Genomic DNA, 144,179 nt, shown 5'->3' on the forward strand with positions numbered 1-144,179 from the left:
ACTAAAATGCATAGGATCTATTGATATACTCAATATCTTGTAATAACCTATAGTGGAAAAGAATCTGAAAAAGAATACATATATGTAACTGAATCAGTTTGCTGTACACCAGAAACTAACAAAATATTGTAAAGCGACTCTAAAAAAAATAAGGCTACACGGTGTGCATGGGTAGGTAAGCTTAGTGTTTCAAGACACTGCTGTTCTCTTACACCTTCTCAGAATAGTTATAATTACTTTCACAATTACAAGAAAAAACCTGGTTTAAAAATATAGGTGATTCTGAATATTATTCAACCTTCAAAAAGGAGGAAATTCTAACACGTGCTGCAAAATGGATGAAACTTGAGGACATTATGCTCAGTGAAATAAGCCAGACACAAAAAGACAAATACTGTATGAGTTCACTTACATGAAGGATCTATAGAGTAGAGGTATAGGGACAGAAAATAAAGTGGGGTTGGGGAGGTGGGGAAATGGGGAGTTGTTTAATAGGTAGAGTTTCAGTTTTGCAAGATTAAAAGCGTTCTGGAGATGGATGGTGGCGATGGTTACACAGCAATGTGAAGATACTTAACACCACTGAAATATACACTTAGAAATGGTTAAGATGGTAAACTTTCTGTGTGTGTAATTTTCCACAATTAAAAAAATTTTTAAATATATAGATACTCTGGAAAATTCATATACAGATGTGCTTAAATGGAACATATTAGGTTTTTCCTCCGTGGTGGAAAAGATAGGAAGTATGAGATTTCTAGGTGGTTAATGAGAAGTTTGTTACCCAAAAAGATGGATTTCAAAGACTCGGAGCACTATTTTATCTTTTTTCCTCCAATAGAACTATATCACATGAACTACATTATGTTGTTCTGACTTTCCCTAAGTGTGTTTTTCTATTTTCCTGGTAACAGGTTATCCTATTCTCTAAACAAACATTTTCCAAAAGCCTACGATGCATCGGCACTGCCCCAGGCAGTGGGTATGCAATGGTGAGTCTAACAGAGTCACCTCATTCCCTGCCCTCATTGGCCATAAGGTTCCTGATGAGGAAGACAGCTCATCACATAACTAACTTATGACAAATGTTATGAAACAGAAATTCAAGAGACAAGGAGAGACCATAATAAAGTCTGAGGTTTCAACTGGAGTTCTGGAAAGGCTGCCCTCACTGTGGTAGATTAAAGGTCACTGCAAATTCTTTTGCCTTTCCCCCACGGAGAGGCAGGTTTACCTACCCTCCCTCTGAACCTAGGCTGGTCTTGCGATGTGCAGCAGACGTGAGCCCATGTAACTTCTGAGGCAGGATACTAACTTCTGAGGCAGGACACTAACTTCTGAGGCAGGGGATCTGCAGTTCCTGCCTTTGTTGCTTGGAATGTTTTCCCCTGGAAGCCAGCCATCATGGACTTAGGACTGACTACCCAAAGACCACTATGTTGTAAGGAAGCTCATTAAGCATGTGGATAGAGAGAGGCCACTTGGAGGAGCACCCAGGCACCAGCCATGAGAGTGAAGACTTCTTGGACCTTCCAGCCCAGACCAACCAGCCCAGCCCAGACACCTGATGACCCCAGCTGACCCCACATAGAGGAGAAGTATTCCACTGAGCTGTCCTGAATTCCTGCCTCATGGAATCATACACATTGTCATTGCTAATAAGTGACAGTGCTGGGAGCAAATAAAATCCATGTTGTTTTGAACCACTATGTTTTGGGTAGTTTGTTACACAGCTATAGCTAACCAAAACATTGAGGAGGTGATCTTTGAAATGGAAGTGATGTTTGAGTTTTAACACATGAACAAATTTCCCAGTAATGTACCATGGCAGTGGTTTTCAAACTGTGCTTTATAGAACCATTTTTGGATCTGTAAGGAAGAGAAAGGGGTAGGGACCTGACAGTTTGCAGAAGGGTAGGGTTGAAAGACAGTAAATGAAGTAGTCGTTCCTCAAGCAATGGAGACTTGTTTTCTCTGAGACTCACAGGTCCAATGTTGGTGGGATGAATTTGTAACATCTGAAATCAGAAAGATTTGAGAGTTGTTCATAAGGAACTAAATAAAGCTCCCTAATGTTTTCTCTGATTTTGTGTCACCAGGCTATCTGTAAACTTGTAAGCTTCTCGGTGTTTCTGGTACCTCTCCTGGTCTCTGGCATCCGTCCCCTAATTGAATTTCCTGATGCTGCTATGTGCCCAACCGCTAAAAGCCCAGCTGCATTAGGACACTCTGTTGTATACAAAGGGAAGAATTTCCTGGAAGGCCTGACATTTGCTTCTACTGCGCCACCAACCACAACACCTGCAAGGCCCTGGCCCCTCCAGAAGGTGGCACTGGCTGCCCAGGCCTTGCCTCTCCATCTGCTTCAGGAGCTCACGAGTGACAGTGTGGGGTGTGGTCCCTATGCTGAAGGAAGGGCCTTACCCACATGTGCTGCACACCTGTCGGTAAGAAAAGCCTGTGTCCTTTGGGCAGCCTCTTTAGCCGTGGGGGAACATATTCTTTCAGATAAAGTCTTCCTTTAGCAAGTGGGAGGAAGATAAGGTAGTAGTTGAAATGCTGCTATCTTGGCACCAATGGCCTTTTCTGAAACGATAAATCTGTTAATGGAACTCATCCATGTATAAATAGCTTGTTTCGTATGTGGTGCTGTGATGGAGGTTTTGCTATGAGTCAGAAGACGTCAGTTCTACTTTCCATATGAGCTGGAACTCTGCGACATGCTGCTTTATTAGTCAGAGTTCTCAGACCTCAGTTTATGTCTCCTTCACTGGACTGAGAAGGATTTGAGGGCAGGGAATGTTCTGGTCTTCCTTGTATCTCTAGCATCAAGTACAGGGCTGAAATTGTTTGAGGGCAGGAAGACATAGGAAGGAGGAGAAGAAAGAAGGAAGGGATCCGCCTCATAGCACCAGCCATGGGGTCGGTCGGCCATAGGGAGTAAAACAATTCGCAGGGTTTGGGGAAAGGCGCAGGGTGGATCTGGGTGGCAAGCTTCTTAAGAGGAAGTGGGGCTGCAGCAGGGCCTCTTTTGCATAAAGGGCACTGAAAATAGAATGGAAGTGGACATACAATCGAATGCCTTGGCAACCCTCCCTTGCTCCTCCCAAAGCTACTGATGCTGCAGGATGACAGAGCAGTGGCCCATGAGGACGGCAGCTCTGTCAGTGGCAGCTCTGTCTGTCTGACTTCTTTTCAGTGACCTCTGTGGAGGGCAACGAGGATGGGGGAGGTCGAGGAGCCCCCGACACAAACGTGGAATTTTGACTTAGTTTTGTGCCAAACTCACCTGATGGCTGTTCTTCGATGCCCTCGATTCTTCTGATTTTGCAGAGCGAACTCTCACTTTACGAAATGCCAGGATTTCACCTGGGAGCACCTGCTGCAGTGGGCAAAGGAGTCAAGCTAATAAGCTCTTCCATTCTGCTTCTTGCAAACGGCTTCAGTTTTGAAAGGGAGGGCACAATTTTTAGAATTCTTTCTTGCTTTCATCTGTACCCTGAATGATTAACTCCTAGTGTCTCCCTAACATTAACCCATGTTTCCTCTCCAATTGTTTCTGGGGAGGCAAGAAGCGAGTGCACTTTCAACCCAGACAGAGACCACATGTCCTTTTTTTTTTTTTTATCCTTTTCAATCCTCCTCCTTCCCCGAACCCCAACTCTCCATCTTCTGCCCCCACCTCCACCCCTCCTATTAAAATCAGCTCCATTAGGTCTCCAGAACCATTAGGTTGGGAGAATCTTGTGAGATAAACCTCTAGTAATGTTTAAAATCCAGTCTAACTCGTCCTTTGTTTAGAAAAAGTGACATCATTGGATCTTCAAACAGATGATAGCATTACTTGACTTATGTCATTAAAATGCAGAGCCTGGGGTAAAGGGATAAAGGGACACACAGCTCAGCATTGGGGGGTTCATTTAAAACTTCCACGGTCTTTCATAGAGTAGGCAGGTGAAGTCACTGTTTACTTACAGATCTTAAAAATACTTTAAAAACCTAACTTCATTCTGTGGTTCATTTTTGTTAAAACATTCTTTACTAATCTTAAAAAAATAAATCTCAGAGGGAAAATTAGAATTTTCTTTCATGGAGTTCAAAATCTATGATCATCTTTCAGGTAAATTTTCTTAAGAGAAAACTACACACAAATAGTTACATTTGGGGAATGTTTGTGCCTACAACATAAAAACATGCTCTATGTGACTAGTGAATAGTTCCTAATATTGACTTATCTGATTAAATGTATTGTTTCTTTTTTCTTTTTTAAGATGTGACTGTGGTGACCAGTAAGAAAGCCAGAAATGGGGCTTCACTTGTGGCACAGTGGTTAAGAATCCACCTGCTAATGCAGGGGACATGGGTTTGAGCCCTGGTCTGGGAAGATCCCACATGTCACGGAGCAGCCAAACCTGTGTGCCACAACTACTGAGCCTGCACTCTAGAGCCCGCGAGCCACAACTACTGAAGCCTGCGCACCTAGAGCCCATGCTCCGCAACAAGAGAAGCCACTGAAATGAGAAGCCCACGCACCGCAACGAAGAGTAGCCCCCGCTTGCTGCAACCAGAGAAAGCCCGCGTGCAACAATGAAGACCCAATGCAGCCAAAATAAATAAATAAAATAAATAAATTTTATAAAAAAGAAAGCCAAAAATGATGTTTGAGATTAAATGCAATGAAAAATGGATGCATTTGGTGACCTTAAATGCGAAATCTAAAAGATATTTGAGATTAAATGCAATGAAAAATGGATGCATTTGGTGACCCTTAAATGCGAAATCTAAAAGATATTTGAGATTAAATGCAATGAAAAACGGATGCATTTGGTGACCTGCCCAAATCAGCTGATGTGTTTTAAAGTTGTACTGAGTCTGGTTATGGTGGCTCTTGACATGTAATGATTAAAATTTTAAATAGACAGAATTTGTCTTTTAATGAACTAAAGCAGGGTTTAAATAAAGCCTGAATCTGACATTCATTCTTTACAAAGCTCCAAGAAGTCAAGTCAAAAAAGGGATTTCTCAGTTTCTCTGGTATGGCTTCTGAAAATGAAAATTGGCACCTAAGATCTAAAGAACAGAGTGTTAGGCTCTGAAATACAAATGCTTTTAGGCAGAAGCACAGATGGGTGGGGAGAAGGGGGACAAAGAGATTTTTTTCCCCATGCACATATTGTCCCCAAAAGGTGCCTTCTGTACAGTTTTTAAGGTCACTTCGACATGATGGTTGTTACGACTTTGATAAAAAAAGTTTGAGGAGGCCAGTGTGAAATGCTGGGATGAAACATCAGCGGTGAAACCACATTTGAGACAAATGAAGGTCACTGAACAGAGAAAGATAAATACTGTATGATTTCCCTTATATGTAGAATCTAAGACATCAAAAGAACAAACATAGCAAAACAGAAACAGACTGAGATACAGAGAACAAACTAGTGGCTGCCAGAGGGAGGTGGGTGGGGGAGGAGCAAACTAGGATGAAGAGGTACAAACCTCCATTTGGAAAATAAAGAAATAAGTCATGGGGATGTAATGTACAGCATGCGGAACATAGTAACATTGCAATAACTTTGTGTGGTGACAGATGATTATTAAACTTCCTGGTGACCAATTCCTAATGCATATAGAGGTCGAAAAACTATGTTGTACACCTGAAACTAATATAATATTGTATGTTGACTATCCTTCAATTAAAAAAATAAAAAAGCAGGGCTTCGCTGGTGGCACAGTGGTTGAGAGTCCGCCTGCCGATGCAGGAGACAAGGGTTCGTGTCCCGGTCCGGGAAGATCCCACATGGCGGAGCGGCTGGGTCCATGAGCCATGGCCGCTGAGCGTGCGAGTCCGGAGCCTGTGCTCCGCAACGGGAGAGGCCCCAACAGTGAGAGGCCCGCGTACCACAAAAATAAATAAATAAATAATAAAAAAGCAAAATGTGAAACCTCAAAATATAAAATAAAATGAAATTTAAAAAAAGAAGGTCACTGAAGCTTGGCATCACTTTTACTTTCTCTCTCTCCCACCAAACAACGACTCTGCTCACATGTTAAAGAAGGAGATAATTGGTGAGAATACATTCATCCTCATGTGCTATGTGAATGAAGAGAATGTTGCAATAGTGTATGACACGGTGTGTTGGTGCTTTCCATCTTAAGTACCTTGTATTGTATTTGTATTTACTAAGCTTAAGAAGATTGTGCAAGGTTAATCTCACACACACACACACACACACACACACACACACACACATGCAAACATCAACCTCCCCACTCTGCCAGTAAACCCAAAATAAATCTTACCTGCTTGAAATGCTTTCTTCAATAGCTCCCACTTCTCTCAGGATTTAGTCTGGCCTGGCAAGGCAGGTGCAGCCCCGCAGGAGCCGGCCCTTGGACCCCTGCATCCATCCATCTCCTCCCTCCGTCCTGATGCCTCATATTGACTCTGAGGTCCTGGAACCTGCCCCACCCCTGCACCTCCAAACCTTTATTCTTCCTGCTCCCTTTACCTTCATGTCTGCCTAACACTGACCAGTCCCTCCGCTTCTAGCTCAATGTCACCTCCTCCTGAGAACATTCCTGGACTATCTCCTTGCTCACATCAGGATTGGTGCCTCACAGGCGTGTTCCCATGCACGCTCGACTACAGTGTGACACTGAATCAAGACTCTTCCTTTTCCTGTGTCTTTTATAGTAGCACAAGTTCCTGTCCCATAGCAAGTGTCCGCGTTTGATGAATGAATTGTTTAATCAGAGTTTGTTGTTCATCTTGTTTCTAGCCCACTTTAGCTTACTCGTGTGCCTAAATGGGTGAGGACAAATAAATCTTAAATAGTTTGCTTGACTAACATATATGTATATATGTGTGTGTGTATATATATATGCTTTTTGGTCGCACTGCGTGGCATGTGAGATCTTAGTTCCCTGACCAGGGATTGAACCCGTGCCCCCTGCAGTGGAAGTGCGGAGTCTTAACCTCTGGACTGCCAGGGAAGTCCTTAAAACTATTTTCCTGATAGTCATTTGGCAACCTGAAAATTAGTGGGGGAAGTAATGATAGTTACCGAACAGACTGCCTTTGTTTATCTTCTGTGGACCATTTATTTAACCTGTGAATTGAATGCTTTAAATTATTTTTCTTGGGATAATAATAACTTAAAATAATGAAGACCACATTTATTATGGGTATATGCTAAACATCCTTTTTTGTTCCAAGGGCTACAATTGCAACTCCAAAATTTATCTTCTTCCCCCACTCTGTCCACCCCCAACACACCACACACACACACACACACACACACACACACACACACACACACACACATGCAGAGTCCCCTAGAGCCACTTACCAGATTTCATCTTTATTAAATAGAGTCCCTTAAGACAGATGTTAGCACATTTCCAAAGTCATAATGAATCTTGTAAAGGAAAGCGACAGAAAATGATGATAAAGAGACCCATTCAGTTGGCATATGAGGCTCCCCTTTGACCCCTTCGAACAAACCGAGAAACCAAGAATGAAAAATCCTCTAAGAAGCCAAAACTTGGAATATTCTCCCAGGACCACTAAGTCCATCGCACCCAGTCATGTGGATCCGAGTACAAAGTCAGTTCTGCACGTCAGCTGTTAGAAGAGTTATTTTAGAAAGATAATCCCAGGAAGTTTATTTCTACTCTCTTTGAAGTAATGAGTCCAATGAACTCTTGAACTGGAGACTTGAAGTCCCTAATTGTTCCGGTCACTTGGAAAATTGAGAATTACTCTCAATAATTTTCTACGTAATTTACTGGAGAGCAACAAAAGTGGCTGACAATATTATTAGCTGGACTTTTGGCCTATTTTGATAAATACCAGATAAAACGTTTTAAGGATGGAGCTTGAAAGCCTAATTAAACAACATTAAAAATAAACGTCTCGGACTTCCCTGGTGGCGCAGTGGTTGAGAGTCCACCTGCCGATGCAGGGGACACGGGTTCGTGCCCCGGTCCGGGAAGATCCCACATGCCGCGGAGCGGCTGCACCCGTGAGCTGTGGCCGCTGAGCCTGCGCATGTGGAGCCTGTGCTCCTCAATGGGAGAGGCCACAGCAGTGAGAGGCCCGCATACCGCAAAAAAAAAAACCCCAAAAAAACAAATAAAACAAACAAAAAAAACCACCAAGCATGTATTATCTCTCTGTGGGCTGCAAATTTGTGATTGGCTTGGATGGGCAGCTCTGGCTTAGATTTCTTCCTCTCAGGAGACTGTAAACAGGTGTTGACCAGGGCTGCTGTTCATCTGAAGGCTCACCTGGGGCTGGAGGGAACCCTCAGCCCCTCTCACCTGGGCTACTTCCCGGGGCTGCTTGAGTGGCCTTGGTTTTAAATAAAGGTTTTATTATTACTTAGATATGGCAAGGCCAACAGATCAGGAGATGACAGCCAGTGAAAAGATAGCTTGTTATACTTACAGATTCTGGGGAGGTGTACTTCCACTACATGGGAAAGCACTGGGTCAGTCAGGAGGCAGAGGTTATAAGGGAAACACGTGGGCAAGAGTCTTTATTGTGGTTTCCACAGGAAGGAACAGGCAGGTGGGGTGAGCAGGCTTACCTGTGTCATACTCTACACATCAGTCTTGATTCAGTGTGGGGGGAGACTACACAAAGGTGTGAACACCCAAGAGGAGAGGATCATTGGGGACCGTCTTGGAGGCTGGTTACCACATGTTTCAGAAGTTGCTTAATCTCCAGGTCTTGGTTTCTTCATCTGAAAAAGATGGTAATGATATTGCGTTAGTCACACTTCTTGGTTGCAAGCAATAGAAAATGACTCTGGCTTACTTAGGCAAAAGGGGAACTTATTGGATGAATTTGGGGCAACTCACATAATAGAAAGGAGGGCCATATACTGAGGCTCATAAGGTGCGTAGGAATCAAGGGAGGCCTGGGAGCAAGAAAGGTCATGCAAGGTTGAAGCCTCAGGATGGGTTTGGTTGGGAAACTGGTATTGACATCACGTCCACTGGACACTGGATATTGTTGCCAGAGCTGAATTCTCAGCACCACGCTGTCACTCTGAGTAACTCTCAACTGCTTCTGTGCCCTGAAAGTTCCACAGCAGAGGGACCTCCTGTCCCCTCTGCTTCCAAGAATTCAACAAATGTCCACTACAAAGACCGGCCTCCTGGGGACTCTCGTGAAACAAGAGTATAAGTCTTTGGAAAACTGAGAGTGATCAGTATTGTTGGTTGTTTAACTGAAGGAGGAAATTAGGCACCTTGGGACGGCACAGAGTGGGTTTAGAGATCTCAAGTTGAAAGTGATCTCACTTAGACCCTGAAGCATCCTCATAACATTTCCAAACACACTGATCATTTCCAATCACACATTCATCCCAACCCTGCTCTTAAATGCATATACACATTTTAGGGAATTCCCTGGCGGTCCAGTGGTTAAGACTCCATGCTTCCACTGCAGGGCGTGAGGGTTCCATCCTTGGTCGGGGAACTAGGATCCCACATGCAGCGCAGTGTGGCCAAAAAAAAAAAAATTTTTTTTTTAAATTGCTGAGCTTTATGTAAATCCTATCTCTGCTCTGATCTGGTTGCAATCAGAGTTGGAGGCAAGAGAATAATCTGTAACCAAACAAAAGTAGAGTGAACGGGGGAGGGATAAATTGGAAGATTGGGACTGACATATACACACTACTGTATATAAAATAGATAACTAATAAGAACCTACTGTATAGCACAGGGAACTCTACTCAGTGCTCTGTAATGACCTATACGGGAAAAGAATCTAAAAAAGAAAAAAAGAGTGGAGATATATATGTATGACTGCATCACTTTGCTGTACACCTGAAACTAACACAACATTGTAAATCAACTATACTCCAATAAAAATTTAAGAAAAATAAAAGTGAAGGTTTCCTGTCAAAATTGCAACCGTGGCCCCTTTGTACCCTGACATGAGCCACGATTAACGCTGCTGTCAAGTGGTGGTGCTTCTTTGTGTCGTTACCTTTACTGCTATCTCAGTTTGAGTTGTCAGGGCACGGCAGGACACCTCTTCCCAGAGAGCCTGTGATCTGTTAGCTGTTGGCATGGGTCTTACTGTTCAGACGCAATTGTTTTGTTCAAAGTGTTTCCTGCCTTGGGTTTGAACTCACTGAAGGTAACATATTTAACTTGTCAGTGACTCTCAGACTTCAGTGTACCTGAGAATCACCAAGATGGCTTGCTGAAACACAGATTGCTGGACTCCACCCCCAGAGTCTCAGATTCAGCAGATCTGGGGTGGGGCCTGAGAATGTGAATTTCTTTCCTTTCTTCTTTTTTTAAAAAATTATTTATTTATTTATTTGGCTGCACTGGGTCTTAGTTGTGGCACGCGGGATCTTCATTGCCGCGTGCGGGATATTTAGTTGTGATTTGCGGGCTCTAGTTGCAGTATGTGGGATCTAGTTCTCTGACCAGGGATTGAACCCGGGCCCCCTGCATTGGGAGCGTGGAGTCCTAACCACTGGACCACCAGGGAAGTCCCAAGAATATGCATCTCTAGGAAGATGCCAAGTCTGGCTAATGCTGCTAGTCTGGGGTCAAACTTAGAGAACCACTGACTTGGGTGACTTGATGCTGGTGCTGGACTGCTCTGTAAATGTCTTATACTCTCCCCAGTAATTGCCTTTCATAAAGAAAGCCAAGACTATACTCACAGAGCAAAATTCTATGAGCCTCAGAAGTACATATTGAACCACGATTCAGTCAGAAAGATGTTCGATGGCACGGAACAGAAACTTGACCACAGAAGCTTAACCCGACAGCAGTTTATTATTTTCTCATATTCTCCAGTAGACCAGAAGCTGCCCAAAGCTGGTGAGATGATTCCACACGACCAGGGGCTCAGGCTCTTGCTAGCTTTCTTCTCTGCCACCCTTGGTAAATGGCTATTGACCTCACAGTCACAAGATGGCTGCTGCACCTCCAGGTATTGCCTCTGTACTCTAGGCAGGAAGAAGATGAAAGATGAAGAGCATATGCATGTGGGAGCTTTTCTGGAAGTTCCTCTATAGACTTCTGTTCCCATCTCATTGGCCAGAACTATGTCTATGGCCACATATAACTTTGAAGGAGTCTGAGAGAAATCATAGTTTTAGCTCAACGCTTGTTGACCCAAATAAAATGGGATTCAGTTAATAAGGAAAAAAGGAAGAATGGGTGGTAACCAGCAGTCTGTCTCAGCATTCACCTGCTCAACTCCCAAAGATCCCACACTGTGTACTCAGGCCAAGTCCACATCCTGAACTAAACCAACTACACAATAGCTGAAGGGCCAAAGGAAGCACATGGAGAGACTTTCCACACCAGCATTTCTTGTTGAAGGCAAATGGGTATGATACGAAAAGGGTAAACTCTGGGTTAGAACTTGTTTCTTTTTTTTTTTTTTTTTTTTGCAGTTCGCGGGCCTCTCACTGTTGTGGCCTCTCCTGTTGCGGAGCACAGGCTCCAGATGCGTAGGCCCAGCGGCCATGGCTCACGGGCCTAGCCACTCCGCAGCATGTGGGATCTTCCTGGGGCACGAACCCGCGTCCCCTGCATCGGCAGGCGGCCTCTCAACCACTGCGCCACCAGGGAAGCCCCAGAACTTGTTTCTTTTTATGGGACTTCTGTGAAGTTTTATTATGCTTACGTATATAATGACTTTCCAAGACAAGTTTAAACATGCTGTGTTTCCCAAGTTATTTGACAGCAGAAGCTTTAAAACAATTTTCCTGGAGTATCTCCCTGAACTAATTTCCATGGGACTTTTGCCAGGAAACCCTGATCCATACAGTATCAATTAGGAACATATTTTCAGAGCCCCCATAGTCAGAAAAAGTAAGTATGCTCTTCTTGAATCAATGAGATAGTCCAATTTTTTTCTATGGGGAAAGAAATGAAAATAGGAGGAGTTAGCGAGTCAGGACATGGGGTGTGGTTCTGGTCTGCTGTCTGATAACAGAGTGAACTTGACAAGGGCTTGCCCTCTCTGAAGTTCCTGCTCTCATTTGCGAAGTGAGATCTGTAGGCTATCACCAGGCTGCACCCCAACAAACTAGAAACCTGCAACTTCACAGCTCTTAGAAACATCAGGAAGGAATGTCTGGATAACCCTTTGCTAATGGGAGACAAGAAATAAAAAGGCTTAAGATAGAAAAGTCTTTTAGAAGTCAAGAATAGTTTTAAGAGGAAAGGAATACCTTAATGAATAAGAAGGATGGAAAGTGTGGGATTGCCCTAGTTTCCTGTGGCTGCCTAACAATTGCCACAAACTCGGTGGCTTAAAACAGAAACAAATTGAGTCCTGGAGATCAGAGCTCCGACTTGGGTCTTACTGGGCTCAACCAAGGTGTCAGCAAGGCTGTATCCTTTTCTGGAGGCCCTGGGAGAGAGTCCACTTCCATGCATCTTCCAGTTTCTAAAGGGCTGCCCACATCCCTTGGCTCGTGGCTCCCCCCCCACCCCCCCACCGGCCCATCTTCAAAACCAGCAACACTGCATCTCAGTGACCACCCTCCCCTGTCACGTCTGCCTCTCTGATCACAGCTGGGAGAAGGTCTCCCTTTTTAAGGAAACATGTGATTGGGTTGGGCATTGGTTGGGCATAATCCAGGATTACCACCCCCCCAAGGTCCCTAACTTAACCACATCTGCTGCTTTGCCATGTAAGGTAACACATCACAAGTTCTGGGGATTAGGGTGTGGACATCTTTGGGAGTCGGGGTGGGCACTATTCTGCCTGCCATATGGATGAAATCTATTGTTTAAAGAAGTGCAGGGGTTGAGAAACTAAAGGATGTTATGAAAAATTGAAATTAGGCTTAATAATTTGCGGGGTACAAAGAGGTAGGGAGAGTTGATACGAAAAAAAATCCAAGAAAGGAGATAAGTGACAACATGAACAAAAATAGGACAACACTAGTTAACCGTGTTAGAAGCACTGAGCAGAATGGAGGCTTAGCGTGGGATTGCTTTTTTCTGTTACGTATCATCCCTTCACAAAACAGAACTAAACATCTAAAACTCACATCCTTTAAAAAGCAAGACTGTATTAGCATTAACTAAGTCAGTGCTGCAGGACCTTGCTTGGCTTTCAGGGGTGGAAGGCTGTAGGGGGAGCCCCAAGCATGGTCTGAAATCATCACAGAGCCCCAGACAGCGTTTGGAAGAATTTACAGGAACCCGGTGAGGTGAGGGCAGCCTTGCCTTTGTTCAGTGGTTTCGGGCTGTGGAATGGAAGGGTATTTGGTATTTACATCCAAGGTGAGAGTGGGCTTGGGACCAAGGGTGGCCGAAGCATCAGTCCAAGAGTCAATAATGATGCTGAAAACGTGACCTCTGTGCGCCAGTGCCGAATGGAATCTCAGAGACAGAGTTTTGGGTGAAGTAGAAAAGAATAGCTTTACTGCTTTTCCAGGCAAAGGGGGCCACAGCGGGCTCCTGTGGGAAGATTTGATGAGTTTTATAGCAGTAGTTCAAGGGTGGGATTGCTGACAGGATTAGGGTGTGTGCAGGGCCTGCACTCCTCTAATCTGGTCACAGGTAACCTTCTTGGTGAGCTTCTCTGGTTCCTGGCCTCAGGTGGTTCCTGGCTGCTCTCGCCTTGATTAGCAACTGTTCGAATCGCCCTTTGGAGCTCAGGGAAGGTCGTGGAGGCTGGATTCTGTTCCCTACAAACAAGAAAATGGAGAACAGAAAGGCTTCCTCGCCCAGGAGCCCCACAGGGTCCTGCTCGGTTTCAATAAGACAGGAAGAACCAAATTCCAGTAAACAGATCCAAGTGCAGGTATACACGGAGTCTCTCTCAGCCTCAGCACTGTTGGCGTTTGGGACCAGATAACTCTTTGTTATCCTGCGGCTGTCCTGTGTGTTGTAGGAAGATTAGCTGCATCCCTGCATTATACCCATCTGATGCTGGGAGCACCCTTCCTCAGGTTGTCACAACCAAACATGTCCCCAGGCATTGCCAAATGTCCCTTGAGGGGCAACATCCCTAGATGAGAACCACTGGTGTAGACTGGAAACCAGCGAGGAAAAGCAGCGAGCCAGTAGGTGAAGCCCGAGAACCTGCAGAGTTTCTCAGCCTGCCAGGACCCTCAGTGAGGGAGCCTTTGCCAGGTCCTTTGGCTGGAGCTTTCGGGCTATCAAGGAGCCACCAGGAGAGTCCAGCTGGTTTGCATGTTGGTCTCTAACTTGGCCTCCAGGTCAGCAGAGCTCAGGATCATTTGTTCAGGGGTTACAAGCACAGGCTTCAAAAGGCAATTCACCTGGGCAGGTGACAGGCTTGTTTGCAGTATAAACAGCTTAGGATCTATTATCTTATTTCACTGCCAGCTCTTCTGACCCCTGGTTTGTAAAGGAGGGAGAAAAGGAGGACGGTGGATATTCTGGGACCCAAGCAGGGCCACGTCAAGCCGACACAGATTAGTTGGTTTAGATCGGAAAGAGTGCGTCTTTGGTGGGTGAATTAGAATAGCGAGTCCCTCTGGGCGGGTCAGGAGCAGGGCTGGGAGAGCAGATGGCATGTGATCTGCAGCCCTGGGCCCACCCAGCAGGGAGCCCAGCGAGCAGCTGCCCAGCCCAGGGAGGCCAATCTCCACCTCCCACTCTGCATCCCACGTATTCCAGGAGACAGACGTTCACACGTGAAAACCTTGGGACTCAGATGCGGCACTGGGGAGTCCCTAACTACGAGAGATCCTAAACTTTCTTATTTTAAAAAAAATATTTATTTATTTATTCGACTGCACCAGGTCTTAGTTGAGGCACGCGGGATCTTCGTTGCGGCATGTGGGATCTAGTTCCCTGACCAGGGATCAAACCCAGGCCCCCTGCATTGGAAGCGTGGAGTCTTAGCCACTGAACCACCAGGGGAGTCCCAAGAGATCCTAAACTTTATACCAGCAGAATCAGAATTTCATACAACACATGGTCGAAAACAAAGGCAATGATTCTGTAGGAATGAGTGAAAGGTAGTTTAGAAATATTCTAAGTGAGGAAAGGAAGGAGTAAAATGGGCAGTTAGACGAGGTCGTACCTAGCTGCCTCTGTGCATCCTGCTGGACGAGCCTGTTCATTTATAACTTTAGGACCTAGATGATGAGGGGGCCGCAGAGGTGAACCAAAGCTGTGCGCTTTTACAAGTGAGGGCGGACCTCTGAGGGCTCTGCTGAGTTTCAAGCACCAATGGCCCAAGGCTGCTAGTTTAGGAGATGCTGTTCCCCAAAGCTACCCATGGTCTGCTGCATGCATTTCTGTGAACTTCCTTCGAGGACCCTGGAAGACCAACAGTGCTAATCCTCTTCCTGGATGGGCAAGGCGTCATCCTGCCAAAGGGACAAAGAAAGACATTCTATAATTTTTTTTAAAAAAAATATTTGATTTATTTATTTGGTTGCGCTGGGTCTTAGCTGCGGCAGGCGGGCTCCTTAGTTGTGTCATGCACGTGGGACCTAGTTCCCTGACCAGGGATTGAACGCAGGCTCCCTCTATTGTGAGCTCAGAGTCTTAACCACTGTGCCACCAGGGAGGTCCCAAGAAAGACGTTCTAAATCAAGAAAACTCTCATTAAGCGCAGAGGTTTCCCTGTGTTATAGATGGAGACCCAGAAGCACAGTCAGGCAAGCTGCCGACACTTGCAGGGCCTGGGGTGAGAGAGGAGAAGTGTCCTTATAAGACAAACAGAGGAGAGACAGAGGGAGGAGAAGGGGAGGCCATGTGACCAGGGGGCAGACGTTGGAGTGATGCAGCCCCAAGCCGAGGAATGCTGGCAGCCATCTGGAGCTGGAGGAGAAAGAAAGGAGTCTCCCCTGGAGCCTTCGGAGGCAGCACTGCCCTGCCAACATCTGATTCCAGACTTCTGGCCCCCAGAACTGTGAGAGAATAATTTCCATTGTCTTTAGTCACCACATTTGTGGTAATTTGTTATGGCAGCCCTAGGAAATTAGGACTCATCTCAATGATTACTAATATGTTGAGCATTTATTAGGCCTGATTATGTGCCAGGCACTCTGCTAAAATCCCCCCACTTTTTTTTTCCAGCATTATCTCATTTAAGCCTCACAACAGCCTCATAAGATACGTACTTTTATTATCCCCATATTACAGATGAGCAAAGTGAGGTTAAAACAGGCAAAGTAGCTTGCATGTCTTGTAAGCTGGGGTTGGACCCAGGTCTTTCTGACTACAAAGACCTCCTTTAAGCACTCATGGAAGCCTCCCTGCCTGATTCATCCAGGCGGGTGGCTTCTGGCTGAGTGTCACGTGCTCTTTGTCCCCATACTTAAAAAGAGGCCCAGCGCAGAGGTTTCTGGGAACCAAGAGTTATAACGGCGTCTGTATGATCTCCTGAGGCAACTGCATCGGAGCTCGGCCAAAGTGAGCAGCAGCAGGAAAGCAGACTCGTGGAAGATGACAACAGCAGCTAGGCCAACTTTTGAACCTGCAAGAGGGGGGAGAGGAAAAGGAGAAGGTGATTTGAGCCAACTCTCAAAGCAATATTCAAGCAGAGACGTACCCTCTCATGCAAAGATAAAATATAGACAGACCACTCAGGATGCCCCGGGAGAAGTTCGGAACCGTGATTTCAGGAGCGAGTTGGAAGAGAGAGAGAGAGAGAGAGCTGCTGCAAGAGAAAAAAACAGAGACCGGCCAACCCGAGAACATACAACCTCCTCTTCAGTGTCAAAGAAGCCTTGGTTGGACCAGATTCCCGCTGCCAACCTCGATGCACACGACCCTCTAACAGGTGAGGAAGATGAAGATTTTGAAGAGGAGAGTGATGATGATGATACTGCAGCTCTTCTTGCAGAGCTGGAAAAAATTAAAAAAGAAGGAGCTGAAGAGCAGGCCAGGAAGGAAGGAGAACAAAAGGCTGAAGAAGGAAGGATTCGTATGGAAAACATTCTGAGGGGAAACCCTCTCCTTGATCTCACTGGCCCATCCCAGCCTCAGGCCAACTTCAAAGTTAAAAGAAGGTGGGATGATGATGTCGTTTTCAAGAACTGTGCAAAAGGTGTAGATGATCGGAAGAAAGACGAAAGATTTGTCAATGATATGCTGCGATCTGAATTTCACAAAATGTTCATGGAGAAATATATGAAATAGTACAGTTTTATGTGCTTAATGAAAGGCTGTAAAATGTAAAAAAAAAAAAAAAAAAAAGAGGCCCAATTCTTTTAGCACCCTCTCCCCCAACCTTCAGCTCCTTATCACCACCTCAGAAGTGAGGTATAAATTACAACTGCCTATTCTTCTAACTCAGTGGGTCATGGGAACACCCTTTCCTGCTATAAAGAAACATTTTAGGCACACACAGTCACACATAGTTCTTTGTACCTCTTTAGCCTCTAGGTCATTGGGGTTTATTTGCAGATGTTGCCAAGATGAATCAGAGATCTGGGGAAACTATCTGTCCTTGGAGAAAGAGAGCCGTCAGGATGTTTTTATGTTAGTTTCTTTTTGCTGATTTTGAATTTGTGTGAAGACTATCTCCCTGTCCCAGGAGAAATAGTTAGAAAAGTTTATTTTCTTAAGACTTAAACTATATTCTCCAAGCTCACTAAACTATCGGAACATCAACACTGGACTCTGCTGATGGCCTGATCTAGGAAGTAAGCATTTCTTTCCTTCTCTGCTTTTGTTCTATCTTTTGGGGACTAGATGGGATGTTTTTCTCTATCTGCTGATGACCCTAATAACCGTGTGTGTATATGTGTATGTGTGTGTGAGTGTATATGTGAGTGTGAGTTTGTGTGTGTGTGTATATGTGTGAGTTTGTGTGTGAGTCTGTGAGTGTATATGTGAATGTGAGTTTGTGAGTGTGTGTATATGTGTGAGTGTGAATTTCTGTGTGAGTGTGTATATGTGTGTGTGTATGTGTGAGTTTGTGTGTATATGTGTATGTGTGTATGTATATGTGAGTTTGTGTGTGAGTGTGTATATATGTGTATGTGAGTGTACATGTGAGTGTGTGTATATGTGTATGTATATGTGAGTTTGTGAGTGTGTGTATATGTGTATGTGAGTGTACATGTGAGTGTGAGTGTGTATATGTGTATGTGTGTGTGTGTGAGTGTGTGTGTATATATGTGTGTGTGTGTATGTGGTGGTGGTGGTTGGGGGAAGGGGGTCTGGATGAAGTGGTTACTCTTGTTGCCCTTTCTTTTCTTTCACACAAAGCTACCCCGTTTTACAGGTGGAAACGTTGAGTCCTGGTACACTGAAAGGGTTTGCTCCAAGATAACTCCACCAGACAGACTTAATTACAAATGCTGGCTTATCCTCCCAGGAAGCCTTCAGTTTAGTGACAATGGGAGCTGTTATACAATGAATTTTGAGGCTAATTTTAAAGTAAGTCACGTGCCCCTCCCGTTGCTCTGACCCAGATATGAAGCACGGATTTTAAGTTGCACACAAAGGAAACTACAATCAGTCTGGAGGCCCCACAGGAGCAGTTTGGTTGATTACAGGAATGCGAGCCTTGTGTCTCAGCCCCTGCAAGGCTCCATCCCTTGGGATTCACGTGGCGTCCAGTTAGGGCCCTGCCTTGGGGACAGGGCAGAGGGGACCCCAGTCCAGTGCCAGGCCCCGGGACTGACCCTGGGTCATTATCTCTGCCAGATACCCAGAGCCATAAAGAGATGCTCCTCTAACCTCTCCTGTGCCTACCAACAGCAGCTGATAGAGGTTTGAAACCAGTATCAAAATGTCCTCTTGACCCCTTTGGGGCACTGATAGTGAAAGGGAAGGACAGAGCCGGGACTGCCCACAATCCTTAAGGCAGCCGGGAGCTGAGAAGCGTTAGTGCAGACAGAGGGCTCTGGTTTAATGAAATGAAAACGTACCCCTGATCTCACCTTTCTGAACCACTTTTTTCTGTTCGAGGCTCCTGTACACAATCACCGGCTCCGGGAGCTTCCCTCCTCTTTCATTTCTCTAAACCAAAACCTGCTTCCAGGAAAGCATCTGATAAATTTATTTGCATCAAGAAGAATGGACAAATGTTATCTTCTGGGGTGCATTTGCATTGTGAAGACTTAAAGCAAAAGTGATTGGTCTCTGTGCAATGTCAGAGTCAAAGAAATTAGCTAAGAGGGGAGGGACCTGCTTAGGGGCAGGCAGTGCAGCAGGGGAAGGTGGGCAGGAAAATGAGTGGGAAAGCAGGACGTCATTTTCAGAAAGGAAGGCGAAGTCAGGAGAAGGGGTCTAGCAGCAGATAAAAGAGGTGATGGGAGCTGAGATGTGAGCATCAAACACCTTCAACTGAAAACTCATATTGGAAGTTATCTGCTTTTCCCTTCAAATAAAACATTCAAGAAAAGCAAGTGTGTATGTAAAACTCAACTCATTTACTCTTTGATCCATTCACTCATCCAAATGCAATTGTATTTACTATGTTCCATGTATCAGAGGCAGCCAGAAACAAGATACTTGAGGTCTCTCTACACAAGGAACCACGGAACATTCTCTCTAACTAGTGGGTGAGGCTAACAATAAACATAATTTCATGTGGTTGTAAGTGCTTTGAAGAAAATAAAACAGGTAAGGAGATGCAAGGGTGTTGGATCTGAAGGGCAGTTGCCCGGGGGAGGGGTATCTAGATGAGGGGTAAGGAAAGACTTCTATTTAGGGTGGCCGGATTTAGCAAATAAAAATACAAGACAGACAGCTAAGTCTGAGTTTCAGATAGATGATGAAAACTTTTCCAGGATAAGTACGCCCCATGCAATATTTGGAGGCATGCATGTACTACATGTACTAAAGTATTTGTCATTATTCTGAAATTCAGTTGTAACTGAGTATCCTACATTTTATCCTGTAATACCTCTCCTCCTCTGGGATCCCCATGGAGGAGTGTTCCAGGATAGAAAACAAGGAGTGCAAAGATTCCCAGGCAGGAATGAGCTTGGCTTGCTCAGGAAGCCCTCCGTGGTCAGATTCTAGGGAAGCAGGGAGGACAGTGGTAGAGATGACCTCATGCAGGGGAGCAGGGGCCAGATCACGTGGGCCCCAGGCCAGTGTGAAAGGTTTGCATTTTATTCTGATCTGTGGAAGTTTGAGGAGAGCTCTCAGCACTGCAATTACGCATTTTCACGAATACTCCAATTTAGTATTGTGTTTTCCAAAACAGGTGCCACTCACTTCGCTCTAAGACCAGATTTTAGGACTGGAGAGTAGTTGAAACTGAGCAGGATTCTGCAGGGCCTTCTTGGGGACAGACCCCCATGTCCCCTGCCTCTTGTTTGTAGAAAAGCTTTAGCCTCCTTGTCCTTCCCTGAGTTCCAAAGAGCAAATTTAATCAGAGAAATGAGAAAACACAGAAACAAAAGAAAACGATGAAGCAGGACAAAATAAAAATAGTTGAGTCATAAAACAAAGTCAAGGACATTCAGTTCCTCCTCAAGGGTTATAGATAATATCTTGAGCCATATCCTTGAGTTGTTTTACAGATACTAAAACCCTCACCAGGTGGAAGAAATCAATTGCTGACCACCAGCATGTAGACCCCAGACCAGCTGGAACCAGAAGGTTGATAATGTTAACTCCTGAAATACCACCCTGTTACCTCACCACCAACCAGTCAGAAGGATGCCCATGAGCTGATCAGGGATCTGGCAACCTTCACCCCTAATATTACCTTTAAAAACTCTTCCCCAGGGAATTCCCTGGTAGTCCAGTGGTTAGGACTCCACGCTTCTACTGCAGGGGGCATGGGTTCGATCCCTGGTCAGGGAACTAAGATCCCACGTGCCATGTGGTGTGGCCAAAAATAAAAAAAAATTTTTAAAAACAACCAAAAAAACCCTCCTCCAAAAGCCATGTGGGTGTTCAGGTCTTTCTAGCATGAGCTGCCAGTCCTCCTTTCTTGGTCCCACACTGGGTGCCTTGCAATAAACGCGGTACTTTCCTTCATCACAACCTGGCGTCAGTAGATTCGCTTTATTGCACATCAGGCAAGAGGACTTAAGTTGGGTTCAGTAACATAGGTGACCCTGGCCTGAGGGAAAGTGAGCAACATCTCCCCTAAATTCACTTGACCTCCCCCATCTCCTTCCACCCATTCACTACTGTCTTCAGTTTTCCTAGCACTGGATAGTCTTTTATTATACCATAAGAAATGAGCTTAACATGCTATTGGGAGAAGAGATTTGGGAATTCAAATTCTTACTAGTGTGTAAATGACTACTAGAAAGTGTTTTGAAAGTGAGGACGGAGAGAGCATGTAGGTCAAGGGAAGATGGGGAAAGAATAAAGAAGGGAAATTTGAGGGTGCTGATGTCAAGTGCTGGAGGCTTGACCAGTTCGCCTAGCTGTGACCCTGAAGCTGAGTGTTGGCTGAGTAGAAATACAAAGCAATTTGCCCCCCATCTCTGTTGAGATGGTCAAGAATCTCTTGGAAGAACGAGGCTGGCTGTGAACTGCCAGATGGCAGAGCAGTCAAAATATTTACTGTGAAGCCCACACTGTTTGGGAAAAGGCTGAACTTGCATTCCTGCCGCAGACCTTGGCGGTCTCCTGCCTCCTCTGCCATTGGCCTCCGTGACTCACCGAGTGAATCATGGCTCATCTCCGCAGGGATTTATCGATCTGAACCAGCCTCCCCTCTGGCCTTCCAGTAAAAGTTGCCCTGTGTCGAAAGGAGTCCTGACAGCATTTCTGTGAGAATGGCCCTGCCTTACTTTCCATGTAATGTCGGGGTTTAGGACTCAAAAATATCCTTGTGAGGTGAACAGAAAAGCAAGCAGAGTCTACATTTATACATGGGGAAACTGACTACAAACGGACCGTCTTGCCCCAGGTTTCAAGGGGATGAGCAGGAACTTGGACCTTGGACTTGGGTCTTTTCTAACACAGTAGGGGCTCTCAATTCACCTGGAAATTATCTAACAACTCATGCAAGATCGCATAGCTTCTTGCTGCCTCTAAAACAAAATGTTGTTTTTCTATTAAACCACAGTTTAGACATCAAGAGCAGTATCCTCAAGGGGAAAGAGGATGTCTTCAATTTTTTGCAAAGCACTCATTTCAGATAGGTTGAATCTCTGGGTAATGGACTGACTGATTCTGTCAAAAAAATTTAATGACTCTCCCATTATACAAATAATAAGTATTTATTGCAGAAACTTTGGAAATTTTAGAAAAACACAAAGGAGAAAATAAAAATCACCTGTAATCTTCCCACTCAGATACAATCGCTGTTGACATTTTGATATGTATCCTTCTTGTCTTTTTACATACACATAGAACCATATTTTAACAAATTGGAAAAAATGTGGTATAAACTGATTAATAACTCACTTTTTCATTTAATATTTCCATGACCATTTTTCTCACATGATTCAAGTTTTTTCAAAGCATGATTTTTTAAATATAACTATTTATTTATTCATTTATTTAATTTTTGGCTGCTTTGGGTCTTCGCTGCTGCACGCAGGTTTTCTCTAGTTGCTGAGAGCGGGGCTACTCTTTGCTGTGGTGTGCGGGCTTCTCATTGCGGTGGCTTCTCTTGTCGCGGAGCACGGGCTCTAGGAGCGTGGGCTTCAGTACTGTGGCACACGGGCTCAAGAGCGCAGGCTCAGTAGTTGTGGCGCACGGGCTTTGTTGCTGCGCGGCATGTGGGATCTTCCCGGACCAGGACTCGAACCCGTGCCCCCTGCATTGGCAGGCAGATTCTTAACCACTGTGCCACAAGGGAAGCCCTTCAAAGCATGTTTGATCCATTGCATACTATCCTATGAATGATGTACCTAATTTACTTAACCCATGCGGACTTTTAGGTTGTTACCTTTTTTTTTTTGGCCTCACTGCAAGGCATGTGGGATCTTAGTTTCCCAACCAAGGATTGAACCCTTGCCCCCTGCATTGGGAGGATGGATTCTTAACCGCTGGACTGCCAGGGAAGCCCCACAATTTTTTTTTTTTTTTTTAACTATAAACACCACCACAATGGGCATCCTTGGTCTTATAAAAATTTACTGATGTAAAGTCACCCAGTGATCCTGTCTGGGCGTTGGCTTGCAAAAAATTTAAAATGAGGGCAGACATAGAGATAGTTAATAGGGTATGATTTTTGTCAGTTGGAGAAGGGAGAAAAGTGAGGCCACAGGTTTCAGGTGTCTCCTCTATAAAGGTCCCCTCCTTCCCCTGTGCTCTCAGTTCTGCTCCTCTAACGTGGCTTTCACACTATGTATCATCTCGGCCTCCGCTGCAGCTGCCACTGCTCTCAGCTGTCATCCTCTGCTCCCCTCCTGTCCCCACCTGTGGGTGTGCTCTCATCACAGACCCTCTGGTCGCCCTGGCTGTTGATGAATGTTTTCTGTGTCTCGACTCAGTGCCCAAAAAGTTATTTCTAAGGTCAGCATGTCCTTGAGGGATCCTTGTCACGAGTCATGCCCACAAAGCTCTTTGGCAAATCACTGCATGGTTCTCCTGTGGTTGCAGCCCACGGCCAGCCAGAGCGGCCCTGGCCAGTGGCGGGAAGCTCAGGGGTCACTAACAACGGGGCCACCTCTGGGTTTCTCTCGTTCCCTCACTGGGCCTAACATCCTTCCATTCTCTTCTCATCAGGCACCATGAGTTTGTTAGTTCTAATAACAAGTAGAACAATTGGGATGATCATTATTTCCAAGCTGTAATTCAAGAAAACAGATGAAGAGAGGTCATAAAATCAAATAAGGCCCAACTGAGGCGTCTTTAAATAAAATCTCGTTGGTTGCAGGCTTCTAAAAATAGTTCCCAGCCCCATCCCTCATCTTCACAATTATTTTCATCTTCACTTCTAGATCTGAAGGGCACAGAGCAGCAGAATTTATACATTAAGTTCATAAGAGAACAGACAGCTCGTTAATTCTTAACATTGGTGGGATATGACTCTTCCCCATCATATGCTCGATTCCGAAATATATCTGGGCCCGCTTTGCTGACATGACTAAGATATCTTATTGATAACCATGGTGCCCTTCTTTTTTTAAAAATTGTTATTGAAATATAGTTGATTTAAAATGTTGTGTTACTTTCAGGTATACAGTAAAGTGATTCAGTTATACATATACGTATCAATATAAATATATACATTCTTTTTTTACATTCTCTTCTACCAGGGTACCCTTCTTATGAGAGACAAGGTCACAGCTCTCCACCCCCCCCACCCCCCCTACCAGAGGGTGTGAGCGACCTCCACGATAATCATTCCTGTTCATTCATTCACAAATTCATTTTTTCAAACATTTGAGGGCTTCCCTGGTGGCGCAGTGGTTGGGAGTCCGCCTGCCGATGCAGGGGACACAGGTTCGTGCCCCGGTCCGGGAAGATCCCACGTGCCGCGGAGCGGCTGAGCCCGTGAGCCATGGCCGCTGAGCCTGCGCGTCCGGAGCCTGTGCTCCGCAACGGGAGAGGCCACAACAGTGAGAGGCCCGTGTACCGCAAAAAAAACAAACAAAAATACCCAAACATTTGAGACTTTCCTATGTGCCAGGCAATAGAAAAAGCCCTTGTCTTCTAGGCGGGGGACAAACAAATACATAAGAGAATGAAACTCTTACACAGGAAAACAAAGCCAAGTAAGAGAGAGGAGTGTGTGAGGAGGGTGTAGGGAGGTATTTTAGACCTGCTACTTAGGGAGGCCTCTAAATTTTGGGAGGTGGCATTTCAGTGCAGAACAAGTCACGGAAATAACTTATCTGGGGAGGAGCCGCACGGACGAGGCCTCAAGATGGGCAGAGCTCGGCTACAGGGAACCAGCGAAGAGGATCGTGGCTGAAGCCAGGAGCCCGGGGGTGGGCGGGGAGGTCTGAGGGGGCCGGGACAGCTCCGGAAGAGCCTGCAGGCCACGGAAAGATCTAGGATTTTATTTGCTGCTGAGCAACTGTCTGGAGGCGGCCCTGAGGTGGGGGAAGCTGGTGACCCCGAGGGGACCTTGGGTCAGCTCTTCCATGCGCTATTCTAAATGCCAATTCACAGCTGACTCTCGAGTCCCTGAACGCAGGGGTTCCCACCTTGGGTCCCAACAAGCTGGGAACATTTAGGGATTTTTTGTTTTCAATTAAGGTATAGTTGATTTACAATGTTGTGTTGGTTTCTGGTGTACAGCAAAGTGATCCAGTTATACATGTATGTATCTATTCTTTTTCAGATTCTTTTCCATTATAGGTTATTACAAGGTACTGAATGTAGTTCCCTGTGCTGTACAGTAGGTCCTTGTGGGTTTTCTCCTTTATATATAGTAGTGTGTATCTGCTAATCCCAAACTCCTAATTTATCTTTCCCCTACCCCCTTTCCCCCTGGTAACATAAGTTTGTTTTCTAGGTCTATGAGTCTGTTTCTGTTTTGTAAAGAAGTTCATTTGTATCAGAGTCCCCCCTGCAGACCCTGTGATCTATGTGTGTCTTCTCCAATCCTGGACAGCCACACTGAGTTATAGGAGGTTGGGTAATTTGACAAGGTCACATTGTGTCTTAGTTCAGGCTGCCATAACAGTACCATAGACTAGGTGGCTTATAAACAAATGTATTTCTCACAGTTCTGGAAGCTGGAAGTCTGAGATTAGATGCCAGCATGGTCAGGTTCTGGTGAGACCCTCCTTCGGGCTGCAGACTGCCGACTTCTTGCATCCTCATATGATGGAGAGAGAGAAGCAAGCTCTCCTGCCTCTCTTAGAAGGGTGCTAACCCCATTCACGAGGACTCCACCCTCATGACCTCATCTAATCCTAATCACCTCCCAAAGCCCATCTCCTAATACCATCACACTGAGGGGTAGGGTTTCAATATATGAATTTTGGGGGTGCACAAACATTCAGTCCATGACACATGGTGAAATTTAAACTTGGATCTAATTGGCTGGAAAGCCTGTTTTTCTTACTGCACATCGTGTTGTCCAGCCCTTCCTGATTACTCCATTCATTCGTCAAAACATTTACTGAACATCTGCTGTGTCTGGTTCTGTGCTGGGCACACACTAGGGATTAGACACAAATAAGAGACAGTTCCTGCCCTCAAGTGTCTTAGAATCGAATGGGCTGTTTATAATCCATACTGGCATCTTCCAGAATGGAGTGAGATTATAACACACAGCCTCCACCACCCACCCACCCACACAGCTTTAGTCTTTCTGAAATGGAGATCTGTCTTATTCTTCTCATTAAAGGATCCTGGCAACTGCTAGGCAGGATGTGCCACTGCCAGGCATGAAAAGCAGTGGTTGACCCATTGTGTCCTCGGATGACATTGGTACTACCGTTCACAGTTGGATTTTGCTTATATTTGAATCCTTAATTGTTGCTTAAAAAAATCTTCAAAGAGATCAACCTGTGGTGCAGGGCTGAAATGACAAGATATCAGTGTACAAGCCTGCCCGTCACGTGGAGAGCAGCAGGAATCCCAGATACTCACAGAACTGTCAGGGCCCAGCATGGGGCTCACTCGTGCTTGGTGAAGGGCCACCGTTCAGGTGGAGAACAGACAGGTCTATCAAGACCTTCCTGACAGCTTCCTAGAGAAGGTGGGAAACTTCCAGTGATATCTTATTCAGCTCAAGAAAATAAGTACCAATTTAAACACATACACAGACACTCAGATATCCTTCCATATGCCTCAAAACCATCTCAAGTATAACAGTGCCTGAGATTATTCTCAATGTCAGTGTCCTGCTTATGTCCTTCAGAACAGTTATCATAATTTGTAATTATTTGGTTTGCTTGTTCTTGTCTTTCTTCCAGGATGAGGTTATCTTTTCATTGCTGTTTCCCCAGCAACTGGCAAAATGCCCAGAACAGAGCAGGAACCTCAGCAGGAGTTGGGGGAAACAGCAAGTTTCTGAGACGCCAGATACTTACCAGTGACCAAACCAATTTGGAGCTGTCTTCAGTGTCTGAGAGAAACTGACTCAAAAGTTTTATTGTAATGCAGATGCAATAAGTGCTATATCGATACCTAAGTAAATATATGCTACTGTCAGTTCTTTAAAAACAGAATAATGAATGCAAAATGGGATTATTTTTCCGACCAATTTTTTTTTTTTTTTGGCTGCATCACACGGCACGTGGGATCTTAGTTCCCTGACCAGGGATCATACCTGCACCTCCTGCATTGGAAGGGCGGAGTCTTAACCACTGGACTACCAGGGAAGTCCCCTGACAAGAATTTTTATTAAATTTACAGATATGATTTGGCGTTACCTTTTACGACTTGGCGGTTTCTTTTACTCAGTGGCATCACAGAAGGAAGAGATAGTACATAAGTGTAAAAGTCCTTTAAATATGACAAAGCATTAAATCAGATGGTTTAATATTTGGGGATCTCTGTACAATTCTCCCAGCAGCTCTAATCCATTAACTGAAACCCCTCATTAGATAATGTGTACTTTCCAAATAATTTAAAATCACACTGATGTTATCACCCTGGTTGGAAGGGAAGCAGCCAGCATGGGAATAATGGAGCTGTAATCCTGTGCTTTAGGAGCTGATTTGAGGGGCTGCCTTCTGGGTGGCTCCCTGCAGGGTGAGCTCATCAGATTGGAACAGGTGGGCCCATTTGAACTCTGGTGTCACACTCACCTGGGCAGGTCTCGCATGCTCTCTGGGTCTCAGCTTCCTCATCTGTAACGTGGGGAGACGACAGACGCTAATACCTGACGCGGGGAGGAAAGCACCTGTGTCTCGCGCTCAGTGGTCGCTCGGTACAAGGCACACGTCTCAGTCGGTTGGGGCCACTGTGATAGAACACCACAGACCAGGAGGCTTATAAACAACGAACATTTATTGCTCACAGTTCTGGAAGCTGGCAGGTCCAAAATCAAGGTGCAGATTCGGTGACTGGTGAGTCCCGGCTTCCTCACAGACGGTCATCTTCGCCCTATAAACTCACCTGGCAGAAGGGACTGGCTCGCTCTCTGGGGCCTCTTTCCTTTATTAAAGGCGCTAATCTCAATCACAAGGGCTTCACCCTCATGACCTCATCACCTCCCAAAGGCCCCACCTCCAAATCCCATCGCCTTGGGCATTACGTATCAACAGATGAACTTAACAGGGACACAAACGTGCAGACCACGGCACTGCTCCACACCTGACTCCCTTCTGGAACACCTGAACCAAGCTGAGTCCCTTTAGCGATTTGTAAGGCTGGTGAGGGCACCGCAGCTGTTCAGCTCAGATCATAAGAGAGGCTGCTGCCAGATGTAAGCTATTATATAGAGAATGGATAAACAACAGCCTGCTGTATAGCACAGAGAACTATAATTCAATAGCCTATTCTAAACCATAACGGAAAAGAATACTTTAAAAGTGTATATAATTGTATAACTGAGTCACTTTGCTGTACAGCAGAAACTAACACAACACTGTAGATCAACTAGACTCCAACAAAATAGAAAGGAGAAGAGAAGCCTCTAGAACAGCGCTCCTTCTCTGGTGCTTTTATTCCATCAGTGTTCCTGTCTTCTTGCTTTTATCTGAACGTGGTACTTCCCTCTTTTCCTGCCTCTGCTTCTTCAGAAACTTCATCACAAATCCCACTACAGGTCCTGGGACACAGGCCATGTGCGCCTGGATCTTGGGCCAGTGTGGACACTTGAGAGGTTCTTGAATCCCTTGACCTCCTTTCATAAAGGGCCCTATTTCAATCACCTCCCACCCATTCTTTTCTGTATTGAGATACATTTAAAATATACTGTAAAAAACATAAAGTTCTTTCTCAAATATACTCCCCAAACATTAGGGATGAATCTAAAACAGGCCAAATAAAATTATGCTATATTAAATCCAGACAAGAAGGTCTGAATTTCACACTGACTATTCCTCTTCAGGGCTGTATTTTCCAAGCAGCCCAGGGTCCCACAGAGCCGGAGAGGTTGACTGTGTGCAGGATTCTCTGCATTGTACACTGTGTGTTCAAAATCTCGCCTTAGAGATGCGTAGGAAGCATGTCAGTGTCCTGGAGAGGCAAGGGGCTCTGTCTGAGTTCTGTTTTGGAATCACAGAATGTTCCATGGAAGGGCCTAGAACACTCCTACAACCCTCTCATTTATAGATGAGACCCAGAGACTTATGATGTGTCCTACCAGAATTAGATACAGTTAGTGCTATAAAGGCTAATTTTTGGTTTTGAGTGACCACTTATGATTAGACAAATTCTCCTACTTAAAATCATTTGGTGAGACAACTAAATTTAAGACATCCAATTTACTTCTTTTGAAATCTGATTAAAAAATACAGTAAATCAACTATACTTTGATTTAAAAAGTGGAAAAAAAAGTGGAAAAAATACAACAAACTAGTGAATGTAACGAAAAAAGCAGATTCACAGATACAGAGAACTAGTGGTTCTCAGTGGGAGGGGCAATATAGGAGTAGGGGGACTAAGAGGTACAAACTATTAGGTATAAAACAAGCTACAACATGGGGAATATAGCCAGTATTCTGTAAAAACTGTAAATGGAAAGTTACTTTTAAAAATTGTATTAAAAAAATCAAAAAAAGAAATTTGAGTTCCCTTACCAAAAGCTAGTATTAACTGAGCTTCAACCAAGGATAATCTAGTGGAAATAATTTGTGTTGAGCAACAGAATTTAAAATCTGATGAAAAACTGATGAATGTGCAACATTTCCTCGTTTCCTTACCTATATGGTCTTTCATCCTTGATAATAAATGGTGGCTGTTACTGTAAAGCCCTGTGCCAAACACTCCGAATCTCATCTCTGCCTTTAACCTCAGCCATCGGTCACACACCCACAGCGCTCTTCAGTTGAGGAAACTGAGGTTCCGGAAAGTGAGGTGACTTGTTTGCGGTCCCACAGTCAACAGCAAAGCCTGTATTCTAACATGTACTCGGTGCTGGACCACTTCCAGCAGACAGGGGCACTGCTTGTGGCCTAAGACACTGTGCCCATACCCCATCACACCCAGTTCTAAAATAAGGATGGGATTCAGGACCTAGCTTGGGGTCATGACTTTCCTCTTCTGGAGTCCTGAGGAAAGCTAGTCTCGGATCCCCTCTGCTCCCTTGTGTGGGCATGGCCCGACTTTGGGCCTTGGTCTTAAAATACATTTTACCAGGGGTGCTGGCTCTGCGTGAGCGGCACTGCAGGGTGAGCCGGCAGGCGGGGTTTGGTCACCCCAAGTCACGTGGCCTTACAAAGGACGGACCACCTCGGCACTTCACGAGGGGACACAGGAGACACGAGGCTGCTGGAGCCTGGTGTTGATGGTTTGCTACAAATAGGCAGCTCTTTCACTGGGAAGGTCGTCAAGGGGAAGGCACACAACTTGCTAAAAAGTGCTAGCTTGGTTGAAACATTGTGAAATTCAACCATCAAGGGAACTCCACATCTATACCCATTATCTGAATAAAGAATGCCGGTAGTAATATGTATTGATATAGTCACTTAAGAATTTTTTGTTTACACGCTAACATGGAATCCTACCCACGATCCATACCCTTGGGTGCCCCAAGTTTGGTTCCGAGGAATTTTCAGAAGGGCTGAGGCCCCTTTGAGTCTGCCCCATCTGATAAATGACTCCCATCAGTTTATAACTAAGACACGAGTGCCAATTCTTGTTGCAGTCACCCTTGGAGAAGAGGAGGAGGTCATCTGGGCAGGAGGCATAGCTACAGATGATTCTTTCAAGGCTAATTACTAGGAAGGAAGGAAGGGAGGGAGGAGGGAGGGAGGGAGGGAGGGAGGGAGGGAGGGAGGAAGGACTTTCCACTTTACCTCTTAATTTAAAAATAAGCAGTTTCTCCCACACATCCAATAGTTCAGTGAAATGTGCTGTCTCTCACTGTCCCAGGCTTCTACTTGTTTGCTGCATGTTTTCTGAACTTGGAATGCTGTCTCCCCGGCAACCTTCAGCCACCACCTATAGAAATCCAAGTCATCTTTGAAGGCTCAGATTGCAGGAACTCTCCTTCATCACCTTGCTAGAAGAATTCTCTCTCCCTGGACTCTTATGATTTGCGTCAATCTCATGCTCTCACCACAAACCACCCTGTGTGGGAGTCATCTGTGTGTATGTTTGATCCCAGTCTAACAAAGGCTCCTTTGGGGACTGAAGTCTTTTCTCATGGGTCCCTGTTTGCCCAATACACCTAACTCAGTCCTCTGCACCAGGCGCTCAGTGAACCAGGTGGTCAACACAAAAAACACACACGGGCAACAGAGGGGATGGTGAGCACGCTTGAGGAGAGTCTGAATGATCTGAGAAAGGGGACAGCCGCTGACCACCATGATGGGCTCTCTGCCACCACTACATCACCAGTTACTGGGTCCTACTCTGCCTGTTCCTACAACTTCTGCCCCGGAGCCCAAGCTGGGTGCAAACTATAGCAAACGTCAGCCTGGGAACTTTCTCGCTTTGGGTGAGTGCCATAAATATGTTGGAAAGGAGAGAAAATGAAGCTTATAAAAATGTCAAGGGCGACAAAGATGAGTCTTAAATCTATGTCTGGAATGAGACTTAGTGGCTGGTGACGCAATGCTGTGGAAGCAGAACGCAAACTAAGGCAACCACTATTCTGCTGCCATCTTCCTTCTCCACCGAAGACAATATTCTCCAAGTTAATACTGAAGAGGAGAAGCTGCTTAGTATTGAAATCTCCGACTGACGTGGGGATAGTGGGAGACACCTGTTTAAAATCAGTTCACATGAAATACGCTGTGTCTGCGGATGCAATCGCAGAACTGCTGTCAGGGATCTGGAGGAATAATGCACCAGACCAGAGACTGATGAACCTGTCCTGTTTTCCCGAGAGGAAATAAAGCAGATTCCAGAAATTCTGAAACTCTGACAAAATCTGGAATAACACAGTCATACACGTTTTGACTCTGAACAATTGCTGGTTTCTTTTCAACTCATGCGTTCATTTAGTTAGGCTGCGTTGGGTCTTCGTTGCTGCGTGAGGGCTTTCTCTAGTAGCAGCGAGCGGGGGCTTCTCATTGCGGTGGCTTCTCTTGTTGCGGAGCACAGGCTCTAGGCGCGCGCGGGCTTCAGTAGTTGTGGCACGTGGGCTCAGTAGTTGTGGCTCGCGGGCTTTAGAGCGCAGGCTCTGTAGTTGTGGTGCACGGGCTTAGCTGCTCCGCGGCATGTGGGATCTTCCCAGACCAGGGCCTGGACCTGTGTCCCCTGCATTGGCAGGCGGATTCTTAACCACTGCGCCACCAGGGAAGCCCCTTCTTTTCAACTCTTGATTTAACCCAAGTAACTTCCTCTCCTTTTTGATAGGATTGTTAGAGCAACTAATCAAGGAAGTAACAGTAAAACAACAGCTGCTCCTTTAAAGAGACCAGCTAGGCGGACTGAGGTGGCAGCTAACACCGAGTTCACTCTGTGCTGGATGTGGTTCCAAGAGCTTTGTATACATTAATCTATTTAACCCTCATAATGACCCCGTAATGTAGGTACGAACATTATTCCAAGTTGACAGGTGGGAACGCTGAGGCAAAGTTAAAGCAACGTGCCTAAAGATCACACAGATAGGATTCCAACCAGGCAGTGTGGCCCCCAAGCTGCGCTTCCCACATTAGCTCCACTGCCTTTCCTATAAATGGCAAGGCTGCTCAAGAGGGGAAGTGGGAAGCCTCCCTTTTCCACCGGGTGTGTGAACTTGCCCTTCCACTTCCGTACAGGAGAGAGCAAAGGGTGGGAACACGTCTGGCCTCGCTCAGCCCTCTCACCCACTCATTGCTCTGAGGGGAGGAGGGCGTCTTTTTGGTTGCCAGGATTGGGAGATACTACCGAGCAGGTAAGGTCATCAGGGCAGAACCTGACACGGCAAGAGAGCTTGCAGTCGAAGGTGGGTAAATTCCAGGACTGATATTCAAAATATTTTAATAATCAGTTCATCACCAGACCAACAGACCGGGGGCAGCCACAAACCACTGGTGTGCCAGTGCCGACCGTGGTACGTCAACAGGGTCGGCAACCAGGGTATTCTCAGAGCCCTACCGTGGTCTTCGTATCACCAACCAGTCTTCTCAGTGACAGATGAGCTATTCCGATTTCCACCAGTCTGGTTTTTTGACGCCTTTTCAATTCGTTCTGGACCCAGAGGGGAAGGACAAGGATATAAATAATCTTCACCACCAAACCCCAAAGTCCTCTGCATTTTTCAGGTGATATCCCTAATACTAAATTCAGTTTCTGATGATATTTTTAAGGTGATATTGACAAATCAGAACACACTCAAAGCCAGGGTCATGCCTGCACTGGGGACTCTGTGGTATGAAGTGGAGGGAAGGAAGAGGGGCTGTCCGTGTCCTCATTTCCATCGTGGATGTGGACGGACCTGGTAAGTCAGAATGGGGGAGGCCTGGGGGGGCAGGGCCTGGGACGTGAAATGGTCTTTGGCAAAGAATGTGACACAGGTGGGCCCTCATTACTCTAGAGTAGGGGTCAGGGAACTATGGCCACAGGCCTTCAGTTTTGCAAATAAAGTTCTACTGGAACACAGCCACGCCCACCCACTTACACATGACCTGTGACTGCTTTGGAGCTCAGGTACGAAAGGCAGCTGAACAGTGTGGACAGAGACAGGGTGGACTGCAAAGCCTAAAGCATGTACTATCTGGCTCTCTACAGAAAGAATGTGCAGACCTCTGGTCTAGATCTAGGAAAGTAACTCTAATAGCCTGGGGCAGGGAGGGAGGAAGGAAAAAGGAGTGGACTTCGAGCTGGGGCCTTTAGTGGGGAAACTCGGAAAGGCTTAGAGGAAGGAAATTGGGGTTCAGCCACCACCATGTCTTACGATGTGGGGATCGATCCCTCCTCCTGTGAGCTGAGCCACAACATAACCTTCCAAACTGAATTATTTATATCTATTGGGGTGAGTTCCTAGATGGTGAAGAAAGCGGATTTTTCTCCAGTCATTCAGAATTAGCAGCGCATAAACAATGTAAAACTAAGCACAGGTAATCAAAAACATTTTAATGATTAATGTTTAGACATTATTTAACATTGTGGGTATATCCAGATGAGCTAAAGCACACTTTGACAGCACACTATTGAATGTTATACGTTCTGTATTGAAATATGTAGACATTTGCAAACTAGGACCTAGGAAGACATACATTTACAAATATACACATTCTAGATCTGATAAGGTAAATGTAAACAGATGCTGTGACTCCTTCCAAACAGAAATCCCACAAGACTAAGTAAGAGAACCAACTGGCTCCCTATAATATGAATGTGCAAAATTAAAGCATGATAAACTGATATTTACATAAATATCAAACCAACAATTCGTTCATACATTGTCAATGACCTTCTCAGATGTGTCACGAGTGGTTCAGTGAATGTTTTTCTCCTCCAGACGGAGAAGGTTATTCCGAGGCTAAATTCCAACACTTTAAGATGACACACACAACAGTCCTTATCTGTTTGACCACTGCCTCTAGGGTATGAGACATGATTTTATGATAAGCAGTCTTATTTTTAAACAATATTTCTAAACAAATCTTTAGATTTGAAGCAGGATAAAAAAATTACAGGTGCTATTAGATTTACATTAAACAAACCATCTCTATCCAATCCCCCAGTTCTCTCATGTGGCAGCTATCTGTTTAATTTTACCTTAAATTTTTCTAAGGTCCTTTCCCCACCTTTAATTCATTTTGGTAAGCTAGGCACATTTTCAAAGGAAGTTTGTGTCAAAACAAATAGTACAGAAATCAACCCAAATTTGGACCCTGGCAACCAGTTCCCCACTGCTCATCTATGGGACTCTGTCAAATGGTAAACATTTAATCATCTCTCTTGAAAAGTATAAATCTTCTCTCACAAGTGGAAAGCAAAATGGGCTTTGTTTCCTGTATAAAAACACTGAAGCAATTCTGAAATTTAAAACGGCCTACTCATCCTACACACTTCCTAAAATCCTGAAGACAAAGAATATATATTTTAAGTTTCATCAAGACTGCTTTAGAACCCCCCCTCCCTTTTTACATTATTAATAGTGGCACTCAAAATAAAAAAATAAGATCTGTTAAAAAGTTAAACTGACTGTTCCACTAGATTTGAACCTGCCTGATTTAAAGCCGATATTACAAAACTGAAGGTGCCGAGTTCACATGTACAAGTCACTTGAAACTACGTGTCACACGATAGTTTCATAAGTCATGGTCTTTGACTTTTCTGAACAGAGCTATTAGAAATGAATAAAAACTTGAAACATACCCTAATTTAAACGAATACGCTTTGGGCCCTGTTTTTTAACTTTTAAGGCATGTGTGTTTCTCTACTGTAACACCATTATTATACAAATTTACAATCACATGCATGGTCTACAGTTAAAAAAAAAAGTGTGGATTACAGTGTTATTAAATTGTGAATCACAATTCAGCACCTATCATGTTATAACTAATAAGGCAACAGCAGTGTCGTGTACTACAACAACACGCCCTCCACAGTCTAGCGCAGGGGTCGGTGAGAGCCCAGAAATGTTAAAAATCTTATGCCTACTTGGGTAATCTGTCTACATTTCCTAGGGGTTTGGAACTGATGGAAGAGGTCCTACGTGAGTCACACTATGGTAGGCCGACTAGTTACAGCAGCTGTTAACGAGCATTGGGCACAATTCATTTGTGCTTACAATCAGACGACGGGGTTCAGAGGCTGTCAACCCTTGGGCCTCAGTCCTTACGCTGCTTCCTCGGCTTCACACTGTTTTCCAGAGAAGAAAAGCTGCTGGTGTGGCCGTTCACGGCCGTCACGGAGCCGTTCTGGTGTTCTCTCCTCCGGGAGGCCCCCTTCTTGTTGTAGGTCTGCAAGGCATAAGGGCAGATGGCAACCACGGCGGGGGCCCAGCTGCATCCCTAACGTTAGAGCCTTTGGGGACCAGTGCTATCATATCAAGAAGCAACGTCTGTGGTCAAGCGACCAGGAAAATGTTTTTTTGCCACTGGTTTCAATCACTCTTCCATTTCTTTGAGGCTCAGCCTGGGTAAGTTCAGTGAGTCACAGGCTCACTGTATCAATGTTATCTGAGAGTTAGACAGAAAACACAATTTACACTTCACTCAGCTCTGCCCTTCCACGCTCCCACTGCGGTACCTTCTGTCACTCACATCCTCTGCCTTCAAAGCTGCCTCATGACTTCAGCAACTATTTCGGCCCTTTACGTACAGAGTGCTCTGCCACGAGGGCAGTCAAAACAGGTGTGGCTTCAGCTTCGTCGGGCCCTATCCTTTAACCTCCCTCATACCTGGTGACTGCCCCAAAGTGTAGCATGAACCACCAGCCCAGCAAGATGTGAATGCAACTCAAAGCCGCCACCCCAGGTGTGTCTGGGGAAAGGTGTCTGCCTGCATGGGGCGCAGGGAGGGGCAAACATGCTGCTCTGCCCCTCCCCGCCCCGGGGGGAAGGATGCTCAACGTGAGCCGGCTTTACTCCCTCTGTCCTTGCTCCTGACCACCCCCTATATGCCTGCCCAGAACCAGGCCCTGCCCGTGGAGCACGAACACAGGAGCCCCAGGGGTGACGGGACACAGGGGAGTCAACTGTGGCTGCAAAAGGTCAGGCTCCCCTGCAGGTAACCTGCCCTAAACAGACCCTTCCACGAGCAAAAACCTACATCACATCATGCACTTGGGAACGACCCACACCCCAAACCTGAGCAGCGGGGAGAGAAAGTGTAAGAAAACCAGGACGAAAGGCTGATTTCTGTCTATAACTGGGGTCTGTGATGGAAATTTCTTCAGACATTTAGTTAAGCCCCAAAGTCTAGGGCAGTGGGGCTGAGGGACATGGTATTGAGACTCACCTATGGCGGGTCTGCAGTGGCCACGAGGGAGGCGGTACGGGGCCTGCTGGACAGCTCTGCTTTCCCACAGGGACCCCGAGCCTCCCTCATCGAAGACCTGGAACTCCAGAGGCCTGGACAGACTTCAGTACCTCCTCCTACATTGGCAGCGACCCCCACCCCAGCCCCACCAAGGCAGGGGCTCCCCATAGGGAACGAATGAGGGCCTTGGCTGCAAGGACCCCAAATCTCAACCGCCACAGAAGAGATTTACCTGAATATAGAAGTTTGTGAAGAGGGCAATCAGAGAAATCATGTATCCAATCTGGAAATACAACCAACCAAGAGGGAAGGCGCACGGCCAGATGACCCCGCAGCTGGTCTGGAGGATGGTCAGCACAAACTGTACCTGGTGGGGGAGGAGGCACAGCTGAGCACGCGGCCACGGCCCAGGGCCAAGGCATCCGCCAGATGGGCGCTCTACCCCGCACCCCCAAGATTGGGAAGGAACGCTTATTAACCTTTCTGTAGGTACAGAGGTCATTCCAAAAACACGGGGCCTATGCTAAACGTACCCAAACTCGTTATACATCTGAATGGGTCCTACGTATACACTCCTCCCCTTCCAACTACTGAAACCATCTTCTCTAAACCTTGGGGAACAGCCGGCAACACTGCGTTGTACATTCGGCAGTTGCTGAGGGTAGATTTCACAACAGATACATATATCAAGTCATTACGTTGTACACCCTGAACTTACACAATACTATATGTGAATTACATCTCAATGAAGCTGGAGGAAAAAATGGAAAACGCGTTTAAAAAACCTCACACACACACACACACACACACCACACACACAGTTCAGGAATACAGTATAGGAGATGCAAGAGTTTTGTTTTTTGTTTTCTTTGTAAAGGAAGGATGGGCGTGGGGTGTATGTTTAGAGGGACCAGGGACCTCACCGCAGGACGTGCAATCCCACGGGACACTTTCCCCATCCTTATCCATGGACCTTCTGGTTTGGTGAAGGCTGAGGCTGGCAGACAGACTGATACTCTGACTGGCATATAATGCTAATTCCCTAGATTATTTCTGACAAGTCAATCTTGAGAAGCAGGGGAAGGGCCGAGGGAAATGGGGAGAAGGGGCTAAGATAAGGCGTGGCTGCTGCTTCCTTTAAGGAGTTAACAGCGGAGGGCAGGGCTCTGCCCACTGGATTTCGGGCCCACCTTTCAGTGCTTCCATGTAGGGAACTGTTTTTTGTTGTTGCTTGTTTCCTTTTTTAAGGTTAAGTATTCTAGACTGAGAAGAAACTGTAAGTGGTGTGCAGAATAAATCTAGGCGAACTGGGTGCAATCTTCCACCTCAAAGGGCAGAGCCTAATGGGAAACCGACTCTCCAGGCTGCTCTAAATTCTGCTTCTGCAGAGCCACGCCGCGTGGAGCAAATCGATCTCTGCGTCGCTTCTCAAGTGTAACAGGGAGGCTGAAGAACAATTATCCTTCCTCACAGGTGGGTAAGGAGAAAATTAACAAGGCCTGTCCAGCCGCTGGCAAAGATGATAACGAAAGGCCAAACACATAAGCAGCTCAGACGGTCTCCTCGGATTTTTTTTCCCAGAAGGTTATCTTTCAATATTGAAAAACTGCAGTTGGCTTGGAGGGATCTGAATCAGCTTGGTTTCCTTAGAAAAAAATGTACCAATAAGGCAAGGCCAGGGCCAAGAGTTTAATACCTAATATCGACAGGTTAGCTAGCTCTGGCCTATTGCTCCCATGTCCTCATCTATAAAACAGGGGTAATAACACGAAATCAGGTTACTGGGACAATCCATGTAAAACTGCTTACTTGACGTGAGAGACTGGCACGTAGTAAACTCAACAAATGTCAGGATTTTAACGTGAGTAGTAATAGTGTTAATAATTAGTTTATGAAAGAAATCAGGAAGGGAGAGGAATAGGGTGTATAACATACTGACAGCTGAGGAAAGCTTTAAGAAGGACGGTGGGAAATAACCACCAAGTGCGAACAGCTGCTGGGTGGCCCTGGCACGTGGGCCCAGGAAGGGTGCCACCCTCACCACCACACAGGCTGAGAGGTCGCGCGGCACCTGCATCCTTGCTGCCTAATAAGCTAGCGCCCTGGGCTCACGCTCCTCCCAGCAAATCCTGGAAACACATACACAGGTTTCACCTTGGATTTGGGTTCTGATTAGAAAACATGTGCACACACACATGCTCTGTGCACAAACTCAGAACAAATGGCTGAACTTGAAGTCAGAGAGTTCGATTTAATCCTTGCTCCGCAATCCAACTAGCTGCACCCTCACAGGCACGGTCTCTCCATCGACTGAAATGAACACGATGCCCTGCTCTGCCCACTTCAAGGAGTTTAACTGGACCGAGAGAGAGAGGATGGGAAAGCCACATCTTAGCTCGTAAACAACAAGGAAGCCAGGAGGGCAGCAAGAGCGCCCCGGGAAGAGCTTGGCGTCCCCCAGGTGGCAAGTCCTGGGGGAAAGAGGCCACGTCACTCACCAGCTGCCCCTGCGTGATGTACTTCTTCCACCAGAGGTACGGCCTCATGGAAGGGACGGACGACAGACCGTAGTACGAGTACATGAGGACGTGGATGAAGCTGTTAAGTGTGGCACCAAAATAAGCTGCAGGAACAGAGGGAATTGGGGAGGAGGATGCCTCAATGCTTTATATGTAACAGGTCACAAATAAAATCCAAGATTCCTTTAAATCAAAAAAAACCACAAAGTGTGTTTGAACAGGGGCTAGCAGACACGGCGGCAGCAATCTGGCACTGCACGGGCATGCAATCAGAATTCAATTTCCACCCAGGGAAGGCAGTCGTCATGATGCTTTAAGCCCAGGGTCTGTTGCGCAGCTACCAGGTGGGCATCCAGCACAGGAGTCAGGAGACCACCCGCCCCACTCTGGCACCTAAAGGTTTTGCTGCCAGGCCCCCAGTGGCTCCCAGAGGCAGCTGCCCAAGTGCCTCTGACTGCTGCGTTGAAGATGTGGGGAGCACAGCCGATGGGCGGTACGTTCAAAGCTGGCCGTCTCTACACATTTGCTGAGGCCTGGAGAGGTCTTTGAAAGCACCTCCTAGTTATTCCCCAGGACCGCAGTGCGGAGGCCATATATTCTTATCAATAATAGAGTCCAGAGCCTCGTTCCTTAGAGATGAGAGACCCATTATTTATGTCTTAATTTGTAATTTCCAGTAGAACCAGCAGGTCTTTTTTCAGACTCTCCGCCCTCTGCCCCCACAGTGAGCAATCAAGCAAAGCTACCAGTTTCCCCCTCGTGCGGTCAGACACACCAGGCTGGGCTATGACAGCAACTGGCCACGTGACCTTGGACAAGTCACGCCCATTCTCTGGTTGTTTCTCATCGGCCAGGTGGGGCTGGTGATCATCTGTCATCCTGTGGGATCTTTGACATTTGAAGTCCTCTTCTAATGTGGGGAGGTGCCATTTCTATTAGAAAGTTAAGTCAGGTAACCCACGGCCATGAGGTGTGAGCTCTACCAACCCTTCTTTTGTCTCAGTGTTCTCCCAAACTGGAAGGAGCTATACTTGGAAAGTCCTTTCTGGTTCTAAAATCCTCTATGTGAATCCTGGCGGGCCAAGTTAATCAAGGGTGGTGCTATCCTGGGGAAAAACATATTGTGAATAGACTCAAGGGGTCCTGGTCAAAATCTGTTGGTGATGGATGACAGAAATTTTGACTGGGACATGTTAGAACTCCTGGGCTGACACTGACGGGGACAACTTAAAGCTCTGGAAATTACAGGACACTTCGGACTACAAGCGGTCCACATCCTTCTTAGAGAATTTACTTCAAACGTTGGTGCTTGTCACAGAAGCTGCTCAGCTAAACACGCTTCAGGAAGGTGAGGGTCACTATATCAGAGTAGATGCAGACTCCCTGAGGTACTACAGCTAATGCTTGTTCTCCGGTGCCCACTCCATGGTGGGATTCCATCTTCCTGGTCTGTCCCTGTCAGTCAAACGTCTTCCAAATTATAGGGGAACAAGGATCAGGGACAATCTGGAATAGAGAACTCTGTCCTGATTTCTTCATGTGCCCCAGGCTGGGAATCTGGTCTTTCCCTCATCTTGCCAAATCAGCACAGGATGTGCACCGAACTAGAAAAAGGTTCTGTCAGCTTGCTGAGTGCACAGGCCACGCAGACTATCGTTAAAGGCAACCTGGACACCACGTTCAAAGGCTTGACCTAGATATCTACAGAAACAACACCTTTTCTCAAAGCCTTAGTTTCAACTCAGCCTTTCCGCTCACACCTGTCCCCAAAGATGCCCGACTCACAGTGGCCACAGGGGACCCAGTTCATCACGAACCACCAGATGTTGAGCATGGAGGCGTGGTGGTACACATGCAGGACCGTGACCTGGTGGTAGTTCTTGCGCAGGATGAAGAAGAAGGTGTCCATGAACTCAATGAGCTTGGAGAAGTAGTACCACCAGAGCACGCGGATGATCTAGGAGGAAGGGGCCGTAAGCATCTTCTGGGTTCTGCGCTCAACCCCAGGATCCCACCACCCCCGCTCCCCCCGACTGGCCCTGCCAAAGCGTCACTCTGCAGTGCCTTTAGCCAGAACACCAGGGGCTGGGTGGGGGGCTGGGGGGAGTGGAGGCAGGGAAAGCTCTCAAAGGTCCACCAACCCTTTTCAAGTCTCTAACAGATCCCCGCCGGCCTCCTGTTCCCTCTGGAAGGAGCCTACAGAGCCATCGGAGGAAGAAAACCACATGAAAGGCACTTCTGCTTTCAGGGGCTGGCGTGGGGCAGGTGACAGACACGAGGCAGAGGAAGAAAGGAATCAGGGTATCCAGTGCCAGGTTCTGCCCAATTAAACGTGCCACACGGGGTCTCTAACGAAATGACTGCCACGTTGAGGGTAGACTGCAGCGTTTTGTTAAAAACAAAACCCAAAAAACACGCCAGAGTGGAAGCTGGAACCGGCAGACCACACTCAGAGGCCACTTAGAGGAATGATTAAAACACTTAAGACATCCTTCCGATCCCGTTTATATAAACAGAGCACAAATACTGATAAATGCATGCACATTTTTTTCCCTGGAAGCTGTCAAGAGGACTTACTTTTTGCAGAGAGGGAGATTTTAGTTTCCATTCTATACTTTTCATGCTGCTTAAGTTCTCATACCATGTGCACATACTGCTTTTAAAGTTCTTTAAAAAATGTCCACAGGGATTACCTGGACGGCCATCTTGTCTTTTGAACAATTTAGTTATTAAAAAAAAAAAAAAAAAGACAATACCTTCATGTCTGCTTCTCCTCCACTGCGTGTGCCCTGACAGAAGAAGTTGTACTGGCCTTCCCATACTCCCGTCACTAACTGGAAAAAAAAGAAAAGGGAAAAAGCTAATCACCAACAAAATAAGAACCAGGAGAAGTCCTATTCAATTAAAGTTCATTAATTTGAGAATCTGTGCAAACTGACCTTGGGCTGTGCTGAGGCAAGTTTGGTCCGGGCAAAAAACCATAATGACAAGGGAGTGTGAACCAAGGGGGGTTTAAATGACTAGGGACTCAATTTCACAAGGGGCAGGCCCTGCTTTGCCAGGCTGCCTCTCTCCAGAACCCTCAGTTCCCCTGGGCCCGTCACAGGCACCTCGCCAATTCCGAGGCCCAAGTTTTCCAATCATGGGCTTGGGTCCTGCCCTGCCACGGCCTCAGGGGAAACCACAGGCTTTCTCAAACCTGAGTGTGTAGGATCAGAACCACCTCAAGGGCACAGTGAAAGGCAGATTGCTGGGGAGTGTTTCTGGTCTGGCAGGTCTGGGGTGGGGCCCAAGAATTCCTACTTCTAGCAGGTTCCCAGGTGATCCTGATGCCGGTCTGGAGCCCCCCTGCTGCAAGCCTGGGGCAACCGAGTCCAGCCTGAGCCTCTTCACTGTTTTCCGCTGCTGTGTCATCTCCGGATCCATGAATGAGACCTCTGCGAACCGAGGAACTGTGCCCATGCCTCGGAACTCACCTGCGGCAGAGTAGGCACTGTGGTGGCACAGTGAGGACCCCGGACTTGGGGTGCAGAGCTGCAGGGTCGCCAGTTCTCCATGAGGGCCTCAGCTGCCTCACCTGCACATGAGGGTGATGCCCGGCTAAGGGGAGACCTAAGGACCTGCTCCAACGGTCCAGAAGGAAGGTGTGATCTGACCACCCTGTGCGTGTCCACTATGTTCCAGCCAGCCAGACACCCACGAGATGCGCCTTTCTCCATGGAGACCGCAGCTTACCACCATCTCCTGAAGCCTTGGCATCCTCAACTGTTCCTGGTGGCTCTCCCTCTGGTGGTCAAGTGGGGCCATGGGAGGAGAAACCTCAGGTGGTCTGTCTTGTCATGCTTGAGCTCATCTGGGGAGCCAAGACGAGGAACCGGCCACTGGGCCCCCAAGTGTGGTTCTCAACGTGTTCCCTAGTCCAGCTGCACCAGCATCATGTGGGAACTCAAAAGACATGCAAATACCTGAGCCCTGCCTGGAGCTTCAGAGCCAAAACCCTAGAGAATCCAATCCTGTGGTTTATAAAGCGTGGTCCCGATGCAGCAGCACCATCACCCAGGAGTTAGCTAGAAATATAAAATCTGAGGCCTAACCCCAGACCCACTGAATCAGAAACTTCTGGGTGTGAAGCTCCGCGGTGTGAAAACTGGTTGTTTCACAGGTGATTTTTGATGCCACTGATGTTTGAGAACTGTTAAGCTGTGGTTCCCATTCCAGCTGTAGGACAGGCTCACCGGGAGAGCTTTTAAAAATTGCTAATGGGGGCTTCCCTGGTGGCGCAGTGGTTGAGGGTCTGCCTGCCGATGCAGGGGACACGGGTTCGTGCCCCGGTCCAGGAGGATCCCACATGCCGCGGAGCAGATGGGCCCGTGAGCCATGGCCACTGAGCCTGAGCGTCCGGAGCCTGTGCTCCGCAACAGGAGAGGCCACAACAGTGAGAGGCCCGCGTACCGCAAAAAAAAAAAAAAAAAATTCCTAATGCCTGGCTTCCCCCAGACCATTAAACCAGAAGCTTGCAAGGCAATTCCAGTGTGAAACTAGGAGTGGGAACCACTGGTTTCATGCTACCTGATTCACGTAAGAAATGGTTCACCTACCAGCACTGCACAAAAGATGTAACCGAGACACAGGACTTTAAACCCTCGCACTGACCACCTTCCCCTACACTGTCCTCCAACAGAGTTTGACTGGGGGGGAGGGCAGCGGCACACAGATACCCTCAGGGAACATCAGCTGATCACAAAGGTCTGAAGACAAACGGTTAAACTTCCACCCTCAGAGACAAAAGCCAGCACACTCAACACCCTGCTTCAATCTGGTTTTCCTTCTACTAACTCCTTTAAGAGCTAACACGGTTTTTGCGGCCAAAGACCAGCCGATCATTTTATGATGAAAAGAACCCAGGATTAGGGAGCAGAAGTACCAGGGCTAGTGAGCAACCTGGGACACGCCAGCTAATTCCCTTGGACCTTGGTCATTCTTTACTGTAAGCAGATGAGGCTGTATTAAATTATTTCCAAAGGTTCTGTTTTAATTTTCTACAGTTACTACGATTTTTTTGAAAACAGACCACACATAAACTACACTATACTATCTTTGAAAAACCAGACCCACAGGTAATTTACTGGAAGGTATATTATCTTTCTGGTCTTCCCTTTCCTAAAGTCATGCCAGTTAAGCACACCGCATGCAGACCTACCAGAAGTCCCAACGTTGCATCAAGATACAAAGCCTGAGTCTAAAGTGGGCTGCGTGTGTGCGTGTGCGTGTGCGTGTGTGTGCACGCACGTGTGTGTGCGTGTGTGCCCGCGCTGGGATGGACACCTGAGGGAAGAGAGGTGTCATCTTGGCACAATGTTCTTTGCTCCCCTTCCTTCTACCCCATGAGGGCGCTGATAAATTTTCTTCTGTGGCTGGAGGGTACAGAGAAAGAACTTTTTGGAACTCCACTGGGTTAAAGGATGGAGATAAAGAAGCCTAGAGCACAGGTGTGAGCCTCTCCCAGGTGAGATACCTTCTCCAAGGGCAAAATCTGTTTCCCTTGTAGGAAGTCCCACCCCTTGAGCCCAGCTGGCTGTTGCATGATTCCGTGTTTCTGGTCACAGGAGCAACTAGGAGAGACAGTGTGAAGACTTCAAAGCAAACGCGTCACCACTTCTGGGCATCCCCTCTAAGCACATCTGCTTTTGCCCCTTGGCAGTAAAAAAGGGGAAACAACTTTCAAAAACACCAGAAGAGAATGTAAAATCTTTGTTCACAGAAGCCTTTCCTTAGAAACAGAAACTTGCAGTTCTGTTACATCACCAATGGGAGGGAGGGAGCACAAAAAATACTATGAAACAGCAAACCATGCCTGTTCCTTTATTTACAAAAACAGATGGCAGCTCTTCAGGCCTCATTTTACTCACTCTTCAAACAGGATAAAAATAATACTCTGGCCTGTTCAGGCTGCCGTGAGACGTTAACAAGATGTATGTAATGCTTATCTCACCCAACCTGGTAGAGAGGATAAGCACAGCAACTGTTAGAAATGACCATTACTTTATCCTTTTCAACTGCAGTGCTCTCCGCACCCATGGACCCCCATCTCCAGCTCTCAAAATTGTATTCATCCTTCAAAGGTCAGCTAAAATTTTATTGTTTTTCATGATTGCTCTCTTGAGCACTCCAGCTGAAGCCCGTCTCCTGCCTCTGAGCCTAGGTGCCGTGACTTACACCTATGTGCTTACATGCTCCTTTAAGACCCGTCACTGGCTCTGTCTGAAGCTCCTCTGTAAGCTCTCAGAGGTTGTGTCTGCACATCTGCATCCACAGAATCCATCACGGGGGTGGAGGGAGATGGAACGGGGACTCGTACATAAGGGATGTTGAACAAATATTTGCTCGATAACAACAAAGTGTTCAAGGTGCTGCTTCTTGCCCCTTAAATCTAGGCCCAATGTTTTATTTGCAGGGGAAAATAAAAGTTTCCGTTCACAAGATGAAAACCAGTCCTCATTAAATGTCATACTGGTGACATGGAGTTTAATTCTTAAATATCCTTGGCTTCAAAAGGGATAGGATATTTAACACATGAGGATCAAGCACCCGAGTTCAAGTTTATTCACCTAAGCTTCTCAGCCGCCCTCCGTACAAGTGGCCAGTATCAGGGTCCTGCTCTCTCCATTCCCATCAGAAGAAAACGGCATGTCTGAGTACCAGACCCTGGAGGCTCTCAGCCAACGCCCGGCCTTCCCTCCAAGAGCTGCTCTGGGCAGCTCATCACACTGCAGCCCCAGGGAGGGCCCAGGAGGTGGGACCAAAGGGGAGGCACTGGAAGTGAGGGCAGAGCTCTACCCTGACTTCTGGAAGTCACCCCGACAGGGCAGGTCCGTGCTCCAGTGGAAAAGCAGGCCACAGCAAGCAGCTGGCCACCACCACCCCAGCTCCGGATCCCACCGGCCACTCCAAGAACCACCGAGGGAGCACTAAGTACCCTACACCTGGCTTCTCCCCAGTAACCAAGACACACACAGCACCGCTGTGAACCACCACTCCTTCTCTGGAGTAAAGCAAACTTCAATTAGGCCATGGGCGTGTGCAGAGCTATAATTAAAGCCTAGCTAGAAGCTTTCTTCTCTCCTTATGAGACAAATTCAATAACCAAAAGTGGTTTCGTGCATCTTTTCACTTAAAGAAGAAAACTGAAGTGAATATCACAGCTGGGTCTGGATGATGCAGTTCACGGAGTGATTCATCTCTAGTTGATTGTCTAGGTGAGAGTTGACTTTTCTCATCTAACACCACAATTTAACCACAAATGTATACCCTATAGCATGATAACCACTTCCAAGGCACTTTCTGTAATGCCACCAAAGCATCTCAAGAAACAAGATCATTTGAAACACTTCAAGCAGAAAAATGTCATCCTGTGTGGCCCTCATCAGTTCACTCAACCCAAGATGTCAGAGCAGTAAGGTGACCCCTTTCCAAAAGGGGCTAATGGATTTAGTGATGAGGGTTTGATGAGCTGTGTGGTTATCTCCCCCTAAGCAGAAATGGAATGAAAGGTAACGGGAACAGACACTATCCACGCTGAAATTCAACCATCCCAGGACCCGAGGGACTTTGCTAAAATAAGCACCACCACCCAAAGCGTGTGAGGTTGACATCTCCCTAGACTTGACTGTTCCTGTGGCATCTACAAGTGTGTACTTTTTTGAACCGGTACAAGGTCATGTTTTTTATTAAGGAAACAGAGACGAGTACTGATATGGCTGGTCCAAAGTCACACAGCTTCTCAGTGGCACTGCTGGGACCAGCACCTAGGAATCCTGACTCTTGGTCCAAATGCAATGTCTCTAACAGCACTTCCAAGCTCCTCTGACCTTCTTTGTCTGGTTTTGTGTCTTTAGTAAGAACACAGTGGAGATACTCTATTCATGAAGAATTCTATGGAAAAGCAGACCTTTCGCTGCATCTTTATCTTCAGCAGATGTTTGGTTTCAAATGAACCATCAGCTACTCCCAAATTAAAAGCACCTCTTTCTCCAAGGTTTAGCTGGCCAATATTGGCAGTGCCATTATGGAACAGGGTCAAGTCAAAGCATGTGGTTTTGAATTTCAAATCTTTCCTGTCCAGAGCAGAAGGATGCCCATTAAGATAATTTCATACCTGTGGCCTCCCAAAGTGTTTTTTTCCACTGAGGCCCAGGAACCCCTTGGGTTACAGCTGACTGCAATACTCTTGGTTACGTCATAAGGCCAGGCTCTGTACACTAGAGAAGGCTTCAGAACAAAGCACAAAGAAACAGCTTGTCCTCAGCCCAGCCTGACACAGGTATGTCTGGCATTCTTCCCTCAACCCTGGGCCCTGTCCACTTACGCTGGCAGTCCTTTTGTCTCACTATTCAGCCTCCTGAGAGGTGGTTTCTGGTAAATTGCTTCCACATACCCCACAAGAAACACTCATTTTATATTTTATGGGACTGGCTGGGAGAGAAAACCCAAGCTGAGGCTCAGTGTTCTGAGGCAGTGATGCACAATGGCCTGAAGCACAGACTCGAATCCCAGGTCCACCCGGGGCTTTGCCTCTGCAGAAAGGGGACAGTGACAGTGTGATGAACAGTGAGTGAACCCAGTACCTGGCATAAGGCAGGCACTGTATATGTAAGTCTTTGCTATGACTCTACACAAATGTCTGCTCTTTCTGCCCCAGCGCTTGAAGGCTCGTGACTAGGTCTGCACTGCTGCTGCTCCTACTGTATACAGAAGCCCCACCAGAGCATCCTCTGCGGAATTTAAAGAGAGACCTCCAGGGCTTCCCTGGTGGCACAGTGGTTGAGAATCCGCCTGCCAATGCAGGGGACGCGGGTTCGTGCCCTGGTCAGGGAAGAGCCCACATGCCGCGGAGCGGCTGGGCCTGTGAGCCATGGCCGCTGAGCCTGCACGTCCGGAGCCTGTGCTCCGCAACGGGAGAGGCCACAACAGTGAGAGGCCCGTGTACCGCAAAAACAAAAACAAAAACAAAGAGAGACCTCCAGCTTACCTTCTGACTCCTGCTTTACAAACTGAGTCTGCTTTAGTTGAGGATTTGTAGACTGGTTCCTTTTTACACCAGCTGTAAGGCTCAGTTACCAAGGTCTGTAGGGTCAGTTTAGAGGAGTCAGGCCTGGCTCTGGACCAAAGCCAAAGCTTCCTCTCTACTGGAAGGCATCCCTTCCCTGTCCCCTGGGAGTGTGGCTGAGGGGAAGGCTGTCTGTCAGAAGGCTGAATCCTTCTCTCCATCTTCCCACTGCAGGCATTCCCTCAGGGCAGTGCCAGGTAAATGGACAGGCAGGTAACTGAGGTGCTGCTTCTCCCTGAGAGAAGCTTCTTTCTGAGCAAGGAGTTTCAGTGGTAAGGGAACTGTGAGTGAGAAGTGTTTTAGGCAATAGTTGGGCCTTTCCTATAAGTATTAATCTCACCAGAGTTTCAACTTCTGTTCAATGCGGAAAGGCAGAATAGTACTAAATGTCTTTTTCAGAGTATTTTGGGAAACAAAATCATTTCTAAATAAAATTCAGTAATTACTTGCCAGGTCCTTTAAGTGTTTTTCCAAATCCTATTTTTTTCCACAATAACATATCTATTTTAAGAAAGCCTGAAGGGAAAGAAAAACAAGACCGTTTAGAATATAATGTCTCCAGAACAACTGCTCTGCAGCTCTATCGAGGACATTCAAAGCCAGAGCCAGGGAGGCAGTGCTGTCGGGGGCCTGGGGAGACGTGCTGACAGCACCGACGCCACAATTACAGAGGGGGCGGAAAGCACAAGCAAAACACCCTTCCCGTCAAATGCTCAACTTCTCTCACCCTCCGCATAAAGCAGCATCAGAAATCTTCAAGAGAAGATTCAAAGAAGAAAACCACTGACGTCTGGTCCTGGCAACGCAGCAAACCGCGCGAAAGCTGAACCACCTCCCCACCGTTAACACAAGGCAGAAACGCTATATGAAACTCCAAAACAACTCCAACACCACTGATGCCTAACTGTAAGGTGAGGCTTCCCCTAAAAAAATAAGTTAGAAAAGAGGAAGTGAGCTTATATTCAAGTTCTTTTAAAAATCTCTTTTATTTGGGGCAGACACGTTTACCTGAGATGACCCCAGCAATACTAGCTTGGGATGCTTACACGGGACACCCTACAAACTGTCCTGTTTTTGTTTTTAAAAAAGGTAAAGAAATTTAACATAGGGTCTTCCCTGGCGGTCCAGTGGTTAAGACTCTGCGCTTCCAATGCAGGGGGCATGGGTTTGATCTCTGGGCGGGAAACTAAGATCCCACATGCTGTGCAGTGTGGCCAAAAAAAAAAAATTAACATTGATATAATAATTATTCCCAGAGGCATGACCTCACAGATATAGCTGGAAGAAAATTTTTTAAAGGATATTTTCAAATAGCAATACAGCAAATGGTTAAGTTTGAGATCACAGTTGTATCTAACTAGGAAAAAAACCAATGTTTCCATGTTATGAAGTGAAAAAAAGAACAAGCAGTGAATTTTTATGAAGAAATAAAAAATGTATAGTAACTGAAACTAAAAATGGCTGAAAGAGCAGATTAGACACAACTGAAAATACGAGTGAATTAGAGGAATGCAGGAGAGACATAAAGATTCAAAAAACATGAGAGAGAATACGTAGGGGTGAGAATGTCCAACACACGTCTAATAGGAGCTCCAGCCAGAGCTGGTGAAGGAGGAGGAAGCATCGAGGATATGATGCCTGACGACTTTCCCAAATTCAGAAACACAGAAATTCTCAGCTTGGATGCACACAAACCTGAGTGAGATAAATAAAAGTGGACTACTATCTAGGCACACTCTGTTTCATTCTTAAACAATTTTAGAAATATCTGGAAAGAAAAAGACTACCTACAAAATGAACAAAAATGGGAGTGTGGCAGACTTCTCTGATAAATCTGCAAAGTGCTGGGGGAAAATAACTGCTAATTTAGAATTCTACGCCCTGCTAAAATACTATTCAAGCATAAAGTCACATAAATGATGCTCAAACAGAGACTGAGTTTACCCTTCCCAGAAAAGGAACTACTTCAGAAGAAAACTGAATCTCAAAGGAAAGAATGGATTTCACAAATGAACAGCGTGCAAAGAAAATCAGTAAGCACAGACTGTAATGATGACTGTTTAGGACCTCAGAAAGAGGTGGAATGAAACACCTGCTAACAATAACATGGAAGATGGGGGATCAGAGCCCAGATCTTCTACGGTCCTTGTACTGTTCAGGAGTAGAAACAGTAATTCATTTTAGACTTCATTAAGTCAAGGGTGCATGTTAAAAACTTATAGGTAATTACTAAATAATAGAATTAGAATAACTTTTAAATCAGTAAAATGAAAAAAAATGCAACAGAAAGCAGGAAAGGAATAAAAAAAGAGCAAAGAAAACATACAAACACACAAAGGTGACAGAAATTATTCCAATATAACGATTATACTAAATGAAAATGGATTAAAATTTCCCCACTAAAAGACAAGAGTGTCAAGATTCAGTCATTAACTCCTAAGTGTATACCTGGCCTAAATAAATAAATAAAATTTGCACACAGGGACATGTCCAATAACATTCAATGCAACATTGTTTCTGTTTGGGGAGGAAGGTTTCTGATCAAGAAAAAAACATACTTTTTAATTCCTTCTTAACTGCAAAAGCTTTTTACCTCAAATGCCAGCATATAGATTTATTTCTAGCTAGTAAAGCACATGAGAATTGCTGCTTTGGAGAATAATTATGAAAATAATACAATTTTGTTTCTGTAATACATTAAAAAATGCAAAATGCAAAACAAGAGTGAAGTTTCTGCAAAGGAGAAAGATAGTGTTGGGAGATAATTCTCCAAGGATCTCAATGCAAAATTGTTACATTGGAAATAACGTACATGTCCATCCAAAGAAAAATGGATAAAATGGCGTAATAAACTCTAACACTGAAATAATACAGAGAAGTTAAAACTAATGAAATGAAATCCATACGATTCAACATATATTCTCAAAATATAATGCTGACTGAAAAAAGTTATTTGATAAAGAGTATAAACTGTACACCATTTATGTAAGTTAAAAAAATTGTCTCAGAATATTCTGTAAGTTGTCACATATACATACATGTTTAGTAAAAGTATAAAAACATATCCAGGGGCTTCCCTGGTGGCGCAGTGGTTGAGAGTCCGCCTGCTGATGCACGGGACACGGGTTCGTGCCCTGGTCCGGGAAGATCCCACATGCCGCGGAGCGGCTGGGCCCGTGAGCCATGGCCGCTGGGCCTGCGCATCCGGAGCCTGTGCTTCTCCGCATCGGGAGAGGACACAACAGTGAGAGGCCCGCGTACCACAAAAAAAAAACAAAAAACACCCCAAACATATCCAGAAAAGAAACGAACTTCAGAAGAGTCAAATCTGTGAAGGGGCTGTGCTTTAGATGCATTTTTGTCATTTCTTCTTTAAACAAAAAATTCAAACCAGTAATGTCAATATTTGTTAGGTACATAGATAAATATATTTCTATGATTTTATTTTCCATATTCTGAAGTAGTTTTGGACTTACAATTTTAAGTAAAAATTGCAAAGGGAAAGAAAAAATAAGTTTTGAATCTATGCCAATTCAGGTCACCTATCGAGTTAGCTATCAATCATCCTCTAAAATTACATTTTAAATGTTCTGAATGTTTGAATCATTTCACTGAATTTTCTCACACTACTTCACAACACACAGTTCTAAATGCAATGGAATAAACAATCAAAATAATCTTGTTTGTAATCTGTGATTTATCTTTGTTAAATAAAGTAAAACGTCGTTCTGGCATTTGCTTTTTTATGTCTTAATGCTGAAGCCATGCTAACAAGGGGACGGAAAAGATGTGGAAGGAACATTGTAACTACAGCCAGTGAGGTGCGTGTGAGAGACGCAAGGCTGGAGGCACCGTGGGCACCCCTGGGGGCACCGTGATGGGACAGAAGGCGTCAGGCTCCTCGGGACCACGGGGAGGCAGGAGAGGCTGGGATCACTGCTCTAGAGCCAAGCCCTCTCAAGGTGTCACAGAGCAACTGACCTTGAGAAGGGTCCTCAGAAACGAGACGGGGACTGTCAAACCGAGGCAGGCTTAGGTCTGAAGGAAGTGGAGTTTCTAGGTGGGGCAGAGACCCAAAGAAAGGAAGAACCTGGTCTTGGGGGTCTGAGTGGATGGGGCACTGGGGCAGGCTGCTAAGGAGGGCAGCCAGCAGTTCTCTCCATTCAAGTTCAAGGTTGACGTGCTGTGCGTGCTGACCCTGCTTCCTGCTGCTACTGCTGAGCCCCGCGATCCCTGCACAGGGATGCTCCCCTCCGGACCGTGACAAACCAAGCAACTGGATCCTCCCTGCTTTGCTGACGAGAGGCCAGAGGCCAGGAGCAGGGCCGATATACCAAAAAAGTTCCAGGTCAGGACAGAGCAGCCCCCTGAGTGTCTGACATGTTAACTAAGGAGTTGTACTACTGGGTGAGCCAGGGGAAACCTGAGTCCAGCCCAGGTACACCCTGCACAATGAGGGAAAAGTCACAATCTGGCATCTGGTGGGTGGGGATTCTCAATCTTGGGGACAAAGGGAAAGATGTGTGGATAGTCTGAAAACACAGTGGGGCTTCCATTCAGATGAAACATGCCCTGGAGCTGGGAGGTGGGGGGGAGGGAGGGGGCTGGAGGAGTAGGGGTGTGGGTAGAACGGCACACAAGGTGTTTATGTTTGCTATGAGGACACCGTTTTACAAAGCTGAGTGAGTAATGCAAACTAAGTTGTTTCTCTTCTATAACTTGACATTTTATTTTCGAGGCTTTACCACTGACTGTGATCTTAGACAACACCTAATTTAATAAATGAAAAAATGCTTGCCGTGAAGTCCTCTACTCCTAATCTAAAACATACCACTTTCAAACATACTTCTATTCAGGGATTATGACCTCTTTCCCAGAAATAAACACCAAGTTCATGAGGCAATCAGAAGTAAAGCCATGTCTCTCTTTTTAATTTTCTTTCTACCAAGTGTAGAAGCTCTGACCAAGCTCTTTCTATACCTTAAACTCAGTTTCACAGTTACAAGACAGTCATTTGGTTACTTTTCTTCTTCCAGTCATTTTAAAACTTCCTGACGCCTCTCTCATTTCCTTTTTATCTCCCTCTTTCAAGATTTCTCTTATCTCCTTGCAACAGTTAATTTTCTTTATATTAACCTAGAACTTTGCCAAGGCAGCTGAGAATTCATACCACAGGATTAAACAAACAGAAATACCAATGGCTACATATTTATTTTTAAGATTCTTTACAGACCCAAATACGTAGATAAGCAGGTGGGTAAATAAAGACTAATCGTTGTGACCATGCCAATGGTGTGACCACAGGCAATGGCTCCAACTCTTGGGATGTTTCCCTGAAATGAGGGGCCTAGCTGGGCTCCATGGTCCCCTCAGTTTGTTCTGCTGTAAAATGCCATGACTGCCCCGTGTTTCAGTACTCATTGGACTATAAATGCTAAGCAAAAAAAGAGGAAAAACCAGTAGCTAAAATGAAATTTAAAACTTGACGAAAGATATGTTATAAGGGTATCCCTGAGGGGTTTATGTAAGTACAGGAAAAAAAAAAGTCAGACAAAATCAAAAAGAAATATCATCTAATGTGGGTACTAGGGTTTATTTTCAACTCGGGAATATCTGATCTGGGCCTATTTTTATAAACTTGATTTAATTTAAAGATTATTGCCCCCTTATCCATTACTTCCCTATGTACTCTAAATTGTGGGTTAAGCACGTTATTTTCCTCCTCTATTTCCTGAATCTCTCTATTCAGGGCTTAGATACTGCTCAACATCTTCCAATGTTTTCGCCAAGCTGTCTTGGAGGGAAATCTGTACTTCCTATTACAATGCTTTCAGAACCCCCCACATTCAGCCACATGCACTTGGAAGCGATCTACCTAGCACTCTTCTTCCCCTCTTTACCAGGAAATTACCTGTTTCAGAGGTTAATTATGAAGTTGTAATTATATCTCTAGGGCTTGAGAAACATATAAGACAGACAGATACTTAAGTTCTGTAAGATTTAATAGTCTTAAATACTTTTTCTCTAGAATATTGCTAGGCGTAATAATAAACTCTATAAGAGCCTTCTTAAGGAAATGGCTCTACCATCTATCAAGTAGGGGAAAGTCAACGGTTCGCTCTAAGACACCTGACAGCTTGCTGCGGCTTTGTCCCTGGAACACAGAGATGAGCACAGTGCTGGGCCCACTCCTGTGCACTGCCCTTGCCTCCAGGCCCGCAATCTCCACCTCGGAGGCTAATTAAACTGCTTTCGCTCTAGAACAGGCCAGAAAGGAAGCAGAACAGGAGTTGTGAGCATTTCACAGACTGTCAGGCATAAAAGCAATGATAGTAGCATCTACCAGCCTAGTCATAAAACCTTTACCTTGGCTTATGAAGCACATGTGGGGGGCGGCCAGACCCAAACCTCTCCCAGCGGCAGTGCCTCTGACGATCAGACACATGCTTCCCACCAGCTCCTGCATCACACGCACACCCCCGCACACACACGGGGAGACCCCCGTCACAGCCTGAGGCTGCTGGGGAATTCACTGCAAGATTCGTATTGATTTCTCCCCTTTTCTTCTCTTTTACTACTCCTTGGAGAAGAAGCCAAAATGAAAGGTTAAAAATCCAAACAGGAGTACTTGCAAGTGTTTGTTTTATGTATGGCTTGAGTCTCAGCCCCAGAGATTTAGCAGTAGTTTTGTGCTATAAACCTGAACAGTGTAGTTCTGTCCCTAAAAATGCATACAAATCGTACTTATCACGGTGGGAGCTTTCCTCCCCTTCTAGCTTTAAAGGCTAAGTGACTATACTGTCAAAATAGGAGGCTTAAGTTTTGATTCCAATGTGTCTTTCACTCTTCCTTAAGCCTTCAAGATCATCAAATTTGGTTTTCAACATCCCTGTTTTATAGAAAAAATAATCTGGCCTGAACTTAGACCATTCCAACCCTAAACGCAGACCTCACTATCTACTCTTCTTAGCTTTGAAAAAAATAACCTCGCAAAGCTCCAAGCTGTCTACAGCGATCAGATCAGGATGGAGAGGGCTGACCGACCACAAACATACCAAACGCAGACTCCGCCCACTTCCTTCCCCAGCTGCCTCCAAACAAGAACCAGGCGTTTATTAAATGCTTCATAATAAAATGCTCACAGATCTGTTCTTTGCGTTCTGTTCATTTTCTACTCTGTGTTCTGCTTGCGTAAGAGTATTTCTGAAAATATTAATTTTAATTCTGAGTATAATATAGAACATCAATAACAAAAGAATCCATAGCAAAGCCTTCTACTTTAGATAGATGTGCCCAGAAGGCACATTTGTACAAATAACTCTGGCGTTTTGAAACATCGATTTTATAACATCCTCGAAACGCATTACTGTACCTGCCCTCCCTGTTCTCTGCCCCCACGCAGCTGCCTTTCTCCACTTAGGAGCACAATTCAGGACGGTGACACGAGTACATTTAAGTGAGAGGAAGCTGTGTTAACCTCTAACCTACCTCACAGAACATATAGAGAGACAGCAGCGTGAGTCCAAGGTTATACAGCACTAAAATCCCCCGACAAGAGAACGGCGGCCTATTCTTCATGTATTTTGGTCCCAGCCACACAATTAGCAAGTATAGGATGGAGCAGAGCAAAGTAGGGATATAACTGTCCAGAAGAAACCATCCTTTTACTCTGGGATCTGGAAAATATTAAAAGAAACAACATTTAGTGATTAACAAAGTAGATACAAAAATAGTAACAATGTTTTTCAAACATTAAAATGTTAATTAAAATTTCCCAAGCCAACAAAGCAACTGGAAGAGGAACTGTGAGTCTTCAATATACAGCCTCAAGGTGAGGCTCACACTCATGTTCTGAGTAACGACACGCGTTATTAGTCACAGGTTTTGCTAAATAATTTTTAAAAATCCTTTCCAAAGAATCTTAAAGAAACCAAGGAGAAAGCTCAATTTTCCATTAACTGGATTGATTAACCAGGCTTGCTGAATTATGCATGGGACAAGGAAACCCTAGACATGGCAGTCTTTGAGTTCCAAAGTCCTCCATCCCAGCCCAGTGTCAGCCAGTCTGCCCAGCATGCGCAGACTCAGAAGACGTGCCACTCAGCCAGCTCAGAGATCGTCTGATTCAACAGGCAGCGTCTGCCACGAGTGCCATGGGCAACAGCAGCGGGGATGATATTTTAAAAAGTGAGGGTGAAGCAGCAATGACCAGGTAAGTGAAGAACAGAAGCTTGAGAGGGAAGACCTATACTGATTCAAGGAAATTACTGGCACAGGAAGGACCTCCCTGGCTCCCCTCCCCTCTCCTAGGCAGGAAGGAGGAGGAAAAGGAAAATGCACTCCAAGTGGCTGCCCGCGGCAACCTGACAGCCCTCCCGTGGCTGGGAACAAACTCCCTGGCAGCCGGATCCCTTGGGTGTTATATGTCCCCTGCAAGACTCAACTCCATCCTCTGGCTGACTCCTAGGAAGCCACCTCTGCAGCACGTCCCCCTCTGCATCCTGCTGCAGTGAGCCCCCAAACCTGTAGCCTGCCCTTCGCTCTACATACCCTCCAAGGCCCCCCCACTGTGAAGCTCAGAGGCACATGCTGGTTTCACTTCCGTATCCTCTAAGCAGCAGCAGCTAAGTGGGGACAGTGTCTCAGCCCCTTCTTTGAGCTCCTGGCTGGACCATCTTGCTACTCTCTCCAATGCTCTCTCCCTTGACCTTGTAGGACAAGCACAGGTTAAGTGGAGCATACATGCACTTGGGGAACCACTGTCAGTCTCCTTTCTTGCAGACACCCTAAATTCCCGCAGTGTTTCTTCTCTTGGCTTCAGAGGGAGACGCCCTCCATCCTCTCCCCACTAGTGATGCTAGGGTGGTGGCTGCCAGTTTCTGCCGAACTGTGCTTCTCAGAAGCCCTTCAGGGAAGCGGCCCCCCCAGTGAACTTAACAAGATGATTCTTAACCCCTTTTGTTCTCAGCTCTGGGCTGGAAGCGGTCAATTCTGAGAAAACAAGTTCCTCCGCAGCAACTAACATCAGACTGTTACAAATGTTGATGTGTACATAATCACAAACATAATAAATGCGTCCACAAAAACCTCCCATTTCCTTTTACTTAACGCTGTTTTGCACCATGCTTTTTAAATTTTATCACAGATCTTCATTCTGCTATATGACCAAGTATCCAAGTACTTCCTGGGTGGCTGGCCCCAACCCCAGGTGGTAAATCCTTAGGGATCTGGTCAACTGTGGAGACCTAACCCACTCCCTGGGGGCTGGCTCAGACATAAGCATGTGGAGCAACTGTGGCCACTGATGAGGAGATGACAGTTTGTGAAGAGCTCTGGGGAAGAATTTACTTGTTCTTAAAACTGTGCAAATGATCAGACTTCTCCCTCCTCCTCTGGAGGTGCAGCCTAGAGCTGCAGCAGCCACCTTGCAACCACGAAAGGTGGGAAAACCTATCCTGAGGACAGAGCTGCTGACATACCGAGGATGCAAGGTAGGAAATGACAAGAACGGGGTCCTTGGGTGTCATCACGGAGCCCCTGAAGTGACTCAGATCACATCATGTAAGCTAATAATTTTTATTATTGTTCCAGCCATTTAAAATTGGATTTTTGATCCAGCAACACTCAAGGAAGGCATCGTCCCAACACCAGCACAGAGAGATACATCTGGCTTGTTCTTTTCCAGGGGCTGCACACTAATTTGACTTGTCCCCTATGGATGGGTTTCTAGATTATTTCCAGTTTTGACAAGCGATGCTGTTAAGGACCTTCCTTATACATACCTTTGCTGAGTCAAAGGACACGAGCATTTTAATTTCAACAGAAACCACAAGTACCTTCCAGAGAGGTCACCCCAAGTTAGACTCTTTCTCCACACCCTCACTATTATCACAGATGGTATCAGCCTTAATTCATCTCTGCCTTACTAACAGATGAAGTTCCTTTTATTGTTTTCTTTTGTATTTTAAAAACCACAAGTGAAACAGAATCTTTTCATCTGTTTAAAAGCCTCTTGTAGTTTTCCTAAGAATCTTCCTGGGAACTCCCAAAGTTCCTTCTTTACAACTAAGACATTATAGATGACATTAGAAGAAGGTGTAATATGGAGCTGACCTACTTCCTAAAAGGTAATGAAAGATGAAGAGCAAAAGAGCTCAGGTGTATATATCTAGCCATTGACGTGACACAACACCAAAGGACATTAAAAAGCCCTTAGGGGCTTCCCTGGTGGCGCAGTGGTTGAGAGTCCGCCTGCCGATGCAGGGGACATGGGTTCGTGCCCCGCTCCTGGAAGATCCCACATGCCGCGGAGTGGCTGGGCCCGTGAGCCATAGCCGCTGAGCCTGTGCGTCCGGAGCCTGTGCTCCAAAACGGGAGAGGCCACGACAGTGAGAGGCCCGCGTACCGCAAAAAAAAAAAAGAAAAAAAACCCCTTAGAATTGTAGAAGGGGAAGAGTTTTAAACTCCTATTGCAGCAGGGCATTTTGGAAGTCAGTTTCAGCTGAAGACTCACAAGAACTGAGGAAGCCATGTCACCAGTAGTGGAGAAATCTGTGGCATTCTCAGGCTGCAAGCTCGACGGCAAAGCTGAGCTCCAGCCAAAGGCAGCAGAGGGTCACAGCACCTGTGTCTCTGCGCCAGCAGCCAGGGGACCTCAGAGGACTCCAAGCCCCTGGTATCCAGGACAAAGCGTTAGTCTAATCACTGGAAAATGCTCATGTTTTCTAGAATGTCTTCGTGCAATATTTACACGTGCCTGTAACAAGGAGCGGGGGGGGGGGGGGAGGAGGGGGGAGCAAAACCCAAAACCACCTTACCTCGGGGGCCGAGCAATGCCTGGAAATAGGTACTAAGTGATGCATCAAAGTGTTCCATTTTAAAACCTATTAAGAAAAGAGACATTGATTAAATCTCTACTCAAAATGCTTTTTGTATTTTTTCATAAAACAACAAGAACAAATTCTTTTCAGGGAACATGCTCTGGACAAGGTTAAGTTCCTCATGTTCAAACAATTTCTTTTTAAACTCACGAAAGTAACTTATGGGCTAAGTTCTCATTTGAAAATCAAAAGAAAAGACACAATCCCGTGAATTCACTTTATAAATGAAGCACCAGTTTTCTGTGCTTCTTTTCTCAGCTCTGTAAAAACTCTCTCTGTGAAGCTGAAATCTCAGTGGGGAGAAGGATGGAACTGGATAGAAAGGAGGCAGACAGGGAAGAGCCCTTCGGGGCAAATAGGACCACCACAGGGAGAAGACAGTTCCTCTGCTGGGTACTTTTATTAATTACTGTCTTAACGTACTCACGTCCATAGTAAAAAAAATTCAAACATTTAAAATGAAAAGAGGAGGTAAGAAAAATCTCATCACTTTGCTCCAACACAATCCCTCCACCCCACTGTTAGAAGAAGCCTACCGGTACCATTTCTTGGGTATACTTCCAGAGATTTCTCTCTTTTGAGCACAAAAGAAGTCATGCCAAATGGGAGTTTTTACAATTGTTGGTCACAACCCATTAATAGATGATCAAGTCAACTTCGCATTAGAAATAATAAACTGATCATAATAATCACAGTGCTTTGCCCTTAGTGAGAACGAAAACTGTCACGAATCTTCAGTGTTACTGTACCATACTTATGAGTGCGATGTACTCAGCTGCGATGTGAAATATATTCTTACCGTGGTAACTGCAAAAAAAAAAAGGCTTGGAAAAATATTGCTGATTGTTTTCACTGACATCTTGGAGATGATCTCCTATCACTGGTTACAGACCTACCTCCATCTTTAAGACTTTAAAACTCCCTATTTTCCCCCCATTTAAGATTTACATTTACAGGGTAGCGAAGCATCTTTTCATCTGTGTATTGACTAGATTTTCTATACTAAAGTTCGGAGGCATATGTTTAACTGTCTTGGTCATTACTCTCATAGAAATAACCACAAATATTTTTGCTTCCAAGGGCAAAGGCAAAATTGGTTTCATCAACTAGGCAGTTAATCATTTGCCATCGATGACACCTTGAAAGCAGCAGCGACCAGGGTTCCGTTCCAGCATCTGTCCTGCCCTGGGGGGAGACTTGCAGGGCGCGGACTCCCTCAGCCAAGAAGCCACCAGCTCCCACACACCAAGTGCCAGCAATTAGATACGCCACCTTTGTCATTCAACAGTTACACAACTAGGTAGAAAAGCGTGACAGGCTGGCAGGTGATTAAGAGGCTCCACGTTGGGCTCCTTATCAGACAATTTGGGTTTGAAACCCATTTTTTCCACCTAATAGTAATATGGCCTTGGACAACTTATTTAGCCTCCTACCTGTAACATGTGGGAAATAATAATTGCCCCTCAGGCTGTTAAGAAGAGCAAATGATCTAATACACCAATACGCCTAAGGTCCTTAGAGCACTGCCTGGCGCGCAGAAAGCCCTCCCATAAAGGTTTCCTGCTGTGTGTCTGCCGCGGGGTCCACTCCACAGTGGATACCGCCAGCGTCCGTGTGCCCTGCCCACTAAACTCCCACCAGTGAGCCCACAACGTCCAATGCAAGTCCTCACACCCGCAGGGGGCAGCAATGGAAGGTGGGACAGTTGACAACATCTCAGGAGACAGGCACCTGTCAGCGTGAAGCATTATCTGAGCATGAAAGATGAGGCTGAAATGAACGTACTAAACCTACTGTGTACAAAGGATTGCTGAATAGGGAAAAACACAAAGAGTTCGCCTGGAGGCCTAGAACAGACTAGATTTTCACGATGGGGGAGAAGGCACGTGCTGAACACCAAAACCAACCGAGTTTGCCAACAAGCAGATGTTGGAAATGATGCACATACGCATTAACAACAAGCTGTAAAAGTCCTAGCAAGTAACAGCATTCTGGGATCCAACGTCGGGAACACACCTGACGGAAACAGTAAGAACACCCTTCTCATTTTTATCTAAGAGCCCTTTCACGGGAGCCTGCAACCAGTTTTGGTTTCTATGTAGGGAGGATGTAGAAAAGCTGGAAACAGAAGTAAAGGAATGCTCAAAAATGACAGGAAACAGACCTGTGGGGTGGAGGTGGGGGGAGAACATTCGTGGACTTAGGGAAAAAATGAGGCCCAGGAATGGGTATAAATGACCCATCGTTACAAAGATGACAACGCTGACATCATGGCAACAGAAAAGCAGCCTGGCTAAACACAAGGTAAAATTTCAGTCCAATCGCACTGAACCCAGCAGCAGGCCCCCAGACGAGACTATGGGATCTAGTATGTGGTGATACTGAAGACTTCTGTTACAGGCCATCTGTCCTGAACGATCCGAATCTGAACCCGTCCTGAGCCCTGCAGGAGGTGGCAGCACAGGGGCTCATTCTAAGACGGAACATCTCCACACGCTTCTGTCAGGAAGGGCCCAGCTGTTCTTAGACCACATTTCTTCTCAGCTTGAGAATTCTCTCAGGCTTGCAGAACTTTTCACCATCCAACTTAGGAACACGTGAAAAAGCTAGCCGAACAATCACAACAGTAGTAATTTTCAGAGAGAGTTGCTCATAATTCCTGAAACGTCTATGTTGAAAAGGGGGAACATGAGGCCCTAACCAGCAGAGTCCCTGGCCGGGGAATCGGAGGCCTGGTTGTGGGCTGGACGCGGCCACGTTCATGGCTTTCCCCATCCTCTCCCCGGGCCACGCCCACGACTGGACACGTCCCGTGACCTGCTCAGAAGGGGCTATTTTTACACTGGTCACCAGGAGGCTTCTCCAGCAAAGGTTTGCTTTCATCATCTCAGCACAGTTCTGAGTTCCTGTCCAGCCGGTCACACGTCCAGATCCCTTAATACCATGGATTCATTTCTCATTCATACCACACGCTTACCAAGCACCTGCCCCGTGCCAGGAGCAGAGGCAGGACGGCCCTGACGGGTGCAGCAGGGAACAAAATTCCAGGCTGGGCAGGAACACACACGTAAAATATGGTACGTTAAGTGACTATCAGCAAGAAAAAATAAAGCAGGGTAAAGGGGATGGGATCACGGAGCGAAAATTTACTTTGGAAAATGCAGTCGCCACTCGGAGAAGGTGACCACAGAGCGGAGAGAAAGGGCACTCCAGTTTGAGGGCCAGCTGGGGGCAGTGGCCTGGGGCCATCTCCCCTCTGTCCTCCCCTCCCTGCCCACTGGGGTTCACAGAAATCAACCCCACGGCGCGGGGAGCTCGTGGCCACCGGCTGGCAGGGGAGGCGGCTCCTTAGCTGCACTCACACCAGTCCCCGCGTCCCCTTCGCAGCTCCCCGTCCCCTTCGCAGCTCCCTGGCTGGCCCGCCTGGCAGGAACAGGACAAAAGGTCCCAGCAAGTGAACTCCTCCCGCCAGGCCGGCCCGCCCTGCTGGGCGAACCGCGCACTTGCTGAGCAGCCTGTGGGCTGAGCTGTACTCTTTTGTACTTTTCTAAAGGAACGGGAGAGGCACGGGGCCCTGCAAAGCCCTTGACACTCTGCCTGGCGATCTGGGATCACGGGAATGGCATGACCCACTTTGCACAAGGTGTCCAACTGCACGGCCAGGTCTGTGGCCTGCCTGACTGTGGCAGATCCCCATCTTCCAAGCTGCACGTGGGCTGGGAACGTCACTTCTTAACAACCAGGCAACCTACTGGCAGCTTGGGCGAGCTGGGCCACTCAGGCACACAGCTGCTCTGGACAATTGTACTAGCAGGGACCAAGCCCATGTGCTGGGCCCATGCAAGAGGAGCTCTGGTCCTGAGTGCAGCCAAAGAATAAGCCATTCTTTGATGTGACTGGTTCCCCACACTCAGACAGGAAAAAGGGAGAGTCAGCACCTCCCAGGGGCCAGATCACGCTGACACCTAGCCAAGCACTGCCTCCCCACCCTCTTTAACCAGGAGTCTCTGGCACTCGCTCAACCTATGGGGCCTCCCAGAATGACAGGTCACGACAGGGAGTAATCAGATACATTAAGGAAAATTCCAACCACAACAGCATCCAAAAGCTCTTCACGAGTTCAAGGGCCACACACAGAAAATGACAACAATGAAAACAGGATAAGGGTAGAGAACACGGGCAGGTAAATCAGAATAGATTTTAAAGAACTCCTCGTACGCACATTTCCAAAAGACACTCTTAGTTGAAAGCCACTTCCCACTATCAAATTCTGGAGTGTTTCTGGTAACCATGCAGCTGTATTACAATTGCGCCTCACCGTAAGTATCTCAATAGAAGAAATGATTAACTAGGGCCAGTAATTACCCTGTATTAAAAGAGGATGAGACAGCATTCAGTACACCTTCATCTAAATCAAGGATTAGTTCTGTGACGTGGCAAGTTCCTGGCACGTGTACTACGTCTTTTAGGGTTGAGGTGAGCCTCAGGCCTAAATTCAAGAGAAACGTTGAAACTACCACAGCTCAGAATACACAAACCTGGAAATACTGATGAAAACAGGGCACAAAAGGGCAAAACCTGAATCCCCCAGAGAGCCGGGCTCCTGTGGAAGATCCATCTGTCCGTGAGCTGGCTCTCCCCAGGAGCAGGCCCAGGTGAGTCACCTGCGTGAGGCCCAACGAGCATTCGTTTTCACTGTGATCTAGTATCACACAGAATTTGCCGGAGGCTCGAAACAAGACACAACAAGCTCTGTGGCAAACCAGTGCCCCCCCTTTCCACGTGGCCCCCAAGAGAGGCAACAAACTGTGAGCAAACGGGGTTGTGGGGTGAGCACACGGAAGGTCGCTGGGGTTAAGGAGACCTGCTCCCACCGCGATTCTCAAGATGAAGTTATTGGTCTTGGTAAGAACGCAAATGCTGAGCCTCTTGGCCATTTATACCTGGAGCAGAAGAAAGTGAGAAAGCTACTGAGCACGTGAAAAGTACTGAGATCTTAAGGCAAATTTGTTTTAAAGGACAGTAAGATTTAAAAAAATTATAAAGGAAGTTAATTACCTAAAAGGAAGTTAATTACCTAAATCCACAACCAGGCTGTTTGCTGACTCCCAAGCTTAGCAGTGACGATTGATTTTCAGGGTCAAGCCCTGGTTTTTCTTGCTGCCAAGGCAATGGTGGCAGGGAGAAGTCAGCTTGCTTTGAAAGCCCCCTTTCCTGTGAAATCAGTCAAGTCACATTGCTTTTGGTTTAAAGATGTGTTTACTGCAGACATTTACCTACTGTTAGCTTCCTCATCGTGTCCTGTTTTATTTATTTATTCACTTAGAATTGTCACAGTTCATCTAAAAATGAGTCAGCTAAACTGAGCTTCCAGCTCCAAGGGGTCAGGAGGAAATCTCCCTCCACTTTCTATTCTCCAACCCATTCATCCCCTTAACAGTCAACTCCTGTTAAGCAGGCATGGGAACATTCCAAGTTGCTGCCAATAACACAAAACATTAAATGGTGCTTTAATTTGGTAGTCACAACACTGTTTCTTGAATTTAAAAAGGTTTTTCTTGGTTGGAGAAAATCAGCTTGGGAATAAGAGGAGGAAAATGACCACATCTGCTCAGAAATGTTAAAATATACAACCGTCATAGAGACCCTAAGGAGAAAAACATCGAAGCACTAACAAGCTTCCAGATATGAAAGCAAGTTGACAAGAGAATCCCTTTAGAGACCTGGCACTTAAAAAGAAGATAACTCCGGGGCTTCCCTGGTGGCGCAGTGGTTGAGAGTCCGCCTGCCGATGCAGGGGACACGGGTTCGTGCCCCAGTCCGGGAAGATCCCACGTGCCGCGGAGCGGCTGGGCCCGTGAGCCATGGCCGCTGAGCCTGCGCGTCCGGAGCCTGTCCTCTGCAACGGGAGAGGCCACAGCAGTGAGGGGCCCACGTACCGCAAAAAAATAAAAAGATAACTCCGGATTAAATCTTGGCTCAGGAGAAATTATCTGCCACATCAACAGATAATTGATGTGGTCCCCTCATTCCGACAATCCAGGAATCTGTGCTTACTCTCATTCCCCCATAAGCTTCTCATACTTTCTTACCCTCATTCTAAGGGCACATCCCACTCGCGTTAATACTCTGATGGAGTCATTCTCTCCTACTGTACAGCAAGCACGTGAGAAAGGACACAGCTCTGGCTGGGCTTCAGGCCAGTCACTGCAAAGCTGGGGCACCGCCAGGCACCACCAAGTCCTGCTATAGGTCAGCGCTGCGGTTTAAGGCTGAGCCCCTCGTTCTGGTGTAATGGACAACTGGGGCGTGGGGGGGGGGCGGGGACTGTAAATGCTGCCACACTCAAGTTTTCCCTTATCCAAAAGTTAGATGAGACAGGTTGAAAGGGAAGCTCACGTCACCTCCAACTCCTTGGTTGCCACCAGTTAACTGAAAAGCACTATTCTAACCATTGCCGAAGAAGGACATTCTATTCTTCTAAAGCGGTGGAGGGTCACACCCACTCTGTTCTTAAAAGAATCATCTGTGGTCCTTCCTCCCTGTTCATTCTGTCTTCAACCTTTTCTCCAAGTCCCAGGTTAGGTGTCAAGTGACTCCCCCTTGGCCTCTAGTAGCTTCTAGGGGAATTCTTATTCAGAGCTAAGGAACAGAACATATCATCAAAGTTCTTCCCCAGTAAAGACCCCACACACCAACCCACAAGCATCTGGAGAGGGGTTCACTGTAGAAAATTACTCTCGGACGACTCAATTCTCATTTGAAATCAGAAGAATAAAACCAGTGACATTTGGCTTCGGTTGAAGCACACTGTCATGTGGAAGAAGACGAAGCGAATATAGACACAGAAAGCCCCTTGCCGGTGGATGAAGGCCAGACTGCTGTGGACGGATGGAGAGCTCTGCTCCCACAAAGAGCTTTGCTGACAGTAACTCATCAATCCACACGAGGCGGTGAGACAAGGAGAAAGATCCGAGTGCCGGGATCAGGTCTTCCCATGACTGGCTTTATTTCTGTGCTCCTGGTGATGCTGAGAGTGGCTGCCCTTCATGCTACCAGTCGTCGGAAAGGCAGCTGAATATTTAACAAGCGCCTACTATGTACCAAGCAGTATACAGTACTGCTCGTTAGGAAAACGACTGACAGAGACAGACATCACTCTGCCCTCCTGAAACACAGTGGTTGGCAGTGTGCAAAGACCCTGTGGCGAGCACTGGGCAGGAGCCCGACAGCCAGGGTTCCAGCCCCTGCTCCACCACTTACTAGCTGTGTGAGCTTGGGCCAGCTACTTAATTTCCCCACCTGTAAAAGAAGGGCCATTGACAGTGCCTTCTCTATGGGATTAAATGAGTCAATAATATATGTAAAATATTTACAATCATGCATGCACACAATAGATGCAAACATATCTGTGTTATCATCATCATTACAAAGACCTCTGGCACTGACCAATTTCACATTCAATGTTCACGAGAGTTTTTGCTAAGCCATAGACTGGGGTCCCCTGCAAAGTCCATGGGCAAGGAAACCTGCCCACATCCACACCTCACAGCTCTGGCATTCTCTACTTTGGATGGGATGACATAATATGTGCAAATCCAGGAGACTTTTAAGTCTCTAGATAAATTCTCTGGAATGTTAAGGGGACACTGGTCACTGACTTCTGAGTGGAAGAGAAGATCAGTGTTCATACCATCAGCACAGAGCAGAAGTCAGTCTGTACCTGACATGCCTTTTGTACTCCTAGCAACGAGCACATGCTAGATGCCCAATGAGTTCATTCATTTACTACAGCTGCAGAGGGGGCTGAGATGCCAAAGGTCACAGACTTTGGGAGCCGAAGTTTGAAGCCAAGTCTCCCACCCCACAACCTACCTCTCTTAAAATACCCTGTATGGCCTTTCAAGGGGCATGTTCATAAGATCATTGTGAAGAGGATGGTGACAATAATGTATCAGTGGTTTTGAGTTCACACAGCTTTATCCATGAGAATAAATGCAGAATTAATTTTAAATAACACTATCAAGTTAAAAAACAAAAACAAAACCAGTTGTATTCACAGTGGGATATTACTCAGCCATAAAAAAAGAATGAAATATTGCCATTTGCAGCAACATGGACGGATCCAGAGATTACCATACTAAGTGAAGTAAGTCCGACAGAGAAAGACAAATATCAGATATCACTTATAGGTGGAATCTAAAACACAACAGCAATTAATTTATATACAAAACAGAAACAGACTCACGTAGAAAACAAACTTATGGTCACCAGAGGGGAAAGGGGGGCGGAGGAGGGATAAATTAGTACTACGGGGTTAACGGATTAACGGATACAAATTACTATATGTAAAATAGGTATGCAACAAGGATTTACTATACAGCACAGGAAACAATACTCAGTATCTTATAATAACCTGTAATGGCAAATAATCTGAAAATATATAACTGAATCACTTTGCTGTACACCTGAAACTAATACAATATTGTAAATCAACTATACTTCAATTAAAATTTTAAAAGATCAGTTGTAGGGACTTCCCTGGTGGCACAGTGGTTAAGAATCCGCCTGCCAATGCAGGGGACATGGGTTCGATCCCTGGCCCGGGAAGATCCCACATGCCGCAGAGCAACTGAGCCCGCGTGCCCTATAGCCCACGCGCTGCAACTACTGAAGCATGCTTACTTGAGGGCCTGAGTGCCACAACTACTGAGCCCGTGTGCTGCAACTAGTGAAGCCCACATGCCTAGAGCCCGCGCTCTGCAACAAGGGAAGCCACCGCGATGAGAAGCCCGCGCACCACAATGAAGAGTAGCCCCCACTTGCTGCAACTAGAGAAAGCCCTGCGCAGCAACGAAGACCCAATGCAGCCAAAAACAAACAAAATGAAAAAACACAAAAACCAAAAACAACCAGTTGTATTCACTCATGATGCTTGGTAAGAGAGACCTTAGGAATCTCCATATTAAGACCTATTTGGGAAGTCAGTGGGAAAAGGGTGGCAATCCTCCTTGGCCTCATTTTCATACGCCCATCATCACTTCCACCATCTCCATCAGTGATAAAATTATAGGCTTCTGTTTAAAGTGCTGTGATTGTCAGTTATACTGTAATTATCTGCTCATTTGTTCATAAGCCCCATTAAGCTCCAAGCCTTCAAGGGCAGCACCTCTGATGTTCCCATCTGTGCCTTCAGAGCCTGGATCTGTGCCTGACAGACTGCCGATTACTGGCTGAAACTATGAATGAATGAATGAATGCCTTCACGTCTTTCAGTTTCACATCAGTGGGTCTTCCAATCTGTCTGCATCTCACAACCACCTAAAAGCTTTAAAAAACAGATTTCTGGGACCCACTCCTAGAAACTGATTCAGTAGTCAAGAGGCTGAGAAATTTGTTTTTTTTTTTGAAAAGTTCCTCAGGTAATTTTGATGGGCAGCCAGGCTTCTTTGGGAACTACTGCTGTGTACATAGCTGGGCTTTGGGACTAATGAAATCTGTTGCAGACAGTATCCATGTATTGTATTACAATGACAAGAGTCTAGACTAGGACAGGGGTCAAGGACAAAATGTTTTTCATTCCTACAAATCAGGTTACAATTCCCTGTTTGCTCTAACTCCACCAGCCGGGGTGGGGGACGGCGGGGGGGGGGGGGGAATCATCTCTTAAGCTGAAATAAACCTCATTAAGTCAGAGATCAGTTCTACCTTTTAAACACAGTGTTACATAGCACATATAACATATAGCCAGCAGGCATTAAGTAGTGTAAGCCCTTCCTCCACTCTGGAATGTTGTTGTAAGGAATACAACATAATATAAGGAGGGACCCCTTACCCTCTGTCAGCGCTTCCCAGGCTGACAGGTGTCAATGGAGGCCAGGCCTGTAAAGCGCAGCGAGGGAGGGTCTATCCTGCTCTGTGTCACCCCCAGCAGCTGTTCTCGGGACACAGGAGGGATTTAGTAACCGCAGGCTTGGTCACACCAAGCTGGGGACGTGTGAGGTACCACCAAGTGGCTGCCAACGCCAGAACTCACAGCACATACCTGCCCACAGCCAACTGGACGTGCTGCTTGGAAGGAGGCAAGGTGGACGACAGGAAGCATCTGGGCACTGGCCAAGAGGTGGGCTCTGGCTCAGGCCCCGTTATTATCAGTCCTACACTGAGCCACTTCCTATCGGCTTCAGTCCCTGGATCAGAGGACAGAGGTGTCTTCATGTGAACTTGGCATCTGTGGAAGGCAGCCTCTAAGGTGGTCCCCAGGGATCCTCTCCTGCACTGGACCAGGGCTGTGTGTAGGGCCAGTAGAACACAGCAGAAGGGATGGTGTGTCGCTTCTGGGATGAGGTTATAAAAGCCACCGTGACTTCTTCCATCATGGTCAGTATGCTTCTCACATGACTAGCTTCAGGGGACGCCAGCTGCCCTGTCGTGAGCCATCCTATGGGGGGGCCAAGGCAGAAAGAAACCAAGGCCTCTGCCAACACCCGAGTGAGTGAGGAAGCGGCCTGCAGGCCCACCAGCACCTCAGCACAGACCCTGAGGCAGGACCACCCAGCTAAGCCTCTCTGGGTCTCCTGACCCTCAGGGACTGTGTGGGATAATACATGTTTGCTGTTTAAAGCTGGTGAATTTTGCAGTAATCTGTTACTTAGCAATAGACTAAATTAACAGGTTGCGGGCGGTTAGAGGGGGCTCTTCAAAGCCAACTCCCCTTTCCCTTGCTTCCTACTGCTTACTACACTCAACCAAGGCACCAATTAGAAGCACGGCCCTAAAAAATAAAAAATAAACACACACACACCCTTGATTTAATTGGAACGGGGAAGGAAATGAAAAGGCTTGTAATCGAAAATATAGAATTTGGTTATAAAAAGAATATAACTTTCATCTATAGTCTGAAGCTTAAGACAAGGGAGCTAACATTTATTGAGCGTCTATTACATACCAGATTTTCAAAGACTCAGTAAGGAATTATCCCGATTTTCCGGATGAGGAAACTAAAGTTCAGAGACTTTAAGTAACCTGGCCAAACAACAAGCAGGTCCATTTCGTTATCTGCAGGCTTATATGACTTAGGGTGGCCAAGTGTCCTGATTTATTGGAACTTGGTTTCCTGGGATTCAATATCAGGGAAAAAAAAAAAAAGTCAGGCAAGTCCCAGGCACACTGGGAAGAGTTAGTTACCCTACTATGTACAAATCTTGTGCTCTCTGCTAACTACTACACAGAATTTTTTTTTAAGTACATTTTAAAGCTATCATTTTGGCAGCTTGTGATCTGCAATGACTTTTTTTTTTTTTGCTGTACGCGGGCCTCTCACTGTCGTGGCCTCTCCCGTTGCGGAGCACAGGCCCCGGACGCGCAGGCTCAGCGGCCATGGCTCACGGGCCCAGCCGCTCCGTGGCATGTGGGATCCTCCCGGACCGGGGCACGAACCCGCATCCCCTGCATCGGCAGGTGGACTCTCAACCACTGCGCCACCAGGGAAGCCCTGCAATGACTTTTGAAATGTCACCTATGAAAATGGAAACCACACGCCTTTCTAGCCTTTACTCACAGTATCCAAGGAAGGGTGTTTTTTTTCCCCCCGAGAATGAGTAAAACAATTGCTGTTATGATAAAAGCTAGCAAGGAAATTTTTCAGCCTCAGAGTTTCTGCAATTGGGTCCCCAAAGGATGAGTAGGTAAACCCCCATCCCACCCAGCTTCCTGGGCCCTCGCTGAACTGCATCCAAGTCAGGGGCTCTGGCATGAGGCACAGGCAGGGCTACAATCTCCTCTTCCTCTACAGAAGCCCAGAGACAGCCCACTGACACCACTGGGAAACTCCATATTAGCAGTGCCCGAGGGCTTTCCGTAGCTGGTAGGTCAGGTGGCCACCTATCAGCAGGGTAGTGTTACCCCAACAGCTCTGTCCCTTTCTCTTTTAGAAAGATCCATATGACACCCACTAGGAATGCTATCATCATAAAGAAAGACACAGTTGTTGGTGAGGCTATGGAGAAATTGGAACACTCATACATCATTTGGGATTGTCAAATGGTACATCTGCTGTGGAAAATCGTTTGGTAGGTCCTAAAAAAGTGAAACGCAGAGCTATCACATGACCCAGCAATTCTACTCCTAGGTATATGCCCAGAAGAAATAAAAGCCTGTACCCAAGTATTCACAGCAGCATTATTTATATTAGCCAAAAAAGGGTGGGGGAGGGGTAAAAACCCAAATGTCCACCAACTGATGAATAAATAAAAGGTAGTACATTCACACGATGGAATGTTTTTCAGCCATGAAAAGGTATGAAGAACTGATACACGTTACAACATAGATGAACCTTGGAAACATCATGCTATGTTAAAGAAGTCAGACACAAAAGGCCACACATTACACGATTCTATTTTATAGGAAATGTCCAGAATAGGCAAATGCATACAGACACAAAGTACATTAGTGGTTTCCAGGGGCTGGGGGAGGGGAGGATGGGAAGTAACTGCTGAGGTGTATGGGGATTTTGAGGTAATGAAAATGTTCTGGAATCAGATGCACTTAAATTAAAAATAAACATTAAAAAATGAGAGATACTTAAAAAAAAAGCTTTTAAATTCTGCACACTCAAGCTCACTTGTAGAAATCCTTATACTAAGGAAATAAAAGCAGATGTGCATTAAGATTTAATGATAAGATTGTCATCAGTGATATAAGCAGCAGAAAAATACCATCTGAAAGTAACTTGCTAAACAAATTATGGGACAGGCATACAAACAGTATGCCATCATTAAAATAAAGTTACTGGGCATTTATTCCAGAGAAAAGACTGACATGCACTCAAAAACCTATACGTGAATATTCACAGCACCTTTATCTATTATAGCCCCAAACTGGAAACAACCAAGATACCCTTCAACAGGTGAATTATTAAACAAATAGTGGTACATCCACACCATGGAACACTTCTCCGCAACAAAAGGAACACACTTCTGATACATGTAACAACCTGGATGAATCTCTAGAGACTTAGTAGAAAAAAGCCAATCCCTTTATATAACACTTTTGAAATGACAAAATTATAGAGATGGAGAAGAGATGAGCAGTTACCAGGGGTTAGAGATGTAGTGAAGGCAGGAGGGAAGCAGATGTGGCTATAAAAGGGCAACATGTGCTGATGGAAACGTCCTGTATCTTTTCTGTAACAATGTCAGCGACCTCATTGTGGTACCAAACTACAGCTCTGCACCATGTTACCAGGGAGGGGGAACTGGGTAAAGGGTACTTGGGATCTGGGATCTCTGTGTTATTTCTTAGTTATGAACCTGAAATGACCTCAAAATAACAAGTTACATTAAAAAAAAATCCACAAAAGTGGAAAACAAACCAATAAACAAGACTAAGCATTTGACTTTTTAAAAAATTCAATCTCCTCACGCCCCCCTTGCACCTCCCACTAACACACAGTTGTGACTTTTTGGCATCTGTTAATGAGTTCTGCTGGAAAGGAATAGTGTGAACTATAACCTCATTCATGAAAGCTTAACCCTTCACCTAAATGCTAGAGTTTTCACTACTTTAATTTTCAGAACTGTCTGATTTAGCCTCCCAGTAAACGCTTATTTACCCAGACTACTCAGGCGACAGGAATACTGTTTGACCAGCCTAATGTTCTGATTGACTTCAAGGGACCATACCTCTCACATAGGCCAGTTTTCAGAGAGTAAGAAAATCATTAAACGTATCAAATAAAATCTTCCCGAATAAAATCAAAGCTTTGATGATTCAGGGGCATTCTGTGATCTTGAAGTGTTCCAGAGTCTGAAACAATCCCATTTTACAGAACCACGGATGGAGCAGGCATAGATAACTGGGATAAATCTGTACATCTATTCCGCCTCTCTGGTTTAAATAAGAAGTTCCTGCCATCCGTTATCTCCGTGCCGCTTTCTATTCTACACAGAACATAGAAAACTTTAGGCATCATCAATAGTTTTGAGTTGTCAGATTCTAGATGTTTTTTTGATAAATGAAAAATATGAAGAAAAGCTTACTTCATTATGAAAAATAAAAACTGTTTTCTTCTACCTTTTGGGTCACTTTCTTGTCAATCCAATGAAAAACAGAAAGTGGCGAAGAAGCACTTTTATGAAGTGGAGGAGTCCTACCGTTCTGTGATTCCGGTTTCCTGGGTGTGTGCAGTGTGGGCACAAGTTGTGCCCTGCAGGGGGCCTTGCTGCCCTCAGGACGGGAAGGAGCCTTCCACGCCCACAGCTGCCCAGAGCACAGACACTGTCTAGCAAGGGCTGCGGGGACTTCTGTAACCCTCTCTCAAAATTCTCCAGTAAGATTAGATCTCTTCCTAGCAAAGCTTTTCTCCTTTTCACCTAGTGCTACTTTCAACAACTGTGCCACTGTGTTTAAAACCCCCTTGACAACCATTAAAGGTGAAATAACTGAGAATCAGGCCCTAAAGTGATTACATTTTAGTGGAACTCCAAGTAGTTTAGCAAGTCACATTAATGTAAATGAATATTCTGACTGGCTGATAACAAGAGTTTCCCTTCATTTCAATTCTCCCCAAGTACCAATATCCAACTCCAAGCTGTCATAAAAGCCATTTTGCCATAACAAAACGAAGAAAGACAAGCCAGTGGTCAAATTAGCATGAAAATTAGGTGCCCACCTACAGCTGGAACACCAAGGAAGCGACACTAACAGATCTGAAAATGACAATTAAGGACACAGTTAGGAGGAGCAAAAATATTTACGTATGGAACTTGTAAGGCACTGCAAAGTAAAGGAGCTCTTACCGTGGAGGATTCCTGGACTGAATGTCAATATTATGACAGAGTATGAGTGTGTTTCGTGTTTGGTAATTGCAATCGTTGCTTTTGTTGTGGACATCCATTTACAATGCTTGGTGTCAGTCTATTTATCTCTTGTAAAAATAAAATACAGTGTGTGTGTGTGTGAAAAAAAAGAAAAAGAACTTGTAAGGTATCTTTCCTGAAAAAGTCAATCAGGTGAAAATTTTAGGAAAAGAATTGAGGCATATAAACCGGCATATACTGTTTAACAACATGCCTTCTGTGAGCAGCAAATGTGTTTTAAGGCATCACGGTAGGTGGCAGAGATAGGGAATGTGGTCCTTCCCCCTAAACTCAGAAATCTATCACCCAGCTGGAACCCACGTTCTTAGCTCACTTAAAAACACAAATGTTCCGAAACTACGTATAAAATGGATAACCAATGAGAACCTACTGTACAGCACAGGGAACTCTACTTAATGCTCTGTGGTGACCTAAATGGGAAGGAAATCCTAAAAAGAGGGGAGATATGTATACAGATAGCTGATTCACTTTGCTATACAACAGAAACTAACAACACTGTAAAGCAATTATACTCCGATAAAAATAAATAACCCCCCCAAAGAAACCCCACAAATGTTCCAAGACAAGAACATTTAATTGGCGGGTGACAGATATAAAAAGATACATAATACCCTACTTTGATTTGGAAAAGCTATCACATATTCCTAGGCAGAACCAAATAAACACACTTAACTTGAAGAAAACTAACGGGACTACAGAAGCAGGGACATGTTTAAAATGTATTACGGTTTTCCCCAATAATTTTCTTCATATACATGAACAATTTAATATATGCCCTCAGGTTGGAGAAGGAAAGGAACAGTGTCTTGGTCAGCTTGGGCTGCAGTAACAGAATACTATAGACAGGTGGTTTAAACAACAGACATTTATTTCTCACAGTTCTGGGGGCTGGCAAGACCAAGGTAAAAGGTTCATCTAACCCTTCCCAAAGGCCTCACCTCCAAACATCATCACACAGAGAGTTACGGCTTCAGCATATGAAATGGGGGGTGAGGGCACACAAACGTTCAGTGTATAACGGAAGGGTGGTTTTGAGAGGGAAAGGGAATGACCGTAATTGCTACTTTTAGAAAACCTAGTCTCTAAGGTGAATCATTTTCATTCATTTACTCCTTCAAGTTATCAAAACATATAATCTCTACTTTACAAAAGGGTTGTGTTCCAGATGTTACTTTGTAAACTAGTCATCTGGCCTTTGGAAAATTCTATTTTCTGTATTCTATTTTGCATAGAAATAATGTGAAATTAGCAGTTCTGGACCTTTTGGGGATCCCACTCCAATTGTAAAAATACGATTAAAGCAAAGGTTAAAAAAAAAAAAAGTGAAGATGACCCTCTTTCTATCCCCAGATGACAGAGAATTTGGATAAAATTGACAAACTCCCCCAAATCCTAAGGACCCTCAATCCCCAAATTAAGAACCCTAGCTATAAGTAGTTGACAGATCTCCAGATGGGCCCTAAACTACTTAACTCATAATGAAGTGCTGCCTGTGAGTATAGATTCTCACTATTTCTACACGAAAATAATTTCATGTAATATGTATAATGTGAGCTACTACCCTCTGGGCTCTGACACTTAACACTGTAATATGATCTTTGGTAAGCTGTACAGACCCCGGTTCCCTGGACTTTAAACACGTGTGTAATGATGCCTACACCCCACGGGGTTGTTGTGAGATGATATGACACGCTCGGGGCAAAGCAGGGGCACTTCGATTCGCGGCAGCTGCTTTTATGATCCTGGAGCACAGTCACCGCACTGTGGGAGGCACTGGGACACAGAGCCACAGGACACACACCTGCCTCCGGAGAAGTCAGTCTCACTAGGGAGAAAGGATAACTAGCAAGCTGAGGGAGATGCCTCGACAAAGGACGTACCGATTCTACGTAGGGACCGGTGGGTCACAGTCACGTGTAAGGCTTGCCAGTGGGGGACGGGACAAAGGGGAGGGGAGAGAAAAGTGAAAACCCATGTTGGAGAAGCAGCTAAGGGCTCTACTGGTTGATTTTAGATTGGGGGTGGGGGGTGAGAGTGAGGGTGGGCGGGAGGCTGGAAAGAGAGTGATATCAAGGTCAAGTCAGAAGACTGCCACAATAGTCCACACAGGAGATGGAGGACACCGTGAGGCCACGGCAGGGGAGGGAACCAGGGGCCACAGGAGGGGTGGCAGGAAGGCGAGGGGAGTGAGAGGAGGAAGCCCCAATTCTGGTTCTGACTCTGCACCCTGCACGCAGTGCTATCCTATGAGTCACGGAGCACAGGGACAAGTAGGAGGGAAGAAGGGAATAGGGAAGGTTCTGACCATCTAGAAATGTACCGCCTGGCCACCAATTCTGTTCAGCATAGACGCATCGTGCCTGCTGAGTCAACAGGCAGGCCATGTGTTGTGAATTACTGGAGTGCAAATTAGTGAACATTCACTGTAGTGATGTGTTCCCTTATACGGAAAAATCTGCAAGATGAACTGTGCACTGAGTGAGTAATGTTAAGTAGAAGAAGTTCAAGCTTAAGCTAGGACCTAAGCCACGCATTTGTTTAGGGATTTATGCTCTTCTTGTCCTAAGAAAACACTAAGCCAGCTACACTCCAACATGAATTACACACTTCAGGGGGTTGAATTATTTAGCAAATTGCTATTTCCCTTCACTAAATGGTCTGCTAATGACTGCCACAAAAAAGCTTTCCGAAGTCACCCTCCCATCAAACATCTCTGCAAGAATCTGAAAACCACTTAGGACAGCGCAGGCCACCATTTCAAATGATTTTTCTTATTTTCAAGTCCTTTTCTTTGAAGAGCATCATGATGATAGCAAGAGCAACTAACACTCAGTCCTCACTACGTGCCAGTCTTTCTGCTATGAATTTACAAGGATGATCTCACTTGACCCTCACACCAGCCCTTTCACACATCCCCTTTTCACAGGTGAGCACACTGAGGCAGAGAGCAGCTAAGTCCTTTATCCAAGGTCATGCCCGTAGCAGGCAGAGTGACTCCACAGCCTGCTCTTTTAACCACTGCACTCTAGTTCCTATGTTACACTGAAAATAAAAAAGGGATGTTTATTGCAGGAACTTGAAAAAATAGCAGAGGTTTTTTTTTTTTGGTTTCATTTTAAGGTAAAAACAAAAAGCCTCTGAGAGTGTGGTAGAATCCATGTCCCTCCTCCTGCCATTTACAAGCAGAGTGATCTTGGGCAAGTTAACCTCTGAAAGCCTCAGTTGCCTCACCTGAAACATTCCCTTCAAATGGGAGTAAAAATAATACCTATGTACTCAGATGAAGTGGTTCGTGTACAGCATTTAGCACAGAGCTATGCTAGTATTATATAATAAATATATAAATAAAATATATTCCACTATTCTATATGCTTTTAAAAAGCATATACTTGTATAATCTTGCATTTCAACACTGCAGCAATTACTATCCTCATGAACCTAATCTGAGTTTTGGAGCAATATTTATATAAATGCTTTAATTATTCCCCCATTATTAGTCATTTAGTCTGTTTCCAAGTTTTTACTATTCTTTTTAATAAATTTATTTATTTATTTATTTTTGGCCACGCTGGGGCTTCATTGTTACACACTGGCTTTCTCTAGTTGCGGCGAGCGGGGGCTACTCTTTGTTGCGGTGCGCGGGCTTCAGTAGTTGCAGCACGCAGGCTCAGTAGTTGTGGCTTGCGGGTTCTAGAGCGCAGGTTTAGTAGTTGTGGCACTCGGGGTTAGTTGCTCCTCGGCATGTGGGATCTTCCCAGACCAGGGCTTGAACCTGTGTCACCTGCACTGACAGGCGGATTGTTAACCACTGCGCCACCAGGGACGTCCAAGTTTTTACTACTCTTAAATAATATTGTGATGGCCATCTCTGCACGTAAAACTTTAGCTGTATATTAAATTACTTCCTTGAATGAGATTCCCAGAAATTGGCCAATCATGTCTAAGGGTCTTCATATAATATATATGGCAAAATTTCTTTCCAAAACATTTTCACCTATTAACATTCCTACCAGCAGGGACTATGTGAACGGCCTATATAAACTGCACCCTGGCCAGGACTGGGTAATGTCATGAAGGAAAAAGAGATTTTATTTTTTAGTCTAATACAAAATGCTCTATGTATATATTAGAAATATAAATCATACAGAAAGCCCAACAGCTGAATAAACATTGAATAAATGTATAAAGAGTCATTTCTGGCTAATGGTCATAAAAGAAAAATGAATAATAAATTCTGTGTATCCTCTGCTTAAGAATTGATTTGTGAATATAAGCTGCAATTTAATTGGTCACTTATGTTAAGAGTTTTTCCTTCTCTCAGGTTATTAGTAAATGGAATTGTCTGCATTCCACAAAGATCCCCCCTCAAACCCAGGAACTCAGTCTAGTTACCAATTTTTAAACCTCTAAGAGAAGTATTCGTCTTACATACACAGTAGTGATCCTTGAGGACAGCATGCATTTAAAAAACACAGTCCAAGCATTTTTTTTTCTTTTTTTGCAGTACGCGGGCCTCTCACCGTTGTGGCCTCTCCCGTTGCGGAGCACAGGCTCCGGACGCGCAGGCTCAGCGGCCATGGCTCACGGGCCCAGCCGCTCCGCGGCATGTGGGATCTTCCCGGACCGGGGCACGAACCCGTGTCCCCTGCATCGGCAGGCGGACTCTCAACCACTGCGCCACCAGGGAAGCCCATGGACTGTTTTTTAAAAAGTGGACTCTACAAACCCAACCACAAAGGAAGGAGCCCCGCAAAGCAACAGTAAATCCGGTTCTAGTAACAGAGGCTCATAAAACTAGCTTTTAAAAAGCCAAATGTTTTCTGTATTTAAGAACTTGAATTAAGATGATGCTTCCAGGTGGTTTTTAACTGTGTACGTAACATTTTGCAGAAGCCAGGGCATTGTTTGCTCTGCAGCAGCCAAATCCAGTTTATGTCATTAGTATTACTATCGATAAAGCAGCAAAAAACAGCTTGGTTTTTCCAATCCCATGTGGAGGCACTGAGTGAGCAGTTAGAAAAATATTTTGACTTGTTCACAGAGAAAGTTCATATGCATTTCACAGGATACAAATGAGAAACCCCAAGGTGTCCTCTCGCCTGCACTTTTCAGCTCAGTCACCTGCATCCAGAACAAAAAAGGTTGAACCCAAAGCTTCTATTTAGAATCAACCAACTGCTACTTGGATCATAAAAATCCTCATAACGACAAGTGGTCCACCATCGGGGGAAAGGAAATTTTGATCAGCAAAATGTCAGGCAGGCAATGAGATAAGCTATACAGAGTCTAACAGGATGAAATGGCATTAACTCTGGCCCAATTTATCCCAGCATCAAACAAATCTCAGATCATTACAGACTGTAATGCCTCATTAATGAGTTAAGAAGACTTCGTTATGAAATCATAATATTCTTCCTTTAGAGAATCTCTGGCTTCAGGGTAGTAAGATCATTAAAAACCGAAAGCACAATGATGATTATCTGAATAGTAACTAACACTGAACGCTCAGTGTGTGCTAAGTATCACTCCGGGCACCCTCACGTGCACCACTTAATTCAATCTTCTCAGTAACCTTGTAAAGGGTCTTTTCCCTACTTTACAGAGAAGGAAATGGAGGCTCGCATACTAGAAGGTACTGCACACGATGACAGAGCCTGTACTTGGTTCGGGGGTTCAAACAAACGAAGCTCTTAGCTGCCTCTCATGGTAAAATCTGACTAAGTTTAACTCTGCTAGGAAAAATGAAAGTACATCCAACTGGCCACCTACAAATACCTATAACACACTACTGGGTTCTAAGTAACAATCTAAGGTTTTGTAAGGAACGATTTATGCCCAAGGCATCCTAACACCAAGACAATGGTGTACAAAACAGAATGTCACTGGACCCATGGTTACTACTGGCTACAATGTTTATGGGACATACACTTGATTTGGTTTTTCTTCCCCATTCAAATGAGTCCGAAAGAAGGTTGGTGTCCTGCTCACAGCATCAATGAAGTCATATTAAATCTCAGGTGGCAAGCCTGCTTAGAAATGACAGAAAAGCAAATAATGGTGATAATGTAATTTCAGTGAGGCTATAAGCTGAAAAGAATCTTAAGTGGAAACTTCTGGTTTAAGTGCCCTGGAGGACAACATGATACGGAACGAGAAATGTGTCCACCACGTAGAGCACTGGTCAGTTTCTAGAGCCAGGATGAGTAATGAAATGAGCTCCCAAATCCCTTTAAAATATGGATATGCAGCATATAATTAAATCAGTATGGATCTATCTCTATCTCTAGATATTACATCAACTGATGTGATTTAAAATACACAATTTTTTTTTAGAACATGGATATATAGTTAAAAGATTAAAAAAATAAAGAGACCCATGGCAATGAGTTTGGGATAACGATCTAGTCTTAAACCAAGACAGAAAGTTGAGGAATGGGCTATCATAAAATAAGGAGAAGCATTAGCTTGAGGTTTGACATAGAACTTTCAGAGAGTACAAACACCAGAGAGGGCCTGTGGGGATATTGCATAAATAAGCACCTCCCCTCACCCAACAGCTGGGAGTACAGATTAACCTGAGGCCAAGGACTTTTTTTGGACGCTGATAACCCCGTTCCCATACAGCCTGAAAAAGGTAGAAAGGCACTGTGCCAAAGGTCGCTGGGTCTCCTGACTCTGCCCCACCCCTAGGCCCAGTTCCAAGGTGAGGATCCCATCCTGGGGTTAAGTTCCATCAGGAAGGTCAGTGCTCAGCTCATCCTCCAAAATGCCATTTGCTTCGCACTCTATTTACCACCGACCAACCTCCTCGGGGTTGGATGTCCTGTCCAAGAACAAAACAATGTATGGAAAGCTACAGCAGAGGAGAATCATGTGGGTATTTACTCTTCAATCCAAAACAAATTCTAGGTTAAGATACCCATTACTGTGTCATAAACCAGCATATGATACTTACATCCAAGTGTCACATCTATCCATTTCAGTACCCATATCTTATCTATCACTTACAGGAATTTAGGGTGGTTATAAGTACGTGTGCCAACTACGCACAAGCGCTCTTCTTGATGGAGGGGACAGGAAACAGTCCACAACTGTCTAACTTATCTGGAATCACACACACATAGAAAGTTAATACCACAAGAGCACCCAGTAAAAGACAAGAAGCACCGAAGCACTGAGCACTGTGGGGAGGAGGGAGAGATCTGGGGCTGGGATGCCCAGAGAGACTCCCCAGAGGAGTGGGGCTTGGACCAACCCTTAAAAGAGCAGTAGGTATGGGTAGGCCAAGGGATTTGGGAAGTGTATTCCAAATGAAGGACAGCATCCAAAGAGCAGAGGGGGAAGGGGGCCGCCACACTTTGGGAAGAATGAAGCGGTCACATGACTGACTGGCATGTGATATGATGCCGCCTTCACCAGAAAAGTGTCGGCAATGATTTAAAACACATTAAAACATGTGAATGCTCCATAAATGTTAAATGAATTTATTCCGAGCAGCGGATCAGGGCAGACTTCGCACAAGTGGCATGGGGCCAGGTTAGTAAGGGTTTTTACCAGGTGGAAGGCCTAGGAGGCAGAATGCTGATGGGTGTTTCAAGCTGAAGCACAGCCTGAAAGGAGGCGTGGAAGCGTGGAAGGCTACGGCAGGCAGGGGGCAGCGCACCTGGGCAACAACACCATCTCTGGGCATGCCGATGCTCTCCCCTAGTACCTTATATACACCCACCTCTCCCGTCCGCACCACTAGCCCAGGCCGTGTTCTTCCATGTGGACTCCCAGCTGGCGAGTCCCGAGCACCCAGCCCTGTCCCCTCCCATCCATCCCCACACACTGCACCAGAGCCACCAAAATCTGCAGGCCCACTCCTGCCTGAAGCCTTTCAACAATGTGTCCCTTGTTCTCTGGATACGACCTACAATCCCTCATTTGCTTAGAGCCCCTCCATCACCGGCTCACACCTGCTTCCAGCCCAAGACTGCCCTCCCCTCGTGCCCACTGCCCCGACCACACCCACCTCCCTCCACCTTCTCCTTTCTGCAGGCACGTCCTGTGCAGGGAAAGCTCCCTCAGCCTCCTGCATAAAGGTCCCTCTGACCTCACCTCTGCATAAAGGTCCTTCACTCAGACAAACCCTCCCTGACTCCTCTTCCCCAAAGCCCCAGGTTTGGTGAGGTCCCTCTGTTTACACTCTAATCACAGCCCAGATATGAACGAACACTGAGGACCTAAGTCCTCGAGGACAAGGGCTGTGTGTGTCTGCTTCACATGGACCATCAGCTCGGTGCTGGGCACACGGGGGTGCCCACTGCATATCTGGGGGATGAGTGCTGCAGGGTCAAGAGGCTGGAGAGCAGACTGGGGACAAGATGGGGAAGACCTTGAAAGTCCTCTGACCTTTATTCCACAAGCAGTGGGTGAAAACAGCCGGGGCCCCGGGCAGCCTTGCCAGCAACGCTGCTGCCTCCATCACTGCTCCCGGCACCAACCAATGGGGCTGACTCCCTTTATGACTTTCATCAAAGGAAGCAGCAAGAAAGGCTGGGGCTGCTTCCCACGCCCCACCCCACACCGCCCCCGCTTCTGAGGAAGTCCCCAGCGCAGCAGGGCTGCCTTGCCACCCAGCGGGGCAGGAGGACACAGCTTCCACCTCACCTGCCTCGGATGTGCGGTTGGTCGGTTCATGCAGCAGGCGGCACGGTGCCCCCTGATCTGCAGGCAGAAGAGGCTCCCTCCGCTGCAGATAGGCTCTAACTCAGGGCCCCAAATTTACTCCACTCGGAAATAGGACATTCCTCCCCCTCTTAAAGGAGGGTCCTCCCCCGCCTGCCCCCACTGGCAGCCAATTCGCTGTGGCGATTACCATCACCTGATCTAGAACTTCGATGTCCATCCCCCCCCAGCGCTGGCCCCTGGGGTGTGTTTCCCCTCAGCGTGGACCTCAGTCGGTCATCCCACAAATACTCTTGACGCCACATCTGCCCCTGTGGAGCCTTAATCCTCGGTAAATCCAACTGGCCGAACTGACTCGTTCTGCTGAGATTCAGGCTGTCAATATGAATTCCCGGAAACTCCCTCGCCTTCAAATGTCAAGGCGCTTGTTACATGCTACAAGTGGATGAAACTCCAAACATTATGCCAAGAAGCCAGACACAAAGGGCGACATACTGTATGATTCTGTTTATATGAAATATGCAGAATAAACAAATCCATAAAGATAGAAAGATTAGTGTTGCCCAGAGGCTGCAGGGAAAGGGCGGGCAGAGAACGGCTGATGGGCACAGGGTCTCCTGTGGGGGATGAAAATGTTTCAAGATTAGACACAGGTGGCTGGAGCACCACACTGTGGGTGAACTACATGCACTGAACTGTCCACTTCAAAATGGTTAATTTCAGGGGCTTCCCTGATGGTCCACGCTTCTACTGCAGCAGGCATGGGTTTGATCCCTGGCTGGGGAACTAAGATGCCGCGTGCTGCACGGCCACAAAAAAAAAAAAAAAAAAAAAAAAAAAGGTTGATTTCGTAGACTTTTGCTTGGGAAAAAAAAAAAAATCAAATACTTAAAAAAACCCCTGAAAAACAACCTACTCTTTCCCCTCCCAATTCATAAAGGGAGGCTTAGCATCTCCTACTTTCCTGCCTCCTTCAAGAATTGACTGTTCAACTCCACTTCCCCCTTTACCTTCAATTTCCTCTCTCTGTAGGATCCTTTTATCAGCTGACAAATCTGTTCAAGTCTCCCCAACCTAAAATCTTTCCCCTTAACCCTATTTACCCTTGAATCTCACCTAGAACCACCTCAAGATCTCATAAAAAGCAGCCAACATCAGCCTTCACTTTTTTAGCTCCAATATTCCCTCTAGTTCTGTTTCCGGCAGTAAGGCAGTCTACAGATGCTGAAACCTATGTGCTACTTCTAAAATTGACAGATAAAATATACACAAAACTTATAAAAATGAATAGACGAACCTGCAAGAGACTCTGAGGTCAAGACTGAGCCGGGCATGAGTCAGTAAAAGGAAGCTGTCAGACACCCTGGGAGCTGCATGGTCTAGAGAGACCTGAGCCACACATGGCTATTTAAATGTAAATTAAGTAAAAGTAAATGAAAAACCTCAGTTCCTCACTTGCATTAGCCACACTGCAAGTGCTCTGTGACTGGTGACTACTATACTGGACAGTGCAAAATATATCCCAGAGAAACACCTCAGCATCTGGAAGCGAGCAGCTCAGTGTGCACTGGCACCTCATTCAGACATCACAGAACCTGAGGTTATAAACATCCTGAAAAAAGTCCCTAGAGTAAAGGAAAGGGGAGGCAGATGCCGGGTTGACGAGTCCCCAGAGCAGAACTCTACATGATCAGACATACAAAAAACGCCAGAAGAACCTTTGTGTAACACAAGAATATAAAGGTTAAATGGTTAAAGAGAACAAGGTGATGTGGGGACGCGATGCAGGAAATTTTGATTAAAGCAAAAGCGCTGTCCAAAATCAGCAGTAACTAAAAAGAAAGTTAAGTAGTATCTATCAAACAGGCATGAACAAAAAGGAAGTTAGCTATTTTTAAACTGTTCCAAAAGACAGCCAATCTGAAGGCCCCAATACAATAATGTATAGATGGCAAAGAGAATGGGGGGGGAAAGAAATGATCATCTCGAACATCTAAAAAGGTATTTACGGGATTTCCCTGGCGGTCCAGTGGTTAAGACTCCATGGTCTACTGCAGGGGGCGCAGGTTCGATCCCTGGTCGGGGAACTAAGATTCCTGTATGCCGTGGCATGCATGCATTCATACATACATGCATGCATGCATGCATACATAAATAAATAAAAATTTTGAAAAAGGTGTTTACACCACACTGAGACCTTACTCTTGATTAACTCCTTTCTGCTCTGGATTTTTATTTTACAAACTGACCACTAGGGCTTCCCTGGTGGCGCAGTGGTTAAGAATCCACCTGCCAATGCAGGGGATGGGGGTTCGAGCCCTGGTCTGGGAAGATCCCACATGCCGCGGAGCAACTAAGCCCGCGAACCACAACTACTGAGCCTGCGCTCTAGAGCCCGTGAGCCACAACTACTGAAGCCCGCGTGCCGAGAGCCCGTGCTCCGCAACAGGAGAAGCCACTGCAGTAAGAAGCTCGCGCACCACAAGGAAGAGTAGCCCCCGCTCGCCCTAACTAGAGAAAGCCCGCGTGCAGCAACAAAGACCCAACACAGCCCAAATAAATAAAATAAAATAAAATAATTTTTAAAAAAACCAACAAAAAACCCTGAACACTACAGTCCTCCAGTAGAGCACCTATGCAAGCAACCAGCATATTCAGATGACATAAATTTACTTTTAAATATTATCCTACCGAAGTATGGTACTTACAGACCTACAGATACATTTATTTGATAAAATGACCAAAACCAGTCCACCTGATGAAGTTCACGTACAAAGGTGACATTCAGAGATCCTCCTGTGACATAAATCAAGAAATTTATTCAGGCAGAAGGACTCAGGAGGCAATAGCTGATGAAATAAGACACCACCACCCACCCCCATAAAGGATGTTTTCATAGCCAAGTAGAAGGTTGGTCCTTATTTAAAAATACAATAGGCTCTAGTTAGAACAGGGGTTCTCAAAGTGTAGGCCAGACACCTGAAGGTCCTTGGGTCCTTTTCAGGGGTTCTATAAGATCAAAACTATTTTTGTAATGTTGCTAAGAGATTACTTTTTCAATCTCAACTCTCTCTTCACTGTTAAGTGACCCAGAGGCTACATAATGTGTGATATCTCAAAAGATTGAATGCAGAAGCAGAGAAGAGGATCCAGCTGTCTTTCATTAAGCCAGATACCAAAGTGATGGGCAAAAACAGTCAAATGTCTGGTTTCACTCATTTCTTTTTGTTTGGAAAAGAATATTTTTCATAAAAATATAGACAATGTTATCATGTAATGCGCTAATTATTACTTTTAGATGTATTACTATTTAAAATAATTTAAAATCAATTTCTAATAGAATAAATACCAATAGATATAACCCACATAAACAAAAGCTCTGAGGTTCTCAGTAATTTTTAGAAGGGCAGGTCCTAAGACCAAAAAGTCTGAGAGTTGCTGTATTAAAAACTGCATACAGAATTTTTTCCCCTCTGTAGGTTTTATCTCTAAAAAGACATTAATTTAGCTTCTCAACTTAAAGGCAAAAATTCCAATATACCTCAAAAAGAGCCAGCTAGCAGTAATGAATAAAACGTACAATGAATATATTTTAATTTAAAGCACTCTGTGAAATAATTACATTCTTACCGGTTTCCCAGTAACTCAAATTATATACAGCAGGATGAGCTGATTTTCACATTAGTATGTGGGCTAAAACCTCTGAACGTTTCTTTAGCATGATACTTCCCTTTCAAATGAAGATACTCCTCGTGGAAACTCTTATTCACCAAAACCTAAAACTTTAAGTCATAAGTAATAAGACCTAAGTATCCTGTGGCTAAGTCACATTAGGTAGTACTGCAGCTAAAATGTTATTAACTCACCAGCCAGTACACAGATGCTGAAGTGCTTACGTACATATACATACACACACATACATATGAGAGAAAGAGAGAGAGAGCTCAGAATCAGTCAAAAATTCATTTTCCGGCCACTACAAAACATCTTTTAAAACAACACACTTTCCATTTAACTATCGCCTCAGTTGTCCAATTGTCACTGGGTCCTCCGTTCTCTGATTCATGTTGCTAATGAGTCCAACAGAGCGTCAGGCAGGAGGTTTCCCCAAACTTAAAAGTGCAGCCTGCTCAGGGGAGCACATCTGCCCGGTCAGGGGCTCACCTCCTTCTCCCTCTAAATGGGGTGTCAGTGGCAGGTATGTCCCTGACATCACACAGAAATATAATTACCAACAGGAAAGCAGAGTCCCCACTGGAGGAAGAAAAGCAGGTCAGCAGAGACAGACAGAATGAATATGAATAAGAGGGAGAAAATTACAGGACACTCCCTTCTCCAAAATAAGAACCTGAAGGTGACATTTCAGAGCTCCAAGCATGACCCCCCCCATCATTTATTCCTTTGACAGAGAGCAGTGTCAACGGGAGAACAAATCCTGTGTGAAGCTTAACACTCACTTGCTATAAAGGTGTATTATTATGTCCTCCCATCCGTTGTGAAGAAACCCAGTGCTTTCAAACAAGAGCTCAGGGTGTTCACCTTAGGTCACGGCCACAGTGCAGTTATCTGCAGGCTTCTCTCTACAAAATGTTTTCTCTATTTGCTTTCTTAGTTTGGAAAACATTACAGAGAAATGCCTGTACGCCAAGCAGACTGTCTCATTAGGGGAAACAACTTGATTTCAAGAAAGAAAAAAATCATGACTGTTTCCTGGGGACAGCACAGTTGAAATGTCAATAATGGGCACTGGGGTCCAGACCAACACCTCCTCCCCCACCTCCTGCTCAACACGGCTTAACCCTGCTGCACTTGGTTGCCGGATACTGTGGGGCCTCTGTCTTACAGGGATACCAATTGATGCGAAAGACAACTCACCAGGTAGCACCCGCAAATCTTATTTAATCAAATCAAAGAGCAAAGGGAAGGGAGAGCAGAAAGTTTAGTTGGTTAACTTAGAACGAATGCCATCTCGTGTTAATCTTATTTTTTCTGGAGAATGAAATGTAAGTAACTCATTGAAATTAAACTGATTTTCATGTGTGGTTTATGGACATCATTATTAGTCATAACTCATCTTCAAAGGCTTTTTTTTTTACTTATATTCAGTACAATCTTCACTGAAAACTTTTAAACTTATATTACTCGATACACTGCCACCAAGTAGAAGGACAGTGATCAGAGTGCTAAGATGGCAGCAATAGACAGGTAGGAAGGCAATGCGGTGCCACAGTAAAACACCTCTAATGTCAATACACTCTACACAGCTCCTCGGAAATGGTCCCTCTCCCATTTCTCAGGAAACAGGTTGTAACTTCAATCATTACAACCAAGTTCATTATGAAGAACAAAGGAATTCAAAAACCAAGAACTTTCAGGACGTTCAGTAACCAAGTCTAAAATAAGAATATATATAGTTCAGTGGCAAATTGATATTTTTAAAAAACAGATGTGGAAATGTTCTAGCAATTACCATCCATTGCCCTTTTTCCAACACAAGCCAAGTTTTGTTTAGGGCTCTATCCTCCCCAGTTCCGTGGGTGAGATCTGATAGGGCCAGGACCCGGGGGCAGGTTGGGGGTGGGTAGGTAAGCGTGTGACCCTGATGACCAGCTGGGTGATAGACCAACCGGAGCCAGAGAGGCTTCTGGGAAGATGACCTGCAGCACAGGGTGAAATATGCAAGGAAGGGTCATGGATGATGTTATTTTTATTTTTTTAAAACAAGTATTTAGTATTAACTTATTTTTATTTAGTAAAAAATTTTTTAAAGATTCACAGAATTGGACTTCCCTGGTGGTGCAGTGGTTAAGAATCCTCCTGCCAATGCAGGGGACACGGGTTCGAGCCCTGGTCTGGGAAGATCCCACATGCTGCAGAGCAACTAAGCCCGTGAGCCGCAACTACTGAGCCTGCGCTCTAGAGCCCGTGCTCCGCAACAAGAGAAGCCACCTCAACGAGAAGCCCACAATGAAGAGTAGCCGCCACTCGCAGCAACTAGGGAAAGCCCGCACACAGCAACAAAGACCCAACGCAGTCATAAATAAATAAATAAATGGGGGGGGGGAGAGAAAACAGTCACAGAATTCAAATGGCCGCAAAAAAAATTTAGGCAAAAAACACTAAGAAAAACTTCTTAATTTTAAGGAATGTGACATACTGGATTCTTCAAAAGGGCTGCTGAGTCTCTTCACCAGAAAAATTTAAAGACAGGGTACAGATGAATCATGACCAATGACACCCAATCCTGTATCCCCAACTCCACACTCAAGGGCCAGTTTCCATCTGCTCTCTCCACCTACATACATGAGGTGCTTCTGAACCTTAAACCCAACAAGCCAAGCCTCCCTTCCTCCTGACTCCCTCCAGGTGATTTCCTGCCCAATCACCTTCCCAGGAACCCAGCCTGAAAGCACACTCCACCCCACCACCAAGAGTGGATCCCAGGCCAGCCAGGGCTTCAGGCTTGTTCACAGGCCCTGCGAGTCCAGTCACCCACTCCCCCACCGCGGCCTGCCTCAGCCTCGTCACCTCTTTGCCAGAACCATCTTCTATGAACTCCCTGGCCTCCAGAACCTCCCCTCATCCAGTCCACCTAATGCATGAATCTGTCACATTGATCTCTTAAAGCGCAACTCATTCACTCAGCAAACAAGTACTGACCGCTGTATCAGATAACCAAGGACCACAAACTTAGTGGCTTGAAACACCACAAATGCATCTTAGGGGTCAGAAGTCCAAAACGGGTCTCAATGGACTAAAACCAAGGTGTGGGCAGGGCCGCGTTCCGTTTTGGAGGCTCTATGGGAGAATCCTTTTCTTCGCCTTTTCCGGCTTCTAGGGACTGCCTGTATCACTCCATTCACAGTCCCCTCCTCCATCTCAAGGCCAGCAACACTGGGCCAAGTCTCCTCACACCCCACCCTTCTACTTCTCTCCCGCCTCCCTGTTCCATACTTAAGGACCCTGGGGGTTACCCTGAGCCCACCTGGATAACCTAGGACCCTCCCTGCTCCAGTCAGCTGATTAGCAACCTTAATTCTGTCTGCAACCTTAATGCTGCTCTGCCTATAACCCCACATATTCATGGGTGCTGGGGATTAGGACATGGACATCTCTGGGGGCCCTTATTCTGCTGACCATAAGCGCCTGATACAAGGCACCGGGAGGGGCAAAGGTTAAACACAGACTTGGCTGTCAAGCTTGTGTTAGTTCTTTGATACCAACTGTTAACTGGCTCCCGCTGCTTAAAGAATTGAGCCTAGGGCTTCCCTGGTGGCGCAGTGGTTGAGAGTCCACCTGCCGATGCAGGGGACACGGGTTCGAGCCCCGATCCGGGAGGATCCAACATGCTGCGGAGCGGCTGGGCCCGTGAGCCATGGCTGCTGAGCCTGCGCATCCAGAGCCTGTGCTCCGCAACGGAAGAGGCCACAAAACGCCTGCATGCCGCAAAAAAAAAAAAAAAAAAGAATTGAGCCTAAACCACTTAATCTGCTATTAAAGCCTTCCATGATTTTGAAACACTCCTGCAGGATTATCTCACACTACTTCCCTGAAGTACCCTAGCGCTGTCCTCAGCCTGCAGAACCGGGAGCACCCAACACACCGGCTTCTGCTCCACAGCCACACGCACACCGCACTCCAGTCACACGCCACCTGCCCTCTCTCTGCCTTCTCTGAATGCCCACAAAGCCCTGTTGCGCCAGTTGGCCATTCAGCAGTGACACAAAGGGTTCAGGCAGAGGGATGACCCTGAGCCAGCTGTGTGGCCCGGGCATGCCACTTGACAGCCTTGCTTTCATCATCTGTCAAGTGAAAAGCAGCCCAAATTAGTCTAAATCCGTTCCCAGTTCTACGAACTGGGGGGGTTTGTATCCATTTTTCTCTCAACCCCCAAAGTCACTGTCCAATCAAGGTCACCATCACGTCAACTGGATTAGTGCACTCCCTCCCGATAGAGGGTCCCTGCCTCCAGCCTTGCATTGCTCCCCACTCCCCAAAAAGCATCTTTCTAGGTTACTCACCTCAAAACCAGTTAAAGGCTCTTAGGAAAATGTCCAAACTCCTCAGGGTGGCCCCAGACCCCTGCTTCCTCCTTCGATTTTCCTATCAGTTCCTCACGTGCTACCTGCTTCCTCGCCTTGGTGCCTTTGCCTGAATGCCTACTTCCTCTTTCCACCAGGCAGATGTCTGCTTGTTCTCCAGGCACCCTTCCCCGGCCCTCCCGGTCTGATTTACGCGTCCTTCTCGTCTGCGCCCATAGCACCCCACACTACGCTCTCCGTTCTCATCACCGTGGTAGTCGTGTCTGTTCCCCGTCAGGATCCGCCACACTGCAACTTCCACACGGGCAGCACCGTCAGTCAACCTCATCCACCACCCTAGGTACAGACTGGGGGTGGTCACCCAAATTCTGGATAGAGCAGAAGGACCTGCTCACAGCCACCCAGAATCAAGATGAGATTTCCCGGTCTGCCTTGCAGCGTCATGTGGCTGCACGTTTAAAGTTCTGGCCAAGCAGACATAAGCAAAATTGTCTAGGGGCAGTTTCTGGGAACTTCCCTAAGAGAAAGCACGAATGAATCCTCTGTCCTTCCTGCCTCTGTCTCTTCCTCCATCCTGCTGCCTCTAAGCCTTACACACAGTGAGCTAGGAGCCTACAGTTGGGTCATACCTGTACCTTTCTCCAGCCCTTTATGGGAAATACAATACCTTGTTTTGAGATGCCATTATTGGAACCATTACTATTTTGGAATCCCTGTCGCCTGCACTCAAATTTAATTGCAACACACACAGCCATATCCACAGCACCAATAATTATCTGTTGCATCAAGTACATACCTCACCTCTTCTACTGGATTATAATCTATTTGTCAGTAGGTGTATTGTCATGTGTCTCTGCGGGATTCATGCACCCGAGCAGAGGGCAGCACACAGAACTCCTCTACGGTGAATAAGTGTGGATGGTCAATGAATTGATGACCACGTGGTTACTGATGCAGACAGACTCAGTCCAAGCTACACGGGGCTACCTTAACCTTGGCTCACTGCTGCGGCCAACCAAAATAAAGTTAAAAAAAGAGTGTCTACACCACTATGTATAAAATAGATAACTAATGAGGATCTCTTGTATAGCACAGGGAACTCTACTCCGAGCTCTGTGGTGACCTAAATGGAAAGGAAATCCAAAAAAGAGGGGATATACGTATACGTATGGCTGATTCACTTTGCTGTACAGCAGAAACTGACACAGCAGTGTAAAGCAACTATACTCCGATTAAAAAGAAAAAAAAAAAGTGTCAGTTTCTACCATTATTTGATCAGGGAATAGTTCAGAGCCTAGACACCAGAGTTCGTTCTCTTCCTTCCTCGGGCACAGGGTCACCAGTGTACTCTATCACTGGCTTACTCCACCTAAAAGCTCTACAAGGTAATATGCAAATAAGCAAGGTCCTTTAACACAGACATTAAAAAAACATCCTCTGCTCCTGGGCAGGTGGGATGTCTAGCAATTTGCTCTACTCCCTCAGCCTGGCTGGGGGAACAGCAACCCTAAGCAGGGAAACCAGTGCCCCAGAGCCCGCTTCCCCAGGTGGGCCCCTCATCTGTGCAGTGTTACGAAGTCTCAGGCCTCTCAGGCTACTGAGGCGTATTCACCTTCACACGGCCATAAGCACAGGTTACAGAACTGATCGTACTTGAAAGGTACATATTTAGAGACATTCGTGCAAGTAATTGGCAGATACCTACTCCATGCCAGACAGTACACAGGTTCCAAGGATACGCGGGGAGCGTGCCAGGCGCTGAGCAGGGACAGAAGGAAAGCACTCGTCATCCTCACTTGCCGAATGAGGAGACTGAGGCACACAGAGGTTAGTCAGTCACGTATAACCAAGGTTACACAAGCCGGAAGGGGTGGGAACATCTAATTGAGTCAAATGCATCAAAGGTTCTAGGCTGTATGAGTTTGACTTACAAAGAACAGGGCCCTTTCTGTTATTTAGTTTGCTTTGCTTTTGTGTTTCTGTCGGTGCAGAGCAATTGAGGAAGCATCCAAATACAGCCTACAAGGCACATCTGGGGAGATGTGAGTCTGTGGTGTGTGCAGAGTGAAAAGTGCCGGCAGAAAACGACGCTGGATCAAGGATGGCCCTGACAGGGAGTAAACAAAGGTGTTAGAGTGGAGCGCATGATCCCATTAACCTGTCACAAGACCTCTGTGACAGCACAGTTGGGAGCAGAACACAGGGAGGCAGGAAGGAGGAGGGGGAAACCAGGCACCTAGAAAGGACTGGTGGGCTGTGGACAGGGCAGAGCCCGAATGGACACCTGGTGACTTGACGGTTGGAGGGAGCGGGGGAGGGATGCAGCTGACAGGAGAAGGACCCAGGCAGTGCTGCCAGCCTGACGGCCTGGGCACACAGGCGATGGCGGTGCTCCTGGCCATGCTGGCCAACAGGAGACAGGTTTGGAGGGCAACCAGGTGAATCAGCAGATGAGAAGTTCTGAACCTGGAGCCGTGCGGCGCCCTCACGTCACTGTGGCTGCAGATCGTTCTCCTCCCAGGTCACTGTAAGAAAGCCTTCCTACCCTCCTCCTTTGCTGGGATGCCCTTGTTAACATTGTCGGCTCACCTGCATCTTTCTGCCTGGGTGGGCTTTTAAGGCTTCTAGGCGTTTGTACGCTTTTGGTTTAAAACCATGGGGGGAGGTATGGAGCCCATTGCTGGCAGGTCTTTTACTTGCTGATTGTGTATTTCTGGGGCTAGATTTTAAAGCAGCCCTTTTGGTTGTTACTAGGAAGACATGTTAGGGAAAGAAAAAAAAAAGTGACTTTTGTCAAAAGCTAAATGCTTGAAAAACTGACCCAATTAATACAAGTTTTAGGTGAAGTTCTTTGAGACACGAAGGGAGGTAGGATGTGTTCTTGGAAAGGTCTTTTCAGATTCTGAAAGGCTTTTCAAAGTGCAAGCGTTGGGGTATCCCTGGTGGCACAGTGGTTAAGAATCCGCCTGCCAGTGCAGGGGACACGGGTTCGAGCCCTGGTCCGGGAGATTCCCACATGCCGCAGAGCAACTAAGCCCGTGTGCCACAACTACTGAGCCTGCACCCTAGAGCCCGTGAGCCACAACTACTGAGCCCACATGCCACAACTACTGAAGCCCATGCACCTAGAGCCTGCGCTCCGCAACAAGGGAAGCCACTGCAACAAAGAGTAGCCCCTGCTCACCACAACTAGAGAAAGCCCGCATGCAGCAATGAAGACCCAACGCAGCCAAAGATAAATAAATAAATAAATAAATAAATTTACTTTTTTTTTTTTTTTTTTGCAGTACTCGGGCCTCTCACTGTCGTGGCCTCTCCCATTGCGGAGCACAGGCCCCGGACGCGCAGGCTCAGCGGCCATGGCTCACGGGCCCAGCCGCTCCGCGGCATGTGGGATCTTCACCAACCGGGGCACGAACCCGTGTCCCCTGTATCGGGAGGCGGACTCTCAACCACTGCGCCACCAGGGAAGCCCTAAATAAATAAATTTAAAAACCAATAAATAAATAAAGTGCAAGCGTGGAAAAAGCTTGTGGCGAAGGGGGGCAAGAAAAAGCAGGTCCAGAAGTTTACTCTTGACTGTACCTGTCCTGTAGAAGATGGAATCATGGATGCTGCCAATTTTGAGCAGTTCCTTCAGGAAAGAATGAAAGTGCATGGAAAAGCTGGGAATCTCAGAGGAGGTGTTATAACAATCGAAAGAAGCAAAAGCAAAATCACTGTAACTTCCGAGGTGCCTTTTTCCAAAAAGTATTTGAAATATCTCACCAAAAAATATTTGAAGAATAATCATCTACGTGATCGGTTATGCATAGCTGCTAACAGGAAAGAAAGTTATGAGTTAACGTTACTTCTAGATTAATCAAGATGAATAAGAGGAGGAAGATGAGGACTGAAACTCAGTTATCTGGAGTATTTTATATGAATTCTTAAATAAAATTTAGGAAAAAAAAAAGAAATGTCGGGCTTCCCTGGTGGCGCAGTGGTTGGGAGTCCGCCTGCCGATGCAGGGGACACGGGTTCGTGCCCCGGTCCGGGAAGATCCCACATGCCGTGGAGTGCCTAGGCCCGTGAGCCATGGCCGCTGAACCTGCACGTCCGGAGCCTGTGCTCCGCAACGGGAGAGGCCACAACAGTGAGAGGCCCACATACCGCAAAAAAAAAAAAAAAAAAAAAAAAAGAAATGTCTGAGATGGACAGTGGGTTGGGTGGGTGGGTGAATACTTGAATCCATGGGTTAAGTAAATCACCCGCTGAGATTGGTTTTCCAACAGTACTTTGCAACTATTCACCTACACCTTGAATTTCGGGAAGCACTTTAAAATATGCCAGTCCCATTTCCTAAAAGATGGTAAACTCAAGCATGGAGCTCTGTACCAGGGCTCCATGTAGAGCGCCCACCTCACTCTGCACTCGCAGCCACCTTCCTCTGGGTCGCTGAGCCTCTTCCAAATCTACCGTGCCTTGCAAAGAAAACAAAAAGGATCTGCCATAACAAGCCCAGTACATACAGCATTCTCCTGGGTTCACGAAGTCCTGAAACACTGTCTTTAAGGGGGTATTTGGAGAAGTTCCGACCTGTTTCACAGGACAACCGCCTTCCTGGCTGAAACAAACTTGCAGACAATGCAAGGCCGCACAGATCTGGATATGAGATCCTCTGCAAGCCTCTAACTGGTCCCTTAAAGACCCAGCTTAAAGAGGCCGAGCTCTACTTCCACCCCATTTCTAACATACAAATCAGACTGCAGTTGCAGATAGCTGGGAGACAAACATTTAAGCGGCTTTTAAGCAACATTTAAGCAACATTAAGCAGCTACTTATAATTCTAAATCTGACTGCAGCCTGATATGATTACTTGATTAACTGACGTGATTACTTGAATATTCAAAATAAATTGTCATGGTCTCCAAGCTAATTCATACAAAATACACAAAGGCAGCGTTACAGCCTTGGTTGAAATTAAAAGAGGGTGGAGAAACATAATTAACAAAGATAAGTTATGTACCCCCCCTGGAGAGAAAATGTCTTAGATTTTAATTCAAACCTGTGTAACATAAATAAGGGTGTGTCACGAAAACACATTTCTTTTTAAAAACTCAATCTAAACCTCCATATTTTATAACTGTTGTTCAGGTGTGTGTGTGGGGGGGGTGGGAATGGGAGGAACAGGCAGGGTTAAAATGTGTTTCCAAAAGAAAAAAGCCTGGTACAATCTGGCATTTTTAAAAGCAAACACAACCCAGCAATCAATCTATCATGTCCTCTACAGAGTGTCTAAAGCCAACAGTTATTTTATCACCTGGTAACATTCCATGTTAATATATAAACAATTCTGTGAATTTTGTGATCCTCATATTTTAGGAATTATGGTACTTAACAGCCATCATAATGTTGTCAGACCTAGTGACCCACACCCAGAAAGAAAACGAGGAAGTCCTAAAACAGTAAGAATCCCAAGAGGACTGAAGGGCTGGGGGAGATGTTATTCTGAACAGCCCGAACAAGCAGCCTTTAACCAGCCCTGTGTCAGAATGACCCAGATGTTCTCAAAACACACAGGATGTACACCTCTACTCAAGGGAGACCAGACAATCTGCAGACGGAGGCTGCCTGGAGGATGTGGGTGCCCTTCCCTCCCAACCCACACCCCTCAGGTCTTATACACCTCGTAGATCAAACCCAGGCGGCGCTGGGGTCAGACAAGGAAACCGACGCTGGATGCCCTCAACCAGTCTGGGTTTGAACCCGGCCTCTGTCACCTGCTAGCTGGGAGGCCTTGAACAAGTCACTTAACCTTTCTGTGCCTTAGTTTCTCATCTGTAAAACTGAGGTACCTACCTCATGGGGGGATTTGGTGAGGCCAAAATGAATTGACAGATGTAGAGCACCTTAGAAAAGCGCCTGGCATGTAGTGTATTCAGCACCCACAGAACAGCCTCATTCTCGTCATAAGTTGCAAACATTGCCCAACTGCAGTGTCATTTATTCTTCTGAAGAACATTAAAACAGAAGATTGAGTCAGCTGAGTAAACAATGCTTCAGTGAACATCCTATCCAAGAGAGGGATTATTTTTTAACTACGCTCATCAAATTAAGTCAGTCCCCTACTTAACTTTTATGTATAATACCGATAGTCTGGACACCCTCCAAAGGAGGCACAGGTATTACCACCTGCAAGTTCTACACAGAAGTCTCAGAGGTGCAGTGACTGGCCTGCCGGAGCCTGCCCAGCCTTGTGGGGCAGAGCTGGGTCCCTATCCTGTGCAGCTGCTAACCTGAAAGGCCTCTTCGCCAATCCCCTTCCTATAGCTTTGCTAACTTTAAAAAAAAGCACAGTAGATGCTCTTAATAAATGCACCTCAGATCCACAGTAAAGCTAAACATTCGGAAGTTTTGTAAGAAGTAAGCTCAAATTTTCACAGAGGTACATATCAGCTCACAAACAGGGCAGACAGAGGTGTCAACAACTCCTGTAGATATTAAGGTAATGTATTTCTTCTGCCAAAACCTGAAGCAGAGGTACCCTGTACGCTACCCTCAAGGGACGTACAGCGCACGGCCAAACTTCCCAGGGAAGCAAATGAATAATCATTGAATTCGGAGTCATAAGAACTCTTCTTTGGGGAAGGAGAAATTCACATTTACTCTGTAGGAGTGCGTGCTATCCCAAGACAGAAGGAACAGGTACTCTGGGGTTCAGAACAACTCAGATAAAATAAGGACCAGAGTGGCCAATTCTCCAGTGTGGCTTTAATTAGGTCTGTTTAGTATACACTTATCAGAGATTAGCTCTGACACAGTAAAACTGTTGACAATGGGGAAAGAAAAGGGCAGAGGGCATGTGCTAGCAGGAGGGCGTGAACCTAGTGTCAGGACTGTCCTTTGAAACTGCAGGTGTTTCAAGAAGATGGTTCTTCTAGGGGCTTCCCTGGTGGCGCAGTGGACGGGTTCGTGCCCCGGTCGGGGAAGATCCCACATGCCGCAGAGCGGCTAGGCCCGTGAGCCATGGCCACTGAGCCTGCGTGGCCGGAGCCTGTGCTCCGCAACGGGAGAGGCCACAACAGTGAGAGGCCCGCGTACCGCAAAAAAAAAAAAAAAAAAAAAGAAAATGGTTATTCTAACTGCAGAAAGCATGAGAGTCCCAGCACTAAAAATCTTAAGTGAAAAACTATTTCCTAAATCCCAGTCAGCAAGAAAACATTCATCAAACAAAAGGTACCAAAGTCTAACTTAAGATACAAGGAATACTGAGACATCGCACACAACTGTGCTTTAAATAGGAAGCATGAGGATTCAGTCTTCCTAAAAACTCACCAAGTATGAATATTTTCAATCCAGGGGCCACACAATTCCAAAAGCAAATGCATAAGTCAAATAAAAGTGTCCCCGTAGAGGAAACGTGCCAGTGGGAATCAAAGAGCTTGGTAATGATAACATTTATGGGTTGAAATCGGGATCAGGTGGGAGGAGGGATTCTATGACAGAAACTCAAAATGAGGTCAGTCTACCTTCCTGAACAACTCACTCTGCTAGGCTGGAACATCTCCAGCAGTTACGATTAACCTCTTAAGGAGAAAACTGTAATTTCCATCACTGATTCTGACATCTACCTTACTGAGACCTAAATGACTTCAACTTTCATTCTCTATCCCTGGTCAAACAGAAACAAAGGATTTGCTCTCAGCAAAAGTGAAAATAAAAAATTTTCGTTCTGAGACGGACTTGAAAATCACCTTGGTGTAACTGTTTATTTTTAAAGAAAGGGACCAATGCCCAGAGTTGATTTTCTTAAGGCTGATGGCAAGTTTAGGATAGGGAACCAGGGCAGCCGGGCTCTATACAAGGATGAGGCACTCTACCTGAACCACTGTGCCTTCCAAACCTCTCAGATTACTTCCGTTTTAATAACAAAGAAATATGCGTGTGCTTTACCATAATCCTGTATTAGGAGGCAATGTTTATTTTAGTATCTCTTACATGAGCTGAGGTAACTCAGTGGGTGAGAGGAACCCAGAGGCCTTGGTTCTCACTGCTGGCTCTGCCAGCAACTGGCTCCATGAGCTTCAGCAATACTGAGACTTTACTTTTCTCACCAACAATACGTCATTAAAAGCTGGGAAGCATCCTGATTTCAGTAATATTAAAATGAGAAAGACGGCTTGTGTGATTTCACCATGCCACTGACTGTAAGCTGCATCTCTACCCAGATATGTGAAAATGTGAAAAACTGCCTGAAAACAGATGAAATGTGGTGGAAACACACACCTGTAAAGTGGAGGACAAACACCAGCTGCAAAGAGGACCGCGGGCCCGACGGGGAGAAAGGGCCTGTCTGGATGGAACGTGGGCCCTTAAGATGTTTCCACCTGAGGACAAAGCCTCCTCCCTCTTACCCCACGACACCGCATTTCTTCTAACTCCCAGGCCTGAGAGCGCCCTTCCTCTTGCTGGCCCTCAATCCAGCTGGTCTCCAAGTTGCGTAGATCTTGTCCTAGAAACAACCTCATGTGATTAGCTCGCTGCAGTCTGTGCTCATGGCTGTGGCTCCAGGTGAGGCCTCACCACTGCCCTGGCCTCCAACAGCCTCCCAGTCCACCCCCACACAGCCCTGGTGTCCGTCCTCGCCAATCCCCGCCACGTACTCTGACCACACTCATATTCTTGGAACACAGGATTCACAACGCACTCCTTCTGGTTCAAAAGCTTCAGCAGTCCTGTTACCCAACATCTCAGGAGAGACAGCAGGCTACTGGGTCAAGTCCACCCAGGCTGGAATGCTTTGTGACCTTGGGCAAGTCTAAAACTTCTGAGCCTCCATTTCCTCATCTGTTAAGTGGGAATGCTCACAGTACCAATTAACAGTACTTGAGATAAACCCACATATAAGGGCTCAATGCAGAGTTTGATATGTATTAAGTTTAATAAAAGTGAGCCCCCCCCCTTTTTTTTTTTTTGCGGTACACGGGCCTCTCACTGTTGTGGCCTCTCCCGTTGCAGAGCGCAGGCTCAGCGGCCATGGCTCACAGGCCCAGCCGCTCTGCGGCATGTGGGATCTTCCCGGACCGGGGCATGAACCCGTGTCCCCTACATCGGCAGGCGGACTCTCAACCACTGCGCCAACTTGCCTTTCTAACCGTTCTTTCCACTTCTGCCCTATTAGCTTCAGGCAACTGGGCTACTTGCTTTAATGCCCAATGATTCACTTGTTTGCTCTCCAAACTCCCTCTCCTAGAATGCCCACCCTCTGACCTCTGTGCGCCCATAAGATTCCTCTATGACAGGTAAAGTGAAATTCAAATATTGATTCAGTTCTGTTTCATTTAATCCAATCATCTCTTTGATGGGGCCTGACATCCTTGGAGGCCCTTATAGCCGACACACCCCCATGTCCACAGAGGCCCTTCCTGAAAGTGTAGTTAGCAGCCAGGTAGGTGAGATGAGATTTAAATCCACTTCCTCAGTTTGGGATGGGCCCCAGGTTATCAGATTTCATTGCTTTAGTTATTACTTCAAGTAACCAAAGCCAAAATCAATCACCTCAAGGCCAAGGACCCTCTTTGGAAGGTGGTGGGAAGGGAAGTTCCCACATGAGAATATGGTAACAAGGGGTCCAGACTAGCTGGCAGTCATCTTGCAAAATCAGCCTATGGACATAACCAACATCTGAGGAGACTTCAGAGAAACAGAGCAAAAGTTCTGCCTATGGGACTTTTCAGGTCAGATGGTCATTTAAGCCCATCTGCATTGGGTTTTCTGTCTCTTGCACGAAAAACAGGCCCATCAGTGCTAGGCACTGATACATCTAACATGGTGAGCTCTGCCATAAAGCTTTCCCAGAAACAGTGAGACAAGCCCCCTGGAAATCTGCTTCTGATACCCTTCTAGTAGAAGGTGCAGATTAAGTATGGGTATAAAAGGATTAAAGTTGTAAACTCATTCAGGAAGCCCTTTGGAGTCAGAAACTGTCCTTCAGCTTTGTATACAACCTCTTCCCCCAAGACACACACACACAGTACACACTCAGTAACTGACAAGTCAATTAATTAATAAAGAGAGTAAATCAAATGTGGGCTAAAAGGAAGGAACAGACTTGACACAGATTTAAAAATGGCAAATTGTTAATCCTGGATGGCTCGAAAATGGACCTTTAATCATGAGGTTAGAGTTTTAAGTTACAGAGTAACAGAGTTACATAAAGGGCAGAGCCCACTGACCAAATCCTCCCAGCAGCAAGGACAGAGGAAGGAGCATGTATGTTACAGAAGACAGAGCTATGTGATTTGGACAAGTCACTTGGCATCTCTAGGCCTTAGTTCTCATTCTTTATAAAAGAGATAGGGGATAGCGCTTCTCATAGGGAGGCTGTAAGAATTATGTACGGAAAGCAACTATTAATAGGAAGGTGCTCACATCAGTAATACCTGAAACTGAATGCATGCAAAGACAGACCTATTTTGGGAACTAACAAATGGAAAGATTATCCCATCAGTAAAAGAGTTGGTAGGCATAAAAGAGGTATTAGACTTAATTACAAATTTTCTTAGGGGAAGGATGTGGCCCCGAGTAAGAAAGAAATAAAACCATCACTCACACTCTCTACTATCTACTTAGGCATCAAAGTCACCCTAAAGGAAAGTAAACAGTTTTGCCTTGATTTGTATAATTCAAGTTGGAAATAAGACACCCAAGTACCGATACTCACTCCTACAAACAGGAGGGCAATCAACCGTTATGCTAAGAGGAAAAGAGGGGGCAGTGGAAAAAAGATCCTTGCAGACATCCAAAAATTAAGAATTCTGACACCCCTCCCGCACAAAAAAGAAAAAGGAAGCTCAGTCGATCCCAGGGAAGGAGATAACTCACCTCATTTTCAAAAGTGACTTTGCAGGAATGCTGGCATTAGTGTCTGTGAAAACCTAGTTTTGAATATTTTCCCAGTTACTTGAGATTCTCCAGCTGTCCTTGGCCACATCCCCTAAACCTCACTTCCCCTTCCCCAAGAAGAAAAATAAGTGAAGAAGAAACATTTATCAAACCACTATTTGGCAAGCCCCATGCTGGGCACTTTCAACTGTGTCATCTCTTGGAATCCCTAACAATTCTGCAACGTGAAACCTGTGGACAGACGAGGAAATTGAGTCAAGAGGGTGAGGACAGTGTCTGAAGTTATGATGTACTTTTCTTGAAAAAAAATCTGGCCATCAAATCTTAATACACTTTCTACGTTCACTTTTCAGCCCAGTTCTGTTCTATATTCTGTAAAATTAACCATCTGTAACCATCAATAACACTCTCCCTTTTGTCTTCAGTTAGAAACAGAAAAGAAATACAAAAAAGAGGAACTGTACAGAAAAAATTCCTGGCAATGAGAAGTTATAATCTGGGGTCAGAATCTAAAAGGGACATGAGTGACATTTCTCTTTCAAGTACGGAGCTTTCCTTGGAGAATCCCAGGCAGCTTCCGAACGAACTAAAAAAGTGATCCGCTTGTCCCTAACTGCAGACGGAAAGTTAAAGTGTTCGTCCACAGATAGGCTGTGTCCCTATCTGAGATTATGCACCGAACGCTGTTGGCTGAGAGGTGGTGCGAGCAAAACAAGTGCACACCAACAGGTTATCTACGGAATGGTTAGGCGAACAAGTTACAAAACCTAACAAGCAACGTTAGCTCTTCCGTCCTACCCTATAAAGAAAGCACTTCCGGCCACGGGGCCCGCTATTAAAGAATTAAGGCTGCTCGCTCCCCACTATTCTCCCGCCGCATGCCTAGGTTCCGCAGCCCAGCTCACAAGTCATGCACTGGATTCTTCCATACGGGACTCCTCACCCCTCACCCCAAAGTGGGCCAAATGCATTATCCAATTTGCAATCAAGAAGCCAGGAGCTGAGCTGAACTACAATCGTGAGCAGGGGAAACCATCAACCTAAAAGTGCAAGGGCACGGAACGGTTGCAAGACACAGTTTAAAAGAACAAGCCTTGCTCCAGGCACGACTCCCTCCACCCCGAGGCGGGCGTGCAGACAGCGGGGATGGGGTGGGGGCCGAGTCTTATTGCGTGTACACTGTAAAAGAGCCTTTTCCTTGCCACTCGCAGCAGACGCGACCCCAGGGCTTCCCCGGCCGGCCCCGCGCTCAGACTCCAGTTAGGGTCTCCCAGGTGGCTCTCCAGTCCCCTCCCCCGCGCTTCCCCACCGGCCTCCCCGAGGATCCGCGGGCTACAGTTATCTGGTTTTAATAAAAACCGAAGCGTTCCCGGGCTAGCGGGCTCCCACTCCGAGGGGCAGAGGCGGGAGGGGTAAGAGAGAAAAGGAAAGGCCAGAGGCGCCGCGCACCGACCCGCGCATTGCGACCCCGTGGCAGCTCTCCCAGCTCCCTCGGGTTTTGTTCTCCCCTGAGGAAGCGCGATCGCTCTCGGGGCTCTTCCCCGGACCTCCGGCCGCGCCTTCATCCCGCCCGGGCGGGCAGACCCGAGAGCAAGAGCCCACCCGCCCCACTTCCCGTCGGCGCGCCGGGTGCGTTCCCGCCGCGCCCGTCAGCGTGCACACCGCCCGCCGACTGCTTCCACCGCCGAACAGGTGAGACAGCATCGCGCGTAAACTCCTGAGACGCCCGCACAGCTCTCACCCCGCCCGCCATCGCGCCCGGGAGCGGGCCAGCGCCCCCGGAGCTGCCGAACTCCTCTGCCACGCGGGCGCAGCGCGGGCCGAGCCGGCAGTCGCTCGTGCGCACCGGGCTCAGGACCCAATGGTGGGTCGCAACCCTCGGTCCCGGCCGCGCGCCGGCGCGGGTGTCATGGCCGAGCGGCGGCCAGGCGAAGTTTCCTGGAGCCGCCCGCTTACCTCTTAGGCCGAGGGTGGCTGCGGCTCCAAGAAGTGGCGAGGCGGCGGCGGCAGCGCCCGGGGCCAGCCGAGCCAGGAAGAGGCGGGAGGGAGTGCCGGGCCAGCAGCAGCCGCCGGGATGGGAAGAGGAAGGCTCCGGGTATCTACAATCTGAACGTGGGCTGACCGTGACGTCACAATGGCGCGGCCAGCCAATCGCCGCCGGGAGGCCGAATCAAGCGCTATGATGTCATGCGGCTCCGGAGCCAATCGCGAGACAATAGAACTTTCGTGATTGTAAATTCCAGAATCCGACGCAGTGGGGAACCGTGGTCTGGGTTGGTCCCCTCCGGTTCACGTGTCTCTGGGCAATTTTATCCCCTTTCTTCCTAATAAGCCTGCGTGGAACGCAGAGCCTGCGCAATAGCACCAGTGAAGTTCCCGATGCCCTGAACTCTGATTCTTTTAGTGCCAGGCGTGGCGAGGTTGTGTGGCCGCGTTTGGACAGCAGAAGCCCACTCTGGTGCAGTCTCCTCGCGGGTTCTGGAAGGGAGCCAGTTCTTCTTGGTTTTGGATGATAGGGTTAAATGCCTGCGGAGATCACCGGCGCGAACAAGATAAGGCAACAACAAAAAAGCGCTCAAAACTGATGCTATAGCTTAACTCCTGGTGGGTAGATTTACCGTGATTTTTCTTAGGGATTCTGATTTTCCCTTAGTGATCACTACCAACTCCATCTCTCCTCAAGACTTTTTGTAGAAGGAGAAAATGTGGTGGAGTAAGTGACGTCTTTTCAGCTAGACAGGTTTAAGCACATAAGACAAAGTGCTTTGTGCTCAGGGCACAAGTGGAAGATCCTTGCTGTTTTTCATTGATATTTGGATAACTTAAGGCCTTCATCATCCTAGTATCCTATGCTTTCCCCATATCCAGCCCCAGAAATTAAGCCTTTCTCCCAGTGCCCTCTGGCTGTATTTCTATTACCCCGTGCCCACGGACCCAACATGGTCAACTGTTTAATGTAGGCAAGTTTATTCATTTACGTATTTACAATGTTTATCATGTGCCAGCCGTTCCAGGACCTCGGCAATTGCCCATTGCCTTAATACAGGTGTACAAACTATATACAAATGAGATAATGTAAACATAAACAAATAAAAAGATTTTTAACAGTCGATTGCCATTCAACTCCACAAACACTGACTTCAGTTTGACAGATACTATGCTAGGTGTTAGAAATAAAAAACTGCAAGGATCCCCTCCCCCTGTGAAATGATATAGTCAGGAAACAACTACCATGCAGAATGGTAAACACTACGATGGAAACCAAGATAAGGAGATTAATGAAGAACTGTCTGTCGAGGGGTGGGTGAAAAGCATATGCCAGAGGCCTAGAAGAGTTGGGCAAATGTATCTCCTTTATTCTTCACTTTTCTGCCCGAAGTTCAAGGCCAGAGCTGGTTCAGCTCTTCATCACCCTAACAAGTTCTATCCTTCCAGGTTTTAAAAGTTTCAAATTTAACTTGATATTCCAAAAATCTCCAGTTTTACCCAGACACAATTGTTTTTGCTGTGTTCACCTATCAAAATGTTTCGGCCATACTACCAAAATATCTGTATTTATTTTTAATTATGGACTTATATAACTGTCAAGTCATACATTAAATATTAAATAATTTTTCGTATTTTAAGAGAAAAGTAAACACAAATTTCTATTATTTTATTCCTAGCCTTCAAAGGACGCCTTTTGGGCTTCCCTGGTGGCGCAGTGGTTGAGAGTCCACCTGCCGATGCAGGGGACATGGGTTCGTGCCCTGGTCCGGGAAGATCCCACAGGCCGCGAAGCGGCTGGGCCTGTGAGCCATGGCCGCTGAGCCTGCGCGTCCGGAGCCTGTGCTCCGCAACCGGAGAGGCCACAACAGTGAGGGGCCCGCGTACCGCAAAAAAAACAAAAACAAAAACAAAGGACGCCTTTTCATATGCCCTTGACAGATATGCCTTAGTTATTGTCTGTGTATCTTGGTTTCCATTAGAGCATTTTTCACTCTGCATTGTAGTTTCCTGACTGTCCCATCTTGTTCAATCCATGGGGTGCTTGTACCTTCACTTTAAAGAGCCCTGGCGTTAGATTGTAAACTCCATTGGAGGGAGAACCATGTTGAATTTTGCTCATTATTTATCCCCAGATCTTACTACAGTCCCTGATATATAATAAGAGCTTAGTAAATATGTTTTGAATAAGTGTGTTGAGCTCTTACTCCCCCTCACCATCATCACACTGGTGCTTCCATTTTCTGCTCCAGAACTCCAACCCTCTGTCAGATAGTTATGTCCCAGGACTATTGACTCCTCTCAAACCTAAGTTAGTAAGGTCATGTTCTCATTCTTTACCCATCCAGAGACTTAGGGTTCCCAATACATATATGATTTAGGGAGAAATTTCTGTCCCCCAGACAACTCATCTTAACCCTGCAGTGTAAACTGACTACCATGACTTCAGTATGAGTTACTCCATATGGCAACACCATCGCATTCATGGATAAAGTTGCAAGAAATGACTCTTCAACTTAACTGTGGGTATTTTTTTTCAAAATAGATCAAGAGAATGCCTAGGATTCCATGCCAGGGTTCAAGGAAAGTGTGTTACTGAGTGTCAGAATCAAATTCCTGGCCAGTTGGGTTCTAGACCCTGTGCTGGAGCCATCCCAATCCTTACAACCAGCCTGTCAAAAATGAACCCAAGGGGCTTCCCTGGTGGCGCAGTGGTTGAGAGTCCGCCTGCCGATGCAGGGGACACGGGTTCGTGCCCCGGTCCGGGAAGATCCCACGTGCCGCGGAGCGGCTGGGCCCGTGAGCCATGGCCGCTGAGCCTGCACCTCTGGAGCCTGTGCTCAGCAATGGGAGAGGCCACAACAGTGAGAGGCCCGCGTACCGCAAAAAAAAAAAAAAAAAAAAAAAAGAACCCAAGTAGGTGCAGTACACAGCCCTGTAACTCTTACTTGTTTCCCTATAGCAGTGGTCCCCAGGTTTTTGGCACCAGGGACCAGTTTCATGGAAGACAATTTTTCCACAGACCAGGGTAGGAGGTGGGGGCATGATGGTTTCGGGATGATTCAAGCACGTTACATCTATTGTGCACTTTATTTCTATTATTATTACATTGTAATATATAATGAAATAATTATACAACTCACCATGATGCAGAATCAGTGGGAGCCCTGAGCTTGTTTTCACTTGCCACTCACTGATAGGGTTTTGCTATGAGTCTGCAAGCAATTGATTTATTGTAGTCTCTGTGCAGTCAAACCTCTCTGCTAATGATAATCTGTATTTACAGCCGCTCCCCAGTGCTGGCATCTCCACCTCAGCTCCACCTCAGATCATCAGGCGTTAGATTCTCATAAGGAGCGCGCAGCCTAGATCCCTCACGTGTGCAGTTCACAGTAGGATTTGCACTCCTATGAGAACCTAATGCCGCTCCTGATCTGACAGGAAGTGGAGCTCAGGCGGTAATGCGAGCGATGGGGAGCGGCTGTAAATGCAGATGAAGCTTCTCTCGCTCACCCACTGCTCACCTCCTTCTGTGTGGCCCAGTTCCTAACAGGCCACAGACTGGTACCAGTCTGTGGCCCGGGGGTTGGGGACCCCTGCCCTATAGCATCCATGGTAGTCCCCTGAGAAGTGATTGTTGAATTATCTTCACATAATAGTTAACTATTTTATTTCTTCTCCTCTCTCTCCTCCTGCTTTTCTTTCTTTATTTTAAAATTCTGGCAGCATTCTCCCTTCTGTGACCCCAGGTCTCCTCCAACCATACACTTCCAACTGTATCAGAAGGTTGCTTCAGTATTAAGAAATATTGGGAGATTTGTTCTATTGTTGTAGCATCTGAAGTTGAATTAAGAAATACGATTGAAAGTTTCATTAGAATGCTGTTCTAATGAGTGCTGTTTGATTTAAAGATGAAATACTACATGTGCTTAGGAGGTATTTGCACAACCCAATGAAACCTCTCTTTTGAGATAAAATACAAGCCTATGTTTGCCTCTGGACTTTTGAATGTTGATTAAAATATAAACCAAGTATAAGCTAGTTTATGCTAAGGGTAACACTATTCAGTCTCTGCCTTTTGTTTTTCCTCCCCGTGATCTTACTTTTTTCTTCTTTTCTAATTTGTGTTTTCTGTTATCTTGTTGCCAGGGGCTCCCATTGGCCTGGCTTGTCTTGCTGGAGAGAGAGAGAGATTAAAAGGCAGTTTTCTTTCCTCCTCAGACCTTGGGGTTTGTTCCATGCTTCCTTTGTTACTTTGCTGCTACTCCTCCTTGTTGCTGGTCAACATGTAACCAGGTTTATCTCTATTCCTGTCCTTGAGTGTTCATCCTAATGGATGTGAGCTACTGAAAGGCACTGCCCATGCCTGTCTACCATGTTGTTTTCCCAATGGCTAGCAGAACCTCTGGTAAATAGCGGATGCTCATAAATATCTACTGAATGAGTGAACAATTTGACCTATTTCTGGATTCTCTGGTCTTTTCTTCTCCACTTCCTTTTATAGTCTTTAGTACTCTATCTGGGAGCAACTGGGCAATGAAAGGCATCTGTGTCCTCACTTCCCTCTATCTATATTACTTCCTAGGTGTATTATCATCCCCCTTTTATGGCTTTGGATTCCATCTACAATCTGCTGACTCCCAAATGTATCTCTCCAGCCCAAACCTTTCCCCTGAATTCCAGACTTATATACTTAACTGCCTATTAATGACTCCTCCTCTTGGGTGTCTGTCTAAAAGGCATCTCAAACTTAGGATAAAAAGTGAACTCTTGATTTTTTCCCCAGACCTGCTCCCTCTGTGGTGTTCTCAAGGCAAACACCTTAGAGTTATGTTCAACTCCTCTTTCTTTCACATCCTATCTTCATGCATCAGCAAAATCCTGCCTAGTCCATCCTCAGAACATATCTAGAATCTGTTTACTTTTCACCCTCCTTATGACAGCCACTGGTTTAAGTCACTATCAGCTGTCTCCCAGAATTTTGCAATAGTCTCCAACTTGACCTCTACTTCTGTGTTTTCCTCCTACGGTCTATTCACAACCCAGCAGCCTGAGCAATCCCCTTAAAACCAATGCCAGATTAAGTCACTTAAAACAATCTATCAAACTCTTAACTCAGTAAAAGTCAAAACCCTTAAAACAACATATAAGACCTTTGTCATTTCTTGGACCTTCTAAAGCTACTCTGTCTTCCACCTGCAACGGCCTCCTTCTTATTCCTTGAGCACACTAAGCACTAGAATTGCCTCAGGGCCTTTGCACTTGCTCTCCCCCATGCCTAGAATAATCTAACCCAGAAATCTCCAAGGCTTATACCCTTGTTTCACTCTGATCTCTATAAATGTCATCTTTTGGGGAGTTCTCCTTGATCACTATCTACATTTGTAACATCTCCCTCCTTGCCTTCCTTTTGCTCTGCTTTATTTTTCTCCTTAGCACTTATCACTGTCAGACATACTAGAGATTCACTTTAAAATTATTTATTTATTTATTTGGCTGTTCTGGGTCTTAGTTGTGGCACGTGGGATCTTTGTTGCCACGTGCGGGATCTTTAGTTGGGGCACGAGGGCTCTTAGTTGCGGCATGCATGCGGGATCTAGTTCCCCGACCAGGGATCAAACCCAAGCCCCCTGCTTTGGGAGCATGAAGTCTTAACCACTGTACCACCAGGGAAGTCCCTATAGGCTCACTTTTAATCTTTGTTTATTCTCATCCCCCTGTTAACTCACTGAGGGCACAGACTGTTCTGTTCACCACTACTTGAAACCCCAGCACCTGGAACATTGCCTGGCACCTGGTAGGAGCTCAGTCAGTACTTATTAAATGGATAAATTAATGAACAAATGAATGGAAAATTGAAATGCAGATCAGTAAGATATGCTTTTACTAGGAACCCCTTGGCCAAAAATTAAGTCTAAGAGAAAGAAAATAACAACTATAATAATTTAAAAAATTACTATCGATGGGTAATATTTTTCTGTTCCCCATTAATGATAGTTTTTCCTGCCACCTTTCTGAAATGTTAAAATCTGAAAAGTTAACACACTCCAAGAGAATACTTAACCTTTTTAAAGTGCTATAAAAGAAGAAAGACTATAACTATGGTTACGATGAAAAAGACATACCATTGTCTTAAATTGGTATGAATTCGGGATGTCTTACTCTTCTATAAATGCATCAGTTACCTTTTTTAAAAATTAATTAATTTGTTTTTGGCTGTGTTGGGTCTTCGTTGCTGCGCGCGGGCTTTCTCTAGTTGAGTGGGTGCTACTCTTCATTGTGGTTCTCGGGCTTCTCATTGCAGTGGCTTCTCTTGTTGCAGAGCACGGGTTCTAGGTGCACGGGCTTCAGTAGTTGTGGCAGGCGGGCTCAGTAGTTGTGGCTCGCGGGCTCTAGAGCACAGGCTCAGTAGTTGTGGCGCACGGGCTTAGTGCTCCGCGGCATGTGGGGTCTTCCCGGACCAGGGCTCGAACCCATGTCCCCTGCACTGGCAGGTGGATTCTTAACCACTGCGCCACCTGGGAAGTCCTGCATCAGTTATCTTGAATATCAAGCACTTTCTCTTGAAATAGAGACTGTTACATTTATTTAGATGATAAGTCAAATTTGGCACCAGTTCTTTTTCTTTTTACTACTTATAAATTTCTAAAACCTTTCCCAATACACTCTCCTTTTATCCTTTCAGCACCATAATGAGATGAGAAAATTGAGCCACAGAAGGGTTAAGTGACATCGCAAGGCTGCAAAGCCAGTAAGTGAAGAATTAAGATTGAATTCAGGTCTCAGTCCTCAACCTCTTTACAGGCTGAGCTTTGTCAAAGATAAGATCTTAAATCAGGAGAGCTTCTCAATGTGTCTTTTACTTTGCTGGTTATAGAAAGAGAAATTTCTCAATTGATATATTTCATTCTATAACATACGAAGGAGCTAAAGAATTCTAGGAAGTAGACAAAAGCAGATGATAACCAAAATTCTGGCTAAAAGCTATGTGCAACTGGCAAAGAGTAGTGACATGGTTCTGTTGTTAAGAACATGCTTGTGTGGACTACGTCCTGGTCGAGCAGTGTGTTCTATAAGTGCTCTGGATGATTTTGGAGTTGGTGATATAGCACAGAATATGCTTTGCCCTAATGCTATTATTTATGAAACAAGTTTTCCAAATATTAGCCATAATTGGTTTAATTATTCTAGGTTATGTGATGTATTAGTTATATGCATAACGTGTCATAAAACGCCTTGCTTTTGTACACCTGCAATTTATTTTATTTTATTTATGTTTGGCTGTGTTGGGTCTTCATTGCTGTGTGCAGGCTTTCTCCAGTCGAGGCGAGCGGTGGCTTCTCTTGTTGCAGTGCGCAGGCCTCTCATTGTGGTGGCTTCTCTTGTTGTGGAGCGCGGGCTTGAGGTGCACGGGCTTCAGTACTTGTGGCTCATGGGCTCTAGAGCAGAGGCTCAGTAGTTGTGGTGCACGGGCTTAGTTGCTCCACGGCATGTGGGATCTTCCCAGACTAGGGCTCGAACCCGTGTCCCTTGCATTGGCAGGCGGATTCTTAACCACTGAACCACCAGGGAAGCCCTGTACACCTGCAATATTAGACATTCTATATTACATGTCAAAAACTGGCGGTGCCATTTCTTTTCACAATCTCAAATTCCCTTTTTGCTGAGAGTAAATATGGCATCTTAAGTGTCAAGTGAAATCTACAAGTGTATGTTGCAGTTCTATTATTTCTGCAAACTATTGCTTGGCATGTGTTGGTGAAGCACATTTATTTTTTTTGAAATTCATATATTCCCTGATGTCAGGTTCACTCAGTCAATTCTCTTTCAGGTTTAATAGCTTTATAGTATTGTCTTCCAATCTGAATGATTAAATAATGCACTGCCCTCCATCAGATGTATTTCAACAGAATGGACGCAGGTATACAACTTAAAAAACTGTCAGATATCCCACGCTTCCACTGCAGGGGGCAGGGGTTCGATCCCTGATCCAGGAACTAGGATCCCACATGCTGCATGTGCGGCCAGAAAAACAAAAGAAACAAAAAACAAAAACTGGGGCTTCCCTGGTGGCGCAGTGGTTAAGAATCTGCCAGCCAATGCAGGGGACACGGGTTCGAGCCCTGGTCTGGGAAGATCCCACATGCCGCGGAGCAACTAAGCCCGTGAGCCACAACTACTGAGCCTGCGTGTCTGGAGCCTGTGCTCCACAACAAGAGAGGCCACGACAGTGAGAGGCCCGTGCATAGCGATGAAGAGTGGCCCCCGCTCACCGCAACTGGAGAAAGCCCTTGCACAGAAACGAAGACCCAACACAGCCAGAAACAAATATAAATAAATCAATTTAAAAAAAAACTGTCAGATACCCTATACACATAAAATTGTTTAAAGTCTAGCAAGTTAAAAGTACAATAATATGTTATTACTTGTGCATTTTGCTAATCAGGAAGATTAACTTCTACATAGTCTTTTTTTTTTGTTGTTGTTGTTTTTTGTTTGGTTTTTGCGGTACGCGGGCCTCTCACTGTTGTGGCCTCTCACGTTGCGGAGCACAGGCTCCGGATGCGCAGACTCAGCGGCCACGGCTCACGGGCCCAGCCGCTCTGCGGCATGTGGGATCTTCCCGGACCGGGGCACGAACCCATGTCCCCTGCATCGGCAGGTGGACTCTCAACCACTGCGCCACCAGGGAAGCCCCCAGTCTTTTTTTGTTTTTTTAGAAGATGTTGGGGGTAGGAGTTTATTAATTTATTTATTTTTGCTGTGTTGCATCTTTGTTTCTGGGCGAGGGCTTTAGTTGTGGCAAGTGGGGGCCACTCTTCATCATGTGCGCGGGCCTCTATCGCGGCCTCTCTTGTTGCAGAGCACAGGCTCCAGACACGCAGGCTCAGGAGTTGTGGCTCACGGGCCTATTTGCTCTGCGGCGTGTCGGATCCTCCTAGACCAGGGCTCGAACCCGTGTCCCCTGCATTAGCAGGCAGATTCTCAACCACTGTGCCACCAGGGAAGCCCTCTACATAGTCTTAATTTATATGTTGTCTTTTCATTTTTCTCTCCACCTCCTCCCACCCTTTTTACTTTCTGAATGTAACCTAGAACAGAATGTTTCTTTCCTATTCTCCCTGTAACCAGAGCACTCTGTACAGGCCTTTGTTTTATCTCTTGTGATATTAATGTTGTAATTATTTGCTTTTACTTCTCTAACCCAACTCAAGGCTGGAAGATGTGTCATTTATCTTTGTTCCTCTAGCATTATGCTATACCAGATACGTAGTAGGCATTCAATGAATGTTTATTGAATCAGATTTTCAAAGACCATTTACTTTCTTCATGATAAGGACAGCAAATAAAACATAGTAGGCTGTTTCAGGATATGCATGAAAGGTTTTTGGAGCCCCAAGTTTATTTCAGCAGTTTAATGTTCTTTAATAATGCTAGGCAGCTTCTGAAAGTGCCACCAATGATCTCTGGCACCTGATATTCATGTCCATGGATTAGACCTGGTAACTTGCTCCTAATAGATAGAAAGAACATGGCAGAAATCATGGGGAAAAAATGATGGAATGACATTTACAAGATTAGGTAGAAAAAAGTGACTTCTATCTTATTGGCTCTCTCCATATAGCTTCTTGACTTGCATGCTTTGATGAAGCAAGGTGCCATGTTGGAGGTGCTCACATAACAAGAAACTAAGGGTGGCTTCTAGCCAACAGACTGCTAGGAACTGAGGTCCTCAATATGACAGCCTACAAGGAACAGAATCCTGCCAACAAAGTGGATCCTTACCCAGTGCAGCCTTGAAATGACTACAGGCCCAGTGGGCATCTTGACTGTAGTCCATGAGAAACCCTGGAGCAGAGAACCCACCTAAGTAAGTGATGCCCCGATTCCTCACCTACAGAAGCTTTGAGTTAAAAATGTTGTGGCGGACTTCCCTGGTGGCACAGTGGTTAACAATCCGCCTGCCAATGCAGGGGACACGGGTTCGAGCCCTGGTCCAGGAAGATCTCACATGCCGCGGAGCAACTAAGCCCGTGCGCCACAACTACTACGCCTGCGCTCTAGAGCCCGCGTGCCACAACTACTGAAGCCCACGCACCTGGAGCCCGTGCTCCGCAACAAGAGAAGCCACCGCAATGAGAAGCCCACGCACTGCAAGGAAGAGTGGCCCCTGCTCTCTGCAACCAGAGAAAAGCCTGCGCACAGCAGCGAAGGCCCAATGCAGCCAAAAAATAAAATAAATTTATATAAGAAAAAGGATCTTCCCTGGTGGCACAGTGGTTAAGAATCTGCCAGCCAATGCAGGAGACATGGGTTTGAGCCCTGGTCCAGGAAGATCCCACATGCCGCGGAGCAACTAAGCCCGTGCGCCACAACTACTGAGCCTGTGCTCTAGAGCCTGTGCTCCACAACAAGAGAAGCCACCGCGATGAGAAGCCCGTGCACGGCAATGAAGAGTAGCTCTCGCTAGCCGCAACTAGAGAAAAACCCCGCGCACAGCAACGAAGACCCAACGCAGCCAAAAATAAATAATTTTTAAAAAGAAGTCACTAAGCTCTGAAAGTGTGAAAACCTGGGAAGTTGCGTTCTGGTTAAATAAATTAAGAAAAATTCCCAAAGACTAGGGATAAAGGGTGCTACAGTGAGTGTATAGGAGAAGCACAAAAAAGACAAAATGAATATTCAGGCAACATTCATGAATAGTCTATTCACTTCTTAAATTTACCTGGGCACCTAGCCGGGTATCTGCAAGTCAGTTAATGCTACGTTGATATTTCCTGAATGTTCTTTGGGGACCTGGTGTGTGCCAGGAATTGAGATAATAAAACTACAATACTTGGTAAAAAAGTGATGTACCTTAAGAAGTGCAGAAAAAGGTGCCCCAGGAATTCAGGTATTGGAGAGGATGAGAAAAGGGTTTTGAGGCAGCAGGGCCTTTGCAAAGGCTATACCCTCCACTTAAAACTGCCCACCTCCCCTTTTCCAGGTCTCAACTTAAAAGTCACCTTTTCAGATAGGTCTCCCCTATTACCCCGGCTAAAATCAGTTCCTCACCTCCTTTCCCTCAGCCACTAGTTTACGCTCAATTCACAGCACTTGACACAATCTGCGACTGTTTCGCTTGCTATTTTTATCCCTACCTTCCCAATTAGGCTTTAGACTTCGTGATGGCAGAAACAAGTCCGCCTTGTTCACTGGGGTGTGCCAGGCATAAAGTATGCGCTCAACAGATATTTGCTGGATGACCCAATGTAAAATGCGAAGTCAAAAAAGGGTGCTGGTCGAGGGATGGAAAAAAGCTGCGTGTCCGGACATGGATTCCTGTCATAGCTCGTCCTCCGAAGAGCTCCGGGCCATCTTTGCACCAACAGGCTCCGAGAGCCCAGGAGGGATCCTCATGGGGTGGGGACGCCCTTTGCGCCGGCCGGAGGGGCGGGCGCGGCTTTTCCTCCCCCACTCCAACCTCCCGCGCCCGAGTCTGGACCTCAACACCTCCGGGGCCCCCATCACTTCCGGGCCCTACAGCCACGCCGGGCCCTGGGACCACAGCCCGCCCCCCGGACCCCTCCTCCACTCTCAGGGCGTGGGGACCGTTAACCGCCTGCGGCGCAGGGCGGTGCCACTCCGGCCCCGCGCCCGGCCGCGCTCCACCACCCTGCGCCCTCCGCGGCCCCGCCCCGCTCCCCCGCTGCGGTCACCCCATTCATCCAGCGGCCGTGCCCGCCAATCACCGCGCACCCACAGCTCCGCATCTGGCGATGGGGCGGGGCCGCGCCGGGCACAAGCTCATCCCTTCCCGGCCCCGAGCTCGGGCCCGGCCTGGGTCAGTCCCGGGCAGTGACCTGCCTCGGTCTCGCGCTGACCCGGCGTGCACTTGGGTGAGGGTGGGGAGACGCCGGGCGAGGGGTCGGAGAGCTGTGCGGGCCGGACGGAGGAGTCCTGGGATCTGAGGGTGGTCGGGAAGAATGGAAAGTGGTCTTGACTGCAGTGGTCCCACTCCCCTCGGACCTAGAGCCCAGAGCATCCAGATTGGCGCGTAGGAAGCTCCCGGTCCCGAGCCGCGCCCTGGGTGGAACTGGGTGGGGCAGGAGAAAAGGGGAAGATGAAGCAGCAGGAAAATGTGGCTCTGGACAGCTCAGCCCAAGTGCGATGCTAGGGAAGGGCTGTGGAGAGAAGCCTGAAGTCCTTACTCATCTCTCGCAGTCATCTTTTATAATCCGGGAATTACCCCGCAGTGGTAGACTTTGTTAATGCTTGTCCAGGCTGCCGAGGGTGGGGATAAAACCAAAGGCTGCTTCTGTAGAGGTAAAATTATATTTACTCTTTGTATCTTCAAAAATTGTGTGATATTGAAAATATCTGTCCTACTATGTTTCATAAATGGGCTTTTGTTTTTTCTTCCGAGCTATCTACCATAATGTCTTATTCATCAGGAAGGATTAAGAGGAAACCTAGTGGCTTTTCTGTTGGTGGCAGAGGTCACTCCCTTCTTCCTCCCCCTCCCTTCTGCCCCCTCCCCAAACCGTAAGGCACAGAAAACAGTTTGACTGCAAACTGCTGCTAGATATTTTCACTTCTCACCTAGTCCCCCTAACCAGTCTGTAGTAATAGGTATTATCACCTGTTTTAGATGTCAAAACAGGTTCAGAGATTAATCTGGCCAAGATCACAGTTTGTGTATCGCAGAGTTTGGGCCCTTTCCACACTTCTTACCCCCGGATCATGGAATCCACAATAAATGGAAGGTAGAAAGGAATCTAATGCTTTTGGCACCCTTAGCTAAGGACGGTGCATCTAGCCCAGTGTGCAAGCACTTCTTGGAGATGGGTTTGTATTTCTTGAGAACTCTGTCAAGTACATAGTTTTCATGCCAGAACTTTGAAGGGTAGAAGGAGAGTTCCTTGAAGCTCTGAAATGCTAGGTCACATATGGGCTGATGTCTTTTGTAACCCTAGCCTGACCTGAAACAAAACCCCTTTTTGTAATTAAGTATTGCCTGCCGGGATGCTGGAGGGCTGCCCAGGTCTTGTTCAGGGACTTCATTCTTTGTGGCAAGCAGAGTACAGAAAAGTTGGATCAAAGAGTTAATTAGGTCACAGAATGCTTTTTGGAAGGAGAAAGTAGCAAACTATGATTAGACTTTGACCTCAATCCAATTTAACAGATTGACTGGGTCTGTCTGCTCCATACTCCAGGCTGTGGACACACAAAGATGGGTGAGAAGCTTTTCCACCTGCTGGAAAAGATTACAGTTAGGGTGAGGTGCATTAGTGACCTGAGTGTATGAATAACAGTGAAGGAAGGCAGTACATACAATGACAGTAGATAAATACAAGCTAAGAATTATGGTTCAGCTTTGACCAAGCAGCGTAGGTCAAAAGGCTGAAGAAGGAAAGAAGGGCCCTTTTAAGAGCCAAGCTGCAGAGTCAGGACTTTTCTTCACCAGTCAGAGTGGCCTTTAAAAGAAATGCCAGCCCAACATTCTTAACTGTTCTTTAATAGCTTTCCTGTTGCATTTGGTACAAAATCCCAAATCCTTACTATGATATAAAAACCTGCATAAACTGGGTCCTGCTTACCTGCCCAGCCTCCCCACTGTCTACACTGAGTCCTGCTTATGTACCCATTGGGGGCCCGGCTGTCTACACTTGCACCATTCTACTCATCTCTGTTTCTCAGAGACGAAACTTTTTCTCACCCCAGGCCTTTCACACGTGCTGACCCTCTGCCTGTCACTTTACTACCCTGTCCCTCTTTTATACCCGTTCCCCAGCTCATCTGTCCTTCCTTCTCAGCTTCAAGTTGCTTCCTCTGAGAAGCTTCTCTTCTACATAAAGCCCACTATTATAACTCCCATCAGATCTTTTTTTTCTCCAGGTACTTATCAAAAATTTTAAGATATTGTTATTCATGTGATTCTGTTTGACATCTGCTTGTCCTGTCATCACACCCTTTTTTTCCATGAGGTTTATAACTATAAATATGTGTGTGTGTGTATATATATATGTATATGTATATGTATTTATGCAATCACTTGTTTTTAATGTCTGCTGGCCCCACCTGGTTTGGGGCTCCATGCATAGATGTGTTTCCCGTTATATCCAGTGGTTAGCACATTGTCAGGGCTCAATAAATATTTCTCGAGTTAATGACCAGGATCGGTTGTTGGGAAATAGTGGGAGGCAGGCTGAGTAAGGGAGGATGGAGTGGATTGTACAGCACCAAAAAGAGGCGTTTCTACTCAGTTGGTTAGACCTGCCCTCTTCAGTATGGGAGCCACTGGCCACACGCGGGTATTTAGCACTTGAAATGTGACTAAGGAACTGAATTTTAAATTCTATTTAATTTTAATTAATTTACATATTCTAAAGTATATTTGGAACAATGTGGGCATGTGAATCTACTTTTTCACATATATATTTTATGAAATCTAAACAGAGATCAATTTTTTGTTGAAAATTTATCATCTGAATTGAGAAGAAATACGCTGGATTTTGAAAACCCCATACAAAAAAATAATGTAAAAATAAGGTAAAGTATCTCATTTTTTCCTACTGATTACATGTTGAAATTGTAATATTTTCGATATATTAGTTTAAGTAAAAAATATTTTTAGAATTAGTTTCACTAATTCTGGGATATGCCCAAAGAACTGAAAATGGGGACTCAGACAGATACTTGTATACCAGTGTTCATAGCAGCATTATTCATAATAGCCCAAAGATGGTCACACCCAAATTTCCATCAACAGAGGAATCAATAACCAAAACACGATATATATAATGAAATATTATTCAGCCTTAAAGAGGAATGAAATTCTGACACACACTACTACAGAGATGAACCTTGAAAACATTATGCTAAGTGAAACAAGCCAGCCACAAAAGGACACATATTATACGATTCCACTTATATGAATAGTCAAATTTATAGAGACAGAAAGTACAATAGAGATTACCGGGGCGCTAGGGGAAGTGGGGGTGGAGAGTTAGTGTTTAATGAATACAGAATTTCTGTTTGGGCTGACGCAAAAGTTCTGGAAATGGATAGTGCTGACGGTTGCACAGCATTGTGCAAGAACTTTAATGCCACTGAATTGTACAGTTAAAAATGGTTAAAATGGTGAATTTTTACCACAATACACTTTTAAAAATTGATTTCACTTATTCCTTTTTACTTTTAAAAAATGTGGCTACCAGGACTTCCCTGGTGGCACAGTGGTTAAGAATCTGCCTGCCAATGCAGGGGACATGGGTTTGATCCCTGGTCCCGGAAGATCCCACATGCCGCGGAGCAACTAAGCCCATGAGCCACAACTACTGAGCCCGCACGCCCGCATGCCTAGAGCCCGTGCTCCGCGGCAAAGAGGAGCCACCCCAACAAGAAGCCCGCGCACTGCAACGAAGAGTAGACCCCGCTCGCAGCAACTAGAGAAAGCCTGTGCACAGCAACGAAGACCCAACACAGCCAAAAATAAATAGAATTTTAAAAAATGTGGCTACTAGAAAATTTAAAATTGCATAAGTGGCTTTCTCATTATGTTCTATTGGATGGCACTGGGTTAAACAATTGGGAACCCTGGGGGTGGATGAGCAAATTTCTGAGATGAAGGTTTCACTAATGTCCCTGGCACCAGGAAGTCTGCTTTACAAGGAGGGTAAGAGGGTAGCAGATAATGATGAACCCAAGAATTTAGGATTTGGTGGAATATGCTCTGTATAAAAAGGCATATGGGGAAAAGCCTGGGGGGTGGGGAGGGACACACAGTAGGATTTAATCTGGGAAGGGCTTTCTTTGTGGCTGAAGTGAGAACCTTCTAGAGATAGTGTTATCTCTACTGTAATGGGATAAGTTGGCAGTAAGCCCAGCATGATGTTCCTTAATTGTTGTGGGATCACATGAGTACTGTGTGTGAAGAGCTTTCTGATCTGAGGCTAGAGGCGCAGGTGGGGTGAGAGGCACAGGTGAGGCGCAGGTAAAGTTAATCACAGGTATCAGATTTTTTCCACTGTGATCAGGGTGATGCTTTCCATCTGCTCTGGCTTCTGCAGAGATGCTCGAGCTTTGGGGCTATTTCTACGAGTGCCGCATATTTGATGAGAAGATGAGAAACTGTGAGAAGTTTCATTTGTTATGACTCCCTGATACCTCAAGTATAGAAACCCACTCTTCCAAAATTGCACTGTCACCAGTTGAAGAATGTTGTTCTTGGAGAATGGTTGTCTTCATGTGTCCAACATTGTCCTACTTGTGAGGTTTTCAACCACCCAGAAGACAGGCAAGTACTGACCCAAACTTAGAATGTGCACTGTGCCCAAGGATAAAAGGTATGGGAGAAGGTGGCAAGACAGCGGTCGGAGACTAATTCAGCTGTTCCACGTTTTCTGACGCTCAGAGAAGCCAGTGGGAGATACAAGTTCCAGAACTGATGCAGGGCTGATCTTGTGGATTCTCAGGGATTTGAGCCTGGCCCCAACACATCCTTACAGCCTTCCACACAGTTTAGGAAACAGCCCAGCTCTTTGGGCTTGCCGCAGATTAAGAATGGCCATCACTGAGGTTGGACACGAGGTCCAGCTCGGTAGGCATCTCCAGAAATAAAATTTCACCTGGGTTGGGCTGAAGCTGACTCTGACCCTGGGAATATAAGGGGGGAAAACCAAGCTCACTGGGGAAAAAAATCTATACACCTAGAATATGAATTCAGTACTTTATAAAACAATGCAGGGTCAGTCTCTGCCCAAATGAAATGAAGCATAATAGAACTGCTAAAAAGTTTGTACCAGCTAAGTGTTTAACCTATGTATCTATTTATATTTATTGCTGGTTTTCGATTAGTGTAGTTTAGTTCTTTTTAAAGATCTCTGTGAGACCTAAGATTATATCCTGGTCTGACCATTCCAATGGTTATCAAAAGTCAGTCCCTGGACCAACTGTCTCCAGCATTGTTGCTGGTATGGGGTGAAGGAGTATATTTTTAATACCATCCAAATTTACATATCCTAACCCCAGTGAAAATAGTGTCTTTGATGGACTTTACCCTTAACTCCTATTGTAATGGCCAGATCATGGCTAGGACTTCGCATTATGTTTTTAGATATCATAAGTAATTGAGTTTCTAGTGTGAATTATTCCTTTTTGTCAGTTCTGAAAAGAAAGCTCTATTTCTGTCCTCCACTATATTTAAGACATTCCATGGCTATGTTTGCTCTTGACCAAGTAAGAATTAGAGATAGTTATCTGAAAATAGAGGAGGATCTGCTTTGGCCTTAATCTCTTAAGTAACAATTGGTTTAACTTAACTTGGTAATGATTGTAGCATCCATCAATTCCCACTTCAATGGGAAATGTGATCATAACACAGGTTCCCAGGGAAATGAAAAGGCATGGGGAAGAAGTACTCATCTATTAAATGCTTTGATTGTCTGAGATTAACTATACAGATATGGCTCCAAACAGGAGACTATGAAAAATCACTATTTTATAAATTAGCAAGTTTCTTGACTCATTTCTTCTTACCTGTAATGCCAGAGAATGCATTTCAGCTACAGATGCTAAGGGATTAAGAGATAATCTAAACCTTTTATTCTAGCAATAACTATGTCATATACATGTCTCGGTTCTTTAATCTTTTGGATGGTTCTGAGAAAGCCCCAGTGGTATTATATGTAATGTGATTATAGTGTCTGCACACTAAGTCATCCTGGTGTGGACATTTCTGGGTTCTAAATTTGTGGTAGAAGTTACTGTAGTTGTTGGTTTTTATGAGAGAGGTTAATGGTTATGGTTCTGTGTGTTTCTTGTGCCTTTGTTTGTTGACAAGTCTAAGCTATCTTCCTAAAGTCACGTAAGTATTTACATACTAACATTAATTAGAACGTTAATGGGAAAGGCAGAAGCCATCGTTTTTGGCTGTTTCTGTTTTCTAAAGTGTTCATAAATTCCCAAATCCACATATTGGTTTTAACGAGTACAGATTTTAAAATCAGCTAAGCAACAGCCCTCAAAATAAAAGGAAGACAATAATTAACTCTCAGTTATTCTAGATTAACAAATCAAATTGTTCTTTAAAATTGATCTTGTACCTCGTCAACTTGAACATACAACTTTTACACAGTTGTGCAATTTTGGTTCTGCTTTTTCTTTTTTTAATATTTATTTATTTAGGCTGCACCAGGGCTTAGTTGCGGCATGCGGACTCTTAGTTGCAGCACATGGACTCTTAGTTGCAGCATGCATGCGGGATCTAGTTCCCCAACCAAGAATCGAACCCGGGTCCTCTGCATTGGGAGCGTGGAGTCTTACCCACTGGACCACCAGAGAAGTCCCTGATTTTGCTTTTCCTTAACCTCCTAGTTAATTATAATGTTTTTCTATTGCTACATTATCTTTTATAAAATGTCCATTAAATGACGGTACCACAGCCATTGCCTACACCATTGGTGCTCAATGCAAATTTCTAGGCATTGAACCAAACCTACTGAATTCAAAATACAGTTGACCCTTGAACAATGGGCATGTTAGGGGCACTGATGCCCCGTAGTCCAAAATCCGAGTGTAACTTTACAGTGGGCCCTCTGTATCCGAGCTTCCTCTTCATCCTCGGATTCAACCAACCTCGGATGGGCAGTACTATAGTATTTACTATTGAAAAAAATCTGCATATAAGTGGACCCATGCAGTTCAAACCTGTGTTGTTTGAGGGTCAACTGCACTGGGGGGTGAGCTCAAGAACCTCATTATACAGTTTGCTTTACCGAAAGCAGTCATCCTGAGGTTAGAGGACAGCAGGGCCTTTAGAGCTCTGCTACAGCTGGAGAGGAAAGTCATTCTTTTCCACTGTTGTAAATTAATGTTGCAATAAATATCTTTGTGAACATATTTTTTTCCTTCTTTGAATAATTCTCTTATTTTTGGTATATCATATTGAACCAAAAGTATGCATACTTTTTTTTAATCTCTCCTGACTTTCTTATATTCTTTCCCCACATTAATTAATCAATAAACATTTCCAACAGCAGTAAACCCGATTTTAGCTACCTGTTGAATTCTAAATGTGAGACAGCCAATAGTTTAAATCTAAGGAGGTTAGTGGATATAAGACAAAATTCTTCCATACTCTACCTGGTTGACTAACTAGTTTAGGGAAGAAGGCAGCCACACACGGGGAACTGATCAGTGGTAATAGTATTAACTAATGTTCGTGAACATTCTCATACTTAGAGAGCAAGTTCACATCCATTATCTGATTAGTTTCTCTCAACCCTGTGAAGTAGGTTGATTATTCTCATTATTTTTGAGGAGGTCAAGACAAAGTTGCTAAGCAATTTCCCCAAAGAAGCTATTCATTTTCTGAATGTGCAAAGTTTTCTGCCTTTTCTGTTCTGTGCTGCCTCACATCATACGCTGCGATCTGTTTATTGGTGACATCCTATTCTTTTGTGTGTGTGTGATGTTTTTTTTTTTTTTTTGCGGTACGCAGCCCTCTCACTGTTGTGGCCTCTCCCGTTGCGGAGCACAGGCTCCAGACGCGCAGGCTCAGCGGCCATGGCTCACGGGCCCAGCCGCTCCACGGCATGTGGGATCTTCCCGGACCGGGGCACGAACCCGCGTCCCCTGCATCGGCAGGCGGACTCTCAACCACTGCGCCATCAGGGAAGCCCAGTGTGTGATGATTTTTTAAAAAAATTTTATTGGAGTATAGTTGATTTACAATGTTGTGTTAGTTTCAGGTTTTCAGCAAAGTGAATCAGTTATACATATACATATATCCACTCTTTTTTAGATTCTTTTCCCATATAGGCCATTACAGAGTATTGAGTAGAGTTCCCTGTGCTATACAGTAGGTCCTTATTAGTTATCTATTTTATATATAGTAGTGTGTATATGTCAATACCGATCTCCCAATTTACATATTTTTACTATAATGTGCAGAGAGGTTTTCTTCTTTATCTCTAATTTTATTTCTGTTTTTAAAATTAGACAATTGCAATCAGTTCAATTAAAAAAAAGATATTAAGCAACAATTAGTTGCAAGGAATGGTACTGGCTTCTGCAAGGAATACAAAGGTGAGAGGGCACAGCCCCGTGCCTCTTGGAACTTCCATGTAGGAAATGTCAACGGCATGCTTCAGACAAGAAGGGCCCAGGGACTGCAGAGGGTTTAGTCAACTTTTTTCTCTGATGGTTGGGGAGACCACGGTCAAACATTAAAACTCCCCACCTGAGTTATTCCAAATAGTACCCCTGTGCTGGTCGCCTTCTCTGGGCTATAAGCTCTTCGTGGGCGGGGCCTGGCTTCCTTTGCCCATTTCCATCCTCATTGTCCGTGCACTGCCAGGTACAGACTGGGCACACACGAAATGCCTCTTTGTCCTCAATTTCTTCCATACTGAATATGCCTCCTGATATATTTCCTCATTCAACAGGTATTTATTTAGTTTCTACTATGTGGTAGGCACTGCTTGAGGCTCTTGGGAGATCAGGGAACAAAACAGACAAAAAGCCCTTCCCTTCCAGAGTCAAAATGTATCATCACCTTTTTGCTTTCCAGGAGTTTGACACCCATATGGTATATGTTGCAGGGATGATGTTGAGTGTCTGTGCTTATAGCTTCAGTTCTTCTGTCCTCTTATTGCAAAAGAAATGCGTGACCTCTAATAGCTAAAGAAATTTCAGGTACCTCCCTTTACCTGTTTCTGTTAAACTTGAGTCTGCATAAATCTGAGCTTCAGAAGAATTTTTGAAATTTTAGGGAAATAATTAGGCAACAGAGAGTGAAGAAAGTGTGTAAAATTTGGGGAGCAGGTCACTGACCCATGTGGCCAGAGTTGTGGGCCTTGTGGAGCTGAAAGCTGGAAATTTAGGCCTGGCTTGAGATCAGAGTAGAGGGCGTCGGGAGAAGCCATTTAGGTTTTGGGTACCTGAGAGTGTTTTGAGGTTTTTGAGGGAGAAAAATAAGATTTTACCTGGGTTAGGAAGGTTACCTTGGTAGTGGTGAGAAGGATTTGCCAGATGGGAATAAGAGAAATCAGGAACGGCTTACACAGAGACTGTTATGAAATAATGGGCCTATAGTCAGACAGAGAAGAGAGGGGAGAGACTGCAAAAGGAGAGAATTCATGAGGACGGGCATCTGGGACATGGTTGGTGACATTCATTATCTGAAATTCAGGGCAATAAGCAGGCTTTTGAGTGATATAATGAATGCAATTTTGGATATTTTGTACCAATTATCTAGGACAGTACAACTCCTATCATTTATGCCAAGTAATTACATTTAATTCAGCTCAACACATATTTCCAGAGTTCCTACCACTTGTAAAGTGTTAGAGATCATACAAAGACAAATAAGACAAATCTTGCCTTAAATGGCTTTCACCCAGATGAAGGAAATAACTACAAACAATAATAAAAGGTAAAATACAGTATTTCATAAGAGGGGTACAGAAGCCATCAAAACCTGAAGAAGGAAAAGCCTATAATCCTTTAGGGGCAAGCTCTAATGGCTAGAATAGGATAGACTAGGAAAATACGTTTTTAATTTAAAGACATTTGTTGGGACTTCCCTGGTGGCGCAGTGGTTAAGAATCTGCAGGGGACACGGGTTTGAGACCTGGTCCGTGAAGATCCCACATGCCGTGGAGCAACTAAGCCCATGCGCCACAACTACTGAGCCCGCGTGCCGCAACTACTGGAGCCCGCGCACCTAGAGCCTGTGCCCTGCAACAAGAGAAGCCACTGCAATGAGAAGCCCGCGCACCGCAACGAAGAGTAGCCCCCGCTCGCCGCAACTAGAGAAAGCCCACGCGCAGCAACGAAGACCGAGCACAGCCAAAAAAAAAAAAAATATATATCTATATATAAAAGACATTTATTTCTTAAATGCTAAAAATATCTATCGAAATCATCAAACGCAGAGACATCTAATAAATGTTGACTCAGTGTGCACCCGAGTATAACGAATATAGAACGAAAATCTTAGTGAATTCCCTCCAAGGGAATGGCATGAGCTCTGTGGGTGAAAATTCATGCCTAAAAACAGCGAAGAAAAAGAGATTGGCAAAGACAATTTGGGATATTTTGACATACTGTAGACTATACTTATAGACTGGAGATGTACACACTTTGGTGATCTCTTGTTTCTGCTCCCGGATGATTTGGCTGAAATACCAAGTCAGTAGGCGTTCTCTGGGGTGGTCAGTTCCCAGGCAACTTGGCTGTTGAGGGCAGCTTCCTTAAGTACTACAGTGGACACTATGAGCGCTTGGACAAACCTCTTTTGCAACTCTTAGATTTTTCAGTACTATTTTTCTGAGTTTATTGATAAAAACGAATATGCCTTTTCTTCCCAACTGTCAGTGGTAAGTTCTCTGGTAAGCAGTAAGTGAGAGCCAGGCTATGCTGCAGACTGGCCAGTGTCCATCTTCCTTCCACATGCAAATATTCCTTCCTTCGTTGGTACAGTTACAAATATGAAAAAATGCGTTTTTCATATTTCCTTAAAATATCTAACCATTGCCTCAGAGGAGGCAAACGCTTCCCTGAATGTCAAGTATTACACCGGTTCCTGCTCTTTCTGACCACGAATATAAGTTTTCATCCATGTGCCGCCTTCTCTCATCCTTTCTTTGCAGTTTCCCCTTTTCTTTGCATAGTAACAGGCTGCTTCCTGTCTTCCAGCTGGGCAGTATTTTTTCATATCTCTAGTATCAGAAGAGTTAGGAGTATGGTCCATGATTCTATCAGCTCTTTTTCTTTGTTGCAGATGATAAACTTTGTTTTGTTTTCAGCATCTTTGCTTTATTTAATAATTGTGAGGCTGGCTTCTAATGGCACATCATCATTAATTGCAGAATGAGACAGCTCAGGAGGTGTGACTCTGTGTTCTTTCAATAGAGCTGACATATCATCGCTTTCAACTTGAGTGTTCTCTGACCACCAAACAGGAACAGCTGTATTCTCCTGTTTTTTGTCCCAGGACTAGGAGGGTGACTGGAACCACCAGCTACAGCAGACTTCCCAGTATCTCTCAGCCAAAGCCTCTGCCCCATCCCAGACAGGATGCAGAGATGGCCTAGGATCAGGGTCAGATCTGCTCAGCAGGGAGTGTTAATTTTAAGTCTGCTTTTATTTTTAAATTTTATTTAAAAAATTTTTTATTGCAGTAACATTGGTTTATAACATTACATAAGTTTCACGTGTACAACATTGTATTTACACTTCTGTATACCCTCTGGCATGCTTACCACCAAAAATTTAGTTTTCATCTGTCACCATACCACTGGTCAACTTTACCCACTTGGCCCTCGCCCTCCTCCCCACTGTACCTCTTCCCATCTTGTAACCACTACTCTATTCCTGTATCTACGTGTTTGTTTTTGTTTGGTTTGTTTGTCTGTTTTTTATTTGTTTGTTTATATTCCACCTATCGGTGAAATCATACAGTATTTGTCTTTCTCTGTCTGACTTGTTTCACTTAGCATAACGCCCTGTAGTTTCATCCATGTTATGTGCAAATGGCAAGATTTCATCTTTTTAATGTCTGAGTAATATTCCATTACACATATATACCACAGCTTCTTTATCCATTCATCTGTCAATGACACTTAGGTTGTTTCCCTGTCTTAGCTATTGTAAATAAAGCTGCTATGAATATAGGGGTGCATATATCTTTTCAAATTAGTGTTTTTGTGTTCTTTGGATAAATACCCAGAAGTGGGATTGCTGGATCATATGGTAGTTCTATTTTTGATTTTTTGAGGAAGCTCCAGACCGTCTTCCATAGTGGCTGCACCAATTTACATTCCCACCAACAGTGTATAAGAGTTTCCTTTTAAATATATGCTGGTTCCAGCTGTTTGCGTTACAAATCTAAGTTTAAAAAAATTCCTACTTTCTTTTTGTATATGTTTCTGTTTATAAAAGTAATACAGATTCCTTGTAGAAAACTTGAATTGTAGAATGCTAAAGTTTGAAGGAAATAACCCAAACTACCCATCATATCACAATTCACTATTAATGTTTTATTTTATTGCCTTCCTGTCTTTTGTTTATAAAAACACCATTTATACAAATATACTTTAGTGTATATATATATACATATATATAGCATACTTAATTTTTCACTGTAATTTTGCTTAGAAAATTTTGTGTTTTTTTATGTTTAAACAAGAAATCCTTTGTACTTTGGAGCTGTCTTTGTTTCCCTCTGTTACACATTTACTTGATACAAGAACCCTTGTGTCTGGTCAGCATGGGACCTTTGGCCACATTCTTAGCACAGCAGATGAATATAAGGAGGGAGAATTTTGCCACTTTACCAATTCTGTTTAGAGTATCCTAGTGCATATGCATTCATTTCAGTAGCTTAGTGTATAATTTGATTATTCTAATGCAAGACAGGATAGAAATGAGCAGTCCTAAGTTGTGCCAGGAGCTGTTTCATAAAAAACTTGGATTGACCTGGGGCCATCCCATTAAACATACCTAATGCAATGGTCTATGCAGGCCTTAAAAATTATTTTCAGGGCTTCTCTGGTGGCGCAGTGGTTGGGAGTCCGCCTGCCGATGCAGGGGACACGGGTTCGTGCCCCGGTCCGGGAAGATCCCACATGCCGCGGAGCGGCTGGGCCCGTGAGCCGTGGCCGCTGAGCCTGCGCGTCCGGAGCCTGTGCTCCGCAATGGGAGAGGCCACAACAGTGAGAGGCCCGCGTACCGCAAAAAAAAAAAAGAAAATTATTTTCAGAGAATTTGTCATCATTTGGTCAGATGCTCAGAATCCCCAGTTGCTGCAGCTGTATTTATATAAACCTGATGGTCTCTAGGGTGCAAGACTGGCTGCAGCTACAGGTAGAGACTAGTGCATTCAGGGAGTAGGAAGTTAAGAGTGCGAATCACCACCCCCCCCATCTCCTCCACCTCCTTTCTTTTTTGAAACCTTGCTTGTGGCCACTTCAGTGGAGCCCAGACCTAGAACTTCGATTGTGTTTCTAGTAAACCATATGTAAGTGGCCACTCTGATAGGTTCTTTTCAGGGTCAGCTAGGAAGAGAGAAGTAACATTTCTAAGCTTTACTGACATCTGTGGAATTCACTAAGCAAGGTGGGTCAGTGATTAAAGACAAGTATCTGAAAATTCAGAAAGGACTCCATTTTTGTTTTAGTCCCTTGAAGAACAGCCCGATTAGCTGAAACTGACTATGATGTCAGCTACGACCATTGCCAAATCCATACCCCATGTCAACTCAATTGCCAGTTGTAGGCATGAAGTACTCTCATAGTTAATTTAGGCAGAAAAGCTGTGTGTGTGTTTCAAACATTTCTTGATTTAATCACCTTGTCTTTCTGTGTAGTGTTGTGTCAAAAGCGCTTCAATTTCTGACAGAGAAAGATGTTATCGTAGCAAAGGACAATATTCTATAAATTTCTGTAAATTTATTTATAGAATAAATATTCTATAAATATTTAAAAATTCTAAATATTCTAAATACAATATTCTAAAATTCTATAAATTTGGAAACTTTCTGAGTCAGAATGCCTTAGTACTGAATTTGTGACCTGCTCCTTGAGATACGGTTAACCAAGGTGGGTCAGAGGATGAGGGCGTAAGTGTTTCGGTGTGAGGGTACCTATAGCATGTGGATTTCAGAACTCTTTAAACTTACTTTAGATGATTATGTAGAATAGCAATAACCATTTATTAATCGTTATTAATAGCTAAATTAATCAAGCATATCAACACACCGAGTGCTGTGTTAACCACTGTATGTGCTTTACCGTATTTCATCTTCATCACAGCCCTATAAAGTGGCTGGAGGGATAGTTCCCATTTTGGAGAACAAGAAACGTTAAGGGCTTTTCCAAGGTCACAGAGCCTGAAATGACAAAGTCAGGACTTGAAGCCAGGTCTGGTTGACTACAAACATAAGCTGTCAAGCTTTACGCTGTGTGCATTACTTCTTGGTGATTAGCCCTTACATCTTGGCAAATCAAAGGCGAGGCTATTTTGCTGCCTTCAGGTTCATGGATAATCTCATAGAGCAACACCAAGCCAAGACTTCAGGTAGAGGGTGTGAGCCTTCTCCTGCTGTTCTTGTTTCCTTCTCCAGTCGGGATTCTGCAGACACAAGAATACGAAACTGTTGTGTGTTTTACTCTCAGGGAGTGCATGCTTTTCTTATCATTTAAATCATTTTAAAAACTACAGACAGATCTCGCTTATGCGAAGATCCTGCACAAAATATTAGCACATAGAATAAATTACTACATTAAAATTACAACGGGACTTGAAATATTGGCAAGTAGAATCTAGCAGCACATTTCAACAGAGAAGAAATGCGAAAATAGTTGTAAAATGGGATTAATATTATATAATCAGCCATACTAGTTGGTTAAGAAACGTATTGTGATCATTCTAATAAATGCTAAAAAGGGATTTGACAAAATTCAACATGTATTTTTAATAAACATTCTCATAATAGATAGGTATATATTAATATATCCTCCACTTGATAAAAATATGTATATTTCAAAGCAAATAACATTTCACATTTAATAGTGAAGCACAAAAACACTACTTATTGTATGAAAATTAAATGAAAAAGACCAGAAAGTGTATTATTGCACGCTACAGTGAACACAGTTCTGAAAATAGTATCCAAACATTTTAGATTCATAGCCTAGCCCAGCACTGGGCATACAATAGAAACTCCATTATTTGTTGAATTAATTAATTAATGACTGATAAAATAAGGTTCTGTTTTGGAATAGAGGAGGGAAAATTATCATTATTAGTAGATAATATAGCTTTATTCCAAGAGAATCAACTGAAACATTTCTAGAAGCAATAGGAACATTCAGAATAGTAGCTGGTTTCCAAATTAATATGTAAAAATGGAAAATATTTAGAAAGTGTAATGGAAGGAATGATCCCTTGTAGTCTAACAGAACTAACTACCATAACAAAAAATACCTATCCTATATGAAGACAACCTTACAATTCTACTGAAGATATTAAAAATGTACATACTCTGCTCTTAGATAGCAATTATCACAGCATCAATCCTAAATTAATCTACACAGTAATAAAAACCTAATAAAAATGCCAGTAGGAATTGTCAAAACCACCCAACTGATTAAAATTTTGATAAGACTCAATATAGGCAAGGGATTTGGAGAAAGAGTAATCCACTATGGTGAAGAGCTAATTATGTGAAAACTTTTCTTTTTTAAGATTTTTAAAAATATTTATTTTATTATCATTTATTTTTGGCTGCGTTGGGTCTTTGTTGCTGCACACAGGCTTTCTCTAGTTGTGGTGAGTGGGGGCTACTCTTGCGGTGTGCAGGCTTCTCATTGTGGTGGCTTCTCTTGTTGCGGAGCACGGGCTCTAGGCGTGTGGGCTTCAGAAGTTGCAGCATGTGGGCTCAGTAGTTATGGCTCGTGGGCTCTAGAGTGCAGGCTCAGTAGTTGTGGTGCACAGGCTTCGTTGCTCTGAGGCATGTGGGATCTTCCCGGACCAAGGCTTGAACCTGTGTCCCCTGCATTGGCAGGTGGATTCTTAACCACTGTGCCACCAGGGAAGCCCTAATTATGTAAAAATTTTAAAGAGCAACTTAATAACACCTATCACAATAAAAAAATGCATATATCTCTTGACCCAATATTTTCACTTTTAGAAATTTATCCTCTGGGTAATTCACAACATGCACCAAATTAAATATGTATATAATAACACATATGTCTGCATAAGAAAAGATATGTATGTTTGTACAAGGATTTTTTTTGCAGCCTTGATTCTTTTATTGCTTAAACAGTGATGACCAGAATTTATTACTTTTTAATGAAAAAGAGGTATTAAAGTTTGTCTTACACTCATATGTGTGTGCATGGGCACACACATGCCCGCGCGCACACACACACACACACACACACACCCACACCGGGACCTTATCTATTTCTGAGAATTCTTCCTAAAACCACCTTATAGGGCAGTGGTTTTATTTAAAAAAAAAAAAAAAGGCTTGTTTTTCCTTTTAATGTATATCTTAGCCTAGGTCCTCTAGAAAGCAGCCTGAGGCAAAAATAAAGTGCTGACATTTTATTTGGCAGGTCCCAGGGCTTGTGGGTGAGGAATAAAGAGAAAGCAAGGCCAGGAAAATTTAAAATTGTGAAGCAACACAGTGGTTCCTCACTGGCTGCTGTTTCCCAACAAAGTACAAAGGGACTCAGCTGGTGGCTGGCTGGGTGGGCACTTCAGGCAGGATGTCTCAGGAGGAGCTGAGGGAAGAACTGGGCCTCCTAGTTGTCTGCAGAAGAGACAAAAGTTGGGGGAGTTTTTTTCCCCATCTACTCATCTCTCTTTTCTTACCGCTTAAGGTTCACCCCATCGGGACTCCCCATGCATCTGCGTTGGGTGATCTGACTCCTCAATGGCTGCCCGAAAAGCCAGACCCCAAACCCCAGAGTGTGGGTCTTCGAGTCTGAAAGTGAAGGCCAACCTGGTGGGTGGTTTCAGCCTAAAGATGGGAAGAAAGGAGGCAATCAGGGGACTCAGAGAAGACAGGGCCTGTGCCCAGGGCAAACCAGGAGAGAGTACTGCCAGGGGTGTGTGTGTGTGTGTGTGTGTTGCTCCTGATGGCAGCAGACCCTCCAGCCCATCTCAGAAATGACTCTAGAGCTGAAGGGCTCTGAGAAATAATCTCTTAACCTAGAAATGAGTGCAGAAGACACTTCAGCCTCCGTGAAGCCAGGTCAGCAGGCCACTCCTGAGTTGGTCTGTCTTTGGATGCCCCGAACATCAGATAACCCTGCTGGCTGGAGACACCCTTGAACCGCAGGCAGTTGCTGTTTGCAGCTCAATTTGCAATAGCAAAGCATTGGCAACAATCCATTTAGGTAAAATATAGGACACCAGAAGAAAGAATTCTACCCAGTAGTTGAAAAAAGAATGAGGCACCTCTTTATGTTCTGACATAGGAATGTATTTAAGTCTTTTTAAATCAATAACAAAAGAATAGCTTATATAATGGTATATATATTATAATTCCAGTTGTGGGGGGAAAAGAATATATGTATATGTTTGGACCTGCATAAAATATTTTCTAAGGCTATGGAAAAGGCTGTTGAAAGATACTGTTAGCGTGAAAGCTCTGAGGAGAGAAACCAGTGGGTAAGGGCAGGGGAGATGTTTAGTTTTTACCTTCTGCACATCTCTGCTATTTTAATTTCTTTTGGTTTATTTGAAGTATTTTTAATGCACACATATCATTTTAAAAGTGAAAATTAAAATGAAACATTGTGCCTATAGTTAACAATATTGCATTGTACCCTTATTTGTTAAAATGTTATATCTCAAGCATCTTAGCACAAGTTAAAAAAAAAGTAAAATGAAAAAGTATAAGTGAGACATGCTTGAGGTAGAAACTGTTAAAAATATTAAAAAGTATAAGGAGGAAAATAAAATCCATCTGTAATTCTACCAGCTAGAGACACTATTACTATTTTGTGATAGTAAAAGAAGTGCACACACGTACGTAATTATAACTTTAATTCAGATGAGGTCATACCTATGTATAGTTTGTTGCTCATATTTTATTGGGTCAGAGATTCTCCAAGTTTAAAAAACATCTGCAAACCACCATTTTTTTTTTTTTTTTTTTAAGGCGGTACGCGGGCCTCTCACTGTTGTGGCCTCTCCCGTTGCGGAGCACAGGAGCACAGGCTTAGCGGCCATGACTCACGGGGCTAGCCGCTCCGCAGCACATGGGATCTTCCCAGACCGGGGCACGAACCCGTGTCCCCTGCATCTGCAGGCGGACTCTCAACCACTGTGCCACCAGGGAAGCCCCAAACCACCATTTATGATGATTGATAAAATAAGAGGTTCTATTTTGGAACAGATGATGACTATACCATTTGTTTACTCACTTATGTGTTTGTCCACTGACCTTCTTAAATGTTTTCACTTTGTCAGGTAAACAATCCCGTCTGCCCCATTCTTGGCAAAGCTCTGAGCTGTAACCATACTGTAGTGCCTTCCTCCTAAGACAGCTGTGAGGATAGTCTTGGGGACCCACAGCAGTGTTTCCTGCACATGTTAGCAGCCCCTTTGAGAGGCTTCTCTGATTGTCATTCCTAAATATCACTGCCTTTCACCACTCTGTAGCTCCTCACCAGCTTTATATCATCGTTGCTATTGTTAGCAGTGGGAGTGTGGTATTTTTGTTCATAGAATCGTTGCCACTTGACGGTACCATGTACGTCTTTGTTTTCTGTCTCTCCACCTGGATTGCAAGCTCCACGGACGGCAAGGCCTTTGTGTGGTTTTGTTTCGTTTTCTGCTGTATCCCCGATGTCTAGATTAGTGTCGGGCACGTAGTAAGTCATCAATAACCAGGAGCATGCAGGAGGAGGATCTTCATTGATTCTATGCCTCTTTCCTACTTAAAAAAGGTAATTACTATTCAATTCCTAAGTATAAATACCACTTAAGCAGCCCTTGTATAATCAGTATGATGTATTTCTTGGGTTCCTCCTGTTTGCCCTCAGAATTACCAAATGTTACATCAAGATACAACCCAGTAGGTGATCTAATCTATCCTTTTACAGATAAAAGGATAAATTAGGTTCATCACAAGAGTAAGGGTTGGAAAAGTGAAGGAGGAAGAGAAGGATTTAACTCCTCAAGAAGTTTACAATCTAAGATGGAAGGAGAAGACATGAGAAAAAGGGAAACAGTTTGAGACAGTACGTCATTATGTGTCAAATTATGTGTGTAACTTCATTTCTACCTTTGAGGATTTTATAATCTCATAAAAGACTATTTAAGCAAATGACAATTTTACAGTGTTCAGTAAAGACCAAAGCAATGAGAATTTACAGTAGGGGGATTGGGTTTGGGGAGCAGTCTGGAGGGAAGGATTCATTTTGCCTGAAAAAGTTGCTCTGGTTCCCAGAGGAAGGGACAGTTAAGCTGGAGTTGAAGGTATATAAAGAGTGCTGGTCAGACATGGGGGTATAAGGATGAAGGCATTAGAGCAGAGGGAACCATACAAACAAAGCCATGGAGAAACGAAAATGCTGGGCACCATTGAAAAATGGCAACTCTCTGGTATCTCAAAGCCAGGAGAGGGATTCTGGCCAGAGAGGGAAGGAGGCAGAAGATCTTGGGACATACTGTGCCTCTGTGCTGAGGGTTTGCACTTTATCAGTTAAGAAATGGGGAGACCCTGAGGGTTTTTCAGTGGGGATGTGATAAGATCAGATGTGTCTTAGGTGATTCTGATAAAAGGTCCATGACATATTGGATAGAGCTGGAGAGGAGAGCTAGAAACAATGAAGAAACTTCTGCAGTTGGTGATTACAGTAAGAGTTGTTGGAGATTTGAATTAGGAAATCTCTAGAAATGAAGTAACCCCCTTAATGCCTTTAGAGATACTTTAGAAGTAAATTGATTGGAAGGACTCAGGGACTTACGAAAGTGCTTGGAGGAGTGTTTATAGATAAGTGCAGACTGTGCTATCACGTCTGGGAGAAACTCAAGGTTTTCAGGCTGTGGCCTTAGCCAGACAAATTAGGAGAGGAGCAAACAACAACAACAACAAAACCCCAATCCAAAACAAAGATAACAAAACCCCCTGAAAGCTAAAAGAAGACAAAGTGAATCTCTACCTCCACCCCAATCCTCAAAGTGACTCAGGTCCTTTGTGTTCCAAGGGTCTCAGCACAGAGGCTGCACATGGATGAGCCCCGTTATGCTAATTCAGTATTTTTAAACTCCTCCCTTCCTCTCACTCCATGTAAGAGTCTCTGCCTGAGGCAGCAAAGCCTTTTCTGGTTTGCACACAGTCACCCTGTTGTGCTGGAGAGAGCCTTTCTTCGGGCGAGTCGGAGAAGAGGCCATTGTAGCTAAAGATGGCGACCACTGTGATATGCTCTGTGACAACCCAAAGCAGGTGTTTCCCTGGGTTACAGACTCTAACCATCTAGATTACTCCCGATGCTCCCTTGTTCCTTTGTGATCCTCACCCCTCCACTCTCACTACAGTTGTCCCTCAAACAATGTCCACACCCACTGCTGATTTCCAACCCTAACAAGACTACATCAGGCGGATGTGACCTTTGGCTCTTTTCTGGACTGTAAATACCCTTTCATTGCTTTCTCAAAATTTCTCCTTTCCAAAAGACTTCCTTAATCAAATACTATCCTTCTGCTGCAAATCTCTAACCTCCTTTTTTGTCACTCTAGAAGCTGTGTTTGTATTTGTTGTATGTGGGCCCCGTCTGTTATTTGATTGTCGGCCCCTTGTAGGCTCTTCTCTGCTCAACCCGTTTTTGGTGACAGCTAATAGACAAAGCTGGACACTAGCTAAAGTGGTCAGGGCAGATTTTAGTTAGGAATCTACTATTACAATAGGGAAAAGGGTCTAGTGTCAACTGAACTCAACTTTGACTTAAACAGAGGTGACTGGGCATTTTAAAGAGAGAATGAGAGGATACAGGGGAGGGTGACTGGGGGCTCCGTAGAATCAGGGAGGTGAAAACTTATAAAAATACGAGGGGAAAAAGGGTTGGTCCATGTGAAACCCATCTGGGTTTGCTAACTGGCTCCTAGTGAAACCAAGCAGGACCCTGTGGGGCTCCCGGGCACGGAAGCCTGTCTGTGTCCCCCGTTTCTTGTTTGTAGGGAATAGGCTTTAGCCCCCATGAACTTCTCTGAGCTCCAAAGGGCAGCTTCAAACAGTGGCTAATCAGGGAAGGGGGGCGGGATGCAGAGACAAGGAGGGAGGGAGCCGAGAAACAAGAGTGCAGCCTTGGGGCAGGACCTTAGTTCCGCCTCAAGGGATACACATAACAGTATCATTGAGCTCTTCTGCAGAACTAAAACTCCCAACAAACGGAAGATGTTAACTACTTGATGAAGCATTCTTCAGAGAATATCAGACCATCTGAGGCCAGATTAAAGGAACCACAGAAGCTCATCAGGAGATCACCTGAGGCCAGATTAAAGGAATGCAGGCCCTGCACACACCCTGATCCTTATCAGCAATCCTGCCCTTGAACCATTGCTATAAAACTCCTCATCAAATTTGCCCCAGGCTGGGATACAGTTTGTGAAGGGCACAAGCCGGCTGTGGCCCCCTTTGCCTGGCAAAGCAATAAAGCTATTCTTTTCTACATGCTGTCTCCGAGATTTGACTCTGCACCGGTGCACAGAGGTCGAGTTTTCAGCATCACCCCCCTCCAATAGCGACTGGGAGACAGGGGCTGAAACACACATCAAATTCTTTTGACAGCCTTGAGTGTTCTCAGGCAGGCCTTTTAAGGGGGAATGGGTCTTCCTAGGGATTCGGCCTTGAGCTGTTAGAACTATGTTGATGTTTGTTCCAGTCTTTATAGGGCAAGGCTGGGGCCTAGTGGAGAAGAGGCTCAGAGGAGCTGGGCTGGAGAGTGCTCAAGGAGAGACCCTTTGTCAGTACAGGTGTACTGGCTTTGTGTTTTTTACAAATTGAAGGTTTATGGCAACCCTGTGTCAAGCAAGTCTATTGGAGCCATTTTTCCAACGGCATTTGCTCACTTAGTGTCTCTGTGTTGCATTTTGGTAATTCTCAGAATATTTCAAAATTTTTCATTATTATTATATTTGTTGTGGTGGTCTGTGATCAGTGATCTTTGATGTTACTACCACGACTTGTGAAGGCTCAGATGATGGTTAGCATTTTTAGCAATATTTTAAAATTAGGGTATGTACATTTTTTTTTTGGACACAATGCTATTTCACACTTACTAGAATACAGTATTGTGTAAACATAACTTTTAAAGGCACTGGGAAACCAAAAAAATGCGTGCAACTCATGTTATTGAGATAATTGCTTTATTGCTGTGGTCTGGAACTAAACCTGCAATATCTATAAGGTATGCCTGTAGGTCAAGAAAAATCAAGAACAGGTGGGAAAATGTCCACTTTGATCTCAATGGAAGGTTTTGAGACAAGGAGAAGAATATTACAGGGCAATGAGGTAAGGGATCATTTTATACACTGCCCACTGAAAAGACTGCTGAATTCCAACCACCAAAAACTAGATATATTGTCCATAAAATGTGCTCCTAAAGTCCAAACAAAGAACTATTTACTTCATCTATATCTGGTCTATTAGGGTAAACAAAAATTAATATTACGAGTTGGATTTTAGTTTAAATATCTTGGACATTATTAACTACTTCCTAATGAGGCATAGAAATAGCAATGCAGATTGCCTTGTTATTTAACACACTGCTCTCTTGGAAATAAAGGAACGTGACTCTTTCGAATATCTAGCATTATCACTTGAAAATGGTTAAATATTACCCTTTATTATGTACCTTTTGTAAATGTAAAATGTTCCCTTTTTACTTTATGCCTGTTTCTATTTGAAACTGGTACTGTGACTTATTTTACTTGGTATTCTGGTCTGCTGCAGTTGATGACTAGTGACATAGTGACCCCTATTTCCCTGTATGATATTTATGATAACTCCCTCCATCACAGTTCACAAGTCTAAGAGATGAGGCAAACATGTATGGGAATAGACTCCAAATCTTAATGTGCTCTTTATCGAAAGTGGATTAAAGGGCTAGAGATGCACAATGCAGTTGTTTGCAGGAAATAAGTTGTTTTTTAATTTAGATGTAATTCACATGCAGTGAAATACACAGATCTAAGTGTACAGTTGAGTCAGTTTTAACAGAGGCATGTACCCTTATAATTCACATACTCCATCAAGACACTTGAAATATAGGTAGACTGTATTTCCATCAACCAGAATGTTCCTTCACACCCTTTCCCAGTCAATCCCCACCACTTCTAGAAGTAACCGCTATTCTGATTTCATCATAATTTTTTTTTCTGCTACAGAGCATCACATATCTGGAATTACACACTATATACTCTTGGGTCTGACTTTTTCACTCAATATAAAGTTTCTGAGATTCATTCAAGTTGTTGTATGTGTAGTAGTTTGTCACTTTTTTTTTTTTGCGGTACGCGGGCCTCTCACTGCTGTGGCCTCTCCCTTTGCGGAGCACAGGCTCCTGACGCGCAGGCTCAGCGGCCATGGCTCACGGGCCCAGCCGCTCCGCGGCATGTGGGATCTTCCCGGACCGGGGCACGAACCCGCGTCCCCTGCATCGGCAGGCGGACTCTCAACCACTGCGCCACCAGGGAAGCCCTCCGCTTTCTTGATGGTATAATTTGCCACACAGAAGTTTTACATTTTGGTGAAGTTCAATTTATCTATTTTTTCTCTGGTTGCTTGTGCTTTTGGTGTCATATCTAAGAAACTGTGGCCTACTCCAAAATCACAGAGATTTACACCAAGGTTTCTGTCTCAGAGTTTTATAGTTTCACCTGTTCTGTTTAGGTCTTTGTTCCATTTTGAGTTAATTTTTGTATATGGTGTGAGGTAGAAGTCCAAATTCATTCATTTCATGTGGATATTCACTTGCCTCAGGACCATATTTTGAAAAGACTATTCTTTCCCTATTCAGTGGTCTTGGTACTGTTGTCTGAAATCAATTTCTGGACTCTCAATCTATTCCATTGATCTATATATGGTCTATATATCAGTCTTTATGCAAGTAGCACAATATTTTGATAACTGTTGCTTGGTAATAAGTTTTAAAATCAAGAGATATGAGTCCTCCAACTTTACTCTTCTTTCTCAGTGGTTTCCTTCTTTTTTTTTTTTTTTTTGCCTCTTTAGGGTCCTTTGCATTTCCATATGAGTTTTAGGATCAGCATGTCCATTTCTGCAAAAAAAGCAGTTGGAATTTTGATAGGGATTGCACTGAGTTTGTAGATCCTCCTGCAGATTTAAATGAAGAGCAATGTCACGGCTAAAGTTTAATGATATTGGAATATGACTGAAAGACATTACCCTATGAATGCATGGAGCTGATGGGACTTTGTATGTTCCCTTTGTTGGGGACACAAATTTCTCTTCTAAACAAAGGACAAAGTAGATGCTGAGAAGTAACATGGGTGGATAGTGCTGGATATTTCCTGTTTTTCCCTCTCGATGCACTCTTTGCCTTTCTCCATACTGCTCTGGGCTCCAGGGGGGTGAACTTTGTGAATCACAACAATCTTCCTTGCCCTCTGGCTTTTGCTTGGATTTAGGAAATAGGAGGCACCAACAGGAGATTGGAGAATAGGAAGAAAGTGATTAGGATATTCCTCAGGCTCCCTTCCCTAATAAGGTGACGGTTGGAGGCTATTTTTTAAATCAAAAGCCACACCTCTGTTGGGTTGCCCTGTCCTGCAGCAACAGATCTCTCTGAGTTCTGATAACCAGTCCATCTACTTACCTTTTCAGGCCTAAGGGTACTAGTGGCTTCCCACTCTGGCTTCCCCTTCCCTTACTGGTTTCTCCTAACCCGGCCCAAATCTTTATAATTAGTCCTGTTATTTTTCCCTTAACACCTGTTTGTAGTGTGCCATCTACTTCTTGTCCTCCCTGACAGTACGCAATGGAAAGAGCTACAAGATAAATTGTTAAGTCAAAGAAGCAAAATACAGAGCAATGTAATATTGAATTATGTAATATTCTATTATTTTGGTAAAAGAAGGGGTAAGGGAGACTATATCTTCATATTTTTAAAAATATTGTGTTAGTTAAGAATTAGGTTTAGCTTCCAGTGATAATACTCAAAAAGAACAGTGGCTTAAAAAAGATAAAAGATCATTTCTCTCTGTAAATATCTAGGGGAAGGCAGTCCAGAATGGAGTCAGGGCTCTGCTACGTGACACACTCACAGGGCTAGTTTCCTTCTAGCTCACCTGCCCTCCATTCTTAGGGCATGGCCTTGTCCTCGGTCCAAGGAAGCAGCTCCTTTCCAGGCAGTGGGATGGAAAAGGAGAAGAAGAAGGGACAAAGGGCATACACCAAGGAAGGTTCCGGAAAGCTGCCACACCTGGTCACACCCAGCTATAAGGGACCCTGGGGAATATAATTTTGATTCCTGGAAGCTATTTGCTCCAATAAAAATTCTAATGCTATTTAAGAAGAGAATTGATATTGGGAGTAATTAACAGTTTTTTTGGTCACATATATGCATTTAAAATAACTCAGGAAGGATATCAAGAAACTAGAAGCAGTGGTTCCCTGGGGAGATGGTTGGCAGGTGGTAACAGGCAGATGAGGGATAACAGAACAGGCCGACGAGGGATTACTCTCACTGTAATATGTAGAGATGTTACCTGTTTTGATTTCTGAACCATGTATTTCTGAACATATTACCTATTTACAAACTTAATACATTAACTTAAAAATTCCTCCTTAATACTTACCTGGCAGGGGAGATACCATGATCACGAGGGTGGTTTTCCCAGGGCGAGGCTTATCCATTGCACTCCGGATGTGCTGACCCCTGCGATTTCCCCAAATGTGGGAAACTCGACTGCATAATTTGTGGTAGTGGGGGACTGCGTTCGCACTTTCCCCTGGAAAAAAAAATTCCTCCTTAAAGATAAGTAAATAAAAAGAGAAGAAAGAAAAAGGTTTCATTCAGTCTCAACTTTGGTCAGAACAAAGGAGCCATGGAGTCCAGTGGACTAATGGCCACAGTGATTAGAATGACCTCATCAAAAGAGGAAGGTGTGACCTGGGTATGTTAGTTTTCTCTTGCTGTGTAACAAATACCACAAATTTTGCATCTCAAAATACCAGAAATTTACTATCTCACCATTTCTGTATGTTAGCAGTCTGGCACGTTTTAACTGAGTCCTCTGTTCAGGGTCTCATGAGGCTGAAATAAAAATGTTGAATCGGCTGTGTTATCATCATGAGGTTCGACTAGAAAAAGATCCACTTTCAAGCTCATTTAGATTGTTGGCCGAATTCATTTCCTTGCAGTTGCCAGCTGTCAACTGGGGCACACTCTCGACTCCTAGAGGCTGCTCTCAAGTTTTAGCCACAGGTCCCCCTTCATCTCAGTAACATGCCTTTGTCAAATCTTGCTCGTGCTGGTTTGCTCAAGTGACCAGCCAGAAAAATTTCTCTGCTCTTACCTGGCTCATGTGATTAGGTTAGGCACACCCGAATAATCTTGCTTTCTGAAAGTCAATTGTGTCCACATAAACCAATAAAATACAACAGAGAGCCCAATATAAATCCTTGTATATATGAGCAAATGATTTTCAACAAGGCTGCCAAGCAGCCACTCAATAGGGAAAGGACAGTCTCCTTAACAAATGTTGCCGGCAAAACTGGATACTCACATGCAGAATAACAAAATTGTACCTTTATCTTTCAATACATACAAAAATTAGCTCAAAATGGATTAAAGATCTGAATGTAAGACTCAAAATTATAGAATTCCTAGAAAAAAAACAGGGAAAACTTCATGACCTTAAGATTTGGCAGTGATTTCTTGGATGTGACACCAAAGGCACAGGCAACAAAAGCAAAAATATACATAGGGTACTACTCCAAGCTCAAAAATTTCTGTGCATCAAAGGAAAAAAATCAACATTAAAAGGTAATCTATAGAGGGACTTCCCCTGGTGGTGCAGTGGTTAAGAATTCACCTGCCAATGCGGGGACACGGGTTCAATCCCTGGTCCGGGAAGATCCCACATGCCACGGAGCAACTAAGCCTGTGCGCCACAACTTCTGAGCCCGCGTGCTGCAACTACCGAAGCCCGCACATCTAGAGCCTGTGCTCCACAGCAAGAGAAGCCACAGCAGTGAGAAGCCCGTGCACCACAATGAAGAGTAGCCTCTGCTCGCCACAACTAGAGAAAGCCCATGTGCAGCAACGAAGACCCAACGCAGCCAAAAAAAAAAAAAGGTAATCTATGGAATGAGAAAAATATTTGCAAATCATATATCTGATAAGGAGTTAATATCTAGAATATATAAAGAACTCCTTCAACTAAATCATAGCAAAATAACCTAATTAAACAATGAATAAAGGACCTGAATAGACATTTCTTCAAAGATGATATAAATGGCCAAAAGGCATATGAAAAGATGCTCAGCATCACTAGAGAAATGCAAATCAAAACCACAGTGAGATATCATGTCATACCTGTTTGGATGGCTACCATCAAAAAACAGAAAATAACAAGTGTTTACAAGGATGTGGAGAAATTGGAACCTTTGTGTACTGTTGGTGAGATTGTAAAATGGTGCAACTGTTATGGAAAACATTATGGCAGCTCCTCAAAAAATTAAAAATAGAACTACTGTATGATCCAGTAATCCCACTTCTGGGTATGTATCCAAAAGATTTGAAAGCAGAGTCTTAAAGAGATACTTGCACATCCATGTTCACTGCAGCATTATTCATAATAGTCAAGAGACAGAAGCAACCCACATGTCCACCAATGGGTGAATGGATAAACAAAATGTGGTATATACATACAATGGAATATTAATCAGCCTTACAAAAGATCGAAACCCTGTCATAGGCTACAACGTTCATAAAACTTGGGCACATTAAGAGAAACAAGCCAGTCACACACAAAAAGATAAATACTATATGATTTCACTTATATGAAATATCTAAAGTTCTCAAATTTATAGAAGCATAAAGTAGAATGGAAGTGGTCAGAGGCTGGAGGGAGGGGGAAATAGGGAACTACTTTTCACTGGGTACAGAGTTGCAATTTTGCAAGATGAAAAAGTTTTGGAGATCTGCTGCACAACAATTTGATTATAATTAACACTACTGAACTGTACACTTTAACATGGTTAAGATGGTAAATTTTATGTAGTGTTTTTTACAATTAAAAAAAGTCAACTGTGCCATATAATGTAATCTAATCACAGGAGTAATAGCTCATCATATTCACAGATTCTACCCATATGCCAAGGAGAGGGGATTACATGTTATTTGGGGGTCATCTAAGAATTCTGCCTACCACAGAGTGGGACTAAAACAAGTCACTTTTTCAGAGACTTTCCTATCTGGATTTTCACTTCCCACCTATGAACTTTGGAGGTTCTGGATTCTATTTTGTTTAAGAGAGACAGGATTTCCTTCTTCTATAATACTGGATGATGCCTGAGTACCACTCCTCTTGGTAGAAATTTATTTTCCAGAGTAGAATCACCACTCATTTATGGTGTGTCCTTTGTGTTAGACTGACCTGCTTGTGGCACCTCTGGGTTTGTCCACCTCAGATGACCATCAAAGCTTGTCTGGGAAAACATTTTTCGTGAAGAAATATTTTCTTAAGAGTTAATGGTTTTGGGCTTCCCTGGCGGCGCAGTGGTTAAGAATCCGCCTGCCAATGCAGGGGACATGGATTCAAGCCCTGGTCCAGGAAGATCCCACATGTTGCAGAGCAACAAAGGCTGTAAGCCACAATTATTTAGCCCGCGTGCCACAACTAGTGAAGCCCGCGCGCCTAGAGCCCACGCTCCGCAAGAAG

The 144,179-nt window shown here is 45.1% G+C and overlaps 1 protein-coding gene, 1 non-coding gene and 2 pseudogenes across 3 annotated transcripts; 3 read left to right on the forward strand and 1 right to left on the reverse strand.

Moving 5' to 3' along the window:
* The first annotated feature begins 16,367 nt into the window (after positions 1 to 16,367).
* Positions 16,368 to 17,121, forward strand: LOC115860842 (spliceosome-associated protein CWC15 homolog pseudogene; annotated as a pseudogene).
* Positions 17,122 to 33,916: 16,795 nt separating this feature from the next.
* ELOVL5 (ELOVL fatty acid elongase 5) lies at positions 33,917 to 104,012 on the reverse strand. 2 transcript variants are annotated; one of them, XM_030870455.3, is made up of 8 exons: positions 103,731 to 104,012; positions 59,234 to 59,299; positions 55,905 to 56,092; positions 42,067 to 42,144; positions 41,096 to 41,267; positions 39,290 to 39,414; positions 37,024 to 37,158; positions 33,917 to 35,771 (listed from the first exon to the last, which is right to left on the reverse strand). In XM_030870455.3, exons 2-8 carry the CDS (start codon positions 59,289 to 59,291, stop codon positions 35,640 to 35,642), a joined length of 888 nt encoding a protein of 295 aa, XP_030726315.1. In that variant the 5' UTR covers positions 59,292 to 59,299; positions 103,731 to 104,012; the 3' UTR covers positions 33,917 to 35,639. The 2 variants fall into 2 exon arrangements, with proteins under 2 accessions (XP_030726315.1, XP_060163938.1); XM_060307955.2 differs by lacking the exon at positions 103,731 to 104,012 and adding an exon at positions 96,729 to 96,843.
* Positions 93,543 to 94,783, forward strand: LOC115860559 (large ribosomal subunit protein eL22 pseudogene; annotated as a pseudogene).
* Positions 104,013 to 141,081: 37,069 nt separating the features above from the next.
* Positions 141,082 to 141,245, forward strand: LOC115860877 (U1 spliceosomal RNA). Its single transcript, XR_004042568.1, has one exon. It is a non-coding gene; the product is annotated as a U1 spliceosomal RNA (small nuclear RNA).
* Positions 141,246 to 144,179: the final 2,934 nt, after the last annotated feature.

The sequence above is a fragment of the Globicephala melas genome, chromosome 11 (assembly GCF_963455315.2).
Source record: "Globicephala melas chromosome 11, mGloMel1.2, whole genome shotgun sequence".
In the NCBI taxonomy this organism is placed as follows: domain Eukaryota; kingdom Metazoa; phylum Chordata; class Mammalia; order Artiodactyla; family Delphinidae; genus Globicephala; species Globicephala melas.

Bases quoted from the DNA above. Each gene is read 5' to 3' on its own strand.
- ELOVL5 (XM_030870455.3), bottom strand. From the start codon at position 59,291: ATGGAACACTTTGATGCATCACTTAGTACCTATTTCCAGGCATTGCTC. The intron at 37,159-39,289 runs GTGAGTGACGTG...CTCCCCCACCAG, and splicing joins ACATCACGCAGGGGCAGCTG to GTACAGTTTGTGCTGACCAT. The intron at 35,772-37,023 runs GTAAATCTCTTC...TATGCCTTGCAG, and splicing joins TCACAAACTTCTATATTCAG to ACCTACAACAAGAAGGGGGC.